General features: G+C 38.4%; 1 protein-coding gene across 1 annotated transcript; it reads right to left on the bottom strand.

The window, feature by feature from the left end:
* Positions 1-4,733: 4,733 nt before the first annotated feature.
* Positions 4,734-121,658, bottom strand: LOC140748566 (uncharacterized). Its single transcript, XM_073081382.1, has 52 exons — positions 121,113-121,658; positions 82,291-82,419; positions 65,976-66,061; positions 53,037-53,189; positions 52,058-52,235; positions 50,110-50,192; positions 49,344-49,490; positions 48,547-48,707; positions 47,783-47,874; positions 46,923-47,007; positions 46,436-46,558; positions 45,555-45,672; positions 44,807-44,899; positions 44,316-44,429; positions 43,720-43,803; positions 42,244-42,348; positions 41,287-41,441; positions 40,639-40,768; positions 39,694-39,818; positions 38,835-38,974; positions 37,683-37,824; positions 36,788-36,874; positions 34,568-35,263; positions 32,652-32,717; positions 31,998-32,042; positions 31,122-31,139; positions 30,126-30,295; positions 29,633-29,781; positions 28,989-29,105; positions 28,294-28,440; positions 27,777-27,917; positions 26,801-26,978; positions 25,795-25,931; positions 25,081-25,370; positions 24,466-24,599; positions 23,406-23,548; positions 22,816-22,989; positions 21,427-22,154; positions 20,347-20,591; positions 19,397-19,526; positions 18,737-18,892; positions 18,120-18,292; positions 14,960-15,057; positions 13,825-13,958; positions 12,547-12,668; positions 11,385-11,526; positions 10,394-10,527; positions 9,577-9,710; positions 8,518-8,628; positions 7,757-7,853; positions 6,436-6,579; positions 4,734-5,925 (listed from the first exon to the last, which is right to left on the bottom strand). The coding sequence occupies exons 3-52, from the start codon at positions 66,052-66,054 to the stop codon at positions 5,787-5,789; spliced, it is 7,686 nt and encodes a 2,561-aa protein (XP_072937483.1). The 5' UTR covers positions 66,055-66,061; positions 82,291-82,419; positions 121,113-121,658; the 3' UTR covers positions 4,734-5,786.
* Between the last annotated feature and the right edge of the window lie 238 nt (positions 121,659-121,896).

The following is a 121,896-nucleotide window of genomic DNA, read 5'->3' on the forward strand; positions in this document are numbered from 1 at the left end:
TAGGGTAGCCAAGTGTTTGTGCAAATGAAAACTAAATAATTATATTTAGGACGTTGCTATGAAAATATTACAAAAACGGTTTTATTTATAACAGCAGACACACAACATAGTTAATATAAATAAAACGTGGAAGTTATTACATATTTCTTTTTACATATATTTTACTTGAAATATTTTCTCTTGGCTACGCCTATGTAGGTTTACTTAAATCAGATATATGTAGTGGAAAATTAATACTTTTTAAATCGATTAACTTCTAAAAAAACTAAAAAAGTTTAATTTAAATAGTATATCGCTACTTTGTAAGAATTAATGATAAATTATAAATGTTTAATTGATATGTATTAATAAATGAGTTTCTAGAAACTATCAGATCTATACTTTAGTAATAGTGGATCTAGATTCAGATTTTCAAAACACTCAAAATAACCGATAGTTACTACTAATTAATACTTTCTTCAGATGGTAGAGAACTGTAAAAAATGAAATTAAATATACTAATACTGTTGATTAGAAAAACTATTAACTTTAAAGAACATTAACATTAATTTTTAATTTAATAATACGCTTTTCCTTTTAGAACTAATTTTAACAGAAGTTAATCGATTTAGGTAAGTATTTTTGAGTAATGACAGTTATAGTCCGCGTAAAACTGGTAGTCCGCTCTGAATATAGAAATGAATCGCGTCGCCATAACAAATTGTATGACTACACCTGCTCGCAACAACTTCATAGCGGACTAGCAGTTTGGCGAGGACTATACAAGTAAAAATGTGGCCTAGTTTTCCTTTACTAATACATAAGAGGCCGTTTATATTGTAGTGGATTTAGGTAACCGGCATACGGTCACAAATACTATGTATATTTCACAAAAAAGTCTATTTATACATTTCTTTCTATTATACAGGAAATAATTTGAAAAAGTAACATCTGTAGGTTTTTCATTTTTAAATAAACAATTTTTCATTCATCGCTTTTAAAGATTTTCTATACATACATAAATATATAAAAAAACTGACTCAAAAATCGCAAACCAAAATCTTCCTCAAAATTCTTAAAGCGGTTTTAGGGTATTTACACACGAGCAATTTTGCAACGCAACAATTCTGGTAGTACTACGATATAGTCACATAAACTTTTTACATCGCAATAAGTACCAATACTGCTTCGTTACAAAGTACACGTGTGTAAACCCCCTAAAACCGTTCGACACCGTTAAGTATATAATAAATACATTAAAACGACCCATTCATAATGTTTTCGCTAACGTTTACACTTAATATCAATTACGATGGACATTTACAATCAAACCAGCCCCGATCGAGAACTGACGCCTGACAATATACTCATTGTGTAATCCGAATCTGATTTTTGACGAAGAAACCTTAAAATAAAATATACGCGCAAAAAACGTTACCTTTGTTGGCAGTCTGTTATAAAAAATAAGGAGAGAAAAGTAATACAAACCATTTTAAATATAGAACGTGGGAAAAAGACACCTATTATAGAGTATAATTGAATTAGTCACTTCAATAATTGACAATAATTATTATTGTCTATGGATTAAAAAAAGCGTGTGAATAAAACTGTTTATTAGAGAAATGTCTCATTATATATTTGTGATTTATTTCAAGACACAAAATCTCATTTAATTATTAAAAAAAATTTTTTTTCTTCTTTTAAATAAAAGTAGCATGCACGGATGAAGTTTGTTATGACATCACAAGTTAAAAATCAAATGATATCACACATTTTTTTTTAAATAATCGAGCAAGAGAATTTAAAAAATACCAATTATTTTATTACAACTTCTTTATCACAAATCAGGGGCTAAAAAACCTCTTTATTTCGTAAAAATATATTTTTTAAATTTTTTGTCACGACTTAAAAATGAAATAAAAAACATATTTTTTAGTCGCAATTTAAAATAAAAAAGAAAAGGTATATTTTCGTTGAATATTTTCCAAAAATTGCTTGTAAAATCAAAAAGAAAAGATATTTTTTCCTTAGTTTTTTTTTTAAATCGCGTGCCAAAAATCGGATTCGAACCCAACACCACACCAGACGAAGCGACACGGTGCAGCGTACACGAATTAGGCCTAATCTACCTACGCCGCTACTCTAACGTCCCGCCTACGAAAACTTTGAAATAGACCTATTTGTACACACCAAACACATTTACAGATCACTAACACCGCTCTATACTGATGCGATGACAAGTTTTAATAAATTATAATAAAATAATTAGTGTAAAAACTAAAAACGCTAAAATCACACAAGGAAGTCGTTAATTCTGATTGCTGACGATCCTGATGAGAATGGGATAAAATTATTCAAATCATGTATTGTCATGGGTTCTTCACAAGTGTTAAAATTTTTAAATTAACCGGATTGTTCAAAGTGGGTAAAAATCGGGTGCAAAGATTATTTTACATACATACAGGTCAAGCTAATAAAAGCGTGGTAAAAACTAAAAACGATGCTTTTGTAATCATTGTTGCAATCTGATTACTAACGCCATCTAGCGATTCGGTGGTTAACTTTGTAGATCGATAACAGCATCACTTGGCTAATTAGTTATGATTTAGTCCGCACCACATCGCCGCGGCGCCACCTATACCGAACACCGGACAATGGGACAAAATTATTAAAATCATGTATTGTCATCGGTTCTTGATAATTGTTCAAAATTGTTACTTAATGTTACCGTTCAAAGTGTAGTAAAAAGAAATGAAAGATAAAAACATAAAAATCTAAAGCAACAATGTTATATGTACTATAATTTGACCTTTCACTATTTAATCTTTATATATGTACTAATTTTTAGATCTTATGTGCATCTTACAAAGTATCTTGGCTAATGTTGTGGACTAAACTCTGAAAGGAGGCCAGTGACTAGTAATGACATTACGGGTTATGTTGAAACATAAAATTTAAAGCCTTTAAAATAGAGGGATTAAATAAATAGTAAAAAAATCAACGGGTTGCTCTCCGGGAGTGCCGGCAGAAGTGAAAAGTTTCAAAACCTAATTTGTCATATTTTTTTCTATGCTGACACCGGATGACATCTTGACATTAGCAGTTTGCTTTGCCGTCTTACGAATTTTCGATCAGGTTATGTGATCCTGACGCGAGTATATCATTATTTACCCATAAAAAAAAAGTGCACAACACCGCTATAGAAGTTTTCATTAAAAAAATAAGTAAGTTGACATTTTTTATATGTAGTATTTTACGGCCTTGGCTTCTCGCCTTTCAGCCCAACTTGACATCGCATCGACCATAGACAACGGTCTAAGTCTCAAAACTGGCCACCGAAGTACAAAAGATAAAATGCAAGGGATCGTACGGATCAAAATACTGATTCGTTGCTGAGCGCAAATTATAAAAAAACATATTCGAAAATCGACATCGAACTATTATCTATGCTTACTTACTAACTAATACTTTTTTATTCTATATTAAAACTACTATTTACATAAACAACGAACCATTTGAATCATTCAATCATTCATTCATAAATCCAATTCCCAATGAATCCATTATTCGAATTTCATACACGATTCTAAAGTTTTATTCTAAACCGGAAAGAAATATACAATTGAAATTTAAAATATTTTTAGTAAAACTCTTGAATCGGTAATAATATGAGTCAAATGGTTCTGCTTTTTTTTAGAAATCCTACACATACAATGTGCGCTGTCCTTTAACAACGATAATCACAATACCTCTTACATTCGATATTTTACATATTCATTTACAATTCGTCTAGTCCGGTTCCGGCCTAATATAAGGCCGTGTTCACATCGAGTTGGAATGTATTGTTCTGGAATTTACAATGTATTTGTTTTGGTAACAATTTTCGATTGACACGAAAGTATTTTTCTACATTCATAATTAATTTTTTATAAGACTTTTCATAAGCCGATTTTTTGTATAAGTAGGCATTTTCAATGTATTGGCTTTGACGAAATACTTTTTTAAAATTTTGAAAAATTTGAATAATTCAATTATTTTTTTTCCGAATATATGCTATCCTTTTCACTCTTTACATTCGAAATACTATGAGAGAGAAGGACAAAAAAATAACAGCTTAGATAATTTTTAGCATACTTAAATAATCGAGAAAAAAAACAAGTTGTTAAAATGTAAAAATAGAAAGATAAATAAAGATAAAATTTGTTTAAAATACTATGAATACAATTATTAGATCTCATTTAATACAGATAGAGAAATTTAAGAGATTTTTTAAAAAGATAAAATATTATTTTTAATTGTATATAGTGCACACCAAATATTTGAACGAGCTGTTTCGAGCTTTAACTAATTTCATGAAAGGCAAATATTGCTTAATATTTAATTCATAAGAATTTTATAAACAAGTCCTAAAGGGTGAACTTTAAAAAATAAATCAAAGAAGTTGAGTGTATGGGAAAGTAAAAATTAATTTATTTATGTTAAGCAATAATTTTGACAATCGCTATGTAGTGCCTGTCTGTAATATAAATATTTAAATCTCAGATAATTTAGATCAATAGAGCCCTTTCTTCTCCCCACTCCATACAATTTATTCGAACAATGATTTTTCGACGAAACAATTAAAGCAAAATGAATATTTTTTTTAATAAAAATGTGTCCATAAGTGACATAGTCCAAAATGTCTGAATTTCTATTCACCTCTCCATCTTTCTCTATAATGTGTGAGCGAGAAACGTACACAAAAGCTGCCATTGTTTATTTTATTATCTATTGAGACAAGTTATAAAGTTTAATTTAAAAAATATATTATATACGTCATTAGTCTGGTTATTGGAAGAACTTTAGAAGATTGTTTGGCTATCGTAGACTAAGTAACAAAATAGACTCCTAATATGCCATTTCAGAATAAAATATAAAAATTAAAATTAGGCGATTTCTGCAATAATATACTTACGCAAGACATTACATAAGATCTATTAGACTGATGGAAAATCAAGCATTTTTATCGAAGTCTATCTAGTTACTTCGTCTTAACTATAAATTTTTTAACGTGTCTAACTTTTAACATGTGTATACATGTGTCCCAATCTGAAAATTTACAGTAACATATGCTATCAATCATTACATTCGGAGTCTATTCTGTTACTTCGTCTTAACTATCAATTTTAATGTGTCTAACTTTTAACATTTTTATGTGTCCAAATCTTTAATTACAGTAACATGTGTGTCACTGTGTCCGATTCCGCCTCCTCTGGTCCTATCGTGTGAAACACACCTGTGATTGGATCCAGCACGTGTCTCGGTTCTGTGTCGGTTGTGTCTACCGGATCGATATAACCGTGCTCTAACGGTTTAGGTAGACACGTGTCTACATACGAACTGGCCTGTTGGTAGACGTACTGATCGTAATACTCTTGGTTGACTGGTTGAATGCTTGTGTCTGGAATTGGAACCATACTTCCGTGTGTTGGAAACGTGTACTCCTGTGCAATAGGACACGTGTCATTTGAACTATAACTCGCGTTAAATCTCCCATATTCGCTCAAAACATCCATATAACCCGGGTACGCGAACTGACTCGTGGGACACGTGTCTGGCATAGAACTATTCAGAACGGGACACGTGTCGGTTTTGGAACTAGCACTATAGTCTATGCGTCGGTTGTCCGAGGAGCGGGAACTAGCACTATAGTCTATGCGTCGGTTGTCCGAGGAGCGGGAACTAGTATTATAGTCTAGGTGTCGGTTGTCCGACGAGCGGGAACTAGCACTATAGTCAATGTGTCGGTTGTCCGACGAGCGGTGGTGTCAGGCGGTCCAGCGGGTCTCGAAGAAGTCCCGCATACAGTGGCCAGCTCGACCCACTGGACTATCATCCTCGTTGAATACCTCACAGTTGCTGAACATTAGCCGGACATCGGAAGCGAATTCTTCTTTGCTTTTATATCTGGATAGAAGTAGAAAAATATTAAAATGAATAAATATTATATATCTAAAACAAATACCCTACTGCACGCTAGAAAAGGATGTGACGGTGGTGCCTTCCTAGTTGGGCTATATTGGTATCGTACCTTTTGTACTTATTTGAGGCTTTCAAGCCATCTAATGCCAAGTTGAGGTAGTACTATCCATTATTATTATTCTATCTGTGATTGGATTGCCTCTGATAAGTATACCGACCTTACCATATCCTTAAAACCAGAACACAGCAGCGATTAACAATGTTGTTATAACAGAAATATAAAAGAACGTCCGGTCACATTGTCTAAAGGGAGATCCTGTTACCAAATTTATTACTCTGATGTTCTTTAGTTCTTTCAAATCCCGGATTCCCGAGCTCAACTATAAATACCGGAATCCCGAGATAAATTGTAGAGAACCTCAAAATTCCGAGATTAGAAAAGTGAACCGCGATCGAATTCCCTAATTCTACCTTCAAACAACATTTATAACTTACACAGAGTCATGCAGTTTCCTCTTAATAGTGGAGAGGTCCATGGGGCACTTGATGACCTTCCGGTACTGCGGGAACTGCTTCGTGTTGACGGGCAGCAGGAACGGCCACGCGTGCTCGTGGCACTCCATCTCGCACAGCAGGCTCCTAGGAATTGGCAAATAGGGGTATAAGGTCATTGTGCTCCTAGGGCGTTGGCAGATAGGGGTATAAAGTTATTGTTAGTTGTTCAACGTTTTTGTTACATAGTCGCTTATTCCGCCAAAGTGGCTTCATATATCCCAAATAGCAGTTATTTGAATGGACTTCATTGTCAAAATTCAATATCACGCAACACAACTGCCCTGTAGATGCTGAAGGCAGAAACTGACTAGACGTATAATGTGGCAGGTGTAATTTAACCGAACAGACGCGAACGATGATACGCTCGACACATTTTCCGACAGATGTATATATTTTTTTATAATATAAGAGTAGCAGACGAGCACGCCGTCCACCTGATGGTAAGTGGGTACTGCCGCCCATGGACATCTGTAATCAACCCCAAATAGGGTTAGATATTCCTACCTGAGGTCGGCCGCAGATGCGCCGCTACCCCTGAGGACTAAGCTGGAACGCCTCGGAAAAGTCTGTCTCCCTTACCACACCCTTCAAACCGGAACACAGCAGCGCCTAACACTGCAGTTATTAGGTAGAAATAGGTGTGGCGGTGGTGCCGCCGGAGTCGAACCACAAAGGGTTCTACCAGCTTCCGATAGTTCCGAGATATGTAGCGATCCTTACAAATATTCGTCTTATCTATAAACTATGTTAATTTTAATTCTAACATAATATAACATGACTTCGTAACAAATTAGATCGTTGATTGTTTTATAGCTCAGAATAGATTTTAAACTATCATCTGGTATATTATTAATATATATTTGTTGCTCTTTCGTAAAAGCTTTGACTGAACAAATGTGTACGAGTTCCTTAGCCCTTGACAACCTGCGTGGTGGAGCGATCACCGGATCACGTGCAAATGGTCTCGGGCTCGTTCCCCGGCCAGACAGACATCTGAATGATGATGACATGATGAATTTGGAAATGTTTTCTTTGTTTGTTTTTCTTTCTTTGTTGTTTGTGTACTCTACTTTGTGTCCATGGCATTCACGAAACAGGAAAAATCGTGGTGTAGGGTTATGAGTTTAAATATAAATGTAAAAATACTATAATTTATAATCGATCATCAATAACTCGACTTTATTATTATATTATTGATTATATAAAAAAATATTTTTTATGAGTTACTATGTTTGGTAGGTAAATTAATGAAGTCACTTACTTGCAAAACTGCATATCTTTCGACTGTTTTTTGGCACTATTTTTCTCCTTCTTCGCGCGCGACAACAGCGGCACATTCTCCGTTTCTAAGTCATTACCTGCAAAAAAATACCAAATTAAACGTGTGTTACATGTGAAACATATTAAATCGCACTTGGCGGGCAGTAATATTTTTAGAAATTAGTTCAGTTACTAATTTGAAAATAATTCATTTCAAAATTTAAAAATCCAGTGTATGTATGCACGTAAGATTTGGCGTACTGATTAAAATACACATGTAGTAAAATTAATACAAAACAAAAAAAATACAAATTTATACGCTCAACTTTTGTATCGCTCATTATTAATAATCAATCCATTCAATTTGTACCGAACAAAGACACAAATTTGATAAATTTTGTCTACCGAAGATAGAAATTGACAGTTTCTAGTATGCAGAAATTTTGAAATGTCGATCTTGGATAGGAAATACAAAATCGTCGATAGTCAAAACTATAGACAGATTAATTATAAACAACTGGCAACTTCTAGAATAATGATAAGAGTGATACATTATACGTGTGATAAAATTTCCATAGAAGCAAACCATTGGATAGTTTGATTATCAATACCGGGCATATGAATAAACTGCCACAAACCTTTGATACGCAAAACATTATATAGATGAATTATTAATAACAGACATTAACCAAGTTATACAGATAATAATAATATATAATAGGCGTCAACCTATTTTAATAATGTTAACAGTGGTATACATACTGTGTCCATCGATATGGTCGACCATGTCATCGTGTTGTAACGCTCCGTTGCCCGCCACCAGCTGCGGCGCGCGGCGCTTCTCCGCACCCTCCTCCGGGATATCTGGCACCGCTGGGGTTCAAATTATAATTATTAGTATTTTTATATTATATAATATGGGAGTAGCAGACGAGCATGCAGTCCACCTGATGGTAAGCTATTTACAACTGTAATCAACTTACACTTTCATATGTTACGAATGCACGGTTCTTTTTAAAAGAAATCTATTTCGTGTTTCCGTGTTGAAGCGAATCCGTATGTTATCACTCCAACTATACGCAATTTATATAAAACGAGCTTTTGCCCGCGGCTTCGCTCGCATTAGGAAGTAATATGTTCATCCTCTATTTTATCCCCTTGGGGGTAGAATTGATCAAAATTCTTTCTTAGCGGATGCCTACATCATAACATCATCACATCTACCTGCATGCCAAATTTCAGCCCGATCCATCCATCCATTTCATTTCGCTACGTCAGTCAGTCATCTTTGAGTTATATATATATTTAGATAAAATAAAATTTTGTTTATTTTATGTAGTTAGAGAAATAAACAAATTCTGTGTATTATTAGCTGTGATAATCTTGCGGTTAAGAAACTCGGCCTCTCGATTGAAGGGTCTAAGGTTCAAATCACAGGCGCACACTTATGATTTTTCAAATTTATGTGCGTATTAGAAATTAATTATCACTTGCTTAAATGGTGAAGGAAAACATCGTGAGGAAACCTGCAATCCTGAGAAATCTAAAAAAAAAGTTTTCAAAGGAACATCAAGTCTACCAATTCGCACTTGGCCAGCGCGGTGGACTATGGCACAATCTCTTTTATTCTGAGAGGAGACCCGTGCCCAGCAGATCATAATGATATAAATAATCTTGAAAATAATTTTGTCATACCTGACTGTATATTTGCACGCCTTAAAGGCAAAATAAGAGGATATAATACATTATCTTAACACCCATTGTACCTTATTTAGCAAATAAAGATTATGATTATGATAATGATGACGATTGTGTACTAACCGGCGTGGTGTGCGAGGCCGTTCTCCGGCTCGGCGAGCGGCTCGTCGAGCTTTTCGGGCTCCTTGTCTGGTGTGTGGCGGCTCGCCGCGCACTCCTCCGCTGTCGTTGATGTGGACGCGTGCGATGGGGCCGGACTGAAGGAAATTACATTTTTTTTTATAATATAGGAGTAGTAGACGAGCATGCAGTCCACCCGATGGCATGTGGCTACTGCCGTAATCGACCCTGCGAGTAGATTCCTACCTGAGGTCGACCACAGATGCGCGGCTACTCAGGACTAAGCTGGAACGCCTCGGAAAAGTATGTCCCCTTACCACACCCGTAAGGGAGACACGCCTTTCCGAGGCGTGCCAGCTTAGTCCTCAGGAGTAGCGACGCATCTGTGTCAGACCTCAGTTGGGATCTAATCCTATCTGAGGTTGGTTGGTTGGCAGAAGAAGAAAAAGTGTCCCTGATCTCTATCTATAGAATAACTTCAAATACAAATACTTTTTTTCATACCCTCCTTAACATAGGGTGAAAAGAATTTTTAGAGATTCATCGACTTGTTTTATCCCTCCGATTACACCACTATTTTTGAACCTTTTCTCCTTGGCAAAGTTAAACTACCAATACCTATCACAGATACGTTACCACTCGTGAAGACTAAAAATGCTCTCCTCATATCACAGCACCCACACCTTTTCAAGACCCAGAACTACTTCACACTTGAAAGACTTATGAATGTAGCACCTTTTCAAAAAATCACTGACTCTACTACCTAAAAGAAATACTACATAATAAATTTAAAATCCCTATTTTCTACTTCTAGACTTACCTGGGCACCATGGTAGCATCCAGGTCAGTAGCGCTGGTATCCTTGTTCTTACTGTCACGTTTCGAGGACTTTCTAGGTTTCTTAGGCGGCGCTCGGGATATGCACTGCGTACAGTACCATTTGCCGCGCGGGTTCTGTGGGGAAAACGATAATTAAAATTTTGATATATTTAATTAAATTGCTATTAAAAAAAGTAAAAAGTTCTCAAAGGTGTGCGAAGTTCTATCAATACGCATTTGGCCAGCGCGGTGGACTCTGGCCTAATCCTTCTCATTCTGAGAGGAGACCCGTGCCCAGCAGTGGGACAGTAATGGGTAGATGAAAATATAATTAAATTGTGTAGCAATCAATGCTACACATAAACATATTGTGATGTTGTCATTTTGGTGAACTTTTAGCAAGGTTGCATACTACATTTTTAGTAATAAGGATGAAATACCTTGTTTAGAAATCGATACTGATAATTTTGGTAATAGAGATGGTACATGTTTGGCAAAGGAAATATATTGGGTGTGGTGAGTGGTGGTACTCTTGTTATAGGGGATATTAAACTTGTGCAAAGGTTAATGTTGGGTGTTAGACAGGGTTGAATAGTGGTGTCGTTAGTGGTGTGGTATCTTTTTTTGGGGTGTAATGGTTGTCTTATTGGTCATCTTGGTGGGTATCGGGTAGTATATTATTCTATTGGGTAGTAGATAGAGATTGGTAGTGTAGTGGTACCTTAGGCATTAGCACATTGTGGTGTAATGAATCTTAGGCAGCAATGGGTAATGGTGTAATGAGCCTTAGACGGCGGCAGATAGTGGTATAGTTACGGATAGTGTAGTGGTACCTTGGGCAGCAACGGATAGTGTTGTAGTCGCGGATATTGTAGTGGTATATTAGGCTGCGATGGATACTGGTATAGTCACGGATAGTATAGTGGTATCTTAGGCAGCGGCAGATTGTGGTGTAGTAGTACACTAAGCAGCGACGGGTAGTGTTGTGGTACCTTGGGCAGCGGCGGGTAGTGGCAGTCCTGGTGGTAAGCCCTCACACACAGCGCACAGGGGATGGTCCTGCCGGGGGCGCTGCCGCCGCACACGATGCACACGCGCTCCCCTCGAGCCTTGTTCACACACTCCCAACAGTACCTGCAGAATGTTACCATTTTATAGCACACTTCACTAGAACAGTATAATGGTAGTGGAACTATTGATAGAACCATTTGTGGTTCGAGCTCGGAGGCACTACCGCCACACCTATTTATGCCTTATAACAGCAGTGTTAAGCGCTGCTGTGTTCTGGTTTGAAGGGTGTGATAAAGGAGACATACTTTTCCAACGCGTTCCAGCTTAGTCCCCAGGGATAACGACGCACCTGTGGCCGACCTCGGATAGAAATATCTAATCCTATCTGAAGTTGATTACAAATGTCCATGGGCGGCAGTCACTTACCATCAGGTATGCTGCGTGCTCGTCTCTTACTCGTATACTATAAAAAAAAACTTACATGAACCACGCAATACACTCCATATCGAACATTGACTCTACCAGAATCCGATCGACACTCACAAATGCATGGCTCTTATGTAAATCAGCAGACTTTAACAGATTCAGCGGTGATACCTCCCCAATGAACTTTATTGAAGCTACCACCTTTTAAAACCTTTTTTTTTTTTTTTTTTTCTTTTTTTTTTCTCGAGGGGGAAACCTTAAAAAGGTACCCGACGACGTGGGAGCGACGCCGGGTTATGTGGGATTTTTACCGCACTAAAACCCCCCCGGTGGCCGTCCTCAACGCTTGTTGGAGAACTCCGGGATCTCCGACGGAACACAACCGGAGCCCTCCAAGCGCGATGCCCAACGGGCTCTACCCTGGGGGAGCAGTTTTCGCTCCTCCCACACCATGTAGTGTTCACGACGGTATGCGACCACACATACCGCCGTCCTTCCCGGGGTCGCTTGCTGGACGGTTCGAGCTCCCACTCTTGCCGCCCGCAACCCCGCAAGCCCCCTTTTAGTCGCCTCCTACGACAGGCAGGGGATACCGTAGCCCTATTCTAGTCCCGGAACTACAGGGACAACCACCTTTTAAAACCTGACCTCTCCTAATGAGACCAGGTCAACCGACCTTCTAATACTCAATATAGAATAATAAAATAGTAAACCCACCAATCCCCTTCAGGTATGTTTTCCATCCGAGGCTTGAAGCAGTAAGTGTGATAGCCCTTATCGCAACCGTCGCACAGGAGCAGTTGGTCTTCATTATCACCAGATAGGCAGAACTGACAATTCTGAAATAAACATAGACCATGAAATGGTGGAAGTATTTAATCTTATTTCTAAATCTTTATTTATTCTTTTTTTTAATTATAAATTAATCATTTATCTTATATATAAATTTCTCGCGTCACAATGTTAGTTACCGTACTCGTCCGAAACGGCTTTACCGATTTTCACCAAATTTAATATGCATATTCAGTAGGTCTGAGAATCGGCTACTATCTATTTTCCATAATCCTAAGTGATAAGGGTTGTTCACCCTTAACATTTTTTTATTTATATGGCAACACAACGTTTTCCGGGTCAGCTAGTAATATATAAAGATTTGAGAAAATTTGTTTAATGGTTCGTGAATAAAATTACTTTGATTAAGTTAGATGTTGGATCAGAGTCCTAAGGAAACCATTTTGCTAAAATTGTATCGAGATCGTACACACGTGTGTGACTGTAACAATAATTGTATAAAAACTATTTTCATTTTACACATATTTATTTATTTTGATCATAATTAAATCATATGTAAGAAATCGATATCATGCTGATAAGCAGCTATACAACAAAGGAAGCTAAATGAATCATATTATGAAATCTAAAATAAACTACAAGTGGTTTCATGTTTTTAAAAGTTTACACATACATTCTTATTTGTAACCATATTCTTATGTGTGGTGTTTGTATCTACGTCTGTGTGAGTGTCCGTCCAATTTATTACAATTATATAGATAAATAATTGTATGTATTGTAAAATATTTGTATGCCACAATTCAATAGAATTAGTGACAGTATTCACGTGTTTATACACTTGTTATATATTGGCCTTAACGCACATAATTAGGCATTCACCTTAAACAAAATTACTAGAAAGACATCCGATCCTGCACCGCCGCCGTGCCGTGGGAACGCTGACCCCGCACCACCGCTCCGTATCCATCGTACAATCCCGAACGTGGGAATTCACTCTGGGCGCTAACATTGCCCCAGCAAGTCACTTAGGATAGTTAGTTATAATTTAGGTTAGATTTAATCCAAAACATGTAACATTCTGTTTTGATTAAATACATATATATATAAGTAATTCGGTCTTTCTGTATCCTGGCTGTTGCATCCCGACGCATTATATAACTCACTAATCAAATATAATCAATGTTTTGAAAGTTGCCAACTCACCGCCTTCATGATACTCTTGTCCCAGGCCACAGCGGCCTCCAGCGCCTGCATCATCATGGCGAGCTGCGCGGACGTGTTGCAGCGCGACACCGCCTCCCGCCACGTCGCTAGCCCACGGGCTATGCCTTTTTCCACTGGAAAACAATAAATATTGATTAAGTTATATTATTTCGAATTTTAAACATTGATATCACTTTTCACTGTAAAACGGCTTCTAACAGTGACTATATATATTTTGGGATAAAAGTAAATAATAAAAAATAGAAGATAATGTTTACACTCACAGCCCTACATTAAGATTCTCTGTGCCGTGGACACACACAAAGATGAAGCCACCAACAGACGCTGTTTAGCCGGGAATCGAACCCGAAACCCTTTGGACGCGAGATGCTGTTCACATGATGGTAAATGACTGTTGCCGCCCATTCACATCTGCAATTGATCCCAGATAGGTATTTATGGGCGGCGAGACCTTTTATAATATATAATATTAATTATTATCATGTTAATTTTGATTGTCAATGTGGAATTAATATTTAGATTAAAATATGGACGACTTCCGGTAGTACTTCAAAACACTTTGTTAGTCATACCAAATAAATTATATGAATTATAATAATATTAAAATATTTATTCTCGTATTTTTAAAACAATATTTTAAATATAATGTTATTTTATTAATAGTTAAATTTATTGTGAATCACGTCACTTGGTATAACAAAACAAGTGACGTGAGAGGGTAGTTCTTAGGCTGTTTGTCACTTGAGTAGTATTTAAGTCCACGCGCTGGTAGAGCGTGATTCATTCGCATTTAATCAGTCGTGTAAGCCATTACTCTGCCCGAATTGTAAATAAAAGTGAATAAAAGTGATTCTCATATTAAAGTAGTTTCGTTCAGTTTATTAATAAAGTGCGGTAGTGGGATATCGCCGACATATTCGTACTTGATCGGCCACAGATGTGCTGCGTCAGAAAAGTATGTCTCCTTTAACACACCTTTCAAACCAGAACACACCACCGCTTAACACTGCTGTTATAACAGAAATAGGTGTGGCGGTGGTGCCGCCGCAGTCGAACCACAGTGGGTTCTACCACCTATGGAATATGTTGCCGTGTAGACTAAGCGAGGACTCACCTCTCCCCTCGTTAGTTCCGTCGGAGTTGTGCGGCGAAGTGGCCGAGGCGTTCCCGTGCTCCCCCTGCAGCACGGCGCCCAGGTTAGCCTCGTTCGTACTGGAATTGTGTTGCCATACACATTAGAGAAAGTTGCCATAATCGTTATATTGTTAAATGTGTTGTAGTTGGCCCTAAAAACTTGGTTTAGGTAAAAGTACTGTTACAAGTTGTTTTTTACCGAATATGTAGCATAAAGATGGGGAAAAAAATTTGTATAAAGGCCCTATGGGAAAAGTGTTGCCAGTTGTTGGTTTAAAAAATATATGACATAGAGTTGAAAAAAAAAGACAAATATATGGCATAAAGTTGGGAAAAAATATACTATTAAACTCATATGGGAAATCTAGGGTTGCCAGATGTTGGTTTAGAAAATATATGGCATAAGGTTGGGAGAAAATACCAGTATTAAAAAACGTCTGACTTTTTTTTGATGTTCAAAATTAGTTTGATCAATTTTTAAATAATGCTAATATTATTATGTAAACATATTAGTATTTTTATTATAAATATATTTTATTAACATTTCTGCTGTTTTAAATTGATTGACAGTAAAAATATAAAATAGTTTAATTATAAATAATTATAAACATTGGATCCTATCCTTTATATTTTACAATTAATATTTTTAATCATATTTTTCTTTTACTATTTCTTTTACACATCAAATATATAAGAATGAAAATTTTGTTTTTTTTTTTTGGTTTTTAATACACACACCATCACCACAAACAATAAAACACCACACAAGCACAATACACGACGCACACATATCAACAGTGCAAATTGATGAATGTGTATTTTAATGATGATGTATAACAATAATGAATATGAATATATTTATTTTATTTTATATCAAAGTAGCAGACGAGCATGCAGTCCACCTGATGGTAAGTGGCTACTGCCGCCATTGGACATCTGTAATCGAAGTCATATAACATTTAAGATGGTAGAACCCTTAGTTGTCCGACTAGGATGGTACCGCCACACCTATTTCTGTTATAACAGCAGTTTTAAGCGCTGCTGTGTTCTGGTTTGAAGGGTGTGGTAAGGGAGACATACTTTTCCGAGGTGCTTAGTCCTCAGGTGTAGCGGCGCATCTGTGGCTGACCTCAGGCAGGACTAATATCCTCTATGAGGTTGATTATAGATGCCCATGGGCAGCAGTGACCACTTACCATCAGATGGGCTGCATGGTTATTGCTATTGCTACGTCATAAAAACATGAGTACTATACGAAGGCAGTACAGATGCAACGCTATCCCTGATGACTATATAAGAACACCTTACATAAATGTCACCCTTACTCCGCCCTTTAAACCAGAACACAGCAGCATGACATTGCTGCTATGAGGACCTTAAGAGGCCCATGAGGACTAAACCTTTAAAAAGTACACAAAACAACCATCACCTAGGTAACACACAAAAACCCGCACCAAAATTATGAAAATACATGCATGACCTCATAAGAGACCCTATCGACCTCACGCCAAACTTGACGACCTCTCAAAAACTTTGTATCTGAAGTTATATATAACATTTATATATAACAGTTATATATAACAAATGTAAACTGAGACTGTTGGAGCACGGCCGCTGTCCTGACATGATCAAATTGACTAAAGGGAGATCACCCTTTACCAAACACATTTTCTCATATTTCTTAATTAATAATATATTTATTATTTATTTCAAGGAATGCGCCTCGTGTAACATTCTTTATAATATCTTATATGAAAATGCAATGATTTATATACTGGCAATCAAGTTTTTCTCTAATATAAACATAGATTAGTAAAGATTACTCACTCCTAACAAGAAAATGTACCCAGTTTTGAGAATTGAAATAGTTGCGTAAAAAAGTTTTGCCACGTCTCCGTGCTAAAATGTCCCTAAAATATTTGAAATTATTATTTATTTATTACGTAAATTACGCAGTATTAGTTATTTATTCGTAATTTTTCTCTAAACATGTTTTTATTTGTCAAGAATTCAAAAAAAGAACTTATTAAAATAAGCCTTTTGTGGCTTCATTCAATTTCAAGGCGGCGAAGTATCTTTACTAATCTATGTATATGAAGTAAAGATATAATATACTATAAAATGGTCATTATACAGATGAATTGTACACTACTTTATCTATTTCAAAAACTATTACAATGGAAATCTATAAAAATGGTATCTATTGATAACGACAGACTAATTTTCAATATTAAGTCTAAAATAAGGAATTCTATGTTTACTCTAAACCTATTTACAGAGGATTGAACAAACATACCGAAACCTCTATCACGACGATACAAAATATATCTAATTTATCATTCGAATTACTCAGCTGGGAATCAAACCTAGGTGCTTCTGGACGAAAATCTAATTCCCTTGCCCCCCTTTCTCTGTCTCTCTTACTACTGCCCTAAATATGACCCAATTCTTGTTATCTTCATATTGCATGACTTAAACGAAACGTAAGGTTCGACGAATATAAGTTAAAATATCTAATAAGTAAGCAATAAAATCTCCTAGCTATGTCTAATGTAGTAAGCCCCACTTTTGGGTATGAAATATAGATGAGCAAATCAAATTGGACATCCATTCCTTAAAAGTCGCATACATAAATACCGTTATGGGTAAACACACACACAACCATTCAAACACATATACATAGGTACGCACACTACCTGTAACAACACAGCTGTTACCAATTTCGTCACCTACCAACCGATACACGGCGTCTAACGCTCCCGTCGCCTAGCAACCGACCCTTTCCTATTGTTCATCAACCTAGTCCCTTGCCTAGCAACAGACCTGTCTCCTTCACCAAACAACCACATGTCACCTAACAATCCCCGATTCCATTGTTCATCAATAAACATCTGTTGCCTAGCAACAAACTCTCCGCTAAACAGCCACCTATCACCTAACAACTGACCCCTCTCTATTGTTCAACAACCGCTCCATCCGTCCGCAACCTCTTCGTTTTAATTAAACCCGGTCGTTGCCTAGCAACCGCCCCTTCCCAATTGTTCATCAACAACAACCCTCGCCTACCAACAACCCACACACCACCCCACTACACTACACGCACACACTACGTCGAGCCTATAATCAAAGTGTTACTTTACCTAGCATACCTTTGCACCAGCGGCGGCTTTAGGTACCGCCGTTCTATGTGCGCCTCCACCGCGGCCAGCTTGCTGCGCGCGCGGCCCACCGGCTCGCCCGCGCCGGCCGCGCCGGGCCGCCAGCCCTTCACTTGCATCGACGCGGCCGCCACACGCTCCTCTAGGGCCTCCACCTGATTGAAAACATAACTCACTTTAGATTAAAGGTGGTAGAACTTTGTGGTTTGACTCCGGCGGCACCACCGCCACATCTATTTCTGTTATAAAAGCAGTGTTAGGCGCTGCTGTGTTCTGGTTTGAAGGGTGTGGTAAGGGAAGCATACTTTTCCGAGGCATTCCAGCTTAGTCCTCAGGGGTAGAGGCACATCTGTGACCGAAGGAGACAAGGGTTTGGTAAACTTTCCATTCTTAGTTTTCAACCGGCATAATAGAACGGTCACCACCGTTCATGCATTCAGTAGCGGATTCGATTCCTGGCTAAATGAATTTAGAATTAGAGTCTAAGTGTTTGTGTATCCTTTTATGTGTCTGGCACCCACACCACGTCTCCGGGGCGGGGTAGCCGCCTTGCTGGCCTGTCCCCCGGTCTGGGTGGCCACCCACAGCTAGTCACTCACCATGGCCAGCAGCTGCATGTCCACCCGCCGCGCGGTGGCGGCGCAGTGGCTGCCGGGCGGCTCCGGGGCGGGGTAGCCACCCTGCTGGCCTATCACACGGTCCGCGTGCGACACTGACAGCTGGGTTAGAAGCACGTCGCCTTTCTCGATGTACAGCTGAAAAAAAAAACGTATATATTATTTCTTAATAAAGTATGTGTACAGACAAAAACTGCATTTAAACTAATTCAACGGCCAAAACTGTCTTCAAACTAACTCTGATTTAAGGTTCAAAACTACCTTTTAAACTAACTGGGATTCAACGGCAAACATTGTCTTTAAACTAACTCTGATTCAGTGGCCAAAACTGTCTTCAAACTAACTCGAATTTAACGGTCATAACTGTCTTTAACCTAACTCTAATTCAACGTCCAAAACTGTCTTCAAGCTAACTCTGATTCAACGGCGAATACTGTCTTCAAACTAACTCTGATTCAACGGCGAATACTGTCTTTAAACTAACTCGGATTCAACGACCGAAACTGTCTTTAAACTAACTCGGATTCAACGCTCAAAACTGTTTTAAAACTAACTGGGATCCAACGGCCAAAACTGTCCTTTAATCAACTCGGATTTAACATTCAAACTACTTTTAAAGCAACTTTGACTATCTCAACTCACCTTATTGTTCAAAGTTGGTAGATGCTGTGTGAGCGAGGCGTGTAGTTCCCTCTCCCTCACTCCTCTGGGATGCAACGCCTCTAGGAACGCCTTCATTTGGTCTGGCTCCGTTATACGCCACCAACCATGTCTATGAAAGAAAAACATTGGCGACTTATGGTGTTGCAAATGTCTATTATCTGTTCGACTACTGTCCCACTACTGGGCACGGGTCTCCTCTCAGAATGAGGATTACATAGACCACCGCGCTGGCCAAGTGTGTATTGGTAGACTTTGCATGCCCTTGAGATTTTTTTAAGATCTCTCAGGTATGCAGGTTTCCTCTCGATGTTTTCCTTCATTGTTAAAGCAAAGTGATTATTAATTTATAATACACATGAAACTTTGAAAAATCAGGTGTACGTGACTAGGATTTGAACCTCGGACCCTTCGATCAAAAGGCAGAGTTTCTTAATCCAAGAGACTATCACTGCTTTTTCATACACACAAAGACGAATACACAAACCTCAAACAGAACAGAAATCTAAATTTAACATTTACCCCTTATTCTAACATTTAGCAACTGTGGCCGGGGATCGAACCCGGAACCTTTTGCCTGTAAGACCTGCATGTTGACCGCTTCGCCAGGCGGATCGTTAAAAAACAATGGAAGTAAAATTAATTTGAATGTTATTTTATATATTAATTAATGCACTTGACATCTCAATAGAATGACGAATCTTTGACATGTATAATTAATTTTAAAAATGAACAGTAATTGTATGTTGTGCTATATTTATCATGTAAATGTAACCTAATGTAAATTAATGCTGCTACCTCTATTATCTTGCGACGCCCTCTCAGGGCATCACATATTGCTTATATTTTGTTGTAAGTTGTGTATGTATTTTGCAATAAATAAATACTAGACTAGAAGTTTAGACTACAAGTTTGGCACGTAGAAAACTAACCTCAACTCCTTAGGCACGTAATTCCCCTCAAGTTTCTTGGGCAACCCGTGCACTTTACACGTCTCCAGCTGTTCGGTCTCGTCCATCGACATCTGTATGGGCGGCGGGCTGTCACACGTGACGTACGTGGACAGAGCGTTGAAGTTCAGCAGCCCGAGGCTGGTGAGACCACTGGCTTTGGCCTTCTGGGCGGCTGTGTCTAGCTTCGCTGCGTCAGCTGCTAGCTCTTTTTCTAGGTCGTTGTCCTGGAGATATAGGTGGGTTTAAGTTTGAAGATGCTGTTTATGATGGTTTGTAGGTGGTAGATTATTAATTATGGGGAGAAATTAGAATCTAACAGTAAGGCATGAAAGCAAAAATTAAACATTCTTATAATACTAAATAATAAATATTACACTTTATATTTATCGACTTATGTGTTCCAGTACTTTAGTTCTAAAAACTACGATAAGAAGTTAGAAAACTGTGTCTGTGTTCCAACTTGTTCTTCAGGTTGTTGCCCATGGACATCTGTAAACAACCCCAGATAGGATTAGATATTCCTACCTGAGGTCGGCCACAGATGCGCCGCTACCCCTGAAGACTAAGCTGGAACGCCTCGGAATAGTATGTCTCCCTTACCACAACCTTCAAACCGGATCACAGCAGCGCCTAACACTGCTGTTATTAGGTAGAAATAGGTGTGGCGGTGGTGCCGTCGGAGTCGAACCACAAAGGGTTCCACCACCTTCAGTGTTTCCCGATACATATAATATAGGAGTCTTCAAATCAAGAGTGAAGAGGCTACTTCTAGGCAAGCGTGGCACATCTTAGGCCTCATCAAAGCTTACCATCAGGCGAGATCGAGGCCAAACGCGAGCCTATAAACTAATAAAAAAAAAAAATTCAAGGCGTTCCAACTTAGTCCTCAAGGGTAGCAAATCTGCAACTGATCTCAAATAGGAATCTTATCATTCTTCTTCTCTTTAATCTTATCTTATTGATTACAGATGTCTATGTACGGTAGTGCGTGCTCAGGTCAACTGCTCACTAGTTTATTACGTAAATGTTATAAAAATGGAACTATAATTTTCAACTCACCTGTTCTTTATTCTCTTCATCATCAGACTCCTGAGTGTTATCCTTATTCAAGCTCGCATCCATCATCTCTTGATCTAACCCGGACATCGTCAAACTCGAGTCCGTATACACATTATTACACGGCACTTGAACACTTGTGACCATACTGTTCAACGTGAACAGACTCGGATCGTTCAACAAGTGTAGATTGTTCGATACATCCCACTTGTGACCCTGGCACATCACCACTTCGGCGCACGTGTGTTCATTATCACAGAAAACTGGGCATTTTTCATTCTTCTCACTTATATTTGAGAGAAATGAACTCTCGTGCCGCAAGATTGAGAACCACTTTCCTTCTAATATCTTTGTATATAACGCTGCGTGAGCCGATTCGGTTTCAACATCTTCTTTTTTCATCTCTATATCTTCTTTTATTTCTTTCGCAGTCTCTGCTTTTTTAGCCGCGTCGAGTTGAGAGGAAACCGCTTCGGCCATCTTACGTAACTCCTCTAAATTATTAACTAAATCGTCTTTAGTTTCGACATTTTCTTTTTCATCTTTGACGTTTTCAACTTTGACAATCTCTTGAGGTTTGTCCACGGGTTCCGCTTGGGCGGCGAAGAGTGGTTTGTGCGTTGGTTTCTGGACTAGGAAGGCGGTTGGAATGGAGTCCTCTATGTCTAGCATGTCTTCTTCTTCGTCGTGTTGCTTCTGTTGGATGTATTTCTCTTCCATTTTTATGCCACCTGTGGAAAAGAATATGCTTTAAGAAAATTCATAACATTTGTAATATTATTTTATGACGTTTATGCTTCATGCATTTTTTTCAAACATAAGTGATGTTTAGAGTTTACTGTTCATTTATAATTTTTTACAATATGGAGATCGTTCGTAGACGGACGCCATAATATAGGTAGAGCTATGGCTATGAGAATAGACCAATTTCTTTTCTTTTTTAAGAGATTTATTAGCTTAGAGTTGATATTCAATCCATTAATATTTTATTGTGTGTATAACTCGCCGAACAATTACGAGTGTGTAAACCACGCACACGACTATAGGCACATGATCTTTTAAATGGCGCTGAAAAAGCTACATCCAGGGGGGAACGCATGAGTATCGTAGCGAGTGCCAGTACACGCGAGTTATTACATACTCGCGGCTATGCATATACATATATTCGGCGAATATCGAAACCTGGAATATTCCACACAAGTGCTGATTCCAACTTGGGCTATATCAACAAACTATCGTGGCGTGAACCCCGAATCCACTCGAGTAAGTTATATACGTACCCGCATATATTCGTGTATACTGGGCGAATATTTAAGTATGTCTCCACCTCACAACTCTTTACCATTCGCGTATATTCGTCTATATTCGTCAAATATCCAAACGTAACCTCACCTTCCACCTTACAGGTGCCGTGCTTGACGTTGGGCTCGTACTTGATGATCTGCGTGCGGTCACTGAGGTTCAGTTCGGTCTTGATGGACCGCAGCTCCAGGGCTTCGGCAGCCGCCTCGGCCGCCGCGTCCACCGGGGGCTCCGCTTCCGGCTCCTTCTTCTCTTTTACCACTGCTAGAAGACAAATGTTCAGTTAATACTTATATTAATTTGTCCGCGTAAAACTGCTAGTCCGCTCTGAATATAGAAACGAGTTGCTTCGAATAGAAAATTGTAGATATTAGCTGGACAAAGACAGTGCGGGACCCCCCGGGGGGACATAGCTGCGTTAGTATGCCCTTACGTTGCTACGGAGTATATGTTTGTAGTTGTGCGCAACAACTTCAGAGGGGACTAGCAGTTTGGCGCGGACTATACGTAAAAAAAAACCACATATTATTGGCGTACATAAAATTGGCATAAATGAAAACTAATTCAGACATTTACATTTTTACTTTTTAATATACAATTGCTTCGCTTATTATCCGCTAACCATCAGGTGGACTGCATGCTCGTCTGCTACTCCTATATTATACTTAGAAGTAAGATACCTTTCTTCTTCTTGCTGGTGCCCTTGTCCTTGGCGCTGTTCTCGAGCGCGAGGTGGTACTGCATGATCTCCGGCTGCGCGGACTCCATGCCCTCCACGAAAACCCCACCGGCCTTGCCCAGGGACCAGTAGCGGCGCCAATATCTGACGATAGGAAAAAATAAATCAACGGATTGCACTCCAGAAAAGCCGCCAGTAGTGAAAACTTCAATATTAATGTTATGCATTTTTTATATTTTGGAATGGTTAGGGAATAATTTTGTACGAATTGCTTAAATAATCTTTATAAAATTACTATAATTTATGTGGTAAAATACAATTTTTATTTGTTGCGCTAACGTACAGAAACATGACAGTCTTACGAATTTTCGATCAGGCCACGTGTCCTGACGCGAGTTTAACATTTTTTACCCATCACAAAAATTGCACTACGCCGCTATAGAAGTTTTCACTTAAAAAATGATTGTCATCTCATCTCTCTCATATCAACTATATCTCAGATATTTTATTTGTAAAATACAGTTAATCAATTCCTGTTATGATAATTTAGTGTTTTCCCCAGGATATTTTCCTTTATTGTTAATAGTGAAAAATAACCCTTTATTGGCAGTCGGGTAAAAAAGTCATAAAAATAGGTACCTTCTTGAAAAATAGAGTTATCTTTTAGTTTGTCATATATCATCAGTTTCCTGAATTTATTCCTTATAAGCTACACTTTGCGAAGGTGGTGGAATACAGCTCTGTTTTTTTTTCTTAAAATGAACACTTTCGATTCCCGGGTAAGGAAATAAATATTTTAAAAACTAATGATGCAGTTTTAATTGTTATCAAAATCGACCTCGTAAATTCTTTCAGCATTTTTCGCTAATCCTTATAGTTTCGGATTTGGCCCTGAAGGCCTATTTGAAAAATGTACCCTGTATAATCTATTTTAATTTTAATTAATATTTAGTTTAATGTTTTAAGAAAAAGCCTATGTGAGATTGAAATAATAAACGTAATTTGTTTAATAAATAAAAATAAAACTTTCGCTTTTCCATCATGAAATAAGCAGTACATACCTATCTTGACCGTAGCAAGTAGCTCTTAACGCATGCGAGCCCGCGGACAGCTGTTGCAGTTGCTGCTCGGACTGCCGCAGCAACTTTTCCAGCTTCCGCGCCAGTTCCTCTGATGACAGGTTTTTGTCTTCGTCCTAAAAAATGTGTAAGATATGTTATTTGCTAAACCCCTGTACCATCTTTTTTTAACGGACTTCATAAAAGGAGGTTCTGTAATCGACCGCTATGTATCTATGTATGTTCGTACGTATGTAAACTTGTATAAATAAGCGATTTTCTCAGAAAGTACTGATTCAATTTGTATGCAGATTTAGTTTTATAAACTAAAGATAGCCTATGTTACTCCTTAATCGTCACTGTAGCATTTGGTGCCGAACTTATACAGAACTCTAATGTTATTCACGACTATGTTTATGGACAGCAGTAACCACATGCCATTCGGTGGACTGCATGCTCATGCAAGCTATATTAAAAAAAATCATACCTAAAAACCTAATTTCTTTGACCAAACATACAATAATTGCCATCCAACTTTCATGTCGATTTCATGTGTATATTTACAAAAATTCCCTCTTATATTATCCCAAAAGTATAACTATACTATCTTCAACTCACCTCCTCCGGCTGAGTTCCCTCACTCTCCAAGTCACTCAAATTCGCGTCACAATCTCCCATAACGCTGTCCTTATCGACCTTCGAGTTATCCGCCGGGGAGCCCTCATCTTTATTGTTATTCAACATCTTGCTTTTCATGTTAAGGTCCTTTAAGGGCGAGAGTTCCTTGTCACTCTCTTCCGGAGGGTCCTTGTAGGGGGAGGGCGTTTCGGTCTTGGGTTCGGTGTCCAGTTGGGGTGAAGATTCCTTATCTGATTTCTTCGGGGTTTCTGCTTTTTCTGGGTGGCTTTCTGTTGACGAATTGTAAAATTTATTTTAAGTAGTCGCCAGTCGTAGACATCAAAATTCGATCATAATTAGACCCAAATAAAACAAGATTTTACTCTGTTTTTTTTTATAAATATAAAAAAAAATTCACAATTGAAATATATTTATTCTTGATAAATTACGTATATTTTTCGTATCTGATGCATTCATTCAGACAGTCTTTGATGACAATCACGGATATGTGGGTCTGAGGTTAGTCGTATAAGTATAGGCCTACCCATTAAAAGACTGAAGAATATAAGCTGAATCCCATACCCTCAACAATCGTCGTATATAAAAATAATAACTTGTTTTATTTCTTTATTTGTAAATCTTACATAAATAACTTAGATAAACATAAATGTGCACTATTAAAGAAAAAGAAAACCGACTGTAACTTAGACTTACCTTCATCTAGCTGAGGTGATGCCCGGCTAGGGTTGTTGGAGCTCTCCTCAACGAGTTTCTGCATGCGCTCCAACGCCAGTGCTTGTTGTTTTTCGGTCTGTTCTGTGCGCATTTTCCGTTGATGGAGAACTCTTACTCTGTGAAGGAAGTAATTTTCGTTATATAACCAAAGTAGTGCTAGTGGTATCGTCGCAGAAATATTATGAACTCCAAACAGAACTGTATCCGTAACTGGGACTTATATAATAAAAATCAATTTGAAATTGTTTTGTCTTAAAATTTTTCGTTCGAAATACTCAAAGACAAAAATTTGGTATGAAAACATGCAATTTCAAGTAAATATTGAAAATTATCTTTCGAGTCCGATATCATATTTAACAATGTAGTCCAGAAGTAATTTCGTCACAGCGACTTCAACATTGCATTTTGTGTCGAAATATCACGTTTCAATCTATATTATTATCCTCAATCCACTAAACATGGTCCTCGGAGCAGGATTTGCACACGTACGTCGCCACACGAATCCTTTACTAGAAACCCGTAGACATGGTCCTCCGAGCCGGATACACCTACAAGCTCAGCTTAGCGCCTCGTCCGGCTGGCGCAGCACCGGCTCGCTCTGCAGCAGCTCGTGGTCTTTTTTTTTTGTTTACGAGGTACACGGCGCCGTGGGAGCGACGCAGGGTTATATGGTATTTTGATCGCACTAAAACCCCCTCGGAGGCCGTCCTCGACGCTGCGTAGAGAGCTCCGGGATCACCAAAGGAACGCAACCGGAGTCCTTTTAGCGCGTTGCCCCCTCGGGCTCCGCCCAGGTGAGCTTGACGCTCGCCACACCGTCTGGTGCGTACGACGGTATGCGACCACACATACCGCCGTCCTTCCCGGGATCGCTGGCCGGGCGGTTCGGGCTCCCACTCTCGACACCCGCAACCCCGGAAGCTCCCGTTTAAGCAGCTCGCGGCCTAGTGCCACAAGCTCGCAACCCGGTCCCCGAGCCACTCACTTGCGGATCCTCGCGTCCAGCAGGTAGCGGTCGCGGCGGAGGTGCGCCAGCGCGTCCAGCGCCGCGTCCAGCTGCCGCAGCACCGGCTTGCTCTGCAGCAGCTCGTCGCACACGTAAGCCACCATGCGAGCCTTGGCCGTCGCGTTCAGGGACACGAACGGCTTGTCGCGGAGTAACTCTGAAACAACGGAACATAATGTCGTTAATTCGTCCTATCAACATCCGAACATATCACGTAACATCACTAACAACATCGTCATATCACGTCAGAACATCTAAAAGACAACATCGTCATAAAATGTCGAAACACCTCTGACGACATTGTCACACTCGTATCATGTCGGTACATCTCTGTGACAAAATCGTCGTATCATGTGGGAACATCAGAGTTGCGTGCGTGGTTTTATACCTCCGACCCCTCGATCAAGAGATCGGCCTTCAACACTAGGCTATATATATACTTAAGAGTCCACGCCAAAGTTTTAGTCCGCTTTGAATATAGAAGCTGTAGATCTGCAAATTGTAGATATCAGCGGCACCGTCAGCTACCCGTTCTCGCCTGCGAGGACATACTGCGTTAGTGTGCCCTTACTGTTGCTACGAAGTATATGCTTGTAGTTGTGTTCAATCGCATTGGCTCTCTATTTACACCTGCGCGCAACGACTTTAGAGCGGACTATACCTGAGGTCGCCCAGCAATGCGCCGCTACCTTTGAGAACTAAGCTAGTACGCCTCTGAAAAGTATGTCCCTTTTAAATCAGAACACGACAGCGCTTAACAATGCTGTTATCACAGAAATAGGTGTGGCAGTGGTGCCGCCGGAGTCTAACAACAAAGGGTTCTACCAACTTCAGCCACAGCCACCTTGTGTTCGACCGCATTGGCTCTTTGACTTCACCTGCGCGCAACAACTTCAGAGCGGACTAGAAGTTTGGCGCGGATTCTTGTAATGTACATAAAACATTAAATACTTACCAGACAGTTTGTAAGTGGCGTTGGCGTGTAAGGCTTCATAATACGCAGTGTTCTTGGTACTCGCACAGGCGGACTGCATCTCCGCGTCGTTCTGGTGATGGTCCGCTATCCGCCGCTCGCGCTCCCGCTCAGCTGTCAGACCTGCGGACAAGTGAATAATTTTGTATATAATTATGTTTAAATATTGTTAAATTTAGTTAAAAAGGACCATGAGGAAGATCGCCCATCAGATGATCTGACCAGATCAAGGACTTAACCAAGATGTTTGTCACTGAATCTCTAGCGGCTTAAGGGGAGGGGGGGCCTCCGATCCTGGGGGGCCCCCAAACACAGTTGCTAAAAAAAGTCGAACAACCAATCCATGACACATTTGTAAATTTGTAAAATCAAATCAACTTTTTAGACTGGGATCCTCCCTACAACTTTCCACCCCGGGCTTCCTACCTTAGTCCACTACCGCACTGAATACCTAAGACAAGCAGAAGACCGAGCACGTGTGTTATAGTGTACAACTCACCAGTCAGAGCCTTCACCTCCCCAGTGGCGTTGGCATACAAGTATATCCTGAGCACCTCGCTCAGGTTGGCCGGCGTGATGTCCCCCATGCGTATGGCGTGCCCTAGTAGTGTAGTGTGCCTGCCTGGGTGGGGTATGCCTGGGTCCTCTGTAACAATATTATATATAATTATATTTCATCTAATAAATATAGTAATTCAAAATTGTTTTTTTCGTTACACGCGCACGGGCGTGTAGCACGCAAAACGCGTATATTATAACGAAAACCACAACCAAATCAGGTAAGTTGTTTAAAAAAAGGCGGGTAACGTATATCGATCTCTTTTCCTCCTACTAATAATTGCGTCGGCAACGTAATTGCGCAAAACTGTGATGAGTTTTGAAACAAAAAAAATCTTGCGTGTCGGAGACGGAAGAAAAGTGCTTCGTGGATTATTTCTCTCAATTATAAACTTAATTACTTAAGAACTTAAGATAACTAATGGCTTAAGATTATTATTTTATTAGTTTTTAAGTCCATCTTAGTCGGAGTACGAAAATTTAATACTAAACTGGAACGCTTGGTATACCTTACGTGTGGCAAACCAGAACACAACGCAAACCGTTGTGCACAGATATGTAACGATTTTCCCATTAAAGTCGAACATCCTAGACTCCAATCCTTACTTTTTCAAGAATAAAATACTTATTTCTCACCAATAGCAAGCATCAGCAGTCTAGTTAACACAGCGAGCAGTTCGTCCTCGGCGTCCGCGCTCGCGTCCGGCAGCAGCGCCATCTGCAGTGTGTTGAGTGTTGGCAGCGACTCAGGGTCTGTGGGGGAACCCAGAATATATTGTACATCTATTTCATATTAAATTACAAAGGAAAGGCTTCTATTAGTTATAAGTAACAATATGTGTATACTTTTTTATAATAAAGGAGTAGTAGACGAGCAAGCATATCTCATGCCTCCCATGGATATCTGTAATTAACCCCAGACAAGATTACATTCTTACCCGAGGTCGGCCACAGATGCACCACTATCCCTAAGGGCTAAGCTGGAATGCCTAGGAAAGGTATTACCTTGTATAACCTTGTCTCCCTTATATATCAGAAAAAAATGATCAGTTTAGAAATAATTGAAAGGTATGTTAAAACAACACTCTTCAAACACAGCAATGCTTAACACCTATTATAAGGTAGAAATTATTGTTACTGATGCCACCGTATGTTATCACCATACTGTTAACCTACGAAGAGTATCATTACCTTTTAAAGAGTGTAATGTATGTAAACTAGTTTTAAAGAAACGTAATTAATAAACACTCTTACACATAATGATGATAGCAGATACTAACCAAACCCAAGCGCTTGTCCGAAGTTATGCAGAAACTCGAACACTTGCAGAGTGTCTGCCATCGCCGCTCCAGCGAGCTTCAGCCCCGGGATCCTGTTCAGAGTGGGTAGAGGCTTCTGGTCCGAGAGTGAAGAGTCCTCTTGTGGCCTCCTGTTGGGGATTTTATTTCTTTTAGAATTTGTTGAGGTTACTAGGGGTTAAGGGCTTTTTTAAAGGTAAGTAGGTGATGTGAGTTTATAGGATGTATTCTTACATAGAAGACTTATAGAGACAGATTATCAGACAAACATAAAGACAGACAGACATACTTACAACTGAACCTCAACGTCTACAATTGAACCTCAACTTAGCTACAAGTTAATCAACAAGATTCTAACGTTTCCTCTTTCGATCTTCTCCTATTTTCTTCATCTATTTGCTGAATAACCTCAAGTCTTCGTTTAAGGGACAGACATACAGTCAATCAGTCACTACCACTCAACAAGTGAACTAACCTCAACTCAGCCAGCAGCTCCATCTCCTTCTTCCTCTGGCGCAGCTTCTTCTCCTTCGCCAGCAGCCTGTCGAGCAGGTTCTGGTGTTTCCGCCTCTCCCTCTCCTCCCATCTCCTCCTCGAGTCCAGTTGGCGGATGAACGTCGTGTGCTGTCTTCGTCTCTCTCTTTCCTATGGGGTTTCATAAGTATTTTTAACTTTTTGAATGCCATATTTTGTTACATATTAGGGTTTAAGTTGAAGTCTTAGTCAAATCGATTGCTTTCTTATACTAATTATGTTGTATTTTAGTTGAAATGTGGGCTGAGACAAATGTGGGATGTTCTAACTTACGCCCGTTAGCACTAATCAATCTATCCAATGTTATGTTATGCCTGTAAAGTGTTAAATTTGACAATTTGCCTAATAGGATTTGTTCAATTTCAATCTATGGTAGGCAATGTTTCATAGATTGGTTATTAATACGGACATTATTCCTCAAGGGCACCGATGCGTCTGTAGTAAATCAAGAGTAAAAGTCAAGGGTAGCGATACTTCAGGTAGGAATCCAGTACTTTTTGGAGTTACAGATGTTTATAATTAGCAGTGACATTTTAAAATTAGATGGATAACTTTTTATTGTTTAACGTAAAAAAACATTGTTTTCTACTTTTTTTTAATCATAAAGGTCCTATACTTCCCACGCCATATTTATCATATCAAAATACGTTATATTTGTAATACATACAACGAATTTATCAAAGACGAAGCAACAAATTAGACCCTAAGTAATAATTTTTAATTCCAATAAATATTAAATTCGCTGTACTATGCTATGGCAAAACTTGGTAAAACACAGTACTTGTGACCAAAAATATACGAAGACTTATAAGAAATGTGTATTACATTAGGAGCCTATTTCGTTACTTGTCAATGTTATCACTAAAACTATGTTAGTAAATGACCATGCATACTATATATGTAAATAAAAACATGCATTTAAGTATGTATTATTTACCTCAGTTATATATTTTTGCTGATCACGCCATTCCCAGCGTCGAGTTGAAAAGAAAACACCACACATATAATAAGTGTTAACACACACAAACACGAATATATTTAACACAGGTTATTAACACAGAAGCAATAGTAAGTAAAAAAATAACACATCGAAAAAAATATATACGAGTACAATGTTTGTAAAATTTAATGGTAAAAATTACTTTAACATTACGTTAAAGTAATTTTTAATTTTTATATTTGTAAGTATGAAAACAAACATTTTTTGATGTGAAACATCTATAGCCGCACGTAAAACCGATTTCTGGCGTGGCGACGCATGCCACGCTATACGATGGTATATATATACAGTCTATATGCAGTAGTGTGTACGGTGTGGCGACGCGTCGCCATGCGCAATCGACTTGAAATAAATTCGTAAATTTTTGTATTTAATGAAAATAAATGTTTATTCAATATTTAGTCATCGTTATCTGGAAAAAAATCGTAATATTTTATTTTATCATTATGACATATTTAGTTCCTATCACAATATGCTCTTTTCTGCATATTACTTTTACAAAATAATGTCGATGTTTCAGATCTGCCAGGCGTCCCGTGACGGCTCACATTTTTTTATTAATGTAATTGTCTATGTGTACCTTGTCACAACACAGTAAATCTTAGTGTGAGTGGACACTCACACTAAGATTACACATATGTGTAGGTATTGTGGATTATATTATTATTATCTGTTTGAGTGTCTTTGTCTATGTGTACCTTGTCACAACACCGCAAATCTTAGTGTATGTGTATTTATGTATTGCTTATTTTGTTATTATCACACAAAACAGTCAAACACACAAGCAAACACACAAACAATATGGCTACCAACCTGTTCCTTCAAAAGCATAGCCTGTTGACGCTTCAACTCTCTTTCCTGAAACAATATACCCTAATAAATATCATGCAATAGATACCTAAATAAATATATATAAGATCCGTGGTAAGTCGGTTTGGTACGTAGAGGTCTGGGTTCTGTGCGCGACCAGCTAAATGTTTAAGTAGGTGGACGATCTAAGTGATACGTGACCATGTCGGTCAGATACGCAAAGTTTCGGGTTTTATCCCGGGTCAACAAGACGTGTAAGATTTACATTTTGAATATTTTTGGTTATAATTTGAATATAATAATAAAATAGATAATACTAAGAAAATAAAAAATAAAATTATCATTTTATTTTTTTTATTTTTAGTGGGCATACGCGCGTATATTTTTTCTTGCACTTCTGATTCTGACACACAGAGTTCCGGGTCCTCTTCCCGACCTTACTGACTTAAGTTTTTAATATTATAAATTAGATTCTCAATATATAATTTTTAGAATTTTATTATTTTAGGTTTATTTTCTGGTCATTTTCCATTCTGTCTATAAAACCCATATATTCTATGAGCTTATGAGTGTAAAGTGCATCTAAGCATTTATTTACAAAACAATTTTACAGTCGATGCGATATTCTTCTTAAGAACATTTATTTTCTTCGCCTACCTGTTGCCTCTTGGCCTGATCTTCTATCTTCTGTTTCTCCACCTCCTCATGTTTTCTCCGCTTGGCCTTGACATCCGTACGAACAACATCGAAAGCGGTACAGCAAATAAAAATAAAACACCGAACATACATGAAACAAAAGGAAAATAAAAACAAATGATAAGAAACCAAAATTTAAAAAATAAAAAGGACTGAATTTTTATGACTGTGTGTGAAAAATAGTATTATTACTTTCAATAAAACAAAAGAATGAAAATGACGTCTTTTGTATTACTTTTCGCTTACACTATATAGAGCGAGCGAGAAACAAAGAGAAATAACCACAAATTGAATTTCAATGTTTATTGAAACAAGTCATACATAAAAAATCATAATACGAAAATTTAAAAAAAATATAACCTATGTGACGATTTATATTACAAAAATAAGTGCTTAACTAAAAATAAGGATTATTGCTTAGAGCATTATCACAGTTGCGATTTGCTATCGCAGCGTAAACGTAACGTTTTTTATATGTGGTATTCTCTGACAGATTGAATTAAATCTTCCAGAAAATGACCTAGACGAAGAAAGAATCGAAACCCAAACTCTTACGTTACTATTCTTTCATCATTATCAATCTATCCAGCAACCCCGGAACAATATAAATTCATAATTGAGATATCTTTCTGACCGGGGATCGAACCCCGAAACCCTCTGCGTGTCAGACCGGACCCACTCCGCCACGAGAGTCAAGATCAGAGGTGTGTCAAATTCAAACTCAGATCTCTTAAGATGAAGTCTAATCGCATTGCTACAGATGCACATAACTTTGACAATGACGTGATATAGAGCGAATTAAGAATGTAAGAGGATGCTGTATACTGATCTGACGCAGCGGTCACGTCGCGTAAACGCTGCGTACTCATTGCGTTAACACGGCCCCAATAACAAATCGCGACTGTGATTACGCGAGTGTTCTTAATAATAAAAAACCTGCTTGACAACCAGTTAGTGACAAAACTTTAATTATATTTCGTTAATTAAAAATACTTTTTGTACAATAGGATCCTAATTCCTAATATTATGTGATACATATTAAAGACAATCAACCATTTTAAAAAAAATATTTATTTAAATATTTTAAACAAAATTTATTCGAAAATATTTCCCGTGGGGTCCTCAAAGGATTTAAAAACCTTTGTCAAAAAAATGTTTTTTTTTTTTTCAAATAATATCTTCATAATATTTTTATAATACTACTTTATTATTTAATAGTATTATAAAAATATTTAATAATATAATCATTTAGTAATGTATATCTTTAGTATTATTTTTTTAAAATAATAGAAAAAAAAACATTTTGGCCAGCAGAACTCAAGTAGATGGCGCCACGAGTACTACCCACCTACCCACATATGCCCGTTATTAATTATCGATCTATCCATTTTTTCTTACCAAAACTAAAAAATTGGCAATGTCTAATATGAAGAAATTAACAAATTTCGATCAATGGCCGGCAAATACTGGATAAATAAATAGTCATCTCAAACGTAAATCAGACCCCAGCCACACCCTTCCGAAACGCAGAACTGTGTCACGCTAGAAATGGTGACGAAGGTACACCCCAAACAAACCATACTGATTCAAAATTGGAAATGAAAAAACAAAATTTTCTCAAAAAGCATCCCATTAAATTTATTCAAGAATTCCACGACTTGAGCACATTAAAAAACCGCTGAAAAAACCATTCGAAATGAAACTGAACTAAAACTTCCTTTAACGGCATAACATACCGTTTTACTATATAAATAGTTTTGCTATGAAACACCTGCTACCGAAGAAAAGCATTAGAAGTAACAATTAGTATTCCAGTTAGTATGACCTTTATATAAGACCGTTAGTAGTGAATCGAAAGTTAGTTTGTGCTGACGTACCGGACTTGTGTCCTTCGAGAATGACTGCACCGATATCGATAGGGCACCGTCCTTCCCAACACTAAACGTCCCTTTGCCGATCTTTTTAGCTATTATATCTGATATTTCATCATCCCCGCTTAAATCAATCACGTCTTTTAAAACCGACTTATCTTTCGGCATTAGCATTAGATTTTGCGACATGAATTCGTTTTTCGCGTCTAAATACTTCTGTTCTATGCTTTTCGGGTCATCTGTTGCTTTTTTATCGCTTTGTAGTTTGGACCAATCGCAACCATTTATGAACTCGCTTATTCGCGAATACGTATCTATTAACTTTTCTATGTTATTCTCTTTGTCGGGTTTTTTCTTATCCGCTGTCTTCATTAGTGTGAAATCGAAGTACTTGTCCTTACGTTTCGGGAGATCGAAAGCGGCTTTTTCAGCGAAATCTTTCATTTTGTCCAACGCGTTATATTCTTCTACTTCTTCTTTCCAGCCGGATTGGTCGAAACTCAACGTTTTGATTGGGGAGTTCTCCTTCGCTCCCATTGGCCCACTCACTGGTATTAGGGACAGGCTTATCGGTGGCATGGTGCGGTCTTTCTGGGTCTTAGTGGCCGGACCCATAACGATATCGGGTATTTTCCATTCTTTGTCCGCCTTCGTGACCGGTAGTGGCTCGATCGTAAGTTGCGTTCGGTTCTTGTTGATATGCTGTTTCGAATGCACTCGTTAATAAAACTCCTTCAAATTATTATCAATTGGACTTTGACAACATTGTCAATGAGTGTTAATAGACATACAGCCCAGACAGATTTACATATATATATAAATATAGATACCAACAAGACACAAACTACCAACTAAGTAAGCTAAGAGATCCACCGCTGTCTACGGAAAAGCAAAAAGAGATGCTCTATTGTCTATGTTGTCTATGGTCCCTTTTTGCTTTTATCTACATGATACGGATGTGAGCACAATGTTGCCAAGCATCAAATTGATAATAAAACAAACACAAGCACACGTATTTTAAAACATAAATATACAGATAATAAAAGTTTCCATGTTACAGTTATTGATAAAAAGGTTCATATTCTAGATTACTTTATTAAGACTACGCAATTTTGTATTGTAATTAGAGAAAGATTATAAAAGAAAAAAAAAACGACTGCTTAAAATATAGTCCATGTTATTCCCACAATTTAGACGGATCCAATCACACCTCACATGTTAATCCGTCAAGCCGTTTGGTTTGCAGGACGAGCCAAAGAATGAGACATACCATAAAAGCGTTCGAAAAACATTGACCTCCGTGTTCAGATAAAAATATGTGATTATAAAAATGTAGCGATGTAATTATACGTATTTTTTTACATTTTCTTAATCAAGATATAAGTAAAAAGTATTCTCCTATATCTTATACAGCCATTATAAAGTAATTAATTGCAAATTACTATTTTTACACCTTAGTTCACGAAGGGCCCAATAATATACACTGTAACTATAAGATATTAATTATAAAAGTTTATTGACAAAATATTACGAAATTATTTTTTAAAAGAACTTAATAGTTGAATTTAGATACAAAATAACTGCGACATGGAAACCGACTACTACTTAAAACCAAAGATATTGCATATGTCTAGATTGACAGTCAAATTAAAACTAATATTCCCTTAAGTGAAAACTCATGGAGCGCTTTTCTTTCCCCTCCAAAGACGCGGAAAGCTGTCTTTTCTTTTGAAAATAACTATTATTTACCTACATTTTTATATTCTACGCGTCTATTTTTGTTTTAAAATAAAATTCCACGTCAACGCGTAAAGACAAAAAAGTGTGAGTCAGCTCTAAGCCTTAACATGATTACTTATAAAATTATCACGCACTCAGATGCGTTAGAACGTACATATACGTCACTATTACGCACACATCGACAGAAAATTCAATAATTTTTATGACGCTTCTATTAACTGTATCTGGGTATCTTTGAACTCGATTTTTACCCACTTTGAATGGTCCAATTAATTAAAAAAATTGAACAATTATCAAGAACCGATGACGATAGACGATTTTAATAACTTTCCATTCTCCTCATTAGGATCGTCAGGATTAACGATTTTCTTTGCGATTTTAGCGTTGTTTTTAATTTTTAATCATCTAGACGTACATAATATCTTGAACTAAACATACACAAATGTACAAAGATGACATATACCCCAATATGTTAGTAAGACTTACCTCTAGAAGTTGCTGACTCCTAGCTTCTTTCTCCCTCTTGACCAGCTCTGCCTTCTCCGACCTCTCCAGCTCTCTGACTAGACGGGCCTGAGAGACAAACTGTTTTTAGTTAATATAAATTATATTTAGGTATTGATGACATTTCTCAATTGCTGGATTATATATGGGGGGGGGGGACATTTTGTAATTTGCTATAGTCCGCGACAAACTGCTAGTCCACTCTGAAGTTGTTGCGAGCAAGTGTAGACATACAATTAACTGGCGAGTGGCGACGCGATTCATTTCTATATTCAGAGCGAACTAGCAGTTTTACGCGGATTATATTTTAAAAACTCGTGGTAGTGATTTTGTTGTACGTAGGTGGTACATATGCGGCCAGCCCATGGGCTTCAAAGGTATCACATCCGTGTTGGTGCCAATGTTGGTGATGCTTATTTGATCGCGTGGCAGCTACACGTGGCTTTTGAGTGTGATATTGGCTCCAGTGTTGGTCCTAGTGTTGGTTACCTGGTCGCAGCTGGGTGTCGGTGTTGACGAACTTGTCGTAACTGCATGCGACGTGTTTATAACGACATAAGTGTTGACCTTAGCCTCAAGGCGTTGGCGTTAGCTACTTGGCTGAAGCTGGGCGCGGCGTGATTAGCGTCAGTAATGTATAGTTTGGGTGTTGGCTCCGATATTGGCGCCAATGTTGGTGTTGGCTACCTGGTCAAGGTTGCGTGTAGCGCGGACATTGTGCGAGTAGTGTATAGTATCGACGTTAGCTCCAATGTTGGCACCAATGTTGGTATTGGTGTTGGCTACCTGCTAGAACCTTCGCGCTTTGTGTAGGTGTCAATAATGTATAGTATCGATACTGGCCCCAATATTGGCGCCAAAGTTGGTGCTGGTGTACCTGATCGCGGCTCCTCGCGGCGTGATCACGGCGAGCATCTCTAGCGGCTTGTTGTCGCCGCGCTAACTCCATGCGGCGGTCGAGCGGCGGCGGGGTGGGGCGCGGACCGGCCAGTGCGGCCAATGCACGGGCTTCCTCCAACCTGAACACAAACATACATAATATACAGGTCTAATACTAAACTCATACATAATATGCTAATACTCATGAACTTGTTTACAAACACACACATACAATATACACAGCAGGTCCTTATACAAACGCCTCCTACAAACTACCAAAACACACATATGCAATATTAGTCCACACATATTCACACCTATATAGACAGCTCGTACTCCAAACAGTTCCTTCAACCAGCACATAAATAGCACATAATACACAGAATAAATGCTCCTGTGCGGGACTTCTTTAAATTGCATGCACACTTATAAACATGATTCATCTGTCTCATTCACGACACACAGACAAACAGCTTTCACTTGTCTCTATACACACACACACACACGCGCGCGCGCGCACACACACACACACACACTTAAATAAAGAGGTTATGGAACTCACATAACAGATTGAGTAGTGATATTAACCGCTAACCTTAGTAACCTTAGTTACCGCTCATGGCATAACTCTGAGTTTGCTCCATTTCGCGTTTGTTGCAGCGCATAGTACTTTAACAGCACTAGATAATTATAACCTTTGTTTTGTTATTGCCTTTTGTTTGTTTTGTTAAAGTTTTTATTTCTTTATTTTTTTTTCTTGTTATTAGTTTTGTGCTTTTTTGTGATTTTTGTTTTTTTTTCTTAAATTTATTTTTTTAATTTTTTTTTAGTATATTTAGTTTTAAAAATTGTACTGTGTACTGCAATTGTGGTGAATAAATTATATTATATTTTATATATTATATTATGTACAGATGACGTTGCTGTCAGTAATTATGTATGTCATTTAACTTTACCATTTTTTTTTTACAAACAGAATATTTTTTATTTAGGAGTTATTTTTGTCTTTTTTTACAAGAAGTATTACTTCTTACATGAGTACATAGATAAACACACTTCTTAATTTAAAATATACGCACATACTTAACTCTCTGCAAACTTCCCTCCCCTCACACACACACACATCACCCTCAACACAGTATCATCCTACCGTTTAGCGATCTCCCCCTCGCTGAGCACGAGCGGCTCGCCGCCCTCCGGCATTGTCTGCACATAGTCCCCGAGTAGAGTCCGCGCGCTGAAGCTGAAGTTGTCCCGCGACAGCGAGGAGCTCGGGTTCGATTCCAGGAACTGGTTGGAAGTAAAATTTGGTTAGCATGTGACATAGGTAAGGATGTTAACTTATCTTTGAGCATTACATGTGTCTAAAATACTTAATAACTTTCTGTCATTATCATCATCGTCAACCCATTACTGTCCCACTGCTGGGCACGGGTCTCAGAAAGAGAAGGATTAGGCCGTAGTCCACCGCGCTAACCAAGTGCGAATTGGTAGACATAGATTTGAAAACTTTTTTTTCTAAAATTTCTTAGGTATCACCGTTTAAGCAAGTGATAATTCATTTTTAATACGCACATAACTTCGAAAAATCAGAGGTGCTTGGCTGGGATTTGACATCGGACCCCTCAAGCGAGGGGCCGAGTTTCTTAACCACTACGCTATCACTGCTTCAACTTTCTATAGTTTTTCAAAACGTGAAATTTATTTTTCAGCAAATTAAAAAAAATACATTATACCTAAAAGAATGGACATGGCCTCCCATGGACATCGTAATCAAGACCAGATAAGATTAGGTATTTACCTGCAATCGGATATTTACATATGCACTGTTTGTAATTTACACAGACTAAAGCATTTTCGCCGTGACCATCCATTTAATGATTGAAATATCGGCAAAAATAAACATCGCGAAACTTAAAGCCGCATACGTTACGTATTAAAATATCGTAACTCTCCGATAATATAAGTCTTAAATCACAGAACCACGAAGTTTCTTTGAGACTGCTCACCATCATAAGGTCCTGTTCGCACTTGATCTGCAGCGTGGAGTGCGGCTCCGGCGGGGAGTAGCTCACGTCGCCCTTGATGTTGCAGTTGCGGGAGAGGCCCTTGATCACCGTTATACGTTTCCAACCTGAGGGTAGATTAACAAGTAATATAAATAATAGCTCAAAATAATATGAAAAATCTCTACGAATAAATAGTATAATAAGTTATATAAAAATAGTTTAAATTAATTTAGAAATCTTTAAAAATAAATGTAGAATTGGGTTCAAGGTTTTATTTTTAAACCACTTTTATTAGTTAGGTATAGTTCGCGTAAAACTGCTAGTCCGCTCTGAATATAGAAATGAATCGCGTCGCCATAGCAAATTGTATGACTACACCTGCTCGCAACAACTTAAGAGCGGACTAGAAGATTGGCGCGGACTATAGTTTACTGCGCTAAAAATCACATAACCGGGCGTCGCTCCCAAGGCATCGAGTACCTTTTGAAGGCCCCTCCGTCAAAAAAAAAAAGATAATTCGTCAAGTACGAGCCGAACTCGCACATAGAGGCTTCCATACCACTAAATGTTCAATTATATTTTATTAAAATATGTTTTATTGTTCTTATTTGTATTTATTATAATCGCAGTTATAGTAGTAAGCGGCTTTTTAAAAATTCAACCGTCTTTCTAGTACCGTTTAACAATTATATCTAAAAATGCCGAAAAAACGATTTGTTGTATGAGGATTGGACATTCCGTTTAATATTCAACTTTATTTTATTTTTAGTATTTGTTGTTTAAGCAGCCACCGTTATGCATCCTCTGTAAAAAATTTAAGTGTCTACTATTATGGTTCCAGAGATAAAGCCCTGTGACAGACGGACAGACAGCGAAGTCTTAGTAAAAGGGTTCCGTTTTTACTCTTTGGGTACGGAACCCTAAAAAGAAGGTAACATAACATACCTCGTGCGAGTGGCAACCTCAGTGGTGCCACAGCTCCCGACTCGCTGGCGTCGGAGTCGGAACGGCCACTGTCTGACACACACTCTGAATCTGTGCTACCACCCTCGCCGACCAGCGAACGGAGTTTCTCCTGTCCAGACAGAAATATTTAATATAAAATACTCGACCAGTATTAATTCATTAATTACCATCACCAATTACAATAGTCAAACTTAATCTCAGAATTTATCAATTGCCGATTTATGGCCCGTTACTAATAAACAATCTTTCTTATGTTTTGTCAAAGATCGACATTCGACAATCAGTACATAATAGACTTGTCAAGGTTCTATTTTTGACAGATAAAATTTGAATAGATTGTGTATTAATAGGGGACGGTATTGTATTATAAAGCCAAAACTACTAAGCGACATTCTGTTAACTTTACAGGAGATTGATTTAAAGTCGAAATATTAAAAAAATAAAAAAACAAATTCACCTATCTAACTTTTGGGTTACAATGACTTTAAAATACCTGGAAATATTTTCAAACCTATTATGTGAAATTGTTTTATTTTTGTAAATATTTTAAGTACAACTCACTCTTCTGTAAATACTCAATGTCGCTTAGTAAGTTTTGCTTTGCAAGCGTTGATTATTTATACTCACCAAGTCAGTATCCCCGAGCAGCTGGTGTGCCAGCGCGGGGCGGAGTCCCAGGGCTCTGCTCTGGGCCAGCAGCGAGGCCACGGTGTTCTTCTTGGGCTTGCTGACCCCGCGGCCCAGGTTCCGGGGTCTGCCCTCCCGCCCCGGCCAGCCTAATGCTATAACATAATTATCTGCTGGTACTCGATTCAATACCCTTAGTATGAGTTTTTATGTTTGCTCGATAACGTTCACCGTATACGTTTTCGCTCACAGCGCCCCGGTAGACCGTATCGGAACTAAAATTCCTCAGTATAAGTTTCGAAAACGTAACAATAACATTAAAATAAAAATGTGAAAATATTTGTATTGTATTTATATTTGTAAAATTATGTTATTGAAATTTACTATTCAGTTTTTGAAAACTCATAATTCGAAATTTTAGTTTCGATTAGTCCAAAATCGTAATAAAACGTACGTCGTAATAAACGTTTCGAGCATACGTAAAAACTCATACTAAGGATACTGATGAAACACACAGATACAGATGAAAGGAAGATAGGATTATAGGTCTAGATGGCGCTGCTGTGTTCTGATTTGAAGGGTGTGGTAAGAGAGACTTTCGAGGCCTTCCAGCTTAGTCCCTGAGGACTATCTGTGACCGGATAGCGGCATATCTGTGACCGACCTCAGGTAGGAATCTAATCATATCTGGGGTAGAATACAGATGTATATATGCAGCAGTACCCACTTACTAAGGGTGTGGTAAGGGAGACATACTTATCCGAGGCATTCCAACTTAGTGCTAAGGCATAGCAAAACCAACCTCAAATAGGACTGTTATCTTATCTGTGGTTGATTACAGATGTCCATGGGTGGCAGTGACCATTTATCGTCGGGTAAACTGCATGCTCTTTTGATACTTCAATAAGAACAATAAAACCCTACACTGCAGCCCTCTAAAACAATGTTATAACTTACATTCACTGTCCTCGCTCCCGCTAGACTTGGGTCTGGGGGAGTCCGCCACTTGCGAGTTCAGCTCCGGCGCCACCCGCCGAGGCTTCGCCCCTGGCTTGCGTCGGGCTGTAAATACATATTTTTTAATTAATTCTGAACAAAATATAATTGTGTTAATATAATAGATCATTTTACTGCATGAAATATCAGACATACTTAATAGTTTTTAACACGCTTTTATTAGCTTCAGACGTATGTATGTTGGTATGTTAGTATGTAACGGAATCTTTGAACATGATTTTAACCCCCTTCAAAACGTCGGATTAACTCGAAATTTGGCATACTTATTAAGGACCGATGACAATTCAATATTTTAAACATTAATAATTTTGTACCATTGTCCTTATCAACATCCTCAGGATTAACGATTTTCGAGGCGAGATTTTTCAAGCACCTCCAGCAAAGTTCATCGCAACTTTAGATTGCAAACTATTGCTATTTAGTTTCAATAGGCGTAACTTTTATATCGTGATTTTTAGTTTAGAAAATAATAATGTTATTTCCCTATAACTCAAATGTTCTGAAACATATCTATAATGCCGTCTTGTAGAATGATTTTTAGGATTCCGTACTCAAAGGTTAAAACGAAACACTCTGCGGTCTGTTCGTCTGTCGTTGGGCTTTATCTCTTAAATCGTAATAAATAGACACTTGATTTTTTTACAAACGATGAATAATGGTGGTCGCTATAACGAGAAATACTAAAAATTAATAAATAATTATAGTTCAAAAAACTAAAAAACACGCTTTTATGATAAAATCAACTAAAAAGTAGAAAATAATTTTCAATCTTAGAATCAATTAAGGAACAGTAAATAGTATAATTGTGGAAAAAGTGTGGGGTGCTCCATTTATCAGGTTCGAAAAGCACCCCACTTTTTTTCCACAATTATACTATTTACTGTTCCTTAATTGATTCTTAGATTGAAAATTATTTTCTACTTTTTAGTTGATTTTATCATAAAAGCGTGTTTTTTAGTTTTTTGAACTATAATTATTAATTAAATTTTTATTGCTCATTATTTATCGTAAAACGAGTAAATTTCTAGGAAAGTCCTGTATTTTGCAGGAGAATCGTCAAATTCGTATTTGTTATACAAATAAAAGAAGTAAGCAAATAATAAGCATATCGTAACACTTTATATTGCAACATAATTTAAAATATGAATAAACTTAGAAAGAAAATTATAAAAAGTGGTTTTGTGTCAAAAAGACCACATGAAAATTCTGAAGAATCATAGGAAAAGTCCTTTTGTTTAAATTGAATTAAAATAGCTGTAACTTTGGTACTACAAACAGTATTTTTTATTAACGATACAGTTGTAATAATCCGTGCAAGAATTATCTTTATCATCCATTGAACTAGATTTTCCAAATGTAAAACCAAAGTTCTAACCGAAACATAAGGCATTCCAGAAAAAACTAAAATATACTCACATATCCTATCATTAGAGGACGCCGCGCTGAGCGAACTACTCAGGGACGTCAGTCGTGACAGGGCGTCCGAGGCTTGCGTGCTCGCTGCAAAACAAAATATTCAATAAGAAAGTAAATAAATTAATAATTTTAGTTTTTCTTTAAGCAAGACCTGAATCTCGTCACAGGATATATTTATTTTTAACTTATAAATTAGATAATGTCCATTCATTTGCACATAAATAAAATAAAATGCACATATAAACTTGAAATTCAACTAGAAGTGCCATTTGAAACCAGAGATTTAGATGGTAGAACCTTATAGTTCACCTCAAGAAGCACCACCGCCACAATTATTTCTGTTATAACAGCAGTGTTTAGCGCTGCTGTGTTCTGGTTTAAAGAGTGTGGTAAGGGAGACATACTTATCCCATATGTTTCGACTTAGTTGTCACGGATAACAATGCAAATGTGTCCGACCCCGGAAGGAAAGATTAGTGTCCTGGGAATCGGTATCTAGGGTTGATTACAGATGTCCATGGGCGGCAGTAGCCACTTACCATCAGGTGGACTGCTCGTCTGCTACTCCCATATTATAAAAACACTGATATACATACGCGGTGTAGGCTTTAGAGAGAGGTTGAGTGGGGCATCGTCGTCATTGGCTTTCAAGCCGAGGTCCAGCGGTGCGTCCTCTGATCCTCCTTTTGTCGTAAGGTTCAGTCCTGAGTCTTTAAAGAATATTTCAGGTTAAAGATTTTTTCGTAATGCTACTAATATTGTACATAATATACAGAAGCTTTATAAGCACGCATAAATCATAAGTTTTAACCAACTTCGAAAAGGAGCAGGTTCTATGTTTGGTTGTACGTATTTTTGCCTTGTTAAGTTTCTAGTTTTTGAAATACAAAAGAAATTATGATAACTGTATTTTTTTTATTGTATAACATTACCAACTATATTTATAAAAATAATGCATAAGTCAATGATTTTTTGTTTTCATTGCCTAAATTTAGCACCAAAAAAGATTTTCCTCTTAAATGGCAACATTATCGCTAAATAAGACATAGCTCCCTTCTATTTTCATATGCAATCTAAATGTATTTACCAGCACCGGTAGATCCAACCAGTTGTCGCTCCAATGCCGCTAAGCTGACGCCACTTTGACTTGCTATGGTTTGGAGAAGCTCCCGTGATATACCTGATAAAATAAGAAATGTTCAAATATACTTAGGCTTATGAAGATTATAATATGATATTACTACAGAATCATAGCACCACATATCGTACTCAACCCACGACTATCTCACTGGGTATGCCTCTATCCTCAAGAGTGAGAAACGTTTAGGCTACCTGGTCAAGTGTGAATTGGTAGACTTCACATACCTAATGTTATTTTTCATATACTCTCATGTGTGCAGATTTTTCAAGATAGATTTCTCCACAGTTTAGGCAAATGATAATTAATTTGTAATACGCATAAAACATAAAAAATAACTGGGATTTAAATCTCAGAACATCCCAATTTATAGATCAAGTCTATCCACTAGCCTATCCATAAACTTAGATTTTTTCGATCGTGGCAATTACTGCTTATTACGTATTATTTATTACATTCTTTCTATAAGTATAAAGATGCTATCATGTGCTTATGTCTACTGTTATAGTCCGCTCTGAATATAGAAATGAATCGCGTCGCCATAGCAAATTGTATGACTACACCTGCTTGCAACAACTTCAGGGTGGACTAGCAGTTTGGCGCGGACTAGGAGAATGAATAAAAAACTAAGGTTATTTTTCTGTAGGAATCATACGTAATTCAAAGTGGTACAAACTAAAGTAGAACATAAACTTACCAGCATAATCGGATAGGTTGGGTGGTGGGGTACCAGCTAGGGAGTTCTGTCCACTGCGGTCAGGCTTGTTGGGCAATCTGATCACCTCTACCGATGATCGCGAGTTGCCGTATTCATCCTGTTTTAAATAAAATTTAATTTTAATAAAAATCATGTACAAAGTAACGCTTTCTACACCCAACCACACACTAGCATACCCTGTGTTGTGTCATGAACACACACAAAGACGAATACATAAACACCCAGACCCAAACCGATGTCTAAATTCAACATTAAGATGGCCGGGGATCGAACCCGGAACCGTTAACGCATCAGACTTGTATGGTGACCGTTCCGCCACGCGGGGTTTCGTATAAATGCGTATGCAGTCGCGAGTTACAGCTGGTATAGAAGTAGCAAACGATCATGCAGTCCACTGATGATAAGTGGGTACTGCCACCCATAGACAAATGTAATCAACCCCAGATAGAATTAGATACCTGAGATCGGCCACAGATGCGTCACTATCCATGACGAATAAGTTGGAACGCCTCAGATAAGTATGTCTCTTACCAAATGCTTAAAGCCAGAACACAGCAGAGCTTAACACTGCCGTTCATACACAGAAACATGTGGTGCAGTGGTGTGGTGTTCTACCTATAGCATCAGCATATATATAAAGTACTAGCTGACCCGGCAAACTTTGTACCGCCTCAAAATCTATTTATCAAATATATTTCATATAAAATATAGCCTATGTTACTCGTAGATAATGTAGCTTGCAAATGGTGAGAGAAATTTTTAAAATCGGTCCAGTAGTTTTTGAGCCTATTCATTACAATCAAACAAACAAACAAAGTTTTCCTCTTTATAATATTAGTATAGAAGTATAGATTACTCACCACTTTCTGTCGCTTGCTAGGTAAGGGTGTACTCCGGTCAGCTGATGAAGGGTGTACGGAGACCTGCGGCGGGTCCAGCGAGATCGTCTTCTTACGACCACGGTTCGTCGTGCCGGGGGGTGCCTGGGAACGATATATGGGTTTTTAAACTAAGGTTTAGTTATTATACGAGAGATTTTTGAAGTCAAATAGTTGCATATATGTAAATTCTTCAAAATTAGCCTTTACTTTTAGTTTGTCATGTATCATTACTTTTTAGAATTTGATTCTTATAAGCGACGCTATACAATGATAGAATAATACAGTGGTTTTTTTTTTCAAAATAAACTCGCTTGATTCTTTTAAAAAACTGATGATGCAGTTTTAGTTTTTATCAAAATCGGCCTCGTAACTCCTTTCAGCATTTTTCGGTAATCCTTATAGTTTCGGATTTGGCCCTGAAGGCCTATTTGAAAAAATTCACCCTGTATATGTGCTTACTGCTTACCTTAGGCCCCGCCAGCGACGAGGTATACTTGATGATCTCAGTGTCAGGCGGCAGTCTTACCCCGCCCAGCACCGAAGCTGGATCACTGCAAACAATAAAGTAATATTATGATTTATACAAATTTGTCTCTATGTGGATGGCTTATTTTTTATGTATCATTTGGTATAAAAAATAATCTGTTCCCTAAAGATTATTTCATAATTATCAGTGTAAAATAAGATATGGTTTAGCAAGTTGCCTATAGTACGTTTATTGTTTCTTGATGCTCATTTTAATTTTATTATAGCAAATATATTGTATATGTATATATTTTATATGTATATATTCGTCTTAAGAAATTATAGAACAAACTTTGTTACTTACCCTCCTTCCAAAGCAGCACTAACAGAAAATTAAACGAATTTAATACATAAATATGTCATAAGTTGTCCACACTATACTTATAATTTTAAACAATTTTTTACCTATATTTTGTTATTATAGTACTTGATTTACGCCCCCCAGGCGTGGTCCCAGGGTTCATAATCCCTCCCAAAACCGTCGAGTCCGACTCGCACTTGGTCAGTTTTTTTTGTGAGGAACATTGCATGGATTCCTCTATGCTGCGGGGGTAGCGGAGATGATATGCTGAGCTTTACAATAAATACTAAAATATACATTTAAAATGTTAGAAAAAAGTGGTCTAATTAACCAAATTTACCGTGTGGCCCGCCCCCCAAATTTTATGATGCGACCGCGCCAAAACCTTCCCCCATGATTTAACCCCTTAACCGTTAATAATTTTTATGCCACGTTTTTCTTTTAAAAATTTAATAAATTATATATAACGTGTATAAAAAGTGTTTACTGTTGGTTAATACCTGAGTATAGTATGCGGCAAGCCGGTGAGCGCGTCGATACCGTGTCGGTCCTTATCGCCCGGCAAACCGAAGGGATACAGCGGAGACATATTCTGAAAGAGAATCTTTCCTTTATTTTTTATTACAGCACAATGAGAATGAAATATGTTAGCTATACCGCACGAGTCTACAGTATCCGTAGTACGAGTTTTTACGTTTGTTCGAAAACGTTCAACTTTTATGATTTATGATCGTAGTAGAAGTAAAATTCAGCAGTTTCAAAAAGGGAACTATAACGCTATCAAAATAAAAACACTAAGGAACGCTCCCGCTCTAGCTTCGAGGATGACGAGGATATGGAGGACTTTCCTGAGGTCTCCACTCAACCTCAGCTCCCTTCTCTCACTCTCACCCCACGGTCCCCCCCTTGTCGATCCATACTAGTTAAAAAATATATGTGTTTCATATGTGTTACCTTCTCCTTAGCAGCGAAGACAGCGTGTTAGGCGTCCAGCACTAACAACTACCCCACCCTTCGGACGCAAAAAAAAATTTCAGATCCCTTGTGGTCTGCAAGGGACCTGAAACATTTTTAAACAAACATACTGGTTTTACCTAAAAATTTCTTGTATGTGTTACCTTCCCCTTAGTAGCGAAGACAGCAGCGTGTTAGGCGCCTAGCAGAAACATCTCTCTCCGCTCCGGACGCAAAAACTACTTTTCCTCCCTTGACAAACCATACTAGAAATACAAAAAAAAATTATATTATGTGTTACATGTGTTACCTTCCCCTTAGCCGCGGCGACAGCAGCGTGATACGCCCCCTGCGCGGCCGCCTGCGCCAGCATGAGGTCGCCGCGCAGTAGAGACAGCTCTCCCCGCTCGCCCCGCTCCCCGCGATCCCCCCGCTCCGGCTTCGAGGATGACGAGGACATGGAGGACTTTCCTGTGGGCAATTAAGATTGAGATATGTTAAAGTGCTAAAGCTGAAAATTATATAGTATATAATTGCAAGTGTCTGCGGTTACATGTTGCAGAATTAGGGAGGTAACTTTCATCGCTTCTTGTCTATAGCAAAATAGCTTCTGAAGCAATGGTAGATTGATGACATTCAAAAACAGTTCTATATGAATCAATTTAAAAGAAATGAAATTTAAACTTGAATCTACTCTCAGACTGAGCAGGTTTTAAGTCATAGTACACCGCACTGGCCAAGTGCGAATCGGTAGACATCACACACTTTTGAAAACATTTTTATGATGTTTCAGGTGTGTAGCTTTCCTCACGATTCTAACCAAAAGCAAGCCGATTCCTAACAGTGAAAGTAAGCAGCAATAATCACTTAGCATTAATAAGCCTTCCGGTGCCTCTCCAACTATTGAAGATTCCTTCCATAAAGGAGAGTCTTTGAATACAAGATCAGAAAGCCACTTAAATGCAACTAACTTATAGTCCGCGCCAAATTGCTAGTCCGCTCTGAAGTTGTTGCGAACAGATGTAGTAATACAACTTGCTATGGCGACGCGATTCATATATTAAGAGTTTTACGCGGACTATACTTAATTACAAAAAGTATACTCACTAGAGGATTGCATAGAAGAACTGGACTGTTTCGAGCTCTTGGCATGCAGAGGCTGCTGCGCGAGGTTGTTCAGCGAGGCCAGGCTGGAGAGCGACTGGGAGTGCATTGTTGATGGTGATGACGTCTTCGGGAAGCCGTAGGAGGACCCTGGAAGAACAGATTACACTTGAGAACATGTCTTATAATCTTAAAAATAACTAATAAGAAATTCACATAGGTCTAAGAGATCTGGCACTAATAAATATAAACATTTTATTGTGAAAATATTCAATGCTTATGTGTACTGTGAAAGTATATAAGAACTGTTCAGATGTACATAAAAACTGCCCAGATGTATATAACGTCTCCATCATATAAATAGTCCACCACGTTGGCCAAGTGCGAATTGGTAGACTTCACATCCTTATAAAAATTTCTCAGGAAGGAAGACATAGTGATTAGCCGCCCATGAACGTCTGTAATCAACCCCAGATTGGATTAGATATTCCAATCTGAGATCGGTCACAGATGCGCAGCGTCGCCGAGGCGTTCCAGTTTAGTTCTCAGGGGTCGCTGTAAAAGTATGTCTCCCTTACCACACTCTTCAAACCAGAACACAGCAGCGCTTAACACTGGTGTTATGACGTAGAGATAGATGTGGTGGTGGTGCCGCCGGACTCGAACCACAATGGGTTCCACCACCTTTAGCTAACCAGGTGTACATATGAGGTATCCAGGAGTAAATAACGGTCCATATGTACATATGTCTGATACGTGCCCCACTCACTCATGTTCGGCTGCGAGTTGGAGCTGCTAGTGGATGGGCTCTTGTCTTTGGAGGTGCTTGAGGATACGCTGCTTCTGCCTGACCTGGGGACAATGGTTGAAGTGTATTATCTTTCTTTATTAAATAAGCTGAAGTAAAAAACGAACTAGTAGTCTACATAATGTGACTGCCGCTTATAACCAACCACTGGACCACCAAACCACTGGACGGATCGGGCTGAAATTTGGCATGCAGGTAGATGTTATGACGCATCCACTAAGAAAGGATTTTGATCAAAACTACCCCCAAGGGGATAAAATAGAGGATGAAAATATTACTTCGTAACGCGAGCGAAGCTGCGGGCAAAAGCTCGTGTAACATATAAGTCTTCATCAATCTAACATACCTAAAGTTGGCCACAGATACCGTAGCTACCTTCTAGGACTATGGTAGTTCCCTTACGGCTTTACTAATATATAAGAGCAGCGATACCTTCGCAAATTATCATAATCATCATCAACCCATTACTGTCCCACTGCTGGGCACGGGTCTCCTCTCATAACGAGAAGGATTAAGCCATAGTCCACCGCGCTGGCCAAGTGCGTACTGGTAGACTTCACATACCTTTGCAAACTCTTTATTTTATCACCAATTATATCAGTACTAAATCCAGGTGTTCCAACCTTGTATCTTTAAATTTAACACATCTTTAACCTTGAGTGATTCCACTGGAGTTGAAGAACACAGGATTCTACCTTTTCTATTTAACCCAGCAATAAGGCAGATAGGCTACGATGGAAAGTAGTGTTGGTGGCTTGGTCCCTTAGAATGGTAATAGAGCCAGTATGGTATGATCTAGGACCTAGGAGTTACTATTGCTACTCGTATTTCTAGCGTGAAGCAGTTGTAGTTTCGGTGGATGTCGAATTACATATGCGGCGAACATCTTAATCCTTAGGAATTACAATGCATCCGTGGCTTCGATCACTAATAAGAACTAGATACACAATCAGCGACAAAAAAACGGTGCGACGAAAAGAGCACCCAAATAGACATTTGGGTGCACAAACCTGTCAAAGTGATAGCTTATGACAGCTAGCTTATGTCGTAAAAATTGCTTTTGGTAAGCAGTTTTTAACACCTTTAAATAATAGTGATAAGGTTGATTTTGCATTAATTTTAGATTCTGTCGCTTAGAATTTTATAAACACGTTTGACGCCACTTTTGAAGTACATTTTTGTATGGGATTGTGTATCTAGTTCTTATTTGTGATCGAAGATCCGTGGTCAGATATAACCTCTTCTTCACTCTCTTCATTGTATCAAATCAAATCATTTTTTTTAAAATTCAATATAGGTTCTTTACTTCACTATAGTATAGTATAGTTCTGTATGGAACTTCACATCATACAGACGTCCATAGGCGGCAGTAAGCACTCACTATCAATTATTTATTTTATCATCATCATCAACAACCCATTATTGTCCCACTGCTGGGCACGGGTCTCCTCTCATAACGAGAAGGATCAGGCCATAGTCCACCGCGCTGGCCAAGTGCGTATTGGTAGACTTCACGTACCTTTGAGTATTTTTTTTTTCTAAATCTCTCAGGTATGCAGGTTTCCTCACGATGTTTTCCTTCACCGTTTAGCAAGTGATAATTAATTTCTAATACGCACATAACTTTGAAAAATCAGAGGTGCGTGCCTGGGATTTGAACCTCGGACCCCTCGATCGAGAGGCCGAGTTCCTTAACCACTAGGCTATCACCGCTCCGCATTATTTATTTATTGCAAGCTTATCTGCTACTGAAATCTCATAATAAAAATCTTGCAACGACAAAGTCGACTGTATTGACGAGTTCTCTTTCCACCCTTTTTTCAGAACCCCAAATCTCTCCAGAGCTTAAGCTCCTCTTTTAAAAGAACCTCTCAAGTTAATACAAACATAGGTATAAATTGCACAATACCTGTCATTCCTCGAAGGTGGCTTCGAGGATTTCGAGGGCTGTTTGAGGCCGGCGGTGGAAAGAGCGGACAGGGCGGAGTAGGGGTCTCCTAACGGGGGGAAGTTCAGCCCGGACGCCTGCAACCTAGCCAGGTAGTCCTGGGCAGCGAGGTGGGAAGCCATGGACCACCATGCCGCACCTGGAAGACATAAAAGTAAGTTTGAAATACAAGTTACATACAATATCTTATATCTAAAATTCTCGTGTTACAATGTTAGTTACCGTACTCCACCGAAACGGCTTTACCCATTTTCACCAAATTTTATATGTATATTCAGTAGGTCTGAGAATCGGCTACTATCTATTTTTCATACTCCTAAGTGTAAGGTTGTTCACCCTTAACATTTTTTTATTTATATGGCAACACAACGTTTGCCTGGCTAGCTAGTGTTGTTATAATTTGATGTTAAATTAGGTACTTGTCTGAAATCCGCAATAGATACATTACTACACCTACAAACTTAAACGTTATTAATTGTTAATCTATCCAGTGTTTTGCTAACAGACCGACGACATATGGTAGTTTCTGCATATTAGAAACTGTCAAATTTCAATATATAAAATAAGATTGAATATTAATAACATGGAATACCTCACGTGTACCTCTAGTTTACTACACGATGTGGTATGTAACTTTTTTATCCGAATGCGGAGGGTAATGGTTTTTGGACGTACTCGTATGTCTTATTCTTTAGCACCCCTGCATCTCAAACGGCATGATGGATTTTACCTGCTTAAATATATTGCCTGCCAGGCTGACTATAGACGACTCGTTTAAATTGTTATGAGTGTAACACACACGCATCCTCTGCAGTCGGGTAAAGAAACTACGACCTTAACATCCAACTTAACACATACCTGTTGATCACAAATATATTTGCTGATAAATATTGACCGACCGAAACTGTTTCTTGGCTGGCTACACTGTGTGTGTACTCACTGGCAGCGGGGTGCAAGCCGAGCGACGCGGCCTGGTTCGCGGCGACGCCGAGCGTGGTCGGCGGCGGGTACCGGGAACCGAACCCGAACAGCGCCTGCGCCTGCGCCTGCGCTGCCGCCGCGCCGCCCGCTGAGCCATCGCGCCCCCAGTACGCTGTGGATGAATATAATTTTTTTATTTTTATTTTATAATATATGAGTAGCAGACGAGCACGCAGTCGATCTGATGGTAAGTGGCTATTGTCGGCCATGGAGATCTATAGTCAACCCTAGGTAGTTGTCCCTGTAGTTCCGGGACTAGAATAGGGCTACGGTATCCCCTGCCTGTCGTAAGAGGCGACTAAAAGGGGGCTTCCGGGGTTGCGGGCGGCAAGAGTGGGAGCTCGAACCGTCCAGTATGCTACCCCGGGAAGGACGGCGGTATGTGTGGTCGCATACCGTCGTAATCACCAGATGTTGCGGGAGGAGCGAACGCTCCCCTAGGGCAGAGCCCGATTCGGGCATCGCGCTTGGAGGACTCCGGTTGTGTTCCGTTGGAGATCCCGGAGTTCTCCAACAAGCGCCGAGGACGGCCACCGGGGGGGTTTTAGTGCGGTAAAAATCCCACATAACCCGACATCGCTCCCACGTCGTCGGGTACCTTTTGAAGGTTTCCCCCTCGAAAAGAAAAAAAAAGGTAGTATATCTAAACGACATTCCTACCTGAGGTCGGCCACAAGCCAGATCACAGTAGCACTTAAGGCTGCTTTTATGAGACAGAAATAGGTGTGGCAGTGGTGCCTGAGTTGAACCACAAAGGGTTCTACCCCCTTCAAAATGATTGATTATTTATTTTGTGCATGGGAGTGATAAGAAAAAACATTTAAGATAGCTATTTATGTGATACACAGTCATATTTTGATCTCTAAATACGATAGACACGTTTCGCACATCAAAACAAAAAATGAACCCTTATGAAAACACTCGTGTCTGTGTGTCTATCATTATTATTTTACCATATCTTGAAACCGAACAATTCAATAATCGCAAAAAAGGATTTCTTTTTTCTTTCAAATGATTAATTTGATTCGTATCCTCTATTCCTGATTTTCACGCAGAGTTTAAGATTTAAACTGGGCTAAGTAGATATTTAAACCACATTGAAAACTATCAACTCATACCCACACACACATCCAAAGCAAACATCTTCACAACCAAAATCACAACAAAGACAAAATCGCCCAAACATCCATTTCAATTACATAGCCCCGAATCAATAGGTAGAGGCACTTATAGGCGTAGGCACCTAGAGTATAGGCATTATAGGCACAGATCCCGCAATCAATAGATCTGTCTGCTGCCCGTTACGACCTCAAATGTCGACCTGAACTCGAGATTTTGTATCTAGCTTCAAACCTTTTTAACCTATACACTGACCTAGAAAGGGCGGGGGCGTCTATGTTCAAATGTCTCATTAGGAATGATATTTTTGTGTTGTCTATTACATATTTGTCTATTAAATTAATCCTTACTTCCTTACTAATATTATAAATCCGAAGGTAACTCTGTCTGTCTGTCTGTCTATTTGTCTGGTTGTCTCTTCTTCACGCCTAAACCACTGAACTGATTTTAATGAAATTTTGTACAAAGATAGTTTGAGATTCTAGAAAGGACATAGGATAGTTTTTATCCCGGAAATCCTACGGGAACTAGGGATGGCGATCTTAGATCGATTAATCGGAGAATCGATCTTTTGGATCCAAAACATCGATTATTTTAATCGATATTAGTAAGGATTGAATCGTAAACTTTGCATTTGATCAAGTGATGATCTTTAGCAAAGTTGTTGTCCATGAGCCCACGAAGGTTTCAGAGTTGGTACGACTAATTTTCGCCAGATGGCGCCACTGGTATTCCAATGAAGGTACGAGTTTTCAGTTTTATGTATGTTAGTATGTCATATCATTTTCTTATAAAAGCGGGCGAAGCCGCGGGCAAAAGCTAGTTATCTATAATATCCATGAAACAAAAAACCTTTATTATTCCGTAATAGTTAATTCGTTGTCTGTCCTTTTGAGAAAAAGCAAAAAACCGTGATAGTGAAGCTCGTAAATGTTTTTAATTACAAAATCCTGTACTCAGTTAAATCGAGGCAATCTTGCAATTAATCATCATTTAATTAAAGATATAATTTACACATAGACAAAATTTAAGTTTAAGTCCCATTTGTAATTTCAAATGGGAAATGCTTTTAATAATTGCATATGAAAGTACGAGTATATACGGCAATTATAACAAAAATGATTATTAAAATTTGGATTTGTCTGTCTGTCTCACACAATAATACTAGAAACATAGCAAGGCTGTTTAGAAACCAAACGTAACAGACAGAAAGATAGCGGAGGCGGTAATAGTTTTTATACTTATGAAGTAAGTATAAAAAGATCTGACTGCAAAAAAAAGTAATACAAAAGACCATAACAAGATTAATCGTAGAAAACAAAAAAACAGAAAACAAAACAAATCAAAACAAATACACGTAATTAACCCATTATTGTCCCACTGTTGGCCATGGTATCCTCTCAAAATGAGAAGGATTAGGGCATAGTTCAACGCGCTGGCCAAGTGCGTATTGGTAGACTTCACATACCTTTGAAAACCTTTTTTACATCTCTCAGGTGCGCAAGTTTCTTCGCGATGTTTTCCTTCACCGTTTAAGCAAATGATAATGAATGTCTAATACACACAACTTGAAAAAAATCAGAGGTGCGCCTGGGATTTGAGCCTCGGACCCTTCGATCGAGAGGCCGACTTTCTTAACCACTAGGCTATCACTGCTTTTAATTTATTATTTTAATTAATAATTACAAAAATATGTAACAGGCATAATCTTAGCTCATCTATTTTCAAATCATTATTTTGTAGTTAGTTATGGGAGCTGGGCGTCGAGGAAATAATTGCAGTCTATTTCGCGAACAAATTAAATTTTTATTTAAATTTAACACAAATTTTACACAAGTTTTAACAAAAATGAAATTAAAAAAATAAATTGATGGGATAGGTCGAGTCACTTTCCGCGATGGAGGTGAACTGATTCCATGGTGGACGGCCACCTGTACGTGGGACGGCCACCCGCGCGTGGGACGGCCACCTGCGCGCCTCGTCAGCGTTGGCCGTTCCGCGAAGGCCCGATGCAGCGCAAGCACGATGCAGCGTGAGAACGGTGTAGGGCTGGCGCGATGCAGCCTTAACGTGTAGGGCTGTCGCTTACACGTAACTAGTTGGAAACCTACATAGTTGTGTGCAAACCGAAACAGTTCTATTTAGCACTTAACAAGCATATTATTAGACGCCTAATAATTCAACTATATGTTACAAACTTTTCATCTACACTTAAACACCCAAAATCACCCTTATTACGTTAAGATAAGGTTGAAATTGACCGTTAATACTAACTTGGTTTGTCGAGACGCAATGGCGTGAGGTCAGTGACCTCCAAGCGAGTTTACATATATGGAAGTTGTTTTTAGCTTCAAATATAATCCATAGGGCTATATAGATAAGGTTGAAGATCGTTAAGGGCGGTGCTGTCAGCTACATGGGCCTTATGGACAATTGATGTCCAGTGTTGTTCATAAGGGATAGACTAATGGTTGAATCTTAATCGCGCGTTCCAAGGTTCGAAACCCAAGCACCAATATTTTTCAGTTATGTGCGTATTGGAAATGAATTATCACTTCCTTTACGGGTAAGGAAAACATCGTGTGGAAACCGGCATACCCGAGATCTTAAAAAAAGGTTCTGGTGCTTTTGAGAACTTGATATGATGTCTACCAATACGCACTTGGCCTGCACGGTGGACTATGGCCTAATCCTTCTCATTCTGAGAGGAGACCTGTGCCCACCAGTGGGACAGTAATAGGCTGCGGACATGGTGACGTTCATGGTAGTATACAAATCAATCATCCAGCATCCACATCCTTCCAAAACATCATTTAAAGTTGTAGAACTCTCAGTGCTTCGACTCCACGCTACGCTTATTTTTGCCTAATAACAGCAGTTTTAAATACTGCTGCGTTCTGGTTTGAAGGGTGTGGTAAGGGAGACATACTCGAAGCATTCCAGCTTAGTCCTCTCAGGTAGCGGCGCATCTGTGGTTGAGCACGAGTAGGAATCTAATCCTATCTAGCAAGCAAGCAAAGTGGGCGTCCTACTCTGTGGCCTGAGGGGGGCCTCCAGGAGTGGGGTATACGGGTCTCGAGGTCTCCCTCTTTACCCGGGCAATTCTCAAGGGGTCGACTGCCCCCGGTGCTATGTTCCGCCGTTAGGCGAACTTTCAGAAATAATTGATTGGGGGGGGGGGGGGGTGGAGTGTCTTCGCGCTGCCCCGAGTGGGGTTGACGGACTCCCCTAGGTGGTCTGGGGATCCTAGCCCGTGAGCTCCCTAGGGAGCGGGCGCCCGTCGGGAGGACGAGCGTGAAGCGGCGCGATGCCCCTCAGGTGGGAGTGTGGGCCGTTGTCGGCTTTCGCGAACATTCGCACCGACATCGTCCTCACGAACTCCTCGATGGTCGGAACCCTGAGGTCTCGCGCCACCACATCGTTCCGCACGTAGCGACCGGCTCCCACGATAGCACGTAGGGCCTGGTTTTGCTGCGCTTGGATGCGTTTGCGGTTCGACTTTGCCACCAACGCGTACCATGCAGGCGCCGCGTAGGTTAACCGGGATCGGATGTACGTCTTGTACACCCTTAGTTTGGTGGATGTCGGCAGCTGAGATGACAACACCGGTCGGAGCATCGCCCGTGCAGCACGGGCCTGGTGAATGACGTGGTTCACCTGAGGCACCATGTGCAACGAGCGATCGATGTGACATCCCAGGTACCTAACCGTGGGCTGCCAAGCTACTTCCCGATCACGGAAACGTAGCGGCGACGGCATAGCACGGTGTCGGCTGAACAGTGTCGCGACCGTCTTACCGACGTTGACGGTCAGCTTCCACTTGTCCAGCCACTCTGGTAGCAAGTCGAGCAGCCGCTGCATCCTCGCGACCGCCAACTCGGGACTGCGCGAAGTGGTGAAGTAGGCGCTGTCGTCCGCAAACAGCGCTAGAACGGCATCATGCTCCCACTCTTTGAGGTGACCCTCTAGAGTGGGGATGTCGTTGGTATAGAGGGAGTAGAGGAGCGGCGAGAGGCAGCTGCCCTGCGGGACTCCTGCACGAATGGGGCGGGGGTCGGAATCATGGCCCTCTACCGACACGAAGAACTGCCGTCCATCAAGAAACGACGCTACCAGCCTACACAATAGCGCCGACACCGGCGACTCCAACAGTTTGAAGACGAGACCAGCATGCCATACACGGTCGAAGGCCTTCTCGATATCGAGGAAGACCCCGACAGTGCATCGCCCGCGATTGGTCTCGCCTGCCAAGTGGTGGAGTACCCGTGTCAGTTGCAGCGTAGTCGAGTGGCCCGCACGGAAACCGAACTGTTCGTCCCTTACAGCAAGTGACCGCGACAGTCGTTTCAATGCGAGCCTCTCGAAGAGCTTTGCTATGGTAGGTAGTAGCGTGATGGGTCGGTAGCTTTCCGGGAGACGTCTGTCTTTCCCCGGCTTCGGGAGGACTATGACCTTCCCCAACTTCCAGATGGTCGGGAAGTAGCCCGTGCGGAGGACACCGTTAAAGAGCCTGGTCATGGCGACCAAGGCTCCCCTGGGCAGCATTCTCAACGCTAAGTTGGGGATCCCGTCGGGGCCTGGCGCCTTGCGCTTATGTAAGCGCGCAGCGACCTTCCGCGTCTCCGAGGGCGAGATGAACTCCAATCCCTGGGGTGGCGGTGTCGGGCGTCCGACGAAGTCCTCAACCCACGCCTCCACTACCTCATGGTGTTCTTCGACAGCGCCTACGGGGTTTGAGAATTGCTCGAACAAGTGCTCCGCAAGTATCTCCGCCCGTTCTCTCGGCGCAAAGCGTCGCCTGCCCTCTCCGTCTAGAAGCGGGCAGACGGCCGCCCTAGTGCGAGTGAGCTGTCTGTTGAGGTGGTGCAGAGACCTCTCGTGTTCGCCCGCCTGGTCCACATAAGCGTCCCAGGCGGTGCCACGGTAGGCACTCATCTCGCCAGACAGCTCCTCCGCCAGTGCGTTGAGCTCACGCTTGATCCGGGGACAGCGGGTGTGCGCCCAAAGCTTTCGCAGCAAACGCTTTTTGTAAAGTTTGGCCTTTAGACGAGCTGGGAGGTCGGGTTTGTGGCTCTCCACCGGTTTGTGATCGGTGGACGCCGCCAAAGCATCTTTAAGGGTGTTTGTTAGCAGGTGGGCGGCGGCTTCCACCCCTTCCGGGGTGGAGAGCGAGCCACTGAACTTTAGGTTTGCCAATTCGGCCTGGTACTTCTCCCAGTTCGTCACGCGGCGGAACCGGGGCGGTGCTACACACTCCGCCCCCAGACCAAGCGTGATTAGAATGGGGAGGTGCTGTCCGTCCAAGTCGTACAGCACCTCCACACTCACCGGGCATTGGAGATTCCTGTGGAGCACTATGTCCAGGACATCGGGACGATGGGACTCGGCCGAGGGGATGTGCGTGGGTGCCTCTGGCCCAAGCACCTCATAGCCCATCGCCTCGGAGTCATGGTGCAGTTTGCGTCCCGCTGGGTTGACCGTGCGCGAGCCCCAAGCCGGATGCTTGGCGTTAAGGTCGCCGGCCACCAGGGTCGCAATACCATCGTCCAAGATGTTAGCGATGTCCCGCGGGTCAAAGAGGGGACCAGGTGGGCGGTAGGCCGCAAACAGCCGCAGGTCCCGGCCCGCCATGCACACAGCTACCCCTATGGAGCGAGTCTGGGTGAATGACGGGAGCGGTAACTCGTCGTGTACCACGTCGCGTCGGACCGCCACCGCCGTGCCCCTAAAGGGATGACCGGACGGCGCGATCTCGTCACGGCGGTACACGAAGTAGTTCGGCAGTCGGTAGCTCTGAGCGGGGCGGAGTTTGGTTTCGCCCAGGAGCACGACGTGGACGCCCTGCTCCTGGACGAGGTGTCTCAACCCCTGCTTACTGGCGGGAGAAAGCCCTCCCGGGTTCCAATATAGTAGCTTAAGTTGTACTACCATATTGGAACCCGAAAGTTTCGGCCAATGTTCTTTTAATCGCCCCCACGAGGTCCGGGTACCGGGCGATGGCCTCGCTTATGGTGGCTATTGCCGCCACAAGGTCATCGGCCGACGTCTGTATACCCAGAGCCTGTAGGGGACGAGGTGCAGGGGTTGGAGTACGTGTCGTCCTGGGGCGCGGCACAGGGCGAGTGGGTTCCTCGCTCAGTGCTACCGTTTGCCTCCGCGGCGGCTTACTCCTACCATGCTGTTGGTCGCCCACCTCCGCGCCAGCCGAGGCTGGGAGGGCGGGCTGCGATGGAGGTTGAGGGGGAGCGGCGGGGGCCGCGGGCTCAGGTTGGGTGCGTGGCGTCTTCTTCTTCCTGCTCCTGCTTGGCCGGTGTTCTGGCGCCGCAACACTTGGTGCGGCAGGGGCAGGGGCGGCAGATGTTGTCGCCGCTGGTAGCGCTTTGCGCTCCCGGGCCCTTTTCTTCCTGTCGCGGCGCGCCTTACTGACGCACACGCGACCGGAGGGAGGGTTTGCCGGCGCCATGAGAGATGCACCCTCTGTTCCCGCGTACTCCTCCACTACCCCTCTGGGCGCGGGTCCCCTAGTGGCGGACGGCGCGCGAGGCCGGACAGCGGGTGCTGCACCGGAGGTGGTAGGTGGTGCTGTGGGTCTAGGCGGTGGGTACTGCATCCCCCTGACCCGGGCCATTTTCCTCAGGTACGAACAACGTCTGTCGTTCGCAGCGTGGGACCCGGAGCAGTTGGCGCAGACCGGCACCGCGTCCTTCGGTTTTGGACAATCCCGGACCAGATGATATCCCGCGCAGCGGATGCACCTGGCCGGCCGGTGACAATGCACCGAGGAATGGCCTACCGCTTGGCAACGGTGGCACTGCGGGGGGCCGTAACGACCCCGCCATCCCTCGATGACTATCCCCGGCATGTTGAGCAGCTCTGTTACCCTATACAGGCGCGCGAGCTGCTCTTCGCCCATGCGATCCAGCTGCACGTAATATATACAGCCCGGTTTGTCCCGCCTTGGTGTTATGGGCCGCGTGAATCGCGCCGGGAAGTCCAGGCCGGTTAAGGCTTCTGTGACTCTCTCTGGGTCTGTTCCTCCCGGTAGGCCGCGGATCGCCACCTTGGTGGGACGCTCGTCCGTTTGGGAGTAACAGTACCAGGAGAGTCCCGGTTCCGTTTCCGACAAGTCGGTTAGGTACCTCTGGACGACCCGGTACTCTTCAGGCGTTTTTGGAAGGAATCGCACCCCCTGCCCTAGCGGCTTCGCGCTTGGAGCATGGCCGAGAATTGCCCTGAGGTTCGCAAAATGCTCCACCCAGTTAGGGAACCGCTCCGCCACTAGCGGAGGGTATGCCTTGACGGCTGGCGCAGTTGGACCCTTTGTGGGCTTGCCTTGCGGCGGTGGTGGGGACTTGGGTTTTGGTGAGGCCGGGGCCCTCAGAGCCGCAGCGTAGGACGTGCTGGGTTGGGGCGCAACGACGGCGCCGAGCCGGTCCCAATGTCCACTCTCGTTGGAGGCCATGGAAATGGCCGAAACGGATGGGGGCCGAGTGTGGATGTCGGCCGCGGGCGGGCCCACTGGCGAAGAAGCCGATGCCAGTGCGGCATATGATGTTGAGTCCAGCGTGTCCGCCGGACCGCCCGCTTCGGTTGGAGATGGTCGCGCCGGTATCGGCGAAGGCGCCGGAGTCGGCGAAGGTGACGAAGACAACGAATGTGCCTTAATCGGCGAAGGTGGAGAGGGGGACCGCGGGGGACTAGTGTGGGTGATGTGCCCTACCGGTGTTGGTGTTGGTGTGTGCGGTCTTACCCTGTCAGACACAGCAGCAGACACAGCAGCAGCAACAGCAGCGCCAACTTCCGCTTCCGCTTCCGCTTCGCTCTCTCTGGAGTCCTCATAGGCCTCGTCCCCGGATGTGCTGGGAGAGGCTGGCATCCTTGGAGGCTGGTGGACATCCTTGGTTATCACCACCCTGGCAGTCTTAGCTGCCGGGGGTGGGGATGAGGATTCCCTCCTGGTGGTCTTGAGGGGCCGCCGGGGGCCAAGCTCAGCCGCATCCGATGACAATGTTTGATCCGGTTGGTTTGGGGGGGGCACCGGCTGTTTGTGTCCCTTTCCGGGGAGCTCTAGCTGTTTGGCCAGTGGTCCCTGGACCGGTCGGTACTCCTGAGTGAAGATGTTCCGGAGTACCACCGTCCTGGCCGGTGCCGGGTTTCTCTTTGATCTTCCGCGGCGGTCTCTCTCAGCCGGTGCCTCTCGCTCTGCCCCCAATGTGGAGCTGGGCGCGGGTACCTGCGAAAAAGTGCCGCCGTCTCCTTCTGGCAGGCCCTCTCGCTCGCTCGCGGTTCTGCCGCGAGATGAGGGTAGATTGGGATTTTGGAAATTTTCCTCCGATTTTGAGTACTCGCCGCCGTCCCTTTCTTCGCGGGCTTCCTCTTCTGCCGTGGGCTTCCTGGCGGTGCCCGACGGCGGTGGTTTCGGCTTGGAAGAGCGCATCCTTATTAGTCGCGTCCGTCCTCGACGCGGGGCCTTGCTTCCACTCGATGGCCGCAACACCGGGGCCCTTTGCTCATCAAAGGGGTGGTGTTGCGGCGGGGGTCCTCCTCCTCGGATTCCTCCCGGCTACGGTTCCGGTACACCCAAGTCGTCGCCGACGTATGGTTACACTGACTCATAGATGCCCAGAGACTTACAGGAGTCGGTGCCGAACGCATAGCAGTGCCAAGACTCCTATCTAGTCTTGATTACAGATGTCCACGGGCGGCAGTAGCCACTTACCATCAGGTAGACTGCTCGTCTGCTACTCTAATATTATACAAAAAAAAATGCAGATATTATTTCACATTAGAGATAGGTGTAGCGGTGATACGCCCCCGCTCATACCATACTGATTCCACTAACTTTTAAAGTACGTAGTCTATATACTATCTATAGAAGGGCAAGGAAGCCCTATCCAAGACCGCTAAACGTTCTCGGTGAACAATAATACTAATCTCCTACTTTACGACTTACCCAAGTTACCATAAGTTACTTTAACCTGCTAATGCTGGGTTTATTTTAAGTACGATTATTAAAATAAAGAAGTTGCAAATGAGCATGTGGACTGCATTCCGCTCGTACCCTTAGTATGAGTTTTTACAAAAAAGACTTTTTGTATTTGTTTACGTATACCATACACCATATTGCCATAATACCATATTGCCCATACATTACGTATTTCCCATATATTTCCAATCAGTTCTGAAACAGTCCGCTAAGGGCGCTGATTAGAAATGTATGGGCAAATACGTAAACAAATACAAAAACAGTAATTTTAGTAAAAACTCATACTAAGGTTGCTGATGGTAACTGGTCAGTGCCCATGGACATCTGTCACCAACTCTATATAGATCAGGAATCCACCTGAAATCGATAACAGATGCGTTATCACACCTAGAAATAGACCCGGTGTGGTATAGTGCCACCATGTAGTGCGTCATGGGAGGTAGCCACCACTGTGAAACCAATATTTGTTTCACCACCTTCCAATTTACACATAACGTAGTGCGAAATTAATTATCACTTGCTTTAACGTTGAAGGAGAACATCGTGAAGAAATCTGCATACTTGAGAGCACTTAAAAAATCTCAAAGGTATGTTTTTATTTTTTATAATATAAGAGTAGCAGACGAGCATGCAGTCCACCTGATGGTATGTGGCTACTGCCGCCCACGGACATCTGTAATCAACCCCAGATAAGATTAGATATTCCTACCTGAGGTCGGCCACAGATGCGCCGCTACCCCTAAGGACTAAGCTGGAACGCCTCGGAAAAGTCTGTCTCCCTTACCACACCCTTCAAACCGGAACACAGCAGCGCCTAACACTGCTGTTATGAGGCAGACATAGGTGCGGCGGTGGTGCCGCCGGAGTCGAACCACAAAGGGTTCTACCACCTTCAAAAAGTTCTAACACCTTCTTCTCATTCTGAGACGCGTGCCTAGGCACTGCTGACAGTGGGTATGAATTTACAGTACAAAAAAATAAGAAAACTTAAATTGGTCTACAAACACTCGAGTTACTCAAGATTATATTATGACCGTGCTCTTCTGTTTATCCACGAAAAATATAAAAACATTAGTTATGCATCATATATCAAAACATTCTTCGTAAAATATGCTTACAAAAACCTCATCCAAAATCGGATGAGCTGTTACTTAAACAATTGCGAATACAGAAACTTTTTTGAAGTCAATTAATAATTTGAAATAGTTATCGATTCTCTCTCTCGATTCTGTAGTATTTACTACCATTCTCGATTCAGACCGACAGGCTCGTAGATCGAGAATTTGATGACGATGTTACGACCTATTTCCAAAATTAAAACGCTATTGCAGTTGCCATGCGCCTCTTAAGCACGGTTTGAACTTTGTGTACCTTCCTTGTTTGTGTTGCAACTTGCAGTGAAATCTACATCTTTTTTTAACGAATAAAAAGTCTGTTTGTGATTTTAAAACAGGCAAATAGCGAAGTAACTCGCGTGGAGACGGTTCTGTATAAATTTAACACTGTAAATGAAAAACATGTTACAAGTTATAATGCTGTCTATACGTAATGTATGGAAAAATATGTTATCTTCTGAAAATGAAAGATTTATTTCTTTTAAAACCATAGACTTCTTATAGGTAGGTTTTCCTGTCCCTGTAGTCTCGGGACTAGAATAGGGCTACGGTATCCCCTGCCTGTCGTAAGACGCCTCTTACGACAGGCAGGGGAGGACTAAAAGGGGGCTTCTGGGGTTGCGGGCGGCAAGAGTGGGAGCTCGAACCGTCCAGCAAGTAACCCCGGGAAGGACGACGGTGTGTGTGGCCGCATACTGTTATAAACACTAGGTGTGTGGGAGTAGCGTAAACTGCTCCCCCAGGGAAGAGCCCGATTGGGGGATCGCGCACGAAAGACTCCGGTTGTGTTCCATCGGAGATCCCGGAGTTCTCCACCAAGCGCCGAGGACGGCCACCGGGAGGGTTTTAGTGCGGTAAAAATCCCACATAACCCGGCGTCGCTCCCACGTCGCCGGGTACCTTTTGAAAGTCTCTCCCTCGCAAACAAAAAAAAAAGGTAGGTTTTCCTGTAATATTTAAGTAAAGAACTATTGTCTGCTTTTTTTATTCTAGCCTCAGTAGTTCAAAAAATTGACTATTGCATTATCTATGCAATACATAGTCAATTTTCGTCGTCTATGTGGAAAGTATGTATTGTAGAAATGTAACAAAATAATATTTGAGATTCCTATAACAAGCTCGTTCATCTATTAGGCAAGGCAACTTGGTACAGTTTGCAAAACTCTGTTTTATATTTTTATTTAGCCCACAAAAGCCATGGAAATCACTATCGGTAGCAAATTTTAGACGGACAGACGCACGAGTGATATAAGGTTTCCATTTTTTGTTTTTTCGTGCGGAACCCTAAATTTTTTTAGCAATTCCATACAACTCGATAGGTGCATTGCACTTGGAGGACTCCGGTTGTCCCGTTAGAGACCCCGGAGTCCTCCATGCAGCGTTGAGTACGGCCATTAGGATTTAGTGGGTACATACAAATTGCATGGACGTTCTTGCAACTAACGTGCAAGATGTGGAATGAATTTTCTTCTGAGGTATTCCCGGAGCGCTATGACATGGGGCTATTCAAAAAAAGGTGCAAAAAGAGCTGTCCTTCAAAGCCGGCGATGCATTGGCAACTCCTCTGGTGTTGCAAATATCCATAGGCGACGTTGAATACTTTCCATCAGGTAGCACGTCAGTTTTATCGTAAGGCTCAAATAAAAAAAAAACAAGCTTATAAAAACACAAGGTTTACCTCCAAACAGTCCGGCGGCGTCGAGGAGGCCGTCGGGCGGTGGCTTGCCCTCCCCGCCCTCGCCGTTCTCTTTCTCCATGCCACCCCTGGAAACATACACCATATTGTTAGAAAAAATGAAAAATAATAGATTGTCTCTGCCCTGGGTGCCATCGACACTGATCAAAACACTTTTTCATAAAATTGAAATATTTTTAATATTTCTGTGAAGTGTATTTTATAGTACAGGAGTAGAAGACGAGCATGCAGTCCACCTGACGGTAAGTACCTACTGCCGCCCATGGGCATCTGTAATCAATCCGGGATAGGATTAAATATTCCTACCTGAGTTCGGTCACAGATACGCCGTTAACTTGAGAACTAAGCTGGAACGCCTTGAAAAAGTCTGTCTCCCTTACCACACCCTTCAAACCGGAGCACATCAGCGCCTAACACTGCTGTTATTAGGCAGAAATAGGTGTGGCGGTGGTACCGCCGGAGTCGAACCACAAAGGGTTCTACTACCTTCAAATTTCCGTAATATTTCATAAAAGTTTATAAAGTTTAAATCACTATGTTCATTTAAGTTTAAACAACTATTAAACTATGCGACTTTTTTGGAATTAAAATTAATAAAAACCATAAAGATACCCATTCACAATTTTATTCCGAATAAAATCAAAAGATAAAAAAACATTGCTAAAAATAACGCTTGCAACAACCCACCCTTGAACTACCCCAACCACCCCTCATTCATGCTCACACCCACACCCACACCACTCACCCTCTCCCCTAACAGCTGATCGGCACTTACGTCGTTTTAATTTTACATTCACTCAAGTTCAAGTTTAGGAGGTAAAGTAAATATATAATCCTTGGCTTTTAACTAAACTATTATTAGTTGTAGGCATAATTTTCCTTTAAATTATTATTTTTACTAAGACATTTTTCTGCTACAAATAAAATAAATAAATAAAATAAAACACGCATTCATATCGGAAAACATATAAGGTGTAATGGAGGAGGTAGAAACCTTTGTGATTCGACTCCGGCGGCACCACCGCCACACCTATTTCTGCCTAATAACAGCAGTGTTAATCGTTCTTGTGTTATGGTTTAAAGAGTGTGGTACGGAAGACGCACTTATCTGAGGCGTTTCTATTTAGTCCTCAAGAGTGAATAGCAGATAGAAGTCTTATTTTATCTGGGGTTGATTACAGATGTCCATAAGCAGCAGTAGCCCCTCACCGTCAGGTGGAGTACATAATTGTCTGCAACTTTTTATAATATTACAAAAACAGATTTTTTCACCAATTGCAAGCTATGTAATGTTACATACGGCGGTTATTACTGATCAGTACATAATATATTCGAGCTCGAGAAAGCGATATTTCGTCCCATGTGTTCTAACCCTTAGACTCGACCACCCAGTGCCCTACTACCACCCCTTATTCGTTGTACTTTCCGAGTTCATACTGATGCGGGCATATTGATCTAGGTCCTATATATAGGTACATTATTTGTATGTTCCTAAATATATTTTATTTTTAAAGTGAATTTGAGAGATTATGAGTTAGAGTTGTCTTTATTTATGTAGGTATAACTAGTATATAAATACAAGAAGGCATAATAAAAACCAAAGTAGTTATAATGAAATATATTTTAAGAAAAAATACATACAACTAAACGAAACAATATATCACAATTTTGGCTAAGTAAACAAAAAAAATATTTTATTTGAAAATGTTCGTATTTGATTTAAAAAAAATCATCCATGTTACCTAAGAAAAACCTTTTTGCAATATTGTCCTTTAGTAATAAACGTATGCCATCAAAAACAATGCTTGTAAAAAGATCCAAGTCTCGCCATTCAGTTCTTCTACCGTAAAAAGTTTTGAGATCTATGTAAAACCAAGCCGGTAAATGTATGCAGTCCCTACTTAAGGGACCTTCTGTCTTAAGGTATTATCTCACTATCTAACCTAACAACATCTCATGGGACCATACCAATATTAAAAATCTTTTATGTTCTAAATAAATTAACGTGGCAATCGTACTGCAAGTCACATTGTGTTTTCATCTTATCATATCGCATCACACAGGTAACATTAGTACGATTGCCACGTCGATTTATTTAGAACATAAAAGATTTTTAATATTGGTATGGTCCCATGAGATGTTGTTAGGTTAGATAGTGAGATAATACCTTAAGACAGAAGGTCCCTTAAGTAGGGACTGCATACATTTACCGGCTTGGTTTTACATAGATCTCAAAACTTTTTACGGTAGAAGAACTGAATGGCGAGACTTGGATCTTTTTACAAGCATTGTTTTTGATGGCATCTCATTCCTTTTTGTAGATATTTCTACTCTTTTCCTTTCCGGTACCTTCTACTAGTTGAATCTCAACAACAGATTTTTTAAAGCCAATTAAATTTTTGTAGTTAGTCTTTGTAGTTATGTAAATAATCTTGCCATTCATCATCACTTTCATTCGAACATGACAATAAATTAAATCAAAAAAAGTTACTATTTTGACAACTGAAATTATTCCCATTGTCCTCAGGAAAAAACATCTCTACTGATTGTGATTTATTTATTTATTTATTTATAGTGATTTAACGTGTCTTCGTATTAAATAATCGACATCCCTTACTTTCTTCTGAATATCCGACAAAAATCATTGGTAATCTTTCACTGACTTCGTCGGACTCCGGTTTTTTATATAAACCACAGTATTTACTGCTCTTGCTCAAATTCGGTTCAATTTATAATATACTTCTGACTTCTGAAATGAAATTAAATGAAATGTTTATTTAATAATGATAACATTCGTTTTAAACTTCTCGCATTTACAATAATAGTTCTGTTAGCTGTTTCAACCACAACAATTTGTTTAGGGGTATATAGCATCGCCTTCTGATGTAGAATTCCATTTGTTGATAAGAAAATATTGAAAGCTCTATTACAAAATTTCGTTCATCCATCTGATCTCATACCTACATTTGTTCGACTTGCTAGTTCCCATTTCAACACTTTATATTTTTGAAATTTCGTAAATACTCACTCTTATATTTGAGAAAATAAACATGTGTCATTCGTGAATAATAGTCGATAAATAATAACATGTACCTTGAACCGTTGAGTGAAGTAGCTTCCATGGGACCACATGAATCTGTATGTACGATCTCCAGTATATCGTTCGTTCGCGTTCAGAGGTTTGGAAATGGTTTCTTACTAGTCGTCATATCCGTCGTAATGTTCACATCATCAAGCCCGGTCATAATATTCTTATATTCCGGATTAATATGGGCTAGTCTTCTATGCCAATATTTATTTGACATTGTCAAATATCATATCGGTGATTTGACAAATTGTTTAAATTTATATATACCATGTACGTTGTGGCCAGTTGCGATGATGTTATCCATAGAGTTACTAATAGTGCAACCGTTTTTCAAGAAATTAACAGTAAATCCTTTTTCAATAAGTTTACTCACCGCTAACAAATTCATACTAAAATTATTAGTCTGCATTTGTCTTTTGCATTCAACTGTAGTTATTTTTAGAATTATTATTTGCAGAGTATATTAATAATACATATTTTCAGCTAGACTATATTTTTATTCACTTCTATTTAAAACTTAACTCACCGTACAATATAATTTTATATATAGCTATTATAGATTACAAATAATTTATATTAAAAAGGTTTCTTATAATAGTTTCCACGTTTTTTCCGGGTAGGTATTACCACAAAATAAAAACTAACAGAAGTCAATCTTCATACAAAGTGGGCTGGAGTAACGCACACATAGACACCACTTACCGACTAGTTATCTCGGGGGGACTCGACTCGACTCGTCAGTTCATTTTTACACGCATTTGTAACTGTTTTGTGCAAGCAATGGAGCAAAAAAATACCCTAATTGTGCAATGGACGGTTGTTTAAATTCAACATTAAACTGTGGATTTTCGTTTTTTTTATAGCTATCAATTATCAAGCCACTAGGAGCTGATATTTTTGGTGATCATGGCAAGAATATGTTATAAAGTGGCTATCTAAGCTCGATTTATATAACAGTTTCCTATTTCGAATCACTTGAAATGAATATAACTAAATTTTTGTAATATTGCGTTGAAATGTTAGGTACCTAATATTACGTAAGTTGAAAACATGATTTTTTGTTCGTATATATATTGGTTTGTCTTTAATGCCATTTGGTAGGTTTAGGTCTAAAACGGATAGGGCAAAAGGAATTGTGTAATTAGGGTAATCCTTTTAGAAGTTATTAGGGATTTTCCATTGTGAACATTGTAAATTTTTATATGTAAGCTTATTTTCATAGACATTTATTTATGCGCAATAAAGCCGAAATTTGCCTAAACACTTGTTTCCTTGGAAACAAACTTATTATTATTTTATAATACGGTGACAGTTGCTTTACCTCACGACAGTTATTGTATTTTGTGTATGTTGCCGTTAGATTGTAGAATACGTTAGCATACACATTAACTAGGCAGTCTTAAGATTAGCTAGAAAATATGCAGATTAACTATGTAGTTAAAATTTGAAACATCTTTTCAGACTTGTTCTTAGGACTAAAACACATGCCTTTTTACGACACGACGACGTAGTGTGATACATAGCGACATCGTGCCGCAAAGCGATATTGTTTCGTGAAAATATACAAAGTTTGTCGTAAATTCATGACACGACGACGCATCATAGCATGCATGGGTCGACGTCAAGGGGTAAAAATTGATACAATCTTCGTTTTGTACTTTAGGTAATGGACAAGCTAATCTGCGTTTTAACTGATTTAGGCACATTAGCCGTAACATCTAGTTTTCTTCTTATGACATTTGTCAGAAATTCGGAATGTTTTTGATATTATATAACTTTTTAGGGTTCCATACCCAAAGAGTAAAAACGGAACCCTATTTCTAAGCTGTCCGTTTGTCTGTCTGACATAGAGCTCTATTTCTGGATCCTTAATAGATAGAAACTTAAATTTTTTTACGGCATATTTATAATGGTGGCCGCTTTAACAACAAGTAATAAAAGTAAAAAGAAAAACTTTCAAATAAAGGAGAGTTGCCATACAAAGACCTTCTTTTTCTTTATGAAGAGGAGGAAACCTTCAAAAGGTACTCAACGACGTGGGAGTGACGCCGGGTTATGTGGGACTTTAGCCGCACTAAAATCCTTCGGTGGCCGTCCTCAACGTTTGTCGGAGAACTCCGGGATCTCCGACTGAACGCAACCGAAGTCCTCTAAGCGCGATGCCTCGATCGAGCTCTGCGTTGGGAGAACAGTTTTCGCTCCTCCTAAACTATCCGGTGTTTTTTTTTTTTTTTATAATGTAAGAGTAGCAGACGAGCATGCAGTCCACCTGATGGTAAGTGGCTACTGCCGCCCATGGACATCTGTAATCAACCCCAGATAAGATAAAATATTCCTACCTGAGGTCGGCCACGGATGCGCCGCTACCCCTGAGGACTAAGCTGAAACGCCTCGGAAAAGTCTGTCTCCCTTACCACACCCTTCAACCGGAACACAGCAACTCCTAACACTGCTGTTATTAGGTAGAAATAGGTGTGGCGTTGGTGCCACCGGAGTCGAACCACAAAGGGTTCTATCACCTTCAAACACTTTGTTCACGACGGTATGCGACTACACATACCGCCGTCCTTCCCGCGGACACTTATTGGACGGTTCGAGCTCCCTCTTGCCACTCCCAACTCCGGAAGCCCCCTTTTAGTCGCTTTTTACGACAGGCACGGGATATCGAAGCCCTTTTTTAGTCCAGGAACTACAGGGACAAATATATAAGGACCTGCTATTTTTTGGCGTTTTTCATTTTATCTATTGAACCGTAATAGATGTTACAGTTGAAATGTTCACAATGCATTATATGGCTGCTATAATATCAATTAGTAAAAATAAAAATAAAATAAACAAATGTTTTTGTGGTACGGAACCCTCAGTGTACGAGTTCGATTCGCACTTCACCCATTATTTGAATTGAATTTAAATTGAAGTTGGAATTGAAAACGTCTTTTGTCTCGAGAATAAAAACAATTGACGTCGCCTATAATAGTAGGGGAGCCCAAGACGGGATTTCGAGAGTGACTCGAACGCGGCAGATTAAGATATGGGAGATACCTTACATCCTATAGAGTATCTTAAACTATCCATTTGGGGGGTTCAACCAGGGAAGTCCATCAGACTATTAATAAAAAAATGTATTATCTATAGTAGCTTAATTACATTCTGAAAACAATAAATTTATAATCTGATGATTTGAGGGCGGCGTTAGGGAGTAATAAGGTTGCAAAAAAATCTATACCTGGACATACTCGAGTGCGGTAATTTTTTTAATATAAAGGAAATAATGCTAGAAAATATGCACTATCTGATAGCGCCATTTATTAGCTTGGATCCCTGGAAAGTAATGGTGTATAACAAACTAAAGGAAAAGGCAAATTTTATGGAAAATACATTATTCTTCATACATTCTCATTCTATTTTTTTTTCAAATCGTCAGTATAGAAAACCCCTCCACTAAATCGTCAGATGAAGGGTTATGATAAGTAAAACATCAGTTGGAATTTCCTGTATAATAATCTTATCCTGTATAATAATCTTCGAAGAGTCACTGACAGTCTTTCGAATCGAATCGTCAGTTTTTCGAATGGGCGACTCATCTGAGGTAGCTTCATATCCCCTTTGAAAATCTAATGCGCTGGTTACTTTTTTTTCCATTTTTACCTCTCGTATGACTATCCCAAACCAGCAGATAAACATATTTCCGGCATCAGAGATATATACTCTATCACTAACCTGCCGCGCCTTGAGTATGTCTGACTCTGCTTTTAACATCTTTCGAATCATCTAGACACTATTCCCACGGTGAATCGAAAAATATCACACAACCTTTTCTTCACTCTAACGTGTAATCTACACAATCGTATAGGACCTATCGGCGCTCGAGTTTCTACCCATTTAACATCATCGGCTCCCCTACTACTCTTACATTTCGCGGACAGAAACACAGATTCATTAACGGCAAATGTAACTTTGTCATCCTATATAACTTATATAGGATACAAAGTTATTTAATGTAGTTGGTGTATCTAGATAACTGGACAGAAATTGCAAAATATTTTAGTTTTCCCATGAGTTATATACTAAACACTAATTGTATTCTCAATTTCAACCTTCTATGTCTGCTAGAAGTGCCTTAAAGTTTTGATGATCGGTCAGTCAGTCAGTGAGTGAGTGACAAAATTACGAACTTTGACTACTTGTAATTCTTAAACTACTGGTTCAAATTTAATGAAATTTGAAATATACCGTGTCTACACAATGCTTGCTTGGCTCCTGAAAATTCAAGCTTCTAGCTTCATATGCAACGAAGTTACAGGGGGTCGAAAATGGGCCGAATTGCTTCGAGAAAAGTATGCTACGGCCGTGCCGCTTTTTTTGGCTTTGGCTCGACTTGGCGGAGGCACTGCCGTGCCTCCAGATAACCTTTTTATACAATACAATTTTTGTAGGTACTAAATAATAATTGATTAATTTTCACCACGATGTCATCGTTTAACCGATTGATCACCCTTATACCAGTTATTAATATTCAATCGAAAATGTACATTTTTAATGAGCAAAAATTGTCAAAGTTCGTTCTTTGGTAGACAAAACATTATATAAATGAAATATGAATAATCATAATACATTGGGATTGACATGAGCTTTCAAAGATCGAAACTTAACAATTTCTCGTAGTCAGAAATTGTTAAATTGTAGGCAAAACGTTTAAGAGATTGAATATTAATAATCATAATACATTAACATTACTCGTACCGTCCGTTATTACATAATCAGGTTCTATGTAACTAACCTGCCATGATTTTTTGCTTCAGACTACAATTGATACACATTTAAACATACGGCATACTTTTGATCGTATGACGTCATCGCCGAACCTAGGTCAATCGGCCCACATTGGAGCGGCCCATTTTGAGCTCAATGGCCCATTGTGACTGAACTGGTACTAGAGTCGCTATATTGCTCGGATTTTTCCAAATTATGTTTGTTAGAATTGAATTATATCTTGCTTAAACGGTGAAGGAAAACATCCTAAAGAAACTTACACGCTTGGCAGTCCTTTAAAATAAGTTGTTAATAGTGTGACTTGGCTAGCGCGGTGGACTATGGCCTAATACTTCTCAACCTGGAAGGAGACCCGTGCCCAGCGGTGGGACAGTAAAAAGTTGACGACAAGAATTAATTTTATATCAATTAAGAATATCAAGAATTAATTACATTTGATGAACATTCAAGCATACGGCATACTTGTAATCGTATGACGTCACCTCCGAACCTAGGTCAATCGGCCCACATTGGAGCGGTCCATTTTGCGCTCAATGGCCCATTGTGACTGTGATCTGGTATGAGACTTGGTGTAATTTGTTTCAATACAGAATGTAATCCATAATTGCGGTCTTTTACCGTATTTCTTTAGAAACTGGGATCCTGAATTGTGGGTCCGAATTTTGAATCCCAGGCTCTGATTTTTCAAAATTATATGCGAACTAGTTTTTGCCCGCGGCTTCGCCCGCGTTTAAAAGAAAATAATATGACATACTAACATACATAAAACTGAAAATTCGTACCTTCATTAGAATGACAGTGGCGCCATCTGGCGAAAATTGGTTGAACCAACTCTGAACCTTCGTGGGCTCATGGACAACAACTTTGCTAAAGATCATCACTTGATCAAATGCATAGTTTACGATTCGATCCTTACTAATATCGATTAAAATAATCAATTTTTTGGTCCAAAAGATCGTTTCTCCGATTAATCGATCTTAGATCACCATACCTAGTTCCCGTAGGATTTCCGGGATAAAAACTATCCTATGTCCTTTCTCGGGTTATAGACTATCTTTGTACAAAATTTCATAAAAATCGGTTCAGTAGTTTAGGCGTGAAGAAAAGACAACCAGACAGACAGACAGACAGACAGACAGACAGAGTTACTTTCGGATTTATAATATTAGTAAGGATTAGAAATTAAATATGACTTGCTTAGAACTGAGAAGAAAAACATCGTGAGGAAATGTACAAGATAAGAACTGAGTTGTAACGCCTCGAATAAGTATTTCTTCCTTACCATTCCAACCCGAAAACAGCAGCTTAACTCGGCTGTTAATAGGCGGTAATCGATGTGGTGGTGGTGCCGCCGAACCATAAAGGTTTGTACCACTTCATGTGGTCTATCAAATTTAAAAGCTCATCATAATTCCAAAAACATATATAGTCTTTAAAGCAGGCGGTTTTATATGCATTTCGCTCACACGGTATAGAGAATGAAAAAGAGGTAAACAGAATACAAATTTAGCTTCTTTGGGGTCTGGGTGTTTTTGTGTACATCTTTCAGTGTCCACCACATAGAGTAAGAGTCTCTAGTAAGAAACTAAAAGAAACTTAATAAGTAGAAAAATACTCTTTTGAAGTTTCTTTCTAAAAAGCTTTATTTGTTATTTTATCCATTTAAGACTATTATATACCACGATTCCCGTTAAATAGATCCCTAACGACTCCTAATTCCGATTCACCCACGTAAACAATAAAATGTAGAAAGACAAAATTGGGTGTAACGACCACCTACGGATCTATTTTCTTTTCTTTGGCTTATTTTGATTTTTTAAACTTAAATAAAAAATGCAATCCTATCGTTTTTACATAGCACACGCCGATGACTATTTTTTTTATTTTAATTTTAAATATTCTTAAATTTTTTGGTCTTGTTAAACACTGTTTTTTGGTCTTGTTAAAAACTGATTATCGGTTTTTAATATGGCTTAGCTAAATTTAATCTCATGAAAAAGAAAAACCGCGTATCGTGAGGATCCGTTATTTATTAAATTTAATATCTCAATTCCGCGATAATACTAGTATTAGTAGTCTACAATCATATTATATTTTCATATTGTTAGTGTTTTTAAGAAACTTTGAAATCAATGCAGACATCATCAATCATCAACAACCCATTACTGTCCCACTGCTGGGCATGGGTGTCCTCTCAGAATGAGGAAGGATTAGGCCATAGTGCACCGCGCTGGCCAAGTGCGTATTGGTAGATTTTACATACCTTTGACATTTTTTTTAATAAATCTCTCAGCTGTGCAGGTTTCCTCACGATGTTTTCCTTCACCGTTTAGCAAGTGATAATTAATTTCTAATACGCACATAGCTTTGAAAAATTAGAGGTGCGTGCCTGGGATTTGAACCACGGACCCCTCGATCGAGAGGCCGACTTTCTTAACCACTAGGTTATCAATGCAGGCGAAAATACGTAATTACATAAACTTTTGTAATAGATACAATCTGTTTTCGAATCAAAATTGAGACCAACTCACATAATACTTCGGTAAATATCAAGTTTGACTTTTATTTCGGTTAAATTTAGACTGAATTTCAACCTTTGCAACGGACTAATGTATTTTAAATACGCGTGTAATTTTAACATCACTTATATCACCTGTATTTCGCAACTTCTATTATTCCAACACTAAAATAGTAGAAAAGTATCACAAAAATCGTACAGTAACCGTACAGACCTCAAGTTGATCGCAGGCAGGTCGGCGGTTCATCGACCCCGATTGTCTCGGCCGATCGTGTTTAACGAACGGTTAGAATTAGAAACTTTGCCTAATACGTGAGAATTATGGAAATGTGTGTTGGTTTTTGGTGACGGCGCTAGTGTGCGCGATTGAAACAAGCGCATTCGGCCGGTGTTCGAAATTCAAAAGTATGGGGTGCTTTTGAAAATATCAGAGTGTTGGTCCTTCTGCTCATGTCTGTCAGTAAAATATTTATAACTACCGAGAATGTGCACCCCACGCTTTTTTTACAATTAAATATATCTTTTTTTGTTGTAAATTCAATTTTTCATTAAATTTTTTCTAAGTGTATTTTATATTTTTTAGTTTGATTTCTATAAAAGCGTGTACTTTCGTTTTTTTTAACTAAATTTATTTTATCCGATTGTTTAGGCCGATCATGTTTAACGAACGGTTCGAATCGTTCATTATTATTAATTAAAAAAAAATTACATGCAACTTTTTAGTCGATTGCAGAGGCGATCGTGTTTAACGAACGGTTAGAATTAGAAACTTTGCCTAATACGTGAGAATTATGGAAATGTGAGTTAGTTTTTGATGACGGCGCTAGTGTGCGCGATTTAAACAAGCGCATTCGGCCGATGTTCGAAATTCAAATACGAAATTCGATTCATTCTTTATTATTAATTAAAAATCTATATATATAAAAATCAATTGCTGTTCGTTAGTCTTGCTAAAACTTGAGAACCGCTAAACCGATTTGGCTAATTTTAGTTTAGAATAATTTGTGGAAGTCCAGGGAAGGTTTAAAAGGTAAATATGGAATATATTTCATAAATAGATTCTGAGGCGGTACAAAGTTTGCCGGGTCAGCTAGTAATATATAATGATTGTTTTTTACCCGTCTACGAACGCGGTCGTGTTTAACGAACGGTTAGAATTAGAAACTTTGCCTAATACGTGAGATTATGAAAATGTGTGTTAGTTTTTGGTGACGGCGCTAGTGTGCGTGATTCAAACAAGCGCGTTCGGTCAGTGTTCGAAATTCAAATATAATTATTTATCGTTATTCATTTGAAAAAGGAACGTGCTCTTTTTACCCGACTGCCAAGGAAGGGTTATGTTTTTCGCGCGTATCTTGTATGTTTGTCTTTCTTTATTTGATACGATCTAACAAACGGCTGGATGAATTTCAACAGTTAAGGTGTTATTATATTTGTCTCAATGACCCGAGTGTCCTTAGATAGGTGTTAGTAAAAAAAAAACAAAATGGCGGATTTTTGGCGCGAAATAGTAACACATGTAAAAAAAAAAGTTAACCGAACCTATCAAGTAGGGTATCAAATGAAAGGAAATTAAACGGAGATTATAAAAACATATTTGTATATATATAAAACAACAAGGTGACTGACTGACTGACTAACTAAATGACTTTTTCATTTTTCAGAAATTAACGTACACCCTAAACTAAGGACCTTACAGTTCTGAAATTTTGCACATAGGTTCTCTATATAGTGTGAATAAGTACTAAGAAAAGCCTTTTGGAAATTCTACCCTTAAGAGGGTAAAATAGGGGAAAACAGTTTTTTTGAAATCCTTAAATTTTGAAGCAACTACTATAAAATTTTGTATTTGGCTTTCTAGATAGGAACAAGGACGCACTTATTTATCCCCATCCGAAAAATCAACCCTGTAGAGGGTAAAATAAGGGTTAAAAGTACATTTGAACAACCGTCAATTTTGAAGCAAACACTATGAAATTTTGTATCAGGCTTGATGGATAAAAATAATGAAATTCTACCTGTAACGAGGTAAAATAATGACCGAAACTTTGAATTACTGAAGTTATACATTTTATAGACCGGAAATGGTGGACCTTTTCACGAAATAGTAACACGTTTTAAAAAAAGTTCATCAAACCTATCGAGTAGGATGTCAAAACAAAGGAAATTAAGAGGAGATTACACATACATTATATAATATATCTTTTATATAAAATTCTCGGTTAAGTTACCGTACTCCTCCGAAACGGTTTCACCGATTTTCCCCAAATTTTATATTCATATTCAGTAGGTCTGAGAATAGGCCACTATCTATTTTTTTACCCCTAAGTGATAAGAGTTGTTCACCCTTAACATTTTTTTATTTATATTGTAACACAATGTTTGCCGGGTTAGCTAGAACATATATACTCGTATATACACAACGAGATGACTGTCTGACTAAATGAGAGAGTTGCTGTGCCAGAAATCAACGCAAAGGGAAACCGCTGAACTTAAGCGTGTTGGAATTTTACACATAGGTTCTTTATATAGCGTAAATGAGCACTACGAGGATAAAATATGATAATATTGTTTGAAGATCTTTTGTTTTTGATGAAACTTTGTATTTGGCTTTCTGGATAAAAATAATGAAATGCCTATTTCACTGCTTTTGGAAATTCTACTTCAGTCTTTTTGGGGCAGTCGGGTTTTTTGATTTTTTAAATTAATTACTTGTTATCCGATTGTTTAGGCCGATCATATTTAACGAACGGTTCGAATCGTTCATTATTATCAATAAAATAAATACATGCAATTTTTTACTCGATTGCAAAGGCGATCATGTTTAACAAACGGTTAGAATTAGAAACTTTGCCTAATACGTGAGAATTATGGAAATGTGTGTTGGTTTTTGGTGACGGCGCTAGTGTGTGCTTTAGCTTACCGCGTTCGCCTAGTGTTCGAAATTCAAATGTAATAATCATTATAATTAAATTCATGTACATGTCAAACCATGTTACTTCCACATTTTAGACGAACTCAAGACTACCAAAGACGAACCTTACGACACCTCATATGTTAAAATACATCAAGTCGTTTGGGCTGTAACCGCAGTCAGGTAAAAACTAATATTATTATTGTAATCGATCTCTACAAATTTTAGATGGATTCAAACCGGAATTTTTTCGCGAAAATCATACCACTAAGCCATAGCTCTACACGTATCAGTTAAAATATTAGCGTAAAACGCGTGAGAACATGCCCACAACGCATGCAGTATGCAGTATATGCAGTTTGTATGCAGCCTATAAACACCGTTGACCCACTTTTCTGATATAAATGGTTTGGTTGGCGCTTTTTAGTCTATCTGATGTAAGGAAACTAACTTAGTAGGTCAAATGGAAATAAATGTTGACTGTTCACAATAAATGCGGTTAAGTGAAAAGTGGTTCGAATTACGGCTTCTATAGAGGTCCGGGGTTCGATTCCCAGGCACGTATTACCGATTTTTTAAAAGTAATAACGACGTTAACCCTTTACTGTCCCACTGCTAGGTACGGATTTCCTCTCAGAGTGAGGGATTTAGACCTTAGCCCACAACGCCGGCCAAGTGTATTGGTAGACTTCATACACCTTTGACAACCCTTTTCTTCAAGATCTTTTAGGGGTCTGAGGATCCAATCCCAGGTACGCACTTTAATTTTGAAAGTTATGTGCGTATTAGAAATTAAATATCACTTGCTTTAACGTTGAAGGAAACCATCGTGAGGAAACCCTAGATCTTTTAAAAATCCCTAAGATCTTTTAAAAAAAATCTATTGTATGTGAAGTCTACCAATACGCACTTATCCAGCGCGGTGGTTTCAGCCTAATTCTTCTCATTCTGAGACCCGTGCCCAGCAGTGGGTCAGTAACGGGTTGACGACGACCCATTGAAGGATACTGGTTCAACCATCTCACAAACTTCAATTTAATATAACAAACCATGCCGAAATCTACCTTTTAACTCTATACTGCATAGCCGTTGAGTGAATTCTTTGCCAAATGTGTACGTCATTTCCGGGGTTGAGTAATGGAATGACATAATTGTTTTCAAATACTTATGTTCTCAGTTATATTATCGAATATGTTATGAACCCTCTGAGTTTCTTACCGGATCTTCTTAGTAGAGGTCGCGTTCCGATCCGGTAGTAGTTTAAGAAAATATTGTAACTGACAATTTGTAAGTGCCGTCTTTGGCCTATACAAAATAAATATATTTCATTTCATTTCATTATGCATTAGTTTATACCGCGGTTTTGTTCACAAGTTTTTAATGGAACAGATAAGAGTTTGCAATTGACCTGATGGTGTACTGCCGCCTATACTTTTCTATAATTAGACTTTAAGAGCGTTTGTCCACACGCCGTCACCGGACCGTCACCGAGAACAACATGCCGGCGCCGAAGTAGTGGTACATGCATTTACTATAGCCGCGTGTCCACCGCGCGTCCGTCATGTCATTTAAAGTTTTCCCGAAATAATCTCGTTCCCAGCGACGGTCCGGTGACCGGCGGCGGTGGACAAACGCTCTAAATAAGTCAGGAATTCTACCGGAGGTTGAGTACTGATAAGTTACCGCTTGACTAAACTAACGCTCATATTTTTTTCTCTGTCTGTATGTCTGTAAGTTTGATTCGGCAAATCTCCAACACGACTGGAGCTATTTTGACAGAACTGGCAGTTAATGGGTGTTATAAGGAGTAACTTATAACACCCATTAACTACCATAATTATATTTTAGCCATAATTTTAGAAAATGAATTAGATTTCCGCGCAAAAAAATGTTAAATCTTTTTAGAATTTATTACACTACTTCTAAATGGGGGTGAAACCGCGGGGTATACCTCATTTTTAATATAATAATTGGCTAAGCGCGAGTCAAGCTCGCACACGGAGGGTCCCGTACCACCAAATTTTTATTTGTCTGTATTTTAAGTATTTAAAGCAGAAGATAATGCTAAAAACGTCGAAACGTACCGGTTTCTTGTATGGCGACCCCCATATATTTTCAAGTTTATTTTTAGTATTTGTTGTTACAGCGGTCACCATTATACATATTATGTGAAAACAAGTGTCTATCTATTGGAGTTCCAGGGAACGAGCCCTGTGACAGACAGACCGACAGAGGAGGCTTAGTAATATGGTTCCGATTTTACGCTTTGATTACGGAACCCTAAAATACGATCAGACCTGGATAAGAAACAAGCATGACCTTTAAGAACCTCGTAAAATCTTCTCCAAAGCTACAAATGGAGAATTTATTCTCCATTGGCATAGTTAAGTAACATTCTTGCCAAATGTGTTTACGTGACTTCCTGGTTTCAGCTAATGGAAAATGTTATGTAATTTTGATTGCATTTTGAGAAATGCAGTTTTATGACGTCAGCATTTTTTTTATAATATGGGAGTAGCAGACGAGCATGCGGTCCACCTGAGGGTAAGTGGATTCTGCCGCCCATGGATCTGTAATCAACCCCAGATACTATTAAATTTCTTGCCTGAGGTCAGCCGCAGATGCGTCGGTATTCCTGAGGACTAAGCTGGAATGCTTCGGAAAAGTATGTTTCCCTTACCACATCCTCCAAACCAGAACACAACGGCACTTAACAGTGCTGATATTAGGCAGAAATAGATGTGGTAAGAGGCTGCCACACTTAAGACTTATGCAATCAACCCCAGATACGATTAGATTCCTATCTGAACTTGGCCAAAGAAGCATTGCCACTCCTGAGGACTAAGCTGAAACGCGTCGGAAAAGTATGTCTCCCTTCAAACCAGAACACAGCAGCGCCTAACACTGCTGTTATTAGGCAGACATAAGTGTGGCGGTGGTGCCGGAGTCGGACCACAGAGGGTTCTACCACCTTGCAACTTGTATAGTAAAAGTAGGAACTCACCTTGAATGTTAGCTATCATTCAGAACCCAGGCTCCAACAGGCCTCGGACACTGCACACATGTTCACTTCATGTCACTACACACACACACAAACACACTACACTGTCACTACCACATCGCATCCAGTGATCTGTAACAAAGAAAATTATATATTAGACTAAATGACAATATAAGTTAAATTCACTAGAGAATAAATATAAAAATACTAGCTGACCCGGCAAACGTTGTGTTGCCATATAAATAAAAAAATGTAAAGGGTGAACAACCCTTATCACTCAGGGGTATGAAAAATAAATAGTAGCCGATTCTCAGACCTACTGAATATGCATATAAAATTTGGTGAAAATCGGTAAAGCCGTTTCGGAGGAGTACTAACATTGTGACTCGAACTTTATACATAAGATTTAAAAAAACATTAAAAATATAGTTTGTGCAATGAGACTGTGTTAATTCCTCAATTCAGGATTCTACTTCTAACGCTACCTTATATGTTACAATTCTTTAAGTCGTTTTATCTGCAGGGCGTGCCAAAAAGAGGTATACTCGTAGCTAAACCTACTACTATGTTAATACAAAAAAAGTAAACTCAAAAACATTGCCTTCCGCAGTCGGGTATAAATGGGAAACTAAAGCTAAGGACGAAGAGGGTCGCCTAGTACGTCAACCGAATAATGTAAATTCCATACATTCCCTTCATACTTCTATGTCAAAGTCCTATACTAACAACAGTAATTTTGTGAGTCCGCATTATTTCTATTTATTCACTTTTAACCAACGATTTCGGTGTTCCCAGAAGCTATTGGTACACGACGATCATTATTAAGTACAGGTTTCATAACTAACGAGAAGATATTGCGAAAAATCGCTCGATAAACACTAAGTAAGAACATCACGTACATACATAAGTTAGCTAAGTATTTGTGTACAGCGGGAATCATAATGGAAGTAGCGTCCAAAATATTGAAAGATATTTTACAGAATTATTTATGATCGTCAATAATAACCTATCACTGTTTCTTTCCAAGCATCAAATAGACATTTTAAACAAATAATTCCATCAACGGCAATAACAATTTGTAATATGTAAATGATTTGTAAGCTTATGTAAATGACATACTTAAAAAAACTTAGTACTTTTCAACCTTCATCTACATCGCTTATAGTTCATCGCTTCGACTCATACCACAACCTAACCCCAACCAACCCCATTTAACCTACCTACTATGATTCAGTGAAATTACCGCTTACGACAATACCAAACGACCCTTATTCACCCCCCCGTTCCGTCTCTCTCGCACCCGTGGGATCACGTATATCTATCCCTGTCTACATTAGGGTTGGTATACGGCACTCAGAGGCGAAATTTAACACTTTTGTTACGTGTTTCCTCTTATTGTTATTAATTGTTTTGTTTATGTTTATAGAGCAACGGTTCACGGTTTTTACTGATTCGTTTTGAGTTAGTTTTGCTATAAGTTTACTATTGATTGTTTCATATAACAACGTACCTGAATGTAGTAACTTAGTCCTCAACGATAGCGGTAGTAAATGTTTCATATAATACGAAGTAAATAAAGGCCGTTACTTAGTCCTCAATGATAGCGGTTTATTTGATGTCGACCTCTTGTAGGAATATCTAATCCTATCTGGGGTTGATTACAGATGTCCATGGGCGGCAGTGGCCACTTACCATCATGTGGACTGCATGCTCGTCTGCTACTCTTATATTATAAAAAAAACTAAAGGTAGAAGCCTTTGTGGGTCGACTTCAAAGGCACCACCGATATACTTATTTTGTCTACAGCAGAGTAACATAACATATAAACTTCATATCTTTATTTATTTCTATTGAAAACATATTATGAATAGCGTTATTTTTAATATTATAAATAAATGAATGAGATTTTTTATGCCTAATAACAGCAGTGTTACGCTGCTGTGTTCTGGTTTGAAGGGTGTGGTAAAGGAGACATACTTTTCCGCGGCATTCCTGTTTAGTTCTCAGGGGTAGCGCATCTGTGACCAGCCTCAGGTAGGACGCTAATCCTATCTGGGGTTGACTACAAATTTCCATGTTGGCAGTAGCCGCTTACTATCAGATGGACTGTATGCTCATTCGCTACTATTTCTTCAAGGCCGAAAAAACATCATAGTGTAAATATTTAGAGTTCCTCCGTGAAAATCGAAAAACCGTGCTTTAACGCCGTATTCATTATTAATACCAAAATGGCGTTAAAATCGCAACATTTGGTGTAATGTCCGATGAGGGGCGAGCCCTTACCCTTCCTTTCATTGTGCAATATTTACTACCAGGGAAATAAATGCACGAATTAGGGGTGCTTTCATCTCATACTACTAGTTATGTGTGTGGTTGGACAGATTTATTTATATGAATGTTCGCTCGTAAGTCAAAATTGGACAAAATAATTTCTGATTTTTTTTTTGGATTTTTTATGAACACAAAATATGCGTTGTATCTTTGTCCTTTGGTCATCTGTGATCAACTCTTGATAGGTTTAGATATTCCTACCTGAGGTCGGCCACAGATGCGCCGCTACTCCTGAGGACTAAGCTGGAACGCCTCGGAAAAGTCTGTCTCCCTTACCACACCCTTCAAACCGGAACACAGCAGCGCCTAACACTGCTGTTATTAGGTAGAAATAGGTGTGGCGGTGGTGCCGCCGGAATTGAACCACAAAGGGTTCTATCACCTTCACCTTCATGATAATAAAGTCTGCATGATAGTTTGTTACTTCAAACATAAAAAACTGGAGTTATTTAAGCCTTCCTTACACGATGGCGTATGTATGTAATATGTACACATCACACACACATGTACGTGTCGGATACAGAATTAACTGAATCGTGCACGATTAGTTTCGCTCACGTCTCCAATATCTGGACGATTGGGGCCGTTTTCTCTTCAATCTCTTCCACATTAAGGTAGCCTAGGAAATAATACAGTTGGCTAATGTATAACGTTTTATAGGAAGCGATGATACTGTACGAGGAATGATTGGTTTGAAGGTGGTAAAACCCTTTGTTCATCGACTATGGAGATACAAGTGCCACACTTGTTTCTGCCTTACAAGTAGTGTTAAGTACTGCTGTGTTCCGGCGTAAGGAAAACATACTTATCCGAGGCGTTTTATCTTAGTTTCCAGGACTAGCAACGTATTTGTAGCAGTGCTCGGTAGGACTATCTTATCTGGGGTAAATTACAGATGTCCATAAGCAGCAGTAGCCACTTACCAGCTGGATTACTCGTTTGCAACTTCTATATTATATATATATGAACATTTATAAGTAGGTCCAATAACATATCTGATAGGGCTACATATTAGAGGACGGCTATAGATGTGTTGCTAAGACAGTGGTTAAGAATGGTTAAGAAACTAGGCCTCTCGATTGGAGAGGTCCGAGGTTCAAATCCCAGGCACGCAGATCTGATTTTTCAAAATTATGTACGTATTAGAAATTAATTATCACTTGCTAAACGGTGAAGGAAAATATAAATTCATGATAATCGTGAAAAACATTGGTAATTCTTTTTTAAATCTTCATCAACGTATGATTTATTTTTGTCGTATTCTTTATACACACAATACTGTTTTGTCGTATACTTTGAAAGTTTGAACACGCAATACTTGTACATTATGTCGTATGCTTTGAACACAATACTTTTTGTCGTACACTTCGAACGCGTAACGTCACTTCTGTATTCCAGTGGAGTAGACTCAGAACTATACAACATAAATCAAGTAGTCCCCGAGCTATAAAACAGCATAAAATTATATTCTTTAAACAAGAACTTAAGCTTTGTCGGAAAAACTAAGTTCAACCATACTTAACATTTAATCTTCAGATTTCTAAGCTCCATGTTCCACACATCCAAGTTTCACACATACACAACTAACACTCACATTGCATCCTGTCTCCAACAAAACAAAACCGCTGTCATGTGGTATTGATTCCGGGGGTCAGATATCTCGCTCGCACCGCTAGGTTAAGCCCACGTGCGAGCAGGACAGGTATACTTTCTTGGCCGGAGATGTTACGTACTTGTGGAGATTAATATGGTAACGCCCTGCGGAATATTTTCTGTAGCTATAGCTTTGTTAGGGTTGCCTCTGCACACTTTCTACGTTTGACGGCTAGTGTAAGTATGAAGATAAAACAACTTCAATCGTCCTAATGTCATAATTATTGAAGTTTGAAACAAAATGGCCGCCACTGATCAGGTCATGGAGATTGCAAATGTTTTCTCAGTCATTTTGAAAAACATTTGACATAAAGAAGTAGCAAACGTTTACAATCTATCTGATGGTAATTAATTATCGTTTATGGACATAAATAATCAATCCCAGATTACAACAAGTATGCAATATAAGTGTAGCGGTGATGAAGACAGACCACCGGTCTATTTTAATTTAAAATTCATTTTTACATATCATTTAAAAAAAAACTAAACTTGAATAAAACATTCAACTCCAAGTAGAAAATGCTGACTATCTTCAAATAGCAGAACAAATTTCTTTAACCATAGCTAACAACACTCATAATTAGGTTGTCTTTGTAACAAAAAAAAAGTCAAAATCAATTCATCCTTTTAAGGGCTACGATGCCACAAACACAGTCAAATACACATTAAACTAATAAACCTCTTTTTTGCATTTAGAATAAAAATAATAAATTATTAAATATTCTCGTGTCGACAACCCTAGCAGAGAAGCGGCGAGTTCGATTTGTTTATGGGGCAGTTTATTGCGACTGTAACCGGTAAGTTATAAAAGATAGCTTTTTCTGAAAATATGGCGCTTTTGTGTGCTAGAGTGATCCGCACATAGAGCGTTCTGTCTTCATCATCATCTATAAAAGGTTGCAGAAGCTTTAGTGGTTAGCTTTAGAAGCTAGATTGTTATTTGGAAGATGGTAGAACCCTTTTTCGTTCGACTCCGCCGGCACCACCGCCACACCTGTTTCTGTTGTAACAGCAGTGTTAAGCGCTGCTTTGTCCTGGTTTGAAGGGTGTGGTAAAGGAGACATACTTTTCCGAGGCGTTCCAGCTTAGACCTCAGGGGTAGCGGCACATCTGTGGCCGAACTCAGGTAGAAATATCCAATCCTATCTGGGATTGATTATAGATGTCCATGGGCGGCAGCAGCCACTTACCATCAGGTGGACTGCATGGTCGTCTGCTACTCCTATATTATAAAAAAACTACTACTGCAAAGTACATATGGTGTATCGAAGTTATGTGCACTTCGAAACACCATAAGTACTTTGCAGAGGATTCGAACCTTGGATCTCAGTTTGTTACAAACACTAGCTTAATATAATACAATTGATAAATAATTTAAAATTATAATTCCCAGTATGAAGAACCCATTAATTTTCGAAAAACCTAACATTAAGGTCTGAAAGGGGTAGAACAATTTTATATGCACCCCAAAATCTTCACTTACCCGTTAAGGGAATGTAAACCTAAATATAACGAGCATAATGATGAGTTCAATAATATTTAATTATGCAAATGTTTACATCCTCTGAAGTGAATGTTTTAAGGAGATTTATATCTTTGATGTTTTGTATAAGGTTCAATTTTCCATCTAAGTAAAGAACAATTGTGCAATTAACGTGTGTTTTAGTTATGTCAATCAATATGTCTGTCTTTTGAGCAATCTATATTAATATTATATAAAGAACAAATTTTTTTTATTCGTTAGATTGTAATGAATAGGCTCAAAAACTACTGGACCGATTTTAAAAATTCTGTCACCATTCGAAAGCTACATTATCCACGAGTAACATAGGCTATATTTATATGAAATATATTTGATAAAAAGATTTTGAGGGGTACAAAGTTCGCCAGGTCAGCTTGTTTTAAATATGGGAGTAGCGAGCATGCAGTCCACCTGATGGTAAGTAGCTAACAAACTGACTGCCGCCCATGAACATCCGTAATCAACCCAAGATAGGATTAGATATACCTACCTGAGGTCGACCACAGATGCGCCGCTACCCTTGAGGACTAAGCTGAAGCGCCTCGGAAAAGTATTTCTGCGTGTGGTAACACCTTTAAAACCAGAATACAGCAGCATTTAACACTGCTGTTATAAGGCCGAGATAGGTGTAAACATCTACCGCAGCGTACTAAAGATTCTGTTCAACAGCCAAATAACCACAGAATCGTAACTATTTGTAAAATTGCCTCAAAATGGCGACTAACCCAACCCCAACAGGGGGATGTTAATTCACCCCAATCAATCAACCGAGCTCCCCGAACACCCCACTGTCCTCTCGTGGACGAGATGTCTGTGATTCGTCGTTTCGTAATTCACTACTGTAATTTTGGTACAATTTTGGAAATAAACATTTTTGAAGGCATTTTGAGTAACGTAAGGGTTTAGATAAGAAGCTTTTATCCCGAAAAACTACCGTTCCCGAGGGATACATAAATACTTGTAAACGCTAGTACCAATATAAATATTTTCTAGGAGCCTAACAGAATACACGATTATGGAATGCTCGAAAGTTCAAAAAAATCCTAACTACGCCATATTATTAATTTATGTAGGCTTACGGCATACGGCGATACTTATATTATCACCACTATTAAAATATACCTGTGGCAAATGATTACAGTAGCCATTTTAAATAAAAAATATTTTAGAAATCAACCCATAACAGTGCCACTGCTAGGCAGAATTAGAAGCCTTAGAATTAGAAGGATTAGGCTATAGTTCTCCGCGCTGGACATAACTAAGAGGAGCTCAGGGCGGGAGAAGATCCATGAGGATTTCTCCACGAAAAAAAAAATAAATAAATAGTTCACCGCGCTGGCTAAATGCATATTGGTAGACTTCACATACCTTTGAGATGTTTTTTGTATACCGGTTTTCTGTCGATGTTATCCTTCGCCGTTAATCAAGTGATAATTAATTTCTAATACGCACATAACTTTGGATAATCAAACGAGCCTGAGATTTGAACCTCGGACACCTCGATCGAAAGGCCGAGTTTCAAAAGGCTATCATTTTACAAATAAACTAGCTGACCTGGCAAACGTTGTGTTGCCATCTAAAAAAATGCTAAGGGTGAACAACCCTTATCGTTTAGGGTTATGAAAAATAGATAGTAGCCGATTCTCAGACCTACTGAATATGCATATAAAATTTGGTGAAAATCGGTAAAGCGGTTTCGGAGGAGTACGGTAACTAACATTGTGACACGAGAATTTTATATATAAGATTATATAAACAACACAAATACATAAACAAAAGTTATACCAAAACAGGTGCTAAAGTCGAACCCTATTGACATTCTTACTTCAGTCAAAACTCAAAAACGTTTCAAAAATCCAGCTTCCTTTTAGATGTCGCTAAAAAAGCAAGACACAACACCAGGTGTCCTTACTGCATGCAGAATTTGCATACTGTAACTCGATTTGCAACTAGGGTTGCCACCATAACGTAAAATAAATTTATATTAAAAAAAAATTGTGAGCCGTTACGGACGCCTGGCAGATGTGAAACATCGACATTATTTTGTAAAAGTAATATGCAGAAAATAACATATTGTGATAGGAACTAAATATGTCATAATGATAAAATAAAATATTACGATTTTTTTCCAGATAACGATGACTATTTATTGAATAAACATTTATTTTCATTAAATACAAAAATTTACGAATTTATTTCATATCGTGACTACTTAATTCGCACAGTCGATTGCGCATGGCGACGCGTCGCAACACGGTACAAACTACTGCATATAGACTGTATATATATACCATCGTATAGCGTGGCGACGCGCCACGGCATGCGTCGCCACGCCAGAAATCGGTTTTACGTGCGGCTATAGATGTTTCACATCAAAAAAAAACGTGATTTTCAGGGTTACGTGTCCAAAGGGTAATAATGAAACCATCGCCGTCTGTCCGCCTGTCACAAGTCCCTGTCTTTTCACCGTAATAGTCTTTTTACAGAATTAGTATAACGGTGGTCGCTATAACAATAGGTACTAAAATTAAAAGAGCTGGATAATAAATGGGTCGCCATGCAAAAAAACTCTATTTTTGACGTTATTCGTTTTATCTGTTAAACCTTAATGAGCAGACAGTTCAAATTTTCACAATACATTTACATCTATGCTATGCAAATACTAGAATTAAAAAAAAAAATGAAAATATTGGTGGTACGGAACCCTCAGTGTGCGAGTCGACTCACTCATGGCCAATTATTTTAATTAAAAAAAAATAATAATCACCCGAAAAATATCGCCAACCCTATTTGCAAGCTTTGTGCAGTGAGATTTGCAGATCGCACGTTACATTTGCACGAATTTCTACCTTAGCACTGCGTACGTATGACCACATTTCGAAAACGGTAACTCGATATGTATGCGAAACTAAGATCGAAAATTAATTTTGTCGCCTACCTTACAATGTAACCGTCATGGAGACAAGTATAAGGTGTGCACAATGTGACTTTATGCGCCATCGGAGGGTAATGTTATTTTTATAATCAAATACTAGCAGACGAGCATACAGTCCACCTGATGGTAAGTTACTGCCGCCCATGGACATCTGTAGTCAACCCCAGATAGCTAGGTAGCGGATAGGTAGCGGCACATCTGTGGCCGACCTCAGGTAAGAATATCTAATCCTATCTGGGCACAGATTAATAAATAGTTAATGATCTAGGGTCTATAACAGATGTCCATGGGCGGCAGTAGCTACTTACCATCAGGTAGATAGCACGCTCGTTTGCTACTCCTATATTACAAAAAAAAACAATTGTTCGCTTAAAAACAAAAATCAAAATCCCTTTTCTATTAATTTACGAACATTTGTTTCGTAAGCACGCCATACCCCAATTCACCCCTACTTTGACACTACATATAATATTCACCCTTATTCCTTTGTAATAAGATCGTACTTTTCAGTACCTTTGTATAATTAATGCAAATCTGGGCATAATCCCTTTAAACAATACTGTACTTTAATACCTTCGTAATAGAGTTCTAGTAAATCTTGGAACATGTCCTCTCGCTCTCACAACTGTCAACTAATCCCTATAGTGACGCTGTGAATTGGACCCTTTATGATTTTATCAGCAAAATTTTGTATGAGCAATTTTTTTTATCTTATAACAATTTCAATTGTTTATTTATAAACTAAACTTGTGAGAGACCAGTAGTATAGTGGTTTAAACTCGACCTCTCGATCGAGAGATCCGAGGTTCAATTCCCAGGCACGCACCTCAGATTTTTTAATATTTTTTTTAGTATTTATTGATAGCGGCCAGCCTTATACATACTGTGTATACATTTCAAATGTCTATTTTAGACAGCAGAGGCTTAGTAATAGGGTTCCGTTTTACCCTTTGAGTACGGAACCCTAAAAAGGCTTTGTCTTTATAATTGCGTGTTCATGGCACCCACAATTATGGTCAGCTACTCCATGTGCTAAATAGCAACGACAGAACTAATTAACGTAACGTTAATTAAACATTTATTAATGTATTTCATAAACAGACAAAAACTACAATTTCTTGGTCAGCGGCCATTTTATTTCAAACCGTCTTCATTACCATTTGCAAATGGATGTCATTTATAAGGATTATACTACTATATTAAATTTATGCGTATAAAAAGTGGTATGTTTCAACTTTCTTGGTTGTAAAGTGTTAATTTAATAAACGAATAAAAGACTTTTATTTTCTTTTAACGGTTGTAGAACCCTCTGTGGTTCGACGCCGGCACCACCGCCACATCTATATCTGCCTCATAACAGCAGCGTTAAGCGCTGCTGTGTTCTGGTTTGAAGTGTAGTAAGGGAGACATACTTTTCCGAGGCATTCCAGCTGTCCTCAGGGGTAGCGGCGCATCTGTGGCCGAACTCAGGTAGTAATCTAATCTTATCTGTTACAGATGCCCATGCGGCAGTAGCCACATAAGATGGATTGCATGCTCGACTATAAAACAAATAAACCGAATGCTTATAAATATACCATCCTTCCACAATTTAGACGAATCCAACGACACCTCATGTTAAAATCCGTCCTGTTTGGACTGTAGGTCGCGCCAAAGAATGAAACACATTCATACATACATACATACATACACAAGTTGGGTAAAATACTGGTAGTAAAAGGGTAATCACGTCTCGGCAAAAGGTGTACAGGACGCCCCCCGACCACATGGACTGATGACCTGAAGCGGACGGCGGGTAACCACTGGATGCAGACGGCTCAAGACCGGTCGGAGTGGCGTAGATTAGGGGAGGTCTATGTCCAACAGTGGACTATTAAGGGCTGATGGATGGATGTAAAAGGGTAAACTATTAATAATTATTAAATTATTATTATAAAGAATTATTATTACATATGTCTAGAACACAAAACCAAAGCAAATTAGCCTCTATTAAAAAACGCAAGTATAAAATCCGTAGCAACCAGTACAGAGGTCACCTAAACGTGTGTCATTAGATCCACGAGGCACTAATTACAGATTAACAGCCATCTCTAACACTAACCTTGAATTCAACATTTCTAGATTTTTTATCTTATATTGCGTACAGTTTTATTACTTATAATAAACGAACAATTCATGTCACTTATGGACATTTGAAAGGTGGTGGAATAAGGTTTGATGGTCGTAGAACCCTTTCTGGTTCGGCGGCACCACCGCCACATCAATTACCTGCCTATTAACATTAGTGTTAAGCCCTGCTCTAGTTTGAAGGGTGTGGTAAGGGAGAAATACCTTTTCGAGGCGTTCTAGCTTAGTCCTCGGGGGTATAGGCGCACCTGTGGCCAAACTCAGGTAGAATATTTGTCTGTATGTGTGTTTAAAATCGTATCAAACTAAAACCTTGATAAATGGCGTCGTACAATTGTAATATTCTGAATCCACGCGAACGAAGTCGCAGGCACAGCTTGTCTAAATACACTCATAACTAAATAACCATTAATTTTCCAAGCGTGAAACCGTTTTTAGTTACTGAGGAGTTATATAATCGCTTCTGAAAAAATACTACAGGAAGTAAATATTCTTTAATTGTGCACTGAATAGAATATTGGAAATCATTAATTAAAATAATTACTTAGGTAATTTTGCCTATTGGTTTTATAACATTTATTATAATGACAAAAAATATGTTTGTAACTAATCATAAAAATGTTATAGTATTTAATTTTTAGTAGCAAACGAGCATGCAGTTCACTTGATAGTAAGTGGTTACTGTCGCCCGTGAACATGTCTTCAAGCCCAGATAAGATCAAATTCCTATCTGAGGTTAGTTACAGATGCATTGCTACCCCGAGGTGGTAAGTGAGAATGCCTCGGATAAGTGTGTCACCCTTACCTTCGAACGATTAGGCATTAAAAGATGTGCTCCAGAGTCGGACCACAAAAAATTCTAGCACCTTCTAAATTGTCCCTAGGATTTCAAACTTAATATAAGAACTCACAATCTTTAGACACCTTTAAATAAATTAATTATTTTTCGAGCGCATATAAATTAGTATAGTATAGTACTAGGATGGGTGCCTCGTCTTAAGTCCGTCTATGTCCATAACCACACCCTTTTAAACGCAAAATTGCTTCACGTTAGAACAAAAAAACACGATAATAGGCACCACTGTCACACCCATGTGCCTATTTAATCCCAACAATAGACTAATCTAGCTCCAGGATAGGCATAATTAGATTGGCGTCTCCGTTGCGCAGTAACGTTTTAATCTAGATCTAGTCTGAATAATGCTTAAGTAATTGTGCCCTAGATTGTCTAGATTTACCGTGCAATGATGGAGCAATATTTTATGGCTGACGTGTGGTTATTATAGCTTATATATTTACTTTGCTTGGGGCTTTGTCCGTATTTAAAGAGACAAGATCATCATATAAACAATATTTACGAATCAATAGTTTATCCACGCCAAACTGTTAGATGCTAAATATGCTAAATGCTAAACAACATTTAAATGTTCAAACTAAAAATCTAATTGATTCCTTGTCATCCCGTTTCATTTCATCTCGTCACATGTCCTCATGTTACATCACATCACGTCACACCACTCCACACTATTTTAAACAAATAAATATCCGTGTCAGAAAGCATTTAAATGTAAAAACTCTAAACAACCTAATCTAATAAAAATCCTTGCCGCGTTACATTTTGTCTTGTTTCCTATCGTCACGTTACATTACATTTCATCACAAGATATCACATCACTCTACTTCAACTCAATTGCAAAAAAAAATCTTATCCAAAAATTATATATAACAAAATACCCCAACTATAGAATATTACACATATTATGTAGCTCATATCATCAATATAGTCGATATGACCACTTTATATTCTCGACTCTTTTTTCTCTCAAATGACTTTTATTACTTGCAATATTAGTAAGTTAGATATTTTTATGTCAATGTAATAGACGTCAATAGGTGATGAGTCAAGTTAATAATTCAAGATGCAGCTCCCTGATGTACCGTGTCCGGGATAGCACCAACAGCATCCTGAAGATGATAAGCAATAGAGTAGACTGTAGATTTATTTCTCATTGCAGTTTTCTACATATAAAATTGTAATGTAACTAAAAATTTTAATTGTAATTAAAAAAATAAGTCTTTGTTACTTAAAACAAAAAATTAAATTATTATTATTAAATTATTAAAGGTACAATTACAATACTGAAAAATGCACAAAAATCTATTGGTGAACAAAGGCTGTCCTTAAGTATCGACATAGTCACTATTCCATGATGTGTAACTAATTGCAATGTCCCTACCAATAAATTGAAACGTACCATATTACGAGTAGTATTTAAGGTAGAAGTAATTGTTCCGATGTTGTTATTGAACTCGAATCACGAAGTGTTCTACCACGTTTTAACAAATGATGTTATTTGGTGTGTATATCACATAACTCTTCACTTAAATCTTTTCAATGTAACAGGATATACCTAAATACATTTTACAAAAATTTCAATAACGTGTAAAAGCACAATAAAAAAGTATTTAATCAATTTGCGCTGGCTTGATGCCAGGCCACTTGGCGCAAATGCCAACTTGGTCGAACTTACGTCGTGGGAAATACATTCAAATCTACTGCACACATTTTTTGTGAGATTAAAACGTGCACTTAATTTAAATTAAACAACATAAATATTAATTGTATAGTGTAATACGTACATCAGTATTTTTCAAAATTGGTTATAGACGTCACAAGCAAACGCATAACTTCTTAACTAATTGTGAATGTTGAAAATTGATGGAACCTTGTAAATAAACCGTTAAGGATAATAAGGCACAATTTTATCAATTTGCGTCGCTGGCGCGCTGCCAGGCCGCTTGGCGTAAAATATCACTGAGAGAAAGTTACATATACATATCAAACTTAAGAAAATCAAGTTAAGGCTTACATTATTTTACTACTTTAAATGATATACAAAGCGATGTTAAATAAAACGATATACTCGAATAAAACAATAAATGACATGGAAAGTAATTATTATATATTCACTTCACCTTTTGTTAAGAAATATAAAAAGTTTGGAAAATCCAAAAGTGCACGACTCATAATGCTCATTTAATTATGAAATATAAAAAAAAGAAAAAAACTTAAATCGTTTATGTTGTAAATAAGTAAATATTATAATCTTTATATCCAAAAAGTATTGTTATAGGTTACTAAACTCTTTGGTAATGTTTTCTGAGTTATTACTTCTTGTCAAATATTAAGAGAAATAAAAGATGTGTCTGAGCTATGAAAATAAGATTTTATTATTTAAAGTATTTCACGATCCAATATTTTAACATGGTAGCAGAGCGTGGTTAATAAAAAGAATAAGAATTTCTAGAAAAACGCAGTGTTATAAAAAGACGCGTGCAAGAAAGAAAATGAAAATTTGTTTAAATGCTTGGAAAACATTACTGTCATAAAGATGGCTAAACAAGCGAAGATTGAAGATATTGTGATACCTATTTTTGATGGCGCAAACTACTCAAGCTGGAAATTTAGATTATTAACTTTGTTGGAGTACAAAGAATGCAACGAGGCCGCCATTGTGAAAATGGAAAAAGCCGACGCAGAATGGAAAAAGAAGGATCTTAAAGCAAGAACAATAATAATGAGTACAATCTCAGACAAGCAATTGGAATACATCACTGATTGTAAAACAGCGTATGACATGTTAAATAAGTTTGATAAAATATACCTAACACAGTCTACAGCCATGCAAATTGTATGCAGAGCGAAAATAGAAGAGATTAAACTGAACGATTATAACACTATATTAGATTTTTTTGTGGAGTTTGAGAAAACAATAAATAAGTTTAAAACGGCTGGAGGAAAAATAAATGAACTTGAGAAGTTAAGATACCTCCTAAGAGCGCTTCCGCCAAGCTATAGTTATATTGGAGACTTTCTCGATGTAATTCCCGAAGAACAAAGAACAGTTGATTATGTATGCTCTAAAATAAAACAGAAAAATATGTCTACTAGAGACTTAGATAAGAAAAATAATATAAGTACATTTGCAACCAAAACTATCGCTCAATGCTTTGTATGTGGAAAGACTGGTCATCTCAAGAAAAACTGTTGGTATGCCCAGAGATATAATCAAGGACAACAAACTGCTAGAGGTCAGCGAGGTTCACAGAGAGGTTACAACAGCGGTGGATATTATAGAGGTCATATCCGAGGCAGAGGTCAAACACATTTTAAGGGTCAAGGTCAGTCCAGTGGTAAACCTTCAAACAACTTTGCAGGGGAGTCATGGACAGCTCAAGTATGTAATTCGGAAATAAATCAGGTAACACAAGAATATGATAATGATGGTGAAATTGATTGGCTTTTAGATAGCGGGTGTACCGACCATATAATAAAAAATGATACATATTTTTATGATTTTATAGATCTGAAAAGTCCTGTTTATGTAAAACTGCCAGATGGTAACATGTTAAAAGCCACTAAAGTAGGCACTGTTAAAATTTATTTTAAAACCTATTACAATCTAAAGTATGTAGATTTAAAAAATGTTTATTTTGTTGAAGGCATTAAACAAAATTTGTTAAGCTTTTCAAAGATAACTAAAAGTTGCACTATAGTAGCAAAAAATGAAAATGCAAAAATCTATAATAGTCTCAGAGAATTAATAGTTGTCGCTGATAAAATAAACAATTTGTATTCTATAAAAAGTTTTGTATGCAAAAGAGAAATGTATGCACATTCAATAACTTTGACTCAGAAAGAAAAATGGCATAGGGCACTTGGTCATGTCAATTTTCAGTATTTGAATAAATTGATAAATAATAAATTAGTAGATGGTTTGCCAGATAAAATTGAAAGCACAGACATGAAATGTTCAAATTGTATACAAAGTAAAATGAGTAATGTGCCTTTTGAAAATAATAGAACAAAGACAACTAAAATTTTAGAATTAATTCATACTGATTTAAATGGTCCACATAATACAACTGGTTATGGTGGGGAGAAATATTTTCTTACATTTATCGATGATTATAGTAAATGCACAAGAATATTTTGTATTAAAAGTAAAGCAGAAGTGGCGAGTTGTTTTATAGAATTTGTAAATTTATTAGAAAATAAATTCAACCAAAGAATTAAGAAAATTCAGTGTGACAATGGTAGAGAATATTTAAATAAAGAGATTTACAATTTTATAAGGTATAAGGGTATAGAGTTATTACCATGTCCACCCTACGTTCATGAATTAAATGGAGTAGCGGAAAGATATAATAGATCTGCTATGGACATAGCTAGGTGTTTAATGAGAGAAGCTAAAATTCACAGAAGGTATTGGCCTGAATTTATAAAAACAGCAGCATATTTAAAAAATCGTACAATTGCAAATACGGTAGAAAATAAAACACCTTATGAGATATTTTTTAGAATAAAACCAAATGTCGAACATTTAAAAATATATGGAAGTAGAGTTTATGTTAGGGTTCCAGAAGTTTTAAGAAAAAGTAAATGGGATGATAAAGCACAAAAGGGTATTTTAGTAGGTTATAATGAAAATAGTTATCGAGTTCTATTAAATAACAAAATAATTAATGCTAGGCATGTACAGGTAATCGAAGAAAATACTGAACTGATTTGCTTAGAAAAACTAGATGATCCAAAAGATAAAGATTTAGAATTAGACCAAACTTTTAAAGAAATAGTAAATGAGGAAAGTGATGAAAAATATGAAGATGCGGAGGAGACTAGTTCTAATAATACCTTGAAGGATGTAGTTGATGATAGTTTAAATGATAATGGAGATAAGAATTTAGTAGAAAAGAGAAAGAGAACTCCAGTTTCTAGATATGGTAATCCAGTTTCACATTTTATATATGTTAATTATATTGATGCCAATGTACCTAATACTTTTGAGGAGGCGATGGACTCCAATGATTATAAACAATGGAAAATAGCAATGGACTCAGAAATAAATAGCATAAATAAAAATAATACTTGGCAAATTGTTGAAAAACCAAAAGATAAAAAGGTTATAGATGTTAAGTGGGTTTTCAGAAAGAAAAGCAACAATATTTATAAAGCTAGATTAGTTGTGAGAGGATTTCAGCAAAATGAATACATTGATAATGCTTACTCACCGGTAGGAAAAATGCAAACTTTGAAAATTTTATTGTCATACAGTTATAAGAATAATTTATTTATTGAACAGATGGATGTAGAAACAGCTTTTTTAAATGCTCATGTAAAATCAGAAGTTTATGTAAATCAACCGAAAGGTTATGAAATTGGCGATAATAAAGTTTACAAATTGCAAAAGGCACTCTATGGTCTCAAAGAAAGTCCTAAAGTGTGGTACGAATGTTTTGATACGTTTATTAAAACGTTGAATTTTGTTAGAAGTAACTATGATAACTGTTTATATGTTAATAGAGCAAGCAAAGATCCAATATATATATTAATATATGTTGATGATTTTTTAATTTGTTGTAAAAATAAAACTAAAATAGATGAGGTAAAAACTAGTTTAATGAAAAGATTTATTATGAAAGACTTGGGTAAAGTTAAAAGCTATGTTGGAATAGATATTGATTATAGTGAGGATAAAGGTATAATGACTCTAAACCAAACAAAATATATTGAATCTTTGGCTGCAAAATATGATCTGAAAAATACTAAGTTATATGATACTCCAATGGAAACAAATTTAAAACTAGAACAAGCTAGAGAAATAGATGAAACTATTAAGTACAGAAATATAATAGGTGAATTGTTATATATTAGTACAGGCACAAGGCCAGATGTAGCGTACAGTGTTAATTATTTGAGTAGATACCAAAGTTGCTATAACGAAACACACTATAAATATGCAATGAGAATATTAAAATACCTTTATAATACTAAGGATCTAAGTTTAACTTATAATGATAATGTGGATACTGAAATATTAGATTGTATGGTAGATTCTGATTTTGCTGGAGATAATGTTGATAGAAAATCTACAACTGGTTTTATTATTAGATTGTATGGAAATTTAATTTATTGGAAATCACGTAAACAAAATACAGTAACTAAATGTTCAACTTTTGCAGAATATACTGCTATGTCAGAGGCAGTAACAGAAGTACTTTTTATTAGAAACTTACTAAGTGAATCATTTGATGTAAAATTTCGTGATCCAATAAAACTGTATGTAGATAACTCAGGTGCAGTTGCAATAGCTAAATACGGCAACTTTACAAAGAATTCGAAGCACATCGAAGTGCAGTATCATTATGTAAATGAGAACTATGAAAAGAAAATAATTGATATTGTAAAAATTAATACTAAATTTAATTTGGCAGACATATTAACTAAAAGTTTAAATAAGGCAAGTTTTTTGAAGAACAGGTTAGAGTTAAGATTGATTTAGATATGTTATTAGTATGTAATAGTTATGTTATGAGATTATAAATTTAAGGAGGCGTGTTGTAAATAAGTAAATATTATAATCTTTATATCCAAAAAGTATTGTTATAGGTTACTAAACTCTTTGGTAATGTTTTCTGAGTTATTACTTCTTGTCAAATATTAAGAGAAATAAAAGATGTGTCTGAGCTATGAAAATAAGATTTTATTATTTAAAGTATTTCACGATCCAATATTTTAACAGTTTAAAATTAATTGCCGAAATAACAGCTGTAGTAGGAAGAACGTACTGCACAAGCGCCCCTGGTGGAATAAATGTACATAATATCTATAGATATACAGTCTTGTAGTTTTCGTTTTTTATTAATTGCAATTAAACGACACTGAATTAATTAATCATTCGCATTCAGTGACCTACAATCGTCGATTAGAATTTTAAAAAAAAAAAATTAACTCAAATGATGGATTTTTCACAAGTTACAGTGTTTTCAGGTTTCACTAACATGACGGACAGGAAATTTTTTTGACCTATTTTGGTGATTTTTTCCAATTCTTTTGCAGTAAATCAGTTTTTAAAAAGTATGGAATTAATCTCCATTAAATTATCTCGACAATAGTATGCAAAATATCTTGATTCCATGAACTATCAAGGCTATAATAATAAAAATAGCCGCCAAAATGAAGCGAAAAAAATTTTTCGATCGTAAAGCACTCTCTGATGCTTCGCATCATGAGTCGTGCAATTAGTTCCGTACTTTAGCCTTTTTACACTTATGTAGATACCTATATTATTATGTATGACAAAAAAATGGAAAATTTTAACTATCTTTTAGAGTGCTTTAAATACATAATTAATGATTGAACAACGTTTGAAGAGCGTGTGAAAAGTATTTATTCAATTTGCAGCATTGGCGCGGCGCCAGGTCACGCGGCGCAAACGCCAAGCTGATGCATCGAGACAGGCCTCGTGAGAGATATAGTTGTTATCACTCACACCTTTAGGATTTTTCAAGGGACTCAAATAGAAAATTGATGGAACCTTGTAAATAAATCGTTAAGGACAATAAGGCACGATTTTATCAATTTGCGTTGCTGGCGCGCTGCCAGGCCGCTTGGCGTAAAATATCAGGCACTGAGAGAAAGTTACATATACATATACGTAGAAATCAGCATAAGGATTAGATTATTTTATTACTTTGAATAAAATACAATGTATTGTTAAAAAATAATATATTCTTAAACAATAACAGGGAAAGTAATGATAATTTATTCACTTCATCTGTTATTAACAAGTCTTAATTATCGTGGTCTTTTGTACGATTATTTAAGATATAAAAAAATTGGAAACTTCTAACCATATTTTGGAGTGCTTTAAATACATAATTAATGATTGAACAACGTTTGAAGAGCGTGTGAAAAGTATTTATTCAATTTGCGGCATTGGCGCGGCGCCAGGCCACGCGGCGCAAACGCCAAGCTGATGCATCGAGACAGGCCTCGTGAGAGAAATACTTCTTATCACTCACACTCTTAGCGTTTTTATGGGACAGAAATAATATATAATTCATATCTCAGAACTGCGATTTTTTAATTGAATTTCCTTACTATATAAATTATAAATATATCCTTATGTATTACTTGAAATTGAACATAAAATCTGTCATATTTTTTCCGATTTTTTTCGCAACTTATGTATGTCTTTTATTAGGCACGGGCTAAACGATTTAATCAATTTTAACATATAATTACTTAAACAAAAAACGTAATTCTTATAGGATCACTCGTGCGTTTGTCCGTCCGTCTGTCTCAGCCAAATTACTCTGAAAGTACTGGATCAAAAGAGTTCAAATTTGGTACTAATATGCTTATGATAAAAAAATCGAGACAGGCCTCGTGTGAGAAATACTTGTTATCACTCATACACATAGCGCTTTTAGAGACAGAAATAATATATAATTTATATCTTAGAACCGTGAGTGTATCTTTCAATTAGAATCCATTACAATTATTCTGTGCTTTTAAATATTAATAAAAAAAAGATAATAAAGGAGTACCAAACGAGTATGCAGTCCACTTGACGGCTCCAAAGCTGCATATGTTTGCAACCTCAGATAAGATTAGATTCTTGCCTGAGATAGGCCACAGATGCGCCGCTACCCCTTTGGACTACTCTGGAATATCTCAGATAAGTATGTTTCCCTTACCATAACCTTCAAACCAGAACAGAACAGCGCTTAACATTGCTGTTATGAGGCAGAAATAGGTGTGGGGTGGTGCCGCCGGAGTTGAACCATAAAGGATTATACCACCTTCAAAATATACTTGCCATAATATACTGCCTATAGCCTAGTATGCCTATACGTCTATAGTAAACATAAATCAAAGACAAATCCGGAGCTTTGTCTCACTCGATACTGCATCATGCTATCATACACACATGCACGCAATACTGCATCAATTCATAACACACACACGCATATACTCACACACACACACACACGCAGACTAGTAATACAGCGTAACGGAAGTACTTACGTTACCGTTAACGTAACGTAGCGTCAAATGACGTTCTGAGTTGCCATTTTAATAAATAAATTGACCTCTTCGAACCAATGTTTTGTCAAAGATCAACATTTGTCATCTACATAAGTACTATAAATATCCAATTTTCGACCTTCGGTAAGCGAAATTAGCATGGATTGAGTTGAATTACAAGTGCGAAAGTCATTGCAAAAGAATAACATTTTAATATACCAGTATACCCGGCACGTGTAAACAACAGCATGAAGTCAGAAATTAATCAGAATTTAATCATAATTTCAATTTATCTAAGCTGTGGGCTATGAGCTATTTTTATCATTCTATATTTATTCAAGACGTTTCATATTAACAAACACTTCTGTATAATCGTGATACGTCACAGTACCTCACATATGCTATATATATCACGTATGTGGTATGACAAATGCTTACGTCAACTTCGACGTACCGATGATACGTCAAAGGTGACGCTGATGTTAGATTCTTATTGGGGACGACAGATGGCGTTGATTTCAATTATTATTTTAAATATTATTAAATTTTCAAAGTTATGTGCGTATTAGAAATTAATTATCACTTGCTTAAACGGCGAAGGAAAACATCGTGAGGAAACCTGCATACCTGATATTTATAAAAAAAATCTCAACGGTATGTGAAGTCTACCAATACGCACTTGGCCAGCGCGGTGGACTATGGCCTAATCCTTCTCATTATGAGAGGAGACCCGTGCCTGGCAGTGGGATAGCAATGGGTTGATGATGATTATTTTATACTATAAAATATACAAATTAATATTAATAAACACTTTTGCATAATCATGACATGGCACAATGCCGCACATATGCCATCACGTATGTGGTATGATGGAAGTGCTTACGTCACATTCGACGTATGCAACGAAACGTCGAATGTGACGTTGACGTTAGCTTCTTGTTGGGGACGACAGATGGCGTTGATTTCAATTAATATTGCATGGTATAAAATATATGAAATAATATATACGTAAAATAACTTTATCATACCGGACTGTATATTTGCACGTCTTAAAGGCAAAATAAGAGTCTGACAGTCTGTGTTTTTTGCAATCGAGTTTTTGTTTTTATAATCATAATCTAGTTTGAAGAGCATGTGATTAAATGTGACATTTCAGGTTAATCTGACTAATCCTTCAAACCACCTTCTCCACCAAGCCATAATCCCCTCGATTCCTATTTCACAACTAAGTGTAGCTAAAAATAAAGCGTCAGAAATAAGGGTTGACGTAAATGAAGCTATTTTTGAACGTGCTGAGAATATAGACATTAAGTTGCCTCTTAATTAAAGGTTATGTTATTTTTAGACAATTTCTTTGTTTAAGTTGAAAGCTTGCGACAGTCCGACTCTCAGTTTATGTAAGTACATCTGTCTCAGGCAAAAGCAGTGATAGCTAGTGGTTAGGAAACTTGGCCTCTCGATCGAGGGGTCCGAGGTTCAAATCCCAGGCACGCAATTTAAAACGTATGTGCGTAATTTGCTTAAACGGTGAAGGAAAACATCGTGAGGAAACCTGCATACTTGAGAGATTTATAAAAAAGAATCTCGAAGGTATGTGAAGTCTACCAATACGTACTTGGCCAGCGCCAGTGGACTATGGCCTAATCCTTCTCATTCTGAGAGGAGACCCGTGCCCAGCAGTGGGACAGTAATGGGTTGATGATGATGATCTTAGGATACAAAATGTAAGATGAGACGGTTACAGATGCAATTTTGGCTATTTGAATTGTTTATTGTAATTAACGCTAGATAAGATTAGATTCCTACCTGAGTTCGGCCACAGATGCGCCGCTACCCCTGATAACTAAGCTGGAAAGCCTCGAAAAAGTATGTCTCCCTTACCACACCTTTCAAACCAGAACACAGCACTGCTGCTATTACGCAGAAATAATTAATGTACTCCTACTAAAACCAATCTCCCGACACGACACACGACACGACACTTACAACTAACGACTTTCCTCGTTCAGTGCTAAACAGAGGCTTTCTAAACAAGTGAGCATTCATCCCAACCCTAGTTCCGAGTCAAAGATGAATGGTGAGGTACAAAGCGGAATGTAGGACGCCTGTCTTGCTTACCCTACTGCAGCTCACTTAAGAATTAGCTCAGAATATAGGAATAAATAGATGGTGCAAGTATTTATGAATTCAGTTTTATTAGAAACCGTACCTTGTACCTTAGAATCTCAGATGACTAAAATATTTTACTATTTTAATTATCAAAAGTTAGAAGGAAGAAAAGAAAAATAATAAGCCAAGTGCCCGTCGAACTCGCACACGGAGGATTCGGTATCATCAAATTTTGCATTTTTTTAGTATTTGTTATTATACCAGCCATAGAAGTAGATACATTGTGGAAATTTACACTGTCTAGGTAAACAGTTCAAACCTATTACGGTTCAATAGATAAAGTGAAAAATGACGAAAAATAGCGGTTTCTTTTCTCTGTAAAATGAGAGAATCTGGAGAATACTCTGTAAAATGTCATGTGTCTATCTTTTACGGTTCAGGAGATAGAGCGCTGTGACACACGGACGGACAGAAGGACAGACCGACAAGCCACCAGAAAGCGGAGGCTTAGTAATAGGGTTCCGTTTTTCTTTTTACTCCTTGGATACGGAACCCTAAAACCGCTACTATTCTTTCACTTTCATTTATAGCCCAAAAGCAGCTCAAATAATCACAGGTATAACCATACCACACTAGGGTTCCCTTGGGTAGCGTCATGACCAGTATACATATACATTAGGAGTATTTAGTACAGGAAACCTCACACTCCACACGTCTTAGTCACGGTACGATGATTCACGTCAATGACAGTTAGGCATCTCCGTTATAAATAACCATAGATAAATATAACGCTGTCTGCGTTATTTATGGAATTTTATGTTGATTTTTTATTTTATGCGCGGGTGTGATGTGGGCGGTTGATCTGTACCCTTACCATTAATTTTTACGTTTTGACAAATGAAAATGAAAATAACTGTTTTGGTATTTCTTTACGTATTTTCCCATACAATTTCCAATCAGCTCCCCTAGCGAATTGTATCAGAACTATTGTGTCAGTAACGTAACATTAAATGTCTAAATTGACAAAATAGCGCTTTATGTTTTGTCTCTCTTTTTTGCGAACATGTGAGGCAGACATAAAGACTTGAGCACTTACTTATTGTTACGTTTACTCAGTCTACTCAAGCAAACAGAACAGAATAATGGATTGAGTAAACGTAAAGTAAAATTGTGGGATGTTTTGAAAACTCATGGTAAGGGTACTGGGTTGGAATACCAACATCCTAACTAATATTATAAATACGTATGTGAATTTGAAGTCATAACGACATAACCGATTATCATGTAATTTTGTACACACGTTATCAGGGGTCTAGAAAAAAATATTGGGTATTTTTATCACGAAATAAGTACCGTTTCCGAGGGATAGATAAAATACACCGTGAGCCAAGCCGCGAGTAAGAGCTATTAGACTCATAAATGATGAATTTGATTTCTACAGTTTAAAATTTGTATACTTCGCAAATAATGTTAGATATGTAGGCTTCATCCGTGGGATTGCAAAATAAATTGAAAATATTGCGGCAGAATTATTAATAGATATTATTATGTTATGACTAGACATCGGATTATATGCACTATTTAATTTTTTTATATAATATAGGAGTAGCAGACGAGCATGCAGTCCACCTGATGGTAAGTGGCTACTGCCGCCCATGGACATCTGTAATCAACCCCAGATAGAATTAGATATTCCTACCTAAGGTCGGTACATACAGATGCGCCGCTACCCCTGAGGACTAAGCTGGACCGCCTCGGAAAAGTATGTCTCACTTACCACACCCTTCAAAACTGAACACAGCAGCGCCTAACACTGCTGTTATTAGGCAAAATAGGTGTGGCGGTGGTGCCGCCGGAGTCGAACCACAAAGGGTTCTACCACCTTCAAAATAACCTTAATATTTAAATGACGAAATATACATGCAAATATGCACTAAAAAAGCAAAATATGGCCAAAATATGCACTATCAAATGACTATTTATTATCAAGTTTTTACGATTATTTACGCAAATTGATATGTTATATATTGAATATCCATTCCATTTTTGGAATCTTTCCTTTTATCTTATCTTATTTTGATTCCGACTGCGGAGGGTAATGTTTTTCGATGTCACATACATCATACATGTTTCATACTTTGACACTTACAGCCCAAACGGCTTGGCTTATATTGAATTTGAACACAAATCCTGGATTTATTTTTAGTTGGTCACGTGTTGACATGTTTTTGGAAATGAAACATGCAAGCCGTGCCGCAGCAGATAACAAAGGAGCGTCACAAGTGGGCGGGGCGGCCCGCGGCGCATCTGACCTACTTCGGCGGATGCTGTCGCCATTTAGATATGTAGTTAAAATAGGACAGCTGTTTTAAAAAAATGTGAATTTGAAGAAAAATACCTTTTTTAGACATAATGGCTTTTATTTAATCTAAATATATATAACTCAAAGGTGACTGACTGACACAGTGATCTATCAACGCACAGCTCAAACCACTGGACGGATCGGGCTGAAATTTGGCATGCAGGTAGATGTTATAACGTAGGCATCCGCTAAGAAAGGATTTTGATCCATTCTACCCCCAAGGGGATAAAATAGGGGATGAAAATATTACTTCGTAACGCGAGCGAAGCCGCGGGCAAAAGCTCGTTTAATATAAGAATTGAATATTTTTACCATTACGTCTTTTTTTATATTCGGACTGAAGACCGAGTAAATGAATGAATGATTGAATTGACATCTGCGATCATAGCACACAAAATTATATTACGTTTTTTTCTCAAAAAAGAAGTAAATAATAGGTGTAAATAGAGAAATTACTATAATTAGTATTTAAATCTGGCACTGCATAATAATACTATGGTATTATAACTCGTATTAAACCTAGATGAAGTATTAAAACGGGACTGCTCTATACAAAAACGGAACGCATGGTCACTTTACATCAGTGCATATTTTTGTTGCTTAAATCATAACTTAAGCATGACTTGTACAGGAAGTTTTTTGAAAATATACTGAGCACATTTCTTATACTATATAGGTAGCAGATGCAATTGCATTGATGGTTCATTGGATTTCGTTCCCACTGCTGATCACGGTTTCCATAATAACAGTTTATGTATAGAAAACTATATTGAATAAAAAATATTGGTACACTTAAAACGCCTCTAAGAACTTTATAAAGAACTGTCAAATATGTTGATTTCATTACAATGTGGAAAATAGTTTGTAGTGTTATTTCATAACTTTTTTATAGAATAGAAATAGCAAACGAGCATGCAGTCCACCTGATGGTAAGTGGCTGCCGTCCATGGACATCTGTAATCAACTCCAGATACGATTAGTTATTCCTTCCTGAGCGCCACAGATGCGCCGCCACCCCTGAAAACCAAGATGGAACACCTCGGAAAAGTATATCTAACTTACCTCTTCAAAACAGAACTAACAGGGCTCAACACTACTGTTATAACAGAAATAGGTGTACCAGATGCCGCCGGAGTCGAAACACAGAATTCTACCACCTTTATTTCTAAATGATCTTTATCAGTTCTACCTTTATATACTGTACATACTATACTGTACATTCTTCAGTCGTATTATCGTATTATCAGTCACATTATGCATACGGGAACATATATCGTTTATTTTAAACGCAACCGTTCAGTCGTAACAGTTTTTATGTCAATGACTGACAGTAGAAAGTTTGTGTATTGGCAGGAACAGTTCACCTCCATGATAATTATATTTAGCACTAGCTGTGCCCCGCGGTTTCTTCTGCGTTTAAAATACTCAGGAGATTTCATGTTTTAATAAATTGCGCGGAACCCTAATTGTTTTATTAACGTCAGCTAACTGTTAGTGAAAGTCCCATCAAAATTGGACTAGCCGTTTCTGAAATTAGCCGCAACAAACAGAAAGACTAAAAAATTATAATTTTATGTTTTAATAAAATTGTTAAGAATTTGTGTACATAAATAACCTACAATAAATCCTATCACCAATCCACCCTTGATTGCAACCCTTCAGTCAACCTGCTGGACACAAACTCTCCCCAAAACTGGCACAGACCCGCCCTACCACGCTATTCCAACAGATTACTAGACATACCTCCAAACCCACCAGGGATTGGCCAAACAAAGCAAATGTTTGGCAAATGTTCTTATTTCGCAAATTACATAAAAAATGCTAAGGGTTGTAAAACAAGTTCTTGAAGGGTAAGAGGTCTTAACACTGCTGTTCTTTTTTTAGTTTATGACTTTGTCTTCTTAAAGGCGCCATATTGAATTTAATGTGACGTCATTTAGTGGGCGATTCAGACGCTTCTAATTATGTCGAATTACTATAAATAGTTTAGAAGTTATGTGGCAACAAATGAACTTACATACTTACAAACATACTGTCAAAATTAACTCTCCTTTTGGCTTCGTCGATCTAAACAGAAAGCAGTGTTGCGGTGGTGTCATCCCAGTCAAATACGTATGTATCGGAATCTTTAAACTCCATTTTTACCCACCTTGAACGGTCGGATTAATTTAAAATTTTGAACACTTATCAAGAACCGATGACAATACACGATCTTAATAGTTTTGTCCCATTCTCCACATTACGATCGTCAGGGTTGTGTGATTTTAGCGTGGTTTTTAGTTTTTAAACTATAATTATGTTCGGGTACAGTGAACTTTAAAACATATAAGGAAGATAGATACATCATTAACGCAAAAAACTAATTAGGCAATGTATAACCGCATTTTTATCGAAGCCCTTGAAGTTATGTCCTGAGCAGCGGGTACACCAGATGGGGAACAAGTACTGGGATACCTGACGCTGATGGCTATATACAATTCTCTGTACGGACATACAAAGACAAATATTCCACCTGAGACTCCAAACTTAGAAAAGAGATTAGTGAAATGGTAAAAAGACTAAACAAATATTTTATGTTTTTATAATCACGGTTTAATTTCCTTTTATTTGATACCCTACTCGATAGTTTCGGCTATCTTCTGTTTTTAAAACTATTAAAGCTATTTAAAACCCAAGTGCAAGATTTTTTAATTAACAAGTGTTATTACTCAATTAAAGAATTTCTGGACGATGAGGTCTAATTGCAGTGCCCCACTGAGATTGGTCTGGTTTATTTTGACACTTATTGACTTGTTTTGTAACTTATTATGTCTTTATTAATTCTGTATAATCTTAATTAGCCTGTCTTTTAAATCTATTCTCTTCTTCATATATTAATTTTAGAATAAGACAAATTATATTGTACGCCGTATGGCAGGACATAGCGAATAAAGTAACATTTTGTCACCTGTATATTACGTGTCCACAATAAATATGCTTTGACTTTGACTTTGACTTTGACTTTAAATGTGTTCATTGAGACAAATATAATGACACCTTAACTGTTGAAATTCATCCAGCCGTTTCTTAGATCCGATCGAATAAAGAAAGACAAACATACAAGATACGCGCGAAAAACATAACCCTTCCTTGGCAGTCGGGTAAGAACAGCATGTCTAAGAGTTCTCCACAAAGCTCTAAAGGTTATGATGACCTAAATCCTTCTCTTTATGGGAGGAGACTAACTAGTGTGGAACTTTCTTATGTGGTAAGGCAGATATACTTTTCTGAGGCATTCCAACTTAATCCTGAGTAGCGGCGCATCTGTGGCCGACCTCAGGTAGGACTCTAATCTTATCTGAGGTTGATTACAGATGTCCATGGGCAGACGCCACTTACCATCAGGTAGACTGCGTGCTCGTCTGCTATTTCAATATAATAAAACCCATTACTGTCCCACTGCTGCGCACGGGTCTCTCATAATGAGAAAGATTAGGCCGTAGTCCACCGCGCTGGCCAAGTGTGTATTGGTGGTTATAAATCATTCAGGACAAATATATTTACAAGTCCCGATTTTTTACACTTCTTTTAGTATGATAAGTAGTATCCATTAATTTAAGTCTACCTTGAAAGTTATTAAGTTGGTTCAATGAATTATTTCATAAACTAGTTTCTATGGACTGATTCGGTTAGAACGATACAAAATTCCTACATTCCGAGATAAGATCGGACTAGTTTGAGAACTGAAAAGCAAAATCGTGTTAAATATTGAAATTATTGGTTTTAACTGTGGTTTGCATGTTGGCTTGTCTACGGCCTCTAGTTTGATTTCCGGCTGGTCAATTTTTTATGATAATTTTGGTATATTTTGATTCCTATATTATTATGTAATTTTACATGTATTTCAGGATATCAAATGGAAGAGTCAAGGTTCAAATCCCAGCCTTTAATAAGACGTCTAATCTTTCAAAGCTCTTTGCGTATTGGATAATTGGTAATTAAAATTAGTTATAGTAAATTGCATATTAACAGAAAATATCGTAAACCTACACGCCAATGAGTTATTTGAAGAAATAAAAGTTTTTAGAGATTTAGGGTCGATAACAGAGACCTATAAGCAACAGAGACTAACTATCAGATTGATTGCTTTAGTTAGCTATGTATGCAAAACATTCGTCACTTTAAAGGGTAATGTTTAGGTTTAAAGAATTTATTCTCATACAAAACAGAGTTTTATTTACAATGAGATACAAAAAGAAATAATGATTACAAAAAAGCTTCTGCCTCTGGAGCAGTAAATTTTAGCAATTTGTAGTAGGTTAACTTAGGATACATTATTAAATATATATTTTTTTCTAGTTAATACAAAAATTTTCAGTTTATTTTTAGACATTTTTATGTTTTCACAATTTTTTATATGGTTAGGTAAATTATTATATAGCTGTACTCCCTCAAATAGTATCGTTTTCTTTCCATAGTTAGTTCTAATCTTAGGTAATTCAATCTTGCTTTTATTTCTTAAATTATGCGAATTGCCTTTGTGATGTAATTTTAAATCAGATTTGATAGAATTTGTTACCACTTTCCTAATAAGAATACAAGTATAGTAAGTATATAGTTGGCGTAAGTTTAGTAATTTAGTTTTCTTATATAATTGTGTAGTAGGAGTAAGTAAGTTTAACACGCAAAGAGGTCACTTTGTGTGTTGGACTTTTAGCCTTTCCAGTGACGACATTATAACCAGCGTTCTCTACCGGTCATTATCTCCTTCGATTGAATAAAACATAATCATAGTCAAAGGGAAACAAAATAAGTTTAGCCGTTGCCAAAACTAGCCAACACAAATGTAACGGTCGTGTGAAGGTTAGAAGACTTTGTAGGGCACGTCTGTATTGTCTAAAGGGATTTTAATAGATTGTCTTTGTATCCATTGCATAATACATATAATTGTGTTGATTGTAGAGTATAAAGGTTTTTTTTTGATGGAAGTAGCATATAACAGCGTGTAACAACTGCCGATATAAAATAATGCATACATAATGTAAAAATAAAATAATTGGCCAAGTGCAAGTCGAACCTGCTCCCGAAGGGTTTCGTAACACCACAGATTAATAAATAGTTACTACGTACCACCAACTTTTTCATTCTTTTTTATTTTCTAGTATTTGTTATTATAGCAGCCATTGTTGTTTGTTGTATGGAGACCCCTTTTTATATTAAACTTTTTCTAATTTTTAGTATCTGTTGTTATATATAGCGGCCACTAAAATAAAAATTCTAACAGTTGCCGAGATAGAGCCCTGTGACAAACGGACAGACAGCGAAGTCTTGTAAAAGGATTCCGTTTTTACCCTTTGGGTATGGAACCCTAAAAAACTACAGCTTAAAAATAATGTCACTCTCACATTTAGACGAACGAACAACACTCAATATGTTAAAATCTGTCAAGCCGTTTAGGCTGTAGGATTTGACAAAGAATGAGACATAAATGTACAATTGTACAGACTCCCCATCCATCCCACCAATCCACTTGATCCACCTTCCAAATATTTTTTTTTTCTCTGTCTATCTGTCTGTCATATTTGTGAACTATATCATGTTTCACGTGAGTAGGACTCATAATATCGATGAAAAATCCGTTGTCACACTACTCTTGAGAACTAAAACAGAATGTCCCGAAAAGTAACCTACACCCTTCAAACCAGAACACGTTATTGTATTAAGCTAGCAGCAACACTACCTTATTCGTAACAATCGTTTTCCTTTTGGAAAAGACAAAATATTTATCGAAGCCAAAAATGTAGCGATCGCAAAATAAATTGCAATCAACTTTCGCACGTAGCCCTGTATATTTAGGGCCTATAAAGGCGTAGGGTGGTCTAAATTTGGTATCCCTTCAGAGAAGTTGCGAAATTAGTTTTTGCCCAGCATTCCTTCTCGGAGAAATGGTAGCATTCCCTTAAGTTCCATCGCCGACTTTCTTGCTGACCCTACTAAGATAATTTTGCCATTGACATTATTTTTTAGGGCTATGGTTAAAGGAATGTTTGCCGACATGGTGCACGGCAGAGTTCTGGTTAGAATGAGCATAATAAGAAAGAAACAATAGATTAAATTTTATGAAATTAAAAACTCATACTAAGGGTACATGTAGCACGTCTGCTTCATCGTTAGGCTCAAACATAAAAAAATCCAAAGACTTCATGTCACTAACAATGCAAGTAAAACTAGGAGACAAAGCGAACATTAAAGCGAACAATAGACCACAGATTAAACACATGTATTAATTCTAGTTGAAGTAATCTCTAACCTCGGAGTACCTCTTAATGGGCACAAGGCCTCTAGTATTTTCAACTCTACTCTTCAATTATATGATTCAGTAGCTTCGTGTAGGGAAATAACGATACATGTGTTTGAAAACTTTGTCATTAATGATTGTCATTAATCTATTGTTGTCCCACTTCTGGGCTTAATATTTCCGACTGCGACAGAGTTGTATTGTCGAGTGTTTTTTTTTTTTTTATAATATAGTAGCAGACGAGCGTGCAGTCCACCTGATGGTAAGTGGCTACTGTCGCCCATGGACATCTGTAATCAACCTCGCACAAGATTAAATTTATATCTAAGATCAGCTACAGAAGCGCCGCTACCTCTGAGGACTGAGGTGGAACGCCTCAAAAAAGTCTCCTTTACCACACCCTTCAAAACAGAATACAGCAGCGCTTAACACTGTTGTTATTAGGCAGAAATAGGTGTGGCGATGGTGCCATCGTCGATGTGTATTTCTTTGACATGAACTGTAGACTAGAACTGTAGCCTTTTAACGCGCTTAACCAGATATTTCTTTTAATTTCGCGCGGTTTCAAGGATTATGGATTGTATGGATGTCTTGTCAACTATGTTGTATATATATATGTATGCTTGTAGCTTATGATAACTGGTGGGTTATTGTAGCCCTTTTGTCGTTTTTAGCCCTTTTCAAAATCTAAGAGCAGAACTAACATGTAGTTGACAGGTCAATGCTCGGAGGTAGCCCCATAAAACTCAGCAAAGCTTGGCTTACCTTCGCGAAATAAGTCAAGTCCACTCATTCATGAGTCATTATTTGTGGTATTTCCAAAACTGAGAAATGGTTCAGATTGAGCTATCTGATTGTTTTTTGGTTCTATTGGTGAAAGTTAGGATTAACAATTTTCGTTTGAAAACTATTGCACGTTTGTTTCAGAAAAATAAACAGAAGTAGCTGTGTTTTACAGAAATAGTAAACAAAATGATTATATTACTAGCTGACCCGGTAAACTTTGTACCGCCTCAAACTACCTACTTATCAAATATATTTCATATAAAATATAGCCTATGTTACTCGTGGATAATGTAGCTTTCGAATGGTGAAAGAATGTTTAAAATCGGTCCAGTAGTTTTTTGAGCCTATTCATTACAATCAAACAAACAAACAAAGTTTTCCTCTTAATAATGGAGTAAACATTGATATCCTAGTGTTTGAAACTAGGCATCTCAACCAAGGGGTCCGAGGTTCGAACCCTCCGATTTTCTAAAGTTATGTGCGTGTTAGGAATAAATTATCATTTGCTTAAACGATGACTGTAAACATAGTTAGGAAACATAATGTACATACCGGAAAGTTCTTTAGATGTACCTATTTGGAATTGGTCCGCGTTGCGAGGCAAAGCCCTTCTCATCAAATCATCATCATAATCATTATCAACAACCCATTACTGTCCCACTGCTGGGCACGGGTCTCCTCTCAGAATGAGAAGGATTACATACGTTATTGAGTTTCTTTTGCCGCTTCTTCTCCATAACAAAACTAGTTAAGTGATGGTAGAAGTAGTAGAAGTGATGGTGAATAGTAGTTCAAAAAACGTTCAAAAAATTCTGTAAAGAATGCGCTTTGAATAAAAAAATATTTTTGATTTTGATTTTCTATCTCTCTCTAATATTTGGATGTATGTCTCAATGAAATATTTCACAATACACACCACGACCCTATAAGCGTCATTATGATCATAACCTAGTACTTATATAAATGAAAATACACAGAAACAGCACAAAGAAGCCTATTAGATACTTATTGCTTCCTGCGTCAGATCAGGTTAGTGCTTCTTGGAACTTCACAATCGATGGTTTATTCCAGTTTGCATTATTCGACGAAATAATAATTTATAAATACCTTAGAATATGGAAAAGTGTGCAATTCTTCAACTATTTTACTCGACTCCGGAGGGTAATGTCTGTTGAGCGTATGTATTTTTTTATAATATAGGAGTAGCAGACGAGCATGCAGTTCACCTGATGGTAATTGGCTACTGCCGCCCATGGACATCTGTAATCAACACCAGATATGATTAGATATTCCTACCTGAGGTCGGCCACAAATGCGCCGCTACCCCTGAGGACTAAGCTGGAACGCCTCGGAATAGTCTGTCTCCCTTACCACACCCTTCAAACAAGAACACAGCAGCGGTAAACACTGCTGTTATGAGGCAGAATAGGTGTGGCGGTGGTGCCGCCGAAGTCGAACCACAAAGGGTTCTACCACCTTCAAAATTGTGGTTTGTAGAAATTGTCAAACGCTTATACTTGGTAAGCGAACCAAGGGCTAGATTGATTATTAATAATATTCGCCAAATCAGCATTTTTGCGTAATACCTGCCCCACTAAAGAGCGAAGATCAAAGGTCGGTACAGAGTTTAAACTGGAGACATATTTATAGATAGTTTCCGGCGGCTGAAAAGCCTCGATTGTCGATCGGTTATTGAAGTCCACCGGATATTACGTCAATATGGTTATCGAGTATTTCTGCAGCGCTGATGTGTTCCGGTTTGGAAGATACTGCAGCTAAATATAATCAGAATGAGGAAAGTTTTATGTTTTCCTATTTTTATTCAATTTGACATGATTGCACACCATTGTAATGGTAGAATGTACGAACTTCCATTGCTGTAACTATCTTTGTGTACTACATTCTTGCAATAAATAAATTTCATTTCAAATTTCATTTCATTTCATTTCAAAGGTGGTAGAACTGTCATTTAGTCACACCTATTTTTACCTAATAGCAGCAGTGTTAAGCGCTACTGTGTTATGGTTTGAAGGGTGTGGTAAAGGAGACATACTTTTCCGAGGCGTTCCAGTCCTCGGGGCTAACAACGTATCTACAGTAAACCGCAGATAGGTCTCTTATCTCATATAGGGTTGATTGCAGATGTCAATGAGCGACAGACAGCATTTATTTATTTATTTCCATTTGATTCAGACATGGACCACATTTTGTTAGTATTTACATTGCACTTAAAACCTATTTACCATCAGGCCGAATGCAAGTTTTTTTACGACTACAAACATAAAAAATAAGACCGTTATAATTCAACAACATCAAGTAGAATAACCTTTATGTTTATAAAATTAGCATATAATAGGTATAAAACAACTGATCGGAGCTTCGGTCACTATTCGTCATAGCAGCTGTCCATGCAGCCTCAAATGACGCACAGATGGTACATCTTATTATTATTATACGTATGATAGTTTATGGCCCAATGCCATACTACATCTATGCTCTTACGATTATAGTCTTACATATATACTAGCTGACCCGGCAAACGTTGTGTTGCCATATAAATAAAAAAACGTTAAGGGTGAACAACCCTTATCACTTAGGAGTATAAAAAATAGATAGTAGCCGATTCTCAGACCTACTGAATATGCTATATAAAATTTGGTGAAAATCGGTAAATACGTTTCAGAGAAGTACGGTAACCAACATTGTGACACGAGAATTGTATATATAAGATTATATATATATAAAATATCACTATAGCGGTGAAGGAAAACATACTGAGGACTATAACAGTCCTTAAAAAATATCAAAGGTGGTTATCAAAGTATAGATATCTCACCGCCTTGTAATTTAAGAAAGGCATTAAATGGCTTAAACGGCTGACAATGTGACAGCCATTTAATGGCTGTCATGGTGTAATTTATGCGAAACAATGCCGACGTGCGCAGAATGTGCAGAGAAATATCGTTTCATTTGTAAATTATCTAAAAACTATTTTTTTTTTAATATTTTTCAAACACGAAAATGATGACTGACAATTTCAATTGTCAAAACTGGTTACATTCTCTTGTTAGGAGTGAGTAATCTTTACTAATCTATGGTAGGATGTATCTATTTTATCTTTTTACTTTTTACCTATCAACGAAGTATATATAAACACCTGATGGTAAGTGGTTACCGCTTGGACATACAAAGGAGCCGCCGATGCAACGTCGGTTTTCAATGAGAGCTCGTTTTGCATTTTTTGTGGTCATGTATATACTACTCAAGTTTATGCGTCTAGCATTTTTCTATAGGTATCTTATGGAAGAAGCAAATAGGTGTCTAATGATGTGAACAATGATGGTGTAGTAGTTAGAAATTCAGCTTTACAGTCGGGAGGTCCGTGGTTCGCATCAAAATTTTACAAATAAATAACTATTTTTTTAGGTAGCGGTTAGGCTACCGCTACTTACTTTTAAGGTAGCAGAATTATTGTTATAGGTAGTTCTACTCCGGAGTAGCCACCGCAACACATATTTCTGCTAGTTTTCCGCACTCCTGATTTCTGAATTAAATGGTGTGGTAAGGGAGACATACTATTCCGAAGCGTTCCAGCTTAGTCCTCAGGAGTAGCGGCGCATCTGTGGCCGACCTCAGGTAGGAATAGGTGTGACTGTTTTGCAACCTTTAATCTCACTCTGAGTATATTTAGCTGTAGTCTTCCAAACCGGAACACATCAGCGTTGCAGAAATACTCGATCACCATATTGACGTAATATCCGGTGGACTTCAATAACCGATCGACACTCGAGGCTTTTCAGCCGCCGGAAACTATCTATAAATATGTCTCCAGTTTTAACTCAGTACCGACCTTTGATCTTCGCTCTTTAGTGGGGCAGGTATTACGCAAAATGCTGTATTGATGGATCTGAGAACGCCTCGGATAAGAAACTCTCTTTTACCACACCCTTCAAACCAAAACGCAGCAGCGCTTAACACTGCTGTTATAACAGAAATAGGTGTGACACAACAGGACACGTATTACACAAAATTCTGTGTTGTCGACCGTTTTTAATAATCAAGCTACCCATTGTCTTACGAAAGATTGGAACAATCAAAGATTTCACAATGTCTAGGCCGAAAATGTCTCCCTTAGAAAGGCAAAATATTAGTAGTTAATTTTATATATAAGATTGTCGTGTCACGATGTTAGTTACCGTATTCCTCCGAAACGGCTTTTCCGATTTTCACCAAATTTTATATGCATATTCAGTAGGTCTGAGAATCGGCTACTATCTATTTTTCATACCCCTAAGTGATAAGGGTTGTTCACTCTTAACATTTTCTTATTATATGGCAACACAACGTTTGCCGGGTCAGCTAGTATTTTATAACGCGTGTCAAATGTCGATACTTGATATACAAAACATTTGAAAGATTCATTATTGATTATTGGGGATATTTTTCTAGCGTTTGTATGTATGTCTCATTCTTTTCACGTCCTGCAGCCCAAACGGCTTGACGTATTTTAACATATGAGGTATCGTTGGATTCGTCTAAATTGTGGGAATGACTTAGGCTATATTTTTAGGCAATGAGATATTTGTTTTTATTATTATATTGTAGTCTTTAGGGGTACGCTCGAAGACAAATGTTTCTTAAAGTGAATAATACACGCAATAAGTTTGAGAAGCTCTGATCTAGATGAATTCGAGATGTTACAAAAATGTAAAACAGTATTTTGTAATTTTATCATTATAGAAGATGTTATTTTGTATTACTATTGCGTATTATTATATGCATAAGTTCGCAATAAAGTTATGCCAGTCAAATCATTGAGATCGAAAGTTTATTATTTATATATTTTTTATTGTGCATATATTTTTATCACTTCCAATTAGGGCCTTAGATTCGTGCCTTTTGGCCATGTTTATTTTTTTAATGCAGCATTTTGAAATAACGAGGTATAATTCCAATACATTAAGGTTATAGTTATAACAATTATTCAGTACACCTTACATACTTGCTGCATTCAATTATATTTAATTCTCGAGTGTTAAATGTCAATTAATGTAATTTGCTAATGGTTTCTTAATTAATGGCGTTTTAAAGAGAAAGTGTTGTTTTTAAAATATAGTTACAGTTACAGGCAGGTGCTAAGACGACATTGTATTTTATGCCATAGATAAAAAATATTGGCAGTAGAAAACAATTATGTACAGATAAAAATACAATAGGCTTATTGTATGACCTTTATATTTTTCAATTGCTTTGTAGACTTAACTCTTTCGTGCGCCGTTGCTGCTTTTTAATAATCTGTAGTGTAAAAGCCATTAAAATTAAAATGGAAACATAATGCAAATTGCTTAATAAATAATAACGCCAATCGTTTATTCCACGCAAAAACTCGCTTGCACCAACTACCAGTTTCACAAGCCGATACCATTTTTTCAAGTACAATAAACAAATGTACGAAAAAAGTTGAACACGATAATTATCTCTGCCATAACCCATAGCCACGAATCAGCATTTTAACCGTATTAATTCGCGTGAGACGGATAATACCACGCGGTTATAACATACACGAGGCATTTTTATTCAGTCGGATTATAAGCACCTTAGCCAATGTCAAAAAGAAAAAAAATTATACACCGCGGCGTCTGCAACAACACGACAAATTCGAGATGATAGCGCGTTGCCGCCGGCCGCCTGACGGACTCGTACAGTTTTACGTGTCCGTGTAATAACTATAGGCAACTCTTGTTAAAGTACATGACTAGACCGCTAAGGCGCGGTCGAGAACGAAACGAATGCAATTATTTCATACTTGATGCTTACGTCCGCCATGATAGGTACAGCTCAACGCCACTCAGTGGGAACTTACTTTTTTAACGATTTACGCGTACAGCCAATATTTTTTCAATCGGCCCATCACAATGCGTTATTGTTGGACGTTGAATTGACGTTATCGTTAAGATGATGTAACGCGTTATCTCGAATACATAACTAGTGTTGGTATAATAAATTACAATGCTTTGTAGGACGCTGTATGAATGAAAGATAATTTTGTTGACCTTGTTTATGTATAGTTTACCGCCCCCACGATTATACATAAATAATATTACTATAAACAAAACAAAACGTATACGTTAGCGCACATGAGTAAAATAATCATTCCCGATTTAAAATTAAAACATGTTTTGCATTCCAGTATTTTGACAATTCAAAAATAGAATAGTGACGCTTTTGTGGCCAGTATTCGTAACTATATTCTATTGTGTGGTAAGCGTGAACCTACTTTACCTGCCTTCATTAACTCACCGATTCTAAACCTCATTTCTAATATCAAGGCTAGAAAAGAATTGTTAAAACGGTATTTGAATGTTTTAGTGTATCTTAAAGTAGAACAAATAAATATATAATCCGAGTTATCTTTTGTTTACATTATTTCTTACCTGTTTCGTATGACTGGCATAATCGTCAAAGGATTTGGTTTTAAAAAACTAAACATTCAATTTAGGAAAAAGTTAATTTATTCAAATCGAACTATGCTTATATTATTGAATATAGAAGTTTGTGGTGTTGATAACTTATTTATTACGTTATTATAACAAGTTTACGTGAATATAATTATCAACTGTTGGTTTTCGTAATCGTAAATTAAAAGACTTGTAAACAATAGTGTATACGTGTGTTTGATAAAATATTCGATTGTTGTGTGTTTAGTGACATAATCAAAAGTGCAATAGTACAAACAATAGGTAAGTGCATGCTAACACCTGGCGTTCTATTTATAGACACGGAGAAAGCGATACATATTACAACGTTTTACAAGCAAATAACTGTAATACAAACAAATATTTAGTTTACCTTTAACTCGAAGACTGTCTTCTGTTTATCACGAACCGATTGAACACTACACGGAAACTTTCGCACGCTTCCCATTCGCTATTCAAATCGAATGTTCTTGCGGTACAAGAATGCAAGACATCGTAAAAGTACAGGCCACTCTTCGAACACGAAACGATCTGAACATCAAAGGATTTAAGACCGCGATGGCCGCTAGCCACTAAAATTATTGATTTAGCAGCGTTACAAAACAACAAAAGATATAAAACGGGCCGACTGCACACCCCCGCGCGGCCGAATCGATCAGAATGATAATTGTCGCGCACAAAGAGCGGTGACTACTCACCTAGACGGGAATGCACACTGCTAAAACAACAACACACTACACTACACTGGCTTCAAATTGTTTAGTTATAATGTCACTACACTGTCACTGTTGAGTTTCGGGGTTGGTTTATTGAGTTTTTTCGGGTTTGGGAGGTTAATTAGTGCGAATTAATGGTGATATTTGTCGCGGAGACGCGAACGTTTCGACGACCGCTAGCAAGATGGCTCCGCGTATGCCCCGCGCGGCGACCGGCCCCCCCGCGCCGCGCGTACGTGCAATGAAAGATAGGTGGCGGGTACACAACCGGACAGCGGTACGACGATCCGTCCTGAGATACGACCTCGCGATGGATGCATGTTGATGTAGAGGACTATCGGTTAAAATACGATATCTGTATGTTGATCAGTCGCAAGATAAAATTATGCGATTCGTAAGATTAAGTATACGATAAAAGTTAATTTCTTGATAAGATTGATT

This window comes from Epargyreus clarus, unplaced genomic scaffold (genome assembly GCF_041222505.1).
Source record: "Epargyreus clarus isolate Ecla_fem2 unplaced genomic scaffold, WU_Ecla_fem_2.2 ptg000016l, whole genome shotgun sequence".
Lineage (NCBI taxonomy): Eukaryota > Metazoa > Arthropoda > Insecta > Lepidoptera > Hesperiidae > Epargyreus > Epargyreus clarus.

What these genes read in the sequence shown, in the direction of transcription:
- LOC140748566 (XM_073081382.1), bottom strand. Translation starts at nt 66,054, where the DNA reads ATGGAGAAAGAGAACGGCGAGGGCGGGGAGGGCAAGCCACCGCCCGAC. An exon ending in CGTCGCTGGCGGGGCCTAAG is followed by an intron (nt 46,559 to 46,922) that starts GTAAGCAGTAAG and finishes TATCGTTCCCAG; the next exon opens with GCACCCCCCGGCACGACGAA. An exon ending in TACCAACTTTGAACAATAAG is followed by an intron (nt 18,893 to 19,396) that starts GTGAGTTGAGAT and finishes TTTTTTTTTCAG; the next exon opens with CTGTACATCGAGAAAGGCGA.